The following is a 144179-nucleotide window of genomic DNA, read 5'->3' as shown; positions in this document are numbered from 1 at the left end:
ATAAAAAATACAATGTATCTCAGCACTGACCCTCAGTACTTTTACCGCAGTACTGACCATTTTCTTTATTCCCTCAGTACTGACCTTTTTAGTGATCTCTATCGTGGTTGGCTTCTTTGATCGACTCAAGGATCTCATCGGGATCAAGAAAGACCCAGTGTCAATAATTTAACTAGGTATTGGGCTTGGAGCTGGAGGAAACGGGTGGTACAAAAATCACTCACCTGGCAAACGTTGGCCGTTATCCCGCAGTCTTGCCCAAGATCAGTCGAATACTTATTTTGCGCTGAGTTGACTTGTTCATTGAGATCCTTCTGCTGACACCAAATGTTAAACTGGATTATTTTCCCCTCAATATTTCCACAGTAAATATACTGAACCTGAATAATTGTTGCTTTAACAAGTGTTATTCGTCACCCCGGGGGACTTACTTTGGTCCAGAGCCTCTGACTACCAAGGAGTTCCCCAGAAGTACAGAGAAGGTTCACCAGACTGATTCCTGGGATGTCAGGACTTTCATATGAAGAAAGACTGGCTATACTCGGCTTGTACACGCTAGAATTTAGAAGATTGAGGGGGGATCTTATAGAAACTTACAAAATTCTTAAGGGGTTGGACAGGCTAGATGCAGGAAGATTGTTCCCGATGTTGGGGAAGTCCAGAACAAGGGGTCACAGTTTAAGGATAAGGGGGAAATCTTTTAGGACCGAGATGAGGAAAACTTTTTTCACACAGAGAGTGGTGAATCTCTGGAATTCTCTCCCGCAGAAGGTAGTTGAAGCCAGTTCATTGGTGGTGGTGTCGGCAGTAAGCGAAGGTCAGACAGCTGGCCGGGCTGCCGACTGACAGGGCCACGGGCGAGGCGCTGCTGCTGCTGCACTCCATGGGCTGCACCACGTCGGGACTGTGAGGCGGGGACGGATGTGGAGCTCCGACCCGATAGTCCCCTCGACCAGAGTAGAAGCAGTCAAATACGGGACAAGGACAAACCAATTTCACCCAATATACGGGCTGTCCCAGTTAATACGGGGACAGTTGTCAACCCTAATCACAAGTGATCAGATTCCTTAAATGACTCATGACAATCACATGACCCGTTATCACAGTCAGGTTCCTCAAAATGAGAGACTACCTTCGTTATCACAGCTGCAACAGAACCCAGTATTTTCCCACTCAACCCTGTAATTTTCCACTAACTTACACAGCAAAAACCAAACTCGTCACATCTGTTGACAATAAAAAAAACAATACTATACAGAGAAACATTGAAAAATAGGTGCAGGAGTAGGCCATTCGGCCCTTTGAGCCAGCACCACCATTCAATATGATCATGGCTGATCATCTAAAATCAGTACCTCGTTCCTGATTTTTCCCCCATATCCAGTGCCGGATTTAGATGAAGAGAGGCCCTAAGCTGTTCCACTTGTGAGGCCCCCTCCGCGTTGGTTTTCAGTGCTGGCGGCGCGGCAGCGACCGGACAGCCATGGCGGGCAAATCTCCCACAATTCAAAGCGAGGGAGAAAGTGCCCAGCGCCGACCAGTTGCCGTTGCAGTACGCGTGCGCAGGGCGGCCGATGATGTGCTGGCCGTGGTTGTGCGCATGTGCAGGGGGGGATGACGTGCTGGCCGCAGCAGTGCGCATGTGCAAGGCGGCCGGCCGTGCCGGCGGATGAGGAGCAAGAGGAGCCCGGCGGTCCGGACACGGATAGCGGAGGGGAGATGGAGAGGGGGGGCCGCCCAGAGTTGAACGGTAGGTGTCCTGCCTTGGCCGGAGGCCCCCCTAGACCTCGAGGCCCTAGGCTTCAGCTTGTCTAGCTTATACGTAAATCCAGCCTTGCCCATATCCCTTGGTTCCTTTAGCCCCAAGAGCTAAATCGAACTCTCTCAAAACATCCAGTGAATTGGCCTCCATGGCCTTGTGTGGCAGAGAATCCAGATTCACAACTCTCTGGGTGAACAGGTTTTTCCTCATCTCGGTCCTAAATGGCCTCCCCCTTATTCTTCAACTGTGACCCCTGGTTCTGGACTCCCCCAACATGGGGAACATTTTTCCTGCCTCTAGCCTGTTCAATCCTATATATGTTTTTGTAAGATATCCTCTCATCCTTCTAAATTCCAGTGAGTTTACTCATTGTTGATGCTGGGGGTTCACACTTTGTTTTTAAACCTCGCGGGCTTGAAGTTTGTTTTGGTTGGAGGGAAGGGGAGGAGCAGCGTTCCCGTGATGTAGAGCTGCTGCCGGGGGGCAGGGCTGGGGCTGGGACCGTGACCGTGGTCTGGTGTGTGTAGTGTGTGTAGCAACAGCAGCAGCGGCAACAGTAGTAGCGGGGCCGGGAAGGTGAGTGAGTGAGTGTGGCCCGGGGTTGGTTCACTACTACCCCCCCCCCCCCCTCTCTGGCAAGTCCGGCAATAGACCCCGGGCAACTCTCAGCCTTTAACTCTGCATTCTCGCGTGGAATGCAGATAATCGCCAAGGTTGCATTTAAGGCGCTGAGTTGGGGGAATGTCCCGCCCACATTCAGGGCGACTTGTTCACCCATTGTAGGGTTGGTGAGGGGGGGCAGGGTGGAGGGGAGCAAGGTGGGGGGGGGCAGGGTGGAGGGGCAGGGTGGAGGGGAGCAGGGTGAGGGGGGCAGGGTGGGAGGAGCAGGGTGGGGGGGGCAAGGTGAGGGGAGCAGGGTGGGGGGGCAGGGTGGAGGGGCAGGGTGGAGGGGAGCAGGGTGGGAGGAGCAGGGTGGGGGGGGCAAGGTGAGGGGGGCAGGGTGGTGGTGGTGGGGGGTGGGGGGAGAGCAGTTTACATTCTGCAAGCGACTGTGAAGCAGATGTCCATATATTTATTTTTAAACTTTGACATTTTTTCAAGCAGCCATGTTTCACTGTTTGTGTGCACTTGGATTTGGAGGATCTGCAGAACCAAATAATCATAAAGGGAATTAATTTGTTGAAAAAGTATTTGGGTTGTTTAACGTTGCATTTTGCTATTTAGTTTTGATTGGTAGCTTGAAACTTCTTTTAACAATATTTTATTAATTTCTTGCCAATCTTTCAAATGTATGAATACAATGGAAGTACCATTTACAGGTTGTTTCTTTGTTGTACCACTTGGTCTTGAAGAAATGCATGAGAGACCATCAGGTGTGTCATCTGCTGGATTTTGGATGATGTCTAGAACAGGATTTGTAGATCTCAACATTCTTGTGTGGATGATACGCTGGATGCAGCTTTTGATGTTGAATACCTCAATAATCTACGCTACTGGGCAAACTAGTATAACCATAGTCTATTTAAATTGGAAAAACAAGGAACTGTAGATGCTTTTTTGCAATAAAAGACACAGTGCTGAGGTGAGTCGGCGGGTCAGGAAGCATCTATGGAGAACATGGATAGGTAACGATTTGGGTCGAGACACTTCTGGCCCATTGAAGGGTCCCGATCTGAAACATCACCTATCAATGTTCTCCAGATGCTTCCCTGACCCACTGAGTTACTCCTGCACCTGTGTGACATTTTATATTTAAATTGGGAAAGGAACGCACATTGTAAGATGTAGTTTCCCACCAAGGGTTGCGCACTCAGCATGAATTATGTTTCGCTAAACATCCATAGTTAAAAATAATCATCTTGCAGAAGTTTTTTTTAAATGCTGATATTATTTTTAGATTGTGGGTGTCACGGTCAAGGCTAGCATTAATTACCCTTGAAAATGACAGTGAGCTGAACTGTTATTGTCTTTAAGTGATAATACTTGCTCAATGCTATAGTACCTATAGTATTCCAGGGTTTAGACCTGATTGTAATGTAGAAACTGTTGTTGTTTCACGTCAGGATTGTATATGATGTGGAGCGGACCACAAAGATGGTGGGATTTTCATTGCTTGCTATCCTTTTTTCTTCCTGGGATTAGAGGCAGCAGATTCGAGATACACTTGTTGGGTGCCCTTGAAGAGCAGTTGGAGTATATTTTGCACCTTTTGTAACTGTGTATTTTACAATCTGCAACAACTATACTGGTGGCGGATGGAATAGAATAGAATAGAATACCTTTTATTGTCATTCAAACAGCTTGGTTTGAACGAAATTGCATTTTCTGCAGCCTTAACATTACAAAAAAAAACAAGACCCACACTTAACACAGTTTACACAAACACCCATCACAGTGAATCTCCAACACCTCCTCGCTGTGATGGAAGGTCGTCAGAATGAACGTTTTTAAGGCCTGTCCCACTTGGCGATTTTTTTCGGCAAGTACCGGCGACATTGACTGACGTATCGGGGTCTCCGAATGATTTTGGACATTTCAGAATCCAGTGGCGACAAAAAAGAAATGTTGCTACACTTGAGGAAACGCCACGCGTCAATACGTCAGTCAACGATGCTGGCAGTCGCTGAAAATAATCGCCTAGTGGGACAGGCCCTTTAGGTAGCAGGCGGGAAGCCATTCAAGAGGCTGCTTTGTTGCAATGGTGTGGAGGGATTTTTAGACCCTGCTGCCTCACAGTTGAGTGTGAGATGGGATACCCCCGAGACCTGGTATAGATTTAATGGGCCAATTGTGTAATTGCTGTAGATGGATGTTTGCTAGTTGGCTCAGATACACTGAGCTAAATGGGCTGTTTTCAGCTGTAGGACTTTGACTTGTGATTTGTGGACATTGGCATGTCCTGAGCTCAGCCTGTGATCTGGTTCTGTTTTCACCACATCATGACTACATGATACTTTAGTGGTATTGATATAATTGCCTTTTATTAGCCCCAGATGCAAATGCTGTCAAGATCTTAGAGCTGACTGATTAACTTGCTAAAGAGTTACAAATTTGTGGAATCACTAGCAATCATCCATATTTCTGAAGATGCAACAAAATACAGACGCTGGTTTCAAAAAAAAAGACACGATATGCTGGAGTAATGCCAACACTTTACCTGTCGTCCCAGTACACACACTGAAATAATAAATCATTAAAATAATCAGCTGTACAACAACAATAATATGAGAGATAATTTGAATCCAGGGATGGATTTGTACATTCAAACCCCAATTCCCCATACTGTCCAAGGAGGGGTCTCCAGAGCGACTTCAAGATTCAAGTGAGTTTGTAGTCATGATAAACTCTGATAGGACAATGAAATTCTTGCTTTGCCTCAGCACAACAGAACATAGCAGGCATGACTACAGAACAGATCAATGTGTCCATATACCATTATATATAAATATATACACACATGAATAAATCAACTGATAAAGTGCAAATATACAGATAATGGGCTATTAATGTTCAGAGTTTTGGCCGAGCCGAGTTTAATAGCCTGTGGGGAAGTAGCTATTCCTGAACCTGGTCGTTGCAGTCTTCAGGCTCCTGTACCTTCTACCTGATGAGTGTGTGGCCAGGATGATGTGGGTCCTTGATGATGCTGCCAGCCTTTTTGAGGCAGCGATTGCGATAAATCCCCTCGATGGAAGGGAGGTCAGAGCCGATGATGGACTGGGCAGTGTTTACATTGAAACATAGAAATTAGGTGTAGGAGTAGGCCATTCGGCTCTTCGAGCCTGCACCGCCATTCAATATGATCATGGCTGATCATCCAACTCCGTATCCTGTACCTGCCTTCTCTCCATACCCCCTGATCCCTTTAGCCACAAGGGCCACATCTAACTCCATCTTGAATATAGCCAATGAACTGGCCTCAACTACCTTCTGTGGCAGAGAATTCCACAGATTCACCACTCTCTGTGTGAAAAATGTTTTTCTCATCTCGGTCCTAAAAGATTTCCCCCTTATCCTTAAACTGTGACCCCTTGTTCTGGACTTCCCCAACATCGGGAACAATTTTCCTGCATCTAGCCTGTCTAACCCCTACTATTTTTTGTAGTCTTTTCTGCTCCATTTAGTCTACTTTGGCCCCATTCTCATGAACCGTTATCTTTTTCACAGGGTAATTATATTTTCTGTTTGGTTATGGTGTGCTACTGTCTGTCTGAAGGGTCCAGGCACGTGCCGTGAGTAATTACTCGGGGTAGGCAGTCAGTCAACTTTTAAACCTCTTAAAAACCGCGTATGCGCAGATTGTTCTCCTCTCCGATAGGCAGTCAGTCGACTTTTATAAAGTAATTTGTCTTCAAAAGCCTTATCTCTTAATAAAAATATTTAAAATCATATAGCTGAGAAATGTACTTACCACTTTATTTGTACACTAGCTCCACTCTTCTCTCTTTGCTTGCAGCAAAAATATCCATAACTTTTTCATAGAAATTAGTAGTGGGACTTTGCTCCATCTGAGTAAATCTTTCCGTTTCAATAGAAATCAAAGCAAGTGATGAAAGTCTTTCATTGGACATTGTATTCCTGGTGAAGCTTTTAATTCTTTTCAAAGCTGAAAATGATCTCTCAACAGAAACTGTTGTAGTAGGAATTGTTAACATTAATTGTAGCAGCTTCACGGCTTCAGGGAACATTTGCTCCAGTCCATTTTGAAATATAAAAACAAGTAAATCTTTAAAGATATATCCCGAAACACTTGTGCCTTGTAAATTCCAGCTAGATCCACTTTCAGTCTTATGACATCAAAGAAGTTACTGTAGTTTCTTTCTGAACTTTTTATTGCCTCCTGATCAATTTGACAAGCAAATTTTTGAAACTTGTTTTCCATCAATTAAGGAAATGAATTGTAAATTTTTGAAGTTGCTGTATCTTGCTTCCATTTGCTTCAATATATCAACCAATATTAGATCAAATATTCATGCTCTCTCTTTAATTGGACGTTTTGAACGAGATTTTGATTCAGTCAGGTCATTTTCTTTGCAATATTCTTCAAACTTTTCATGGATGTCATCAAAATATTGGTGCAGATCCTCAAACAAATGTATAGTTTCATTGATTCTTTCAATGCAATAAGGAGTATCTATCATTTTAGTTAACAAAATGGTGTAGAGAGTATCAGTTTTAATGATAATTTCATTATAAACCATGAGAAGAAAGTATGTAGAATCTTTCGTTAGCCAAGCATAAAACCCATTGCTCCTCACCAAAGTTTCAGGAACCCACAATAAAGGATTGCTGTTAATGCTGTCAAAAGGTTTACAGTGGTCTCCATGATATTGCAAAATAGTTTGGATTTGCTTTGAGTTTGAAGTCCATCTGGTTGGTGCGGCCTTTGGAATGCGTTTCTGCACTATTTCATCAAGAAATTGTGTTCGTTTTGTAGAATAACTGAAAAATTAGGCAAGAGTGTCAATGGTCTTGTATGAATTTAGCTGACTGAGACAGAACAAGATTCAACTTATAAGCAGAATTCTCTGCCACAGATGGTAGTTGAGGCCAGTTCATTGGCTATATTTAAGAGGGAGTTAGATGTGGCCCTTGTGGCTAAAGGGATCAGGGGGTATGGAGAGAAGGCAGGTACAGGATACTGATTGGATGATCAGCCATGATCATATTGAATGGCGGTGCAGGCTCGAAGGGCCGAATGGCCTACTGCTGCACCTATTTTCTATGTTTCTATAGCAGTGGGTAAATAAAGCTGATGGTGCTTTTTCTCTTACTTTAGCTTGAACACCATTTAAGTTTGGTGCCATTCCCATTGCTCCATCGTATGTCTGTGCTACAAATTTCTCAGCACAAGTATATTTGTGTAAAATATTGAATATGCATTCTGTTACACTAGTAGCAGTTCTGTCCTTCAGTTTGTCAAAGCCTATGAACACTTGTTTAATTTCAGAGTCCAATATATACCGTAATACAGTAGAGCACTGAGCTGTATTTGAAATATCAGTGGATTCATCCACTTCTATGGCAATGAATGGGGCTTTTGCGATCTCTTCTTTAATATTATATTCTACAACTGTGCCTACTGCTTCAATCAAGTCATTTTGTATCATGTTAGAAATGCCAGAAAAAAACGATGAATTCTGTAAATGTGCCAATTTTCCAGCAAATTTTGCTGTATATTTCAGTAACAATATAGTTTCCACAATATAGCGATTCTTTGTTTTCATTATCACCGCGAAAAGCAAGTTCTTGTTTGATCAAAAAGCAAGTAGCACATATTAACTTTTTTAGTATCTCTCTGTTCTCCTTAACTTTTTCATTGTGAATATCGATGCTAAGTTGCTGGTGCTTATCCATGAGCAAGTTGATCCGTGTAGACCCAAATGTCTTCAATGCTATTTGGTTTTCATAATGCACAGCAGATCTCTTGTGCACGGGAAGCAAAACAATCTATTTGTTGAAATACAACTGCATAGCCACTCTTATTGTACAAAGCTGTTATAAATGTTCTAATTATTTTTGTTCCTTTGCGCTGTTGAAGTTCTTTAAGTTCCGGCATTGGTCTGCCATTTTTTAATAATTTTGGTATTTTTCTTAAGAATATTTAGAAAAACTCTTAAGATAATCTTCTTTCGTCTCCATCTTGTCCTCGCTGTCACCGTCCGTCCTGAAAAGGACGCAAGCTTCCGGCGACAATCAGTGGGAGCCATCACTTGTCGCAGTAGATGATGGTGGTAGCAGAATTAGCTCAGGACACTTCCAGTTTCCAGCCCCGCGATGTGGACGCTTCTGCTATGGGGCCCTTAAGATAATGACTATCTATGTTTGTAAAAACCCGCCAAGAACCTTGCCCAGCACACATGCGCCCAGTCCACAGTGCAAAGGCAGAATTTCAGCTGTCTTTATTGTCTGTTGTAAGTGAAGGCTTGATGCCGCGTCCACGGCATGTAAGTTGGACATATTTCCACGTAATACATGTACTGCGGATGAAAGACACGGGAGAATTATGCCTACCTAAGAGATCGATGAAATCAAGAAAATAATAACCATTTAATAAATCATGCATGTCATTTTGTGCATTAAGTTGCCAATAGTAAATGAATTGGAAATCTTTACTATTTATATTTAATAATTACCTTTTTATAATTTTAGTCAGGGTAGGCACTGCCTACCTTGCCTACCCTGACGTAACGTGCCTGGAGGGATCCTTCCGATTCCCATACTACTTCACTGGTTTCCTATTTTTCGGCCATGGCCCTACCTTACAGTGTCTACCAACCCAGCTCCCCGAGCCTATGTCTCAAAATTAATTTGTTAATCAATTTCCCAAATCAATTGTAACCCGTAACCACCCGACCCCGTCCGTCAGTCCCCCAGACACCCCAATCCCCTGTTCTCCAACACCAAACCTTCACGCTCCAAGGTCTCTTTTTACCGCAACTTACAGTTGCTGTTGACTAAGGCATCATCCCCTAACCTACAGGGTGGTATCTCAAACACACTCGCCCAACCGGCAGCCTCATAGTCTATGGCGACCTTGTGGGGTATCCTGCCGAGTACGCCAATTGTAGGAGCAAAATGGACTGGCCATGCGGAGTTGGTGTTTGCAGTAACGGGCGATTTATATAAACTGACGCGCAAGAGGACAGCCAAAGCTGACCTGTCAAGTGTGACCTTGGTACATTTTGTAATATTCTCAGATGACAAGATTACAAGGAAACTTGATTAACAATATAAATGAGGTCTTAATTACAGAATGGAACTCAGAAAGACTGAGGGACAAACAGAATGAGATAATTTACACAAGTATAAATTTGTTAACGGTGGATAAACATTTCTGATACAATGATGGGTGTACACATAATCAATGAAATTCTTGTTAGGTTTTGTCTGCGGTTCCCTGGCACCACGTTAGCATAATCCACATTCCCTATTTACTAATTATTAGCCCTCGCTGTTGTTTACTCAACAACAGGCATGGTGGTGCAGTGGTAGAGTTGCTGCCTTGCATCGCTTGCAGCGCTGGAGACCTGGGTTAGATCCTGACTACGGGTGCTGTCTGTGCGGAGTTTGTACGTTCTCCCCGTGACCATGTGGATTATAGACAATAGGTGCAGGAGGAGGCCATTCGGCCCATTCGAGCCAGCACCGCCATTCAATGTGATCACGGCTGATCATCCCCAATCAGTACCCCGTTCCGGCCTTCTCCCCATATCCCCTGACTCCGCTATCTTTAAGAGCCCTATCTAGCTCTCTCTTGAAAGCATCCAGAGAACCGGCCTCCACCGCCCTCTGAGGCAGAGAATTCCACAGACTCACCACTCTCTGTGAGAAAAAGTGTTTCCCCGTCTCCGTTCCAAATGGCTTACTCCTTATTCTTCAACTGTGGCCCCTGGTTCTGGTTCAGGTTCTGGTTCTCTGAGGTCTTTGGCTTCCTCCCACACTCCAGAGATGTGGAGGTTTTTACGTTAATTGGCTTGGTATAATCATCAATTTCCCTAATCTATGTAGGGTAGTGTTAATGTGCGGGCGGGGGGGGGGGGGGGGGGATCGCTGGTCGGCAAGGACTCTGTGGGTCGAAGGGCCTGTTTCTGTGCTGTATCTCTAAATGTAACTAAACTAAGCAGGCAGATATATTTAATATATCTGAATTTTTTTGTAACAAGCGCAGTTTTAGGCATTTTTTCACATTGTTGATAATGTTGTAACTACTGAAATAGTTTTGCTAGTTCTTGTTTGGAGGTCTTCCAGGCCAGTATCTAACCAGTTAGGATGTTGTGTGGTAGTATGGCCTTTGCCACATCCAGTGCTATCATCTACTTTTTGTCTGATGTGGTCTGTCAGATTATTGGGAGATTGCCTTGTATGTATCTCGAAAGGAAACCGAGTTGGCTCATTCATTTACTGCTTGTGGTTGAATGTAGTTGTGAATGATGTAGAATTGATGTTAGTGATCAGATCTGGGACATGCTGTTATGGATGATGCAGATGTGCTACAGTTTCGCCATGACTGGTGGCGGCGCGACTCGTTGCAGCGGCTCCTACAGCCTGTCTGTCTTTTTTTATTTTTTGTCTAGTTAAATGTAGTGTTTGTGTTTTTTTTAAGCTTGGTTTTAAATGTGTATATGTGGGGGGCGGGGGGGGGGAGGGGGAAACCGTTTAAAATCTCTTCCCTGTCTGGGAGACCCGACCTTTTCCCTGTCGGGTCTCCGTTGTCGTTGGGGCCTAGCACCGTGGAGCGGCCTCCAACCTGAACGACCCGGGGGCTCGGGAGACTGCGCTGCGGACTACTCACCATCGTGGGGCTGGCCGGCCTCGGAACGTGGGGAGCAGTGGTGACTCGCTGCTGCGACTCGACTCCTGGGGCTCGGAGGCTCCAGCAACGCAGCCGCAGGTCGGGTGGACTGGGACATCGGGAGCTCGCGGGTCCGGGGGGAGAGAGAGACCGCTTCCCGGAGCTCCCGCAACGCGACTTCTCCAGCCCGTGTCGCGGGGTTTGGAACGACCTGGAGCGGGGTCATACATCGCCCGGCACGGCTTCGTGGCCGTGGGACATTACAGCGCCCGCCGGGGGCTCCAACTTCGAGACTTCTAGACCGGGAGCGGGGCCGTAAATCGCCCGGCACGGCCTAAAATGGCCGTGGGACTTATCATCGCCCGCCTGGGGCTTGGACATCGGGAGAGCAGGGGAGAGAAAAGACTTTTGCCTTCCATCACAGTGGGTTCACTGTGATGGATGTTTGTGTGAACTTAATTGTGTGTATGTCTGTAGGACATTGTTTTTGTTTGTATGGCTGTGGAAACAAAATTTCGTTTGAGTCTCACTGGGGCTCAAATGACAATAAATGTGTATTGTATTGTATTGTAGGCTGCAGAGCTTTTCATCTGTTTGTTGTGTAATCTATAACTAACTGATCAGTGCTCTGCAATTTATTTGAATTTGAATTTATTTTTATTATGTCATTTGAACCCAAGTTCAAACGAGATTACGTTTCTGCACTCATACAAACAAGAAAAAAAAACCAAGACACAATAAACACAATTTACACTAGGGTTAGGGTTACTTGCCCACTTCTCACTCTATGAGAAGGAAAAATGCAGCTATCTACATATATATCCCAGCAAAGACTGCATGTAATGTATTTTTGCTACAAACTATGACCCGCTGGGCATAATAATAGACTGCTTTTATATTGTCTTCAATGCAACGCTGTTCTGTTCCTGAAAAACATTGACTGTAAAGGAATTGGCTTTGTTTGTTGTAATTGAACATTTCAAAATAATACTTATGTTTCCAGTACCGGCAGTAAAAAGAAACTAAAGCAGAATGTTAATAGAATTCACCACGGGTGTCATTTGAGGGAATGATTTTGCCAGAATGATATACATTTGACTTCTGTTCCTTTTGCATTTGGATTCTTTTTAATCTATCAAACTGATCATTTTCCCCGACAAAATTGTCTACCTTCCAGTCTCAAAACAAAATTTGCATACCCAAGGAGGAATGAAAAGTAGGTGTTGGTGTCTTTATTAATTCTTCATTGACTTTTGTCAACAGCAGTGGAGAATTTTTGTGGAGATGAAAACCTTACCCTCCTTGAATTTAGTGTGGAGTTACAGCACGGAAACAGGCCCTTCGGCCCACCGAGTCCGCACCGACCAGCCATTCCCGCACACTAACATTATACATCCTACACACACTAGGGACAATGTCCATTTATACCAAGCCAATTGACCTACAAACCTGTGCGTCTTTGGAGTGTGAGAGGAAACCAGAGATCTCGAAGAAACCCACGCAGTCATGGGAAGAACGTAAAACTCCGTACAGACAGCATCCATAGTTAGGATTGAACCTGGGTCTCTGGCGCTGTAAGGCAGCAACTCTACCGCTGCACCACCGTGGTCGCATCTTTGGTCTTTTTTTAGAACAAATAAAGGGACCCACTTTGGTGAAAAAGGATATCAAGAGAGAGTTAGATTTAGCTCTCAAGGCTAATGGAATCAAGGGATATGGGGGGGGAAAGCAGGAACGGGGTACTGATTTTGGATGATCAGCCATGATCGTATTGAATGGCGGTGCTAGCTTGAAGGGCTGAATGGCCTACTCCTGCACCTATTTTCTGTGTTTCTATGATATGTTGGAAATATCTTCCCTTTTTGAGAATTGTTGAATTTATTCAGATTTCTGGGTTGCAAAATAGTAGGATTAGCATTGTCCCCTTTTTACAGCGCCTTCCATAATGTTTGGGACAAAGACCCATCATTTATTTAATTGCCTCTGTACTCCACAATTTGAGATTTGTAATAGAAAAAAATCACATGGTCAGATTTGAATAAAGACCATTTTTATACATTTTGGTTTCACCGTGTAGAAATTACAGCAATGTTTATACATAGTCCCCCCATTTCAGGGCACCATAATGTTTGGGACACAGCAATGTCATGTAAATGAAAGTAGTCATGTTTAGTATTTTGTTGCATATCCTTTGCATGCAATGACTGCTTGAAGTCTGCGATTCATGAACATCACCAGTTGCTGGGTGTCTTCTCTGGTGATGCTCTGCCAGGCCTGTATTGCAGCCATCTTTAGCTTATGCTTGTTTTGGGGGCTAGTCCCCTTCAGTTTTCTCTTCAGCATACAAAAGGCATGGTCAATCGGGTTCAGATCGGGTGATTGACTTGGCCACTCAAGAATTGACCATTTTTTAGCTTTGGAAAAACTCCTTTGTTGCTTTAGCAGTATGTTTGGGATCATTGTCTTGCTGTAGAATGAACCGCCAGCCAAAGAGTTTTGAGGCATTTGTTTGAACTTGAGCAGATAGGATGTGTCTTCAGATTTCATTATGCTACTCCATCAGGAGGAGGGGGGGAGGGGGGGGGGGGGAACTATGTATAAACACAGCTGTAATTTCTACATGGTGAAACCAAAATGTATAAAAATGTATTAAAATCTGGCAAAGTGCACTTTAACCACATGTGATCTTTTTCTATTACAAATCTCAAATTGTGGAGTACAGAGGCAAATAAATAAATGATGGGTCTTTGTCACAAACATGGAGGGCACTGCATGTTTCAATAAGATCCCCGTCTCATTCGTCTAAATTCCAGTGTATACAAGCCCAGTCGCTTCATTCTTTCAACATATGACAGTCCCGCCATCCCGGGAATTAACCTTGTGAACCTATGCTGCACTCCCTCAATGTCCTTCCTCAAATTAGAGGACCAAAACTGCACACAATACTCCAGATGTGGTCTCACCAGAGCCCTGTGCAAGTGCAGAAGGACCTCTTTGCTCCTACACTCAACTTCTCTAGTTATGACGGCGAACATGTCATTTGCTTTCTTCACTGCCTGCTGTACCTGCATGCTTACTTTCAGTGTTCAAAAGGGAACTGCAGATGCTGGAATATCGAAGGTACACAAAATTGCTGGGGAAACTCAGCGGGTGCAGCAGCATCTATGGAGAGAAGGAAATAGGCTGAAGAAGGGTTTCGGCCTGAAACGTCGCCTATTTCCTTCTCTCCATAGATGCTGCTGCACCCGCTGAGTTTCCCCAGCAATTTTGTGTACCTTTGCTTACTTTCAGTGATTGATGAACAAGGACCCCCCAGATCTCGGCTTGATTCCATTCAGATAGTGATCTGCCTTCCTGTTCTTGCCACCATAATAATAAAATAATAATAATAAACTTTATTACGGCCTCAAGGTCCAGACAAGGGGCAACATTACATTAAAAATGCATTGCATATCAAATATCATAAATATATATAAAATCATGGTATATCACATAAAAACATCATAATTTATATTTAAAAACCCCCCACAATACTTAAGTTAAAAATCCAGATTAAAAGATGATCAATGTCCTACAACGAGACAACGATACCAGTGTCTCCACAACTGGGATTCGTAGCGTGTAGTGCTAACCCTTATGTTTGTCAAGGCCACAATAATTACATTTTTAGCGTCATTTATCCTGCAAATGAATTTATACATGTGATGTCTTAGGATAGCTTCTAAAGTTCTGACTCCTGCAGCCACAAACATATTACTGGCACTACACCATCTAGATTGCCTTATCAGTGTTCTCATGGCATCGTTATATGTCACCTTTAGTCTCTGCATACTTGTCTTTAAATAGTTCGACCACAGGTGCGCAGTGTAGAGTGGTGTGCAGTATGCTCTAAATAGCAACATCTTCACCACATCTGCACACGCACCAAATTTACGCAAGAGAATATTTGCTTGTACATACAGCATGCGTCGTTGCCTATAAATATCCTCATCATCCGTCATTTGTTCTGTAATAATATGCCCTAGATATTTTATCTTATTACAGACACTAAGATTGTTGTCAGACAATTTAAAATCAGGATATTTTAGGCATTTATCCTCTTTGGTTCTACAGACCATAACAGCACTCTTACTAGCATTATATTTAATGTCATGTTCCACACCATACACAGAACATATAGTAAGGAGCTGCTGGAGACCAGCGCTAGATGGACTAAAGACCACAAGATCATCTGCATACATAATATGGTTCACTAAAATATTACCAATCACGCACCCAGTGTTACAGGCTTTCAATTGTTTAGACAGATCATCAATATATAGATTAAAAAGGACTGGGGACAAAATTCACCCTTGTCTAACACCATTGCTAACCCCAAATGGGGCTGAGACCCTATTGCCCCATTTTATTTGCATAGTCTGGTGGGCATACCAGTAGGCCAGAATTCTAACAATGTATTCAGGCACCCCTCTTTGACTCATTTTACCAAACGGCTTTCTGTGATTAACACGGTCAAAGGCTTTGGAAGCATCAATAAATCACATAAGGATTGAAGAGTTTTTGCCTCTATATTTGTTTACAATCTCCTTTAGGGCATATATGCATAAGTCAGTGCCATGTTTAGCTTTAAAACCAAACTGGTTATCTGTGGAGTTAACAAACTCATTTATTCTATCCAGCAGAACTCTTTCTAAAACTTTTGACAATATGCTGGCTAAAGCTATGGGCCTGTAATTATTTAGGCTGCCTACTTTACCAGCTTTGTCCTTAATGACCGGCACTAACAGGACAGACAACATTGAGTCTGGTAACAAGCCATGAATCATAAAGCCAGTAAAACAAATAGCTAGGAGAGGAGCGATCCTCATACTCGCATACTTAAGATGTTCAGCAGAGATATGATCAAAGCCACTTGCTTTGTTGTTGGACAGCTTGTTCATGGCATGATACACCTCATGTGATAATCACCATCGAGTCATTACTCTCAATATTGTCCACCCTATACAAGTCACCTTGGACACAGTTGAATAAAGTGCTATAATGTTGTCGCCATAACTCCGCGATATTAGCTGTTCCGGAGATTCCATCTACAGGACATGGTAGAGATGTTTTGCAACTGCTAAGAGCTCTCACTTCCTTCCAAAAATCTGTAGCATTGTTACTTAGCAGCTTCTTAGCCATGGAATCAGCCCTCATAGCTTGCTCATTTTTACAGATGATGCGAACAGCATACTTATACCTTGCATTAGTGAGCTTCTTGTGCTGAAACACAGGCCCCTGTCTGGGTCTACCTGCCATAGCCCATGATTTGGTGGCTTCACGGGCTTCAGTATGATACTCAGCTACATACTTATTCCAGCCAGGTCTGATGTTATGTGTCTTATTTTTATGCTTGCAGTAGGGCTTACTGCCTACATATAAAACGCTTACTATATCATTATACATGGAGCAGATATCTTTCCTATGCTTCATATCTTTACAATTAACATTACTACATATTATTGCATCTTTAGGTAGATGAATATTGCTTAAGGATTTATCTGTACGGGCATAATAGGCTAGGATGTCTTCCTTTGTAAGCGTTGACCAGTCCAGTTTTTCTGTATTAAAGCTATTTCTATCTATGGATACCACAGGTATGTGTTCAACATTTATTGTCATAGCAACAGGTATATGATCAGTCATTGCTGCCCCGTACAGAATGCTCATACACCCCAATGAGGCATGTGCATCAACTGTACTAATACAGTGGTCCAGCCATGATGTGGTGTGCCAGGCCTCACTAATATAAATATAGCTATCTGTAGGTAAAAGCACTTTGCTTGACAATATTAAATTATTATCTTGACAGAACTGAGCCATATGATTGGCAAATAATGAGTTCCTATCTGAGATATCTGCATTCATATCCCCAATGACATATACACTACAATAATTATTGTTTTGAATGAAAGAATAGATGAAAGCAAGTCTATTTAAATATTCATCCTCATTCTGATGGCATTCATAGGGTGTATATACATTCAGGATAACAAATTCCTTGTCGTTGTGAGTAAAGTGTATGGCAATGCACCAGTCAACATCAAGCCGAATCACATTTACTGATGAGTCAAGCTTCTTGTTCCATAGAATAGCCACACCACCTGGTATCCTTCCTCTGACTATTCCCATGCCAAGGTCAGTTGTAGACTCCCCAGCCCCATGAAAGTTGTCATTGAGAGTTGTCATAGTGGATAACCTGGCATTTATCCACATAAAACTGCAGTCTATGCATCTGCTCACTCACCCAACCTGTCCAAGTCACCCTGCATCCTCACAGCATCCTCCTCACAGTTCACACTGCCATTTGTGTCATCCGCAAATTTGCTAGTGTTCCTACTCGGGCATTGAACTTGGCATATGGGACTTTTATGAACACTGTTAAAACATTAAAGTGTTTTACAAATTTAGTTTTACAAAAGCAATCACCATTTAAAAAAAAAAAGTCATTGATTTAATCCCCAATATAAATACCTAAGAGTGTATGACTTTGTAGAATGTAAAATGATTTACAAGTTTAGTGCAATTATTGCCGAGCTCGCCTTCTTTCATTTGGACTTTATTCCTCACCTACAATATAATGAGACATTCTCTGATTGAACTTCTGATCAAGGTTTGTTGACCCATAACACTAATCCTTTTAAAACACTGCCTGGCCTGTTGATTGTTTCTGACATTTCAGCTTTTGTTCCCGATTGTCCAGGTGTCATTAAATATTTAATTTGCAAATAATTTCCAATATCATTGGAGTAAAGTCTGGAAAATAGCTTCTCTTTCAATAAAATTCATAAAGAATACATTTTTTCTAGAAGATTCAAGAAATCCTGAATTATTTCTTTCCATATATGGTGCATGTCCTGCTAAATGGTTCCGTTGTTTTCTACTTCATTTTATCAATTTTAATATTTAATTTTGCACATTTAATAATTTATATGTTCCCAATCATCTTTTTCACCATCCTTCTCACCTACCAAAATGTTGTGCCACATTTTGTGTTCGGATTCCAAAGTCCGGTCTTAGCTACTAACTGTTAACTATGACGAGGTTGGTTCCACTTCCCACATCCTACATGTGAGTGGCACTGTAGAACTGCTGCCTCACAGTGCCAGAGAGCTAGGTTGGATCCTGACCTTGGGTACCGTATGTGTGGAGTTTCCATGTTCTCCCTGTGATCACGGGCATTCCCTGCAGGTGCTCCGGTTCTCTCCCGCATCCCAAAGACGTGCGGGTTTGTAGTTTAATTCATCTCTAATGTGCAGGGAGTGAATGAGACGGTGGAATAACATAGGACTTGTGTGAACTGTGGTCGACGTCGACTTGGGGTTAAAGAGCCTGTTTACAGGCTGTATCTCTGAAACTAAAACTACAAAAAAAAATGTCATCACTATTGCATTATTCAGATAGTCTGAAGGACAAAAATGGTGACATATAAAAGGCACGAGTGGAGGATGGTGGGGGGAGATGAAAAAGCTAAAGGAAATCTGTTGATTAAACAAATAACCAGTTAACAGTGCGTATTACTGTAGAAACGGAGAACTGCAAATGCTGATTTATACTAAAGATGGGCACAAAGTGCTGCAGTAACTCAGCGTGTCAGGCAGCATCTGTGGAGAAAAATAATAGGCGATGTGAGTCTGAAGAAGGGTCCTGACCCGAAATGTCACCTATTATTTTTCTCCAGAGAAGCTGGAAACGCAGTGTAGCAGCGGTAGAGTTACACTCTCACAGCACCAGAGACCTGGGTTCGATCCTGACTATGGGTGTTGTGTGTATGGGGTCTGTACGTTCTCCCTGTGTCCACTTGGGTTTTCTCTGGGTGCTCCAGTTTCCCCCCACACTCCAAAGATGCGTAGGTTAATTGGCTTCTGTATATTGTCTCTGGCGTGTGTAGGATAGAAACTGTGTGGGGTGATCGCAGGTCGGGGCAGGGTCAGTAGGCCGAAGGGCTTGTTTCCACACTGTATCACTAAACTAAACTAAAGAAGCTGCCTGACCCACTGAGTTACTCTGGAACTTTATGTCTATCTTTAACAGTAAGTATTTGTGCTTGCAATGAGAATGTCCCTGAGTAAGGCAAGGCAAGGCAAGGCAAATTTATTTGTATAGCACCATTCGTGCAAACAGCAATTCAAGGTGCTTTACAGGAAAAAAAAAAAAATATAGTCAATAATTAAAAATTGCAAAATAAGCAATACGACAAATGTAAGAATAGTAAAACAACGTCAATGAAACAATGAAACGATTTTAAAAAGCACATAAAAGGGTTAAAATTAAGGGTTAAGATTACCTGCATGTCGGGTTATGGAAAAGCTATAGTAAACAACAGTGTTTTTAGGCCTGATTTAAATGCGCTTACAGTCTGTGCATACCTCAGGTGTTCAGGGAGCTTGTTCCACAGGTGGGGAGCCTTTTTAGTTCTGACCCTGGGAACACAGAGCAAACCTGTCCCTGAAGACCTGAGGAGTCTAGGCGCCTCATATACAACAAGTAGGTCAGAGATGTATTTTGGACCAAGACCATTCAGTGCCTTGTAGGTCAGTAACAGAATTTTAAAATCTATCCTCTTACACACAGGGAGCCAGTGCAAAGATTTAAGGACAGGTGTAATGTGGTCCATTTTCTTGGTGTTGGTCAAGACTCCGGCAGCGGCATTTTGGATAAGCTGCAGTTGTTTAATTGATTTTTTATTGAGACCTGTAAAGATGCCATTACAATAATCTAACCTACTAAAAATATATGCATGAACAAGTTTTTCAGTGTCTTCTTTGGACAGAAATCTCTTGATTCTTGCAATATTTTTTAGATGGTAATAGGCAGATCTGGTAATGGTCTTTATATGGCTGTTAAAATTCAAATCCGAGTCCATAACTACACCAAGATTTCTGGCTTTATCTGTGGTTTTCAGTGCAATTGAGTCGAGTTGAGCACTCACCTCTAGCCTTGTTTTTTTGGGACCAAAGACAATAATTTCTGTCTTATTTGCATTGAGCTGGAGGAAGTTCTGGTTCATCCACTCATTGATATGTTTGACACACTGGCTCAGTGAGTGTAGGGGACTATGGTCATGTGGTGACACTGCGATATATAGTTGTGTGTCATCGGCATAAGTGTGGTAGGATATGTTAAAATGCTCTATGATCTGAGCTAGGGGGAGCATATAAATGTTGAACAAAATGGGTCCAAGAATGGAGCCCTGAGGAACCCCGCATGTGAGTTTTGTACGTTCTGATTCAAAATTACCCAGGGAAACAAAATAATCCCGATCTTTCAAGTAAGATTTGAACCAGTCCAGCACAGAACCAGAGAGTCCCACCCATTTCTCCAGTCTGTCAAGCAGTATGTTGTGGTCCACTGTATCAAAAGCAGCACTGAGATCTAGAAGTACCAAAACTGAAGCTTTTGATGCATCACTGTTTAGATGTATGTCGTTTAGGACCTTAGTGAGTGCAGTCTCGGTGCTGTGATGTGGCCGAAATCCCGACTGGAAAACATTAAAAATATTGTTTTGGGTCATAAAGCAGTAAATTTGTTGGTAAACTACCCTTTCAATAATCTTTGCCAAAAATGCTAAATTAGATATGGGCCTGTAGTTGCTCATAGCTGAGGCATCCAAATTAGGCTTCTTCAATAGGGGCTTGATCACTGCTGTTTTTAAGGCTTCGGGAAAATGCCCCGATTGAAGGGAAGTGTTTACTATGTTCAGTACTTCTGGTGCAACACTGTTAAAAATATTTTTAAAGAAGCTTGTGGGCAGCAGATCAAGACAGCAGGTAGTGGACTTTAGCTGTTGAACAGTTTCAGTCAGAGATGCACAATCTAAAAGTTTAAAATGTTGTAGATTCATTAGTGAATCTGGAGGCATAGGTGACAAAGCCATGTTCCCTGAGGTGGAGCTAGACATTGTTTGTCTTATCTTCAGAATTTTATCGGTGAAGAAATCTGCAAAGTCATTGCACGACTTGCTGGACAGGAGCTCAGGAGGGACTGATGATGAGGGGTTTGTCAGTCTATCGACAACGGCAAACAGGGTGCGGGAATTATTATTTTTGTTGATAACCTCTGAGAAAAAGGACTGCCTTGCCCCTTTCAATTCCTGATTATAGATACGGAGGTTGTCTTTGTAGATGTCGTAGTGGACCTGTAGTTTGGTTTTTCGTCACCTACGTTCGGCCTGTCTACACTTTGTTCTTTGGGATCTCACTGCTGTGGCATTTCTCCATGGTGACTTTTTCCTTCCAGATAAAACCTTGGTCTTTAGTGGTGCAATAGCATCCATAAGAGTCATAACATTGGAGCTAAAACCATCCACAAGGTCATCGACAGAGGCCGAGGGCTGAGTTGGTGGTGGTGTATAGGCCTGAGTAAACAATGCGCCGGTGTTTTCATTGATACAGCGCCTTTCGATCACCTCTGGTTCTTTTCTGATACTGCTAGCAGAGATGGTTGTTTTAAAAAATACACAGTGGTGATCGGAAAGAGCAACATCAGTCACCATAACATCAGAAATGTCGAGAACCTTGGAAATAATCAGATCCAATATATGCCCCCTATTATGAGTTGGCTCTGTTACGTGCTGATTAAGTCCAAAGTTGTCCAAAATGTTCAGGAGCTCTTTTGTACCTCCAACCTCTGCATTATCTATGTGAATATTAAAATCACCCACTAAGACAACACAATCGAAATCAATGCATACAATGGACAGTAATTTGGCAATCTCAGCAAAAAACTGCATCATATTTTGGTGGCCTGTAAATAGTTAAAAGTATTGTTCGCTGGGGAGAACACAGCTGAGCAGCGACATATTCGAAGGAGTTGAAATTTCCACAGGACATTTTCTTGCATTGTAAAGTCTCTTTATATAAAATGGCGACTCCGCCTCCTTTTCTGTGTATTCTGGCTTCATTTATAAAAATAAAACCGGGAGGTGCTGATTCAATCAAAACTGTGTCAATATTATTTACACTTAACCATGTTTCTGTTAAAAAGATAAAGTCAAGATTGTGCTTAATAATAAAATCATTGATTAAAAATGACTTGCCTACTAGTGATCTAACGTTCAATAATGCCACACTTGTATTAAAAGCATGATTTGCAACAGTTGGTAGAGTTGGTAGAGGTGTGTAGTCCACCGACCGCAGATTGTCCACACAGACTCCAGCGCCCCTGTTCCTCCTCTCTCGGGTACAATGCAGCTGGAACGCCGGGCAAACTCGGTCAGGGACGGCCAGCTGACGCGACAGGTCTGGGGAGAGTGGATGTGAGGTGCCCCGGGGAGCCAGCTGGAGGAATGACAGCCCCGCACCGGGAGTAGCCGGCAGCCAGAGTGGATGCGAAGGGTCTGGGTAAACCAACCGGAGGCACGACGGCCTCGCAGCGGGACCAGGAAGCGCTAACAGCCATGGTGCAGGAGATGTGCATGCCGAGATCGAGCAGGAGTGAGAGCGGGCGAGCCTTCTCGTCCTCACCGAGACACCTGCCCGTTTTCTCCGTTTTCCCCGTCTCCTGGTTCGCCTGCGCCTGCGGGGACAGCTGCAGCACACATTCACGACTCCCTCAGGAAATCTCCGATGCACGGCACGATGGAAAGTCCTCGCCCCGGGGCCTCGAGAGCACGCCACCGAGGCACCAATGTCCAGTAGCGCCTGGCCTCTTCCACCAATGTCCAGCAGTGTCCGACGGTCGTAAGAAATAAATGACTGTGCACTATGCACACACAGCGACACGAACAGAGACAGAGACAGAACAAACACAAGTGGCAGTGAGCAGAGACGGCGAGCAGCCGGGAACAGGTGAGGCGCGGCCATCTTTTGGTAATAAAATACCAAAGATGAGATGAGTATGATGATAAGGATGTCTGGTGGCAATGCACTGAGCACCAGTGCTGTGGTTTAGCCTTTAGGAAAAATGGAGCAGGCATAAAATTTGCACAACATGGCTGTTCGGCCACCACATCCTTGCCTGCCAGGGGCCACCCATCTCATCTTCCAGCACTTGGTGTTTAGCCTTCTGTGCCGGGGCGATTTGGTGCTTGTTTAGACACTTCTTAAATGTTGACAGCAACTCAAGCAGTGTATTCCAGGTGCTCAGCATTCTGGTGGAAAAAATCCCCCTCATGTCCCCTCTAAATCCCTTCACCCTAATTCCAAGTCTCTCTCCTCTGATTTTGTTCACCTCATGTTTCCTATTCCTGGCCACAGCTTATAACCAAGTGCCCAGTTGCAACCATCAAATTATAACACACAATTCAGAGGGTGTTGACTCGTTTTAGGAGCTGATTTGTGTTCGTATTGTGAATAAGTAAGATGTTGGTAAGATTCTTCTTGCGTATGGCGTGCACAGCCTAAAGTTGTAGATCAAGGGTAGACATCCAGGCCAGGACAGCATCAGTTACTGAGTGGATGGCTTTGGATAGCCTCAGAATTAAAGGAAGTTAGTACTGGAGTAACTCAGCGGGTCAGGCAGCATCTCTGGAGGACGCAGTTCTGTCTCTAGAAGGGTCTTGATCCAAAACAGCTCCTGTTCCAGCACTTTGTATCCTTAATAGTGGTGGTTTCATTTACTTCATGTTTGCCTCTAAGAGATGTCTTTCTGCTGACTGGTTAGCGTGCAACAAAGGCTTTTCACTGTACCTCAATACACGTTTCAATTAAACTAAACGTCTCTGGAGAACATGAATAGGTGGTGTTTCGGATTGGGATCCTTCTTCAGAATGATGTTAAAGGAAGGAGATGAGGAGAAATTTATTTAGCATAGGGTGTTGAATCCGTAGAATTCTTTGCCTCAGAAGGCTGTGGAGGCCAAGTCGATAGATATTTTTAGTTTAGTTTATAGATACAGCGCGGAAACAGGCCCTTCGGCCCACCGGGTCTGCGCCGACCAACGATCCCCGCACATTAACACTATCCTACACTCACTAGGGACAACATTTTTTACAGATAACCAAGCCAATTAACTTACAAACCTGTACGTCTTTGGAGGTATCTCTTGAGGCAGAGATGGGTAGATTCTTGATTAGTACAGGTGGTAGAGGTTATGGGGGGGGGGGGGGGGGGGGGGGGGGAGGCAAGAGAATGGGGTAAGAGGGGAGAGATGGATCAGCCATGATTGAATGGCGGAGAGACATGCTGGGGTGAATGGCCTAATTCTACTCCTATTCCTTATGACCATATAACCTTATTGTGTCTAAACTAAATAGTCATTGAGAGATACAACAAGGAAACAGTTTCACACAGTTTCACACAAGGAAATAAAACTACTGGGGATAACGGCATATAAGCTGAGAAATGTAAATGTCTCAACCCTCTGCTTATTTTAGGCCGTTTCATGAGATTTCTCATATTTGGTGTTTGTTATCACATTTTCGTGCTTATGTGTTTTATATTTTACTCCCTAATTGATTGCTCTGTTTTTTTGTTACAGCTTAGCAGTAACATGGCGACTGTGTTGCCTCAGATGCCAGGTTGTAATCTAACGATAGAGTCGACCACTGCAGGCCAGCTCATGCTTAGGGTGAACGGAGTTCTCCATGATGGTAAAGCCAGCAACTTATTATTATGAATAATAAAAATAATATTATAATTAATATTCAGCATTTAATTTTGTAAGATCCCAACTTGAGACAAGTGTAAGCAATGTATGACATGCCTTTATATAAGCAAATTCCACAGATATCACCATTCCCAATCCCACTCAGTAAAATATATTTCTTGTCAAAAGCCTTCACTCTCTTAAAGATGACTTGAAAAGTTAGAAACTATTAGTTAGCATTTGTATACATTGATGTCTTGTAGATGTAAACTTGAAGTAAATTGAACTAACAGTGTTCTATTATGGATACAAAGTGCTGGAGTAGGAGCTGTTTGATCGAGACCCTTCTAGAAACAGATCAGTCTAAAGAAGGAAGGTACACAAAGCTGGAGAAACTCAGCGGGTGCAGCAGCATCTATGGATCGAAGGAAATAGGCAACGTTTCGGGCCGAAACCCTTCTTCAGACTTCAGTCTAAAGAAGGATCCGGACTCGAAACATCACCCATCTGCGTTCTCCAGAGATGCTGCCTGACCCGCTGAGTTACGCCAGCACTTTGTATCCTTGTGTATGGGTATCATGTAAGGCTGGGGAAGCAATGCAACGGCACTGGAAATACCTGTAAGTAGTCATGGTAACCAAGTAGCCAAGTATCAACATGTAAGGCTTGGAGCTGCTGACTGCTTGTAGAATAAAACAGAAGCCATTGCTGATCAGAAGACACAGGAGTAGATTTGGCAATTCAGCCCATTGAATCTGCACTGCCATGCAATCAAGGCTCATCTATTTTTCCCTCACGACACCATTTTCCTGCCTTCTCCACGTAACCTTTGACACCCTTACTAATCAAGAACCTTTCAGTTTCAGCTTTAAAGATACGCAGTCTTGGGCGCCACAGCCGTCTGTGGCAATGAATTCCACAGATAAACCACCCTCTGGCTAAAGAAATTCCTCCTCATCTCCATTCTAAAGATACTCCCTTTTATTCTGAGTCTGTGCCCTCTGGTCTTAGACTCTCCTTCTACTGGAAACATCCTCGCCGCATCCACTTCTTTCTAAACCTTTCATTATTCGGTAGTTTTCAATGAGAACGGAGATGAGGAAAAACTTTTTCAAACAGAGAGTGATGAGTTTGTGGAATTCTCTGCCTCAGAGGGCGGTGGAGGCTGGTTCTCTGGATACTTTCAAGAGAGAGCTAGACAGATCTCTTAAAGATAGCGGAGTCAGGGGATATGGGGAGAAGGCAGGAACGGGATACTGCTTGTGGATGATCAGCCTTGAATACAGTGAATGGCGGTGCTGGCTCGAAGGGCCGAATGGCCTACTCCTGCACCTATTGTCTATTGTCTAACCCTACCCATCCTTCTAAACTCCAACGAGTACAGGCCTAGAGACGCCAAACACTCCTCATATGCTAACTGAATAGCCCCCAGGATTATTCTCGTAAATCTCCTCGAGACCTTCTCCAATGCCACCACATCCTTCCTCAGATATGGGTCCCAAAACTGCTCACAATATTCCAAGTGTGGTCTGACCAGTCCCATCTAAAGCCTCAAGTTTCTTATAGAAACTTATAAAATTCTTAAGGGGTTGGACAGGCTAGATGCAGGAAGATTGCTCCCGATGTTGGGGAAGTCCAGGACAAGGGGTCACAGCTTAAGGATAAGGGGGAAATCCTTTAAAACCGAGATGAGAAGAACTTTTTTCACACAGAGAGTGGTGAATCTCTGGTACTCTCTGCCACAGAGGGTAGTCGAGGCCAGTTCATTGGCTATATTTAAGAGGGAGTTAGATGTGGCCCTTGTGGCTAAGGGGATCAGAGGGTATGGAGAGAAGGCAGGTACGGGATACTGAGTTGGATGATCAGCCATGATCATATTGAATGGCGGTGCAGGCTCGAAGGGCCGAATGGCCTACTCCTGCACCTAATTTCTATGTTTCTATGTTTCTATCACTTTATCCTTGCTTTTTATATTCTAGGACTCGAAATGAACGCTAACATTTCAGTTGCCTTCCTTACTACCGACTTAACCTGAAAATAAGCCTTGGTGGAATCCTGCACCAATACTCCCAAGTTCCTTTGCACCACCAATTTCTGAATCCTCTCTCCATTTATAAAATAGTCAACGACTTTATTCTTTCTACCAAAGGGCATGACCGTACACATTGCTGTGCTACATTACATATGCCACTTCTGTGCCCACCCTCCAAACCTGTCCAAATACTTCAGCAGGCTCCCTTTCTTTCTCAACACTACCTGCCCTTCCACCCATCTTAGTAATGCTAGGAAAATGTGAAGCCTTGCAAAGGGGAAAGACACTCATTGAGTTTCCTTACAACAGTGCAGGAGGCTGGCATTTGGTGTATTATTTTTCACATGTACTGAGGTACAGTGAGAATGTCAAATCAAATCAGAAACTACCGCAAACAAACATGGTCAAGCCAAACTCAAGTACAGAGAGAGCGTGGAAAAGGGAATTATAGTGACAGATAACCAGGAGATGTGGGTAAGGTTTGCATTCTGCATGAAGTGTTCTGTGAAGCAATTGCCCAAAGTAGAAGAGATGGCATTAGAATTATCCCCTGGATTTAGACTTTAAAGATTCAGCATGGGAACAGACTCCGCAGCCATCCGAGTCCACACAAACCAGTATACAAGCATTATCCTATACATTTTGACAATTTACTATTTACAGAAGCCAATTAACCTACAAACTTGTACACCTTTGGAGTGTGGGAGGAAACCGGAGCACCCGGAGAAAACCCACACAGTCACAGGGAGAAAGTACATGCTCTGTACAGACAGCGCCCTTATTCAGGATCGAACCCAGCTCGCTGGCGCTGTAAGGCAGCAACTCTACCGCTGCACCACCGTGCCACCTCTGATCAAGAATCCCAGCACTTGTCTTCCATTCTGTAAACATGTTTCCTTTTGCTTAACTTTTTTTATAATGAATTGGATGTACAGGTATTAACATATTTTGTTCAACAAACAGTGAAATGTAAAGATCCACTGATGTCACTGGCTGACTACCTGCGCACCATCCTGCAGCATTGTGGAACGAAGCTGATGTGTCGTGAAGGTGGATGTGGATGCTGCGTGGTGGTGGTTGAATATGATGACCCCTTGAGACCTGAGAAAAGAATAGAGTCAATTAACTCGGTAAGCTTCTGACTATTATCTTCTTAGTTGGCAATATTGTTGCATCTTTAATATATTTCTTTCAAACATTTTCACCTCTTCAGTTGTGGGGCCCATGCAACTGGCATGGAATGGCAGCACGGTGGCACAGCGGTAGAGTTGCTGCCTTACAGCGCTTGTAGCTCCGGAGACTCGGGTTCCATCCCGATTACGGGTGCTGTCTGTATGGAGTTTGTATGTTCTCCACGTGACCGCGTGGGATTTCTCCGAGATCTGTGATTTCCTCCCACACTCCAAAGGCGTACAGGTTTGTAGGCTAATTGGCATGGTATAAGTGTGAATTGTCCCTGGTGTGTGTAGGATAATGTTAGTGTGCGGGGATCGCTGGTCGGTGCGGACTCGGTGGGCCGAAGGGCCTGTATCTGCGCTGTTTCTCTAAACTAAATTAAACTAAACTGTTCAACGCAGGATGAAAGTGACTCCCTGTAGATATCCAATGTATTAGTGCATCTATCACTGACTTATCCTTTTTGAATCAGTGCAAATAAACATTGAGATCATCCTTGTTTGGCAGGTTGGTATGTTTCAGTTGAGTATATTGCCACGATTACCGAGGTACAGTGCTAACCATTCAGCAGAACGACAATACAGGATTATAATCAAACAATCTACAGTACGGCCCACCTGCAGTCCGTCTGTTTTTTTTCTTTTGTTTTGTTCCTTGTCATGTTTTAGTTAATTTTGTTTTAGTAAGTTGTGTATGTGTGTGGGTGGGGTGGGAGAAACATGCTTTGGTCTCTTCCTTCGGGGGATGCGACTTTTTCTTCGGTCGTATTCCCCGTCCCCGTCTCCGTCTGCGCCGAGGCCTAATGGCGGAGCTGGCGGCATCGGAGCTGTAGCAGCGGCAGCAGCGGCGGAGACACGACTCGGCCCTGGAGCTGTGGCGGTGGCGGCGGAGACCTGACTCGGCCCCGAAGCTGTGGCGGAGGTAGCGGCAGCGGAGACCCGACTCGGCCCTGGAGCTGTGGCGGTGGCGGCAGCAGCAGCGGAGACCCGACTCGGCCTCGGAGCTGTGGCGGAGGCGGCGGAGATTGAACCGTCGCCTCGCCGCAGAGGGAGAACAAAGAGGGAAGAGACAGAGACTTTAAGATTTTGCCTTCCACCGCAGTGAGGAGGTGTTTGGTGAACTCACTGTGGTGGATGTTAAATTTGTGTTGATTGTGTGTTTTTGTCATTTTTTATTATATGTATGACTGCAGGGAAACAACATTTCGTTCAGACCGAAAGGTCTGAATGACAATAAACGAATCTAATCGAATCTAATCTAATCTAAATACACTATGAAGGGAATAACAGGAATAGAAGTAGGAAATGTTGCTGGGAGTAGAGATTTAAATATGGAGTGATTGTAATGCGTGATTGCAGATCCACTTCTGTGACAGAGTTACCTGCGTTGGGTGCCATCTTGGATCACATGCAGAGACTCTTTGTCCTGTTAAGATAATGATTCTGTAAGACTAACATAAAAGATTAAATTCTACTTTGGAGGTCCAAGGTCAACTTAAAAATAAAAAATACTAGGTGACCTCATTAAAGCATACAAAAGTTCTTACAGGGTTTGACAGAGTGAATGTATCTGACTAGTAGGATACAAGGAACTGCAGGTGCTGGTGTATGAAGAAAGATGCAAAGTACTGGAGTAACTCAGCGAATCAAGCAGCATCTTTGGAGAGCATGGATAGGTGATGTTTCAGGTTGTGACCCTTTAGAGTGATGGTGGGGGAAGGGGAAAAAGCTGAAACAGGAGGGGCAGGACAAAGACTGGTAAGCACTAGGTTGACACATGTGAGGGGAATTTTGCAAAGAGAGAAGGCGTGAGACAAAAAGGATTGAAGTGTTGTGAATTATGAAGCTGGAGAAAGGAATGTTGGTGGAGGGGAGGGGAGCAATAGGCGTGGGTCCAGGTGGGGCTGATAAGGCTGAATTCAGTTAAAAATATAAGAAGATATTAAATTGGTTCCTGGGCTAGCTTACAGCTTATATTTAGTCTCAAATTAGGCTTTTCTCCAGTAGAATAATACAGAAAGGCGTTTAGGTTTGCCTCGGGTTGCTGTGTATTGAGATAATGAATACTATAACATTTGTCTCCCAAGTGATGAGAGAGGAAGCAGAGAAGAAGCTGGATTGATCTCTTTGATGTAAAATGCCTTGCACCAAGTGTCCAATGTTTATGAGGGAGGAAGTGACCAGAGAGGAAACTAGATTCATCTAAGGGGTATTAACAAATGGCCAAAGTCTTTAATATGAAAAAATCTTGTACCATATGACAAAATGTCTTTGATGTGATGCATTCTGTTGAAACCTTTATTCTCTGTACCTCTGACCATGACTAATGTCTGTGGAATGTGCTAAGGTGACAAAAAAAACACTATATAATACGATGTAATTCTGTTGTTGGAGGAAGTGGATGAGGACGGTGAAGTGTCTGTATTGGTCACTTGACTGGAGTTCTCCCTCCATCGGCCGATAATAAGTAAAGTTTTGAACTGGTCTACCAAACGGTTGTGAGTTGTCTGTTTATTAAGAAACGAACCTGTTTAGTAGTTATAAGTAACTTTTTCAGGGCACAGGGAACGGGGGTGTGCGGGGAAAGGGAACAAAGTAGAGTTTACTAGTACAATGGATCACAGTATTAAAATCAGATTGACAATTCAAGACAGCGAAAAGAGTTAATTTCTTCGTAATGAAACAAATCTTTGGAATTCGTTGCCCAAGAAGGTTGTGGAGCTCAGTCTCTCAATATATTAAATAAAGATATCTTAGATTTTTGGGTATCACAGTGCCCTCCATAATGTTTGGGACAAAGACCCGTCATTTATTTATTTGCCTCTGTATTCCACAATTTGAGATTTGTAATAGAAAAAATCACATGCGTGCTAACCAGTCAGCGGAAAGACAATAGATGATTGCAGTTGAGCCAACCGCAGAGTGCAGACACATGAGGGAATAATGTTTAGTGCAAGATAAAGTCCAGTGAAGCTGATTAGAGAAAGTCTGAGGGTCTTCAATGAGGTGGATCGTTGCTCAGCACTGCTCTTATGATTGAGCAGGCACAAGAGGCTAATCTTTAGATATGACTTTTTAAATGAGAGAAACAGAGGATCCGGAGATACAGAGGTAGAAGTTAAACTTTATTTATTTACAATAATGGGTCTCGCGTGCTCCACAAGACTTTTAGATTCCATTGAAGATTGCTGGCCACTAGAGGCCACCAGAGGCACGGTTGGGCAGTGGTAGAGTTGCTGCCTTACAGCGCTAGAAATAAGGGTTCGATCCTGACCACGGGTGCTGTGTGTACGGAGTTTGTACGTTCTCCCCGTGACCTGCCTAGGTTACATCTGGGACCACCGGTTTCTTCCCACACTCCAAAGAAGTACAGGAGGGGTGACTAATTGAATTGCTCTTGCAGCTAGCATCCTCGGGCATGTTGGACTGAATGGCCTCCTATACTGTTAGATTCAGATTTTCAATGTCCTTCAGACACTTGGCACATTCCCAAATACCATGTTAATCAGTTTACAACTACAACTAAGCACTTATGCAAGATCAGTTGCGACCAATTGTGTGAACTCAATCCCCTCTTGCTCCTGTTTTCGACCTTTATTTTTAGTTTATTTTAGTTTAGAGATGCAGCGCGGAAACAGGCTCTTTAGCCCATCGAGTCTGCGCCGACCAGCGATCCCTGCACACTAGCAACAGTTCACAGTTATACCAAGCCCATTTACCTACAAGCCTGTACATCTTTGGAGTACAGGTGGGAAGAAACTGGAGATCCCGGACAAAACCCATGCAGGTCACGGGGAGAACATACAAACTCCGTACAGCCAGCACCCATTGTCAGGATCGAATCCGGGTCTCTGGCGCTGTAAGGCAGCAACTACACCGCTGTAAGGCAGCATCTACACCGCTGTAAGGCAGCATCTACACCGCTGTAAGGCAGCATCTACACCGCTGTAAGGCAGCATCTACACCGCTGTAAGGCAGCAACTACACCGTACACCGCTGTAAGGCAGCATCTACACTGCTGTAAGGCAGCATCTACACCGCTGTAAGGCAGCAACTACACCGTACACCGCTGTAAGGCAGCAACTACACCGCTGTAAGGCAGCATCTACACCGCTGTAAGGCAGCGACTACACCGCTGTAAGGCAGCAACTACACCGCTGTAACATCTACACCGCTGTAAGGCAGCAACTACACCGCTGTAAGGCAGCAACTACACCGCTGTAAGGCAGCAACTACACCGCTGTAAGGCAGCAACTACACCGCTGTAAGGCAGCAACTACACCGCTGTAAGGCAGCATCTACACCGCTGTAAGGCAGCAACTACACCGCTGTAAGGCAGCATCTACACCGCTGTAAGGCAGCAACTACACCGCTGTAAGGCAGCATCTACACCGCTGTAAGGCAGCAACTACACCGTACACCGCTGTAAGGCAGCAACTACACCGCTGTAAGGCAGCAACTACACCGCTGTAAGGCAGCATCTACACCGCTGTAAGGCAGCATCTACACCGCTGTAAGGCAGCAACTACACCGTACACCGCTGTAAGGCAGCATCTACACCGCTGTAAGGCAGCGACTACACCGCTGTAAGGCAGCAACTACACCGCTGTAACATCTACACCGCTGTAAGGCAGCAACTACACCGCTGTAAGGCAGCAACTACACCGCTGTAAGGCAGCATCTACACCGCTGTAAGGCAGCAACTACACCGCTGTAAGGCAGCATCTACACCGCTGTAAGGCAGCAACTACACCGCTGTAAGGCAGCATCTACACCGCTGTAAGGCAGCAACTACACCGCTGTAAGGCAGCATCTACACCGCTGTAAGGCAGCAACTACACCGCTGTAAGGCAGCAACTACACCGCTGTAAGGCAGCAACTACACCGCTGTAAGGCAGCATCTACACCGCTGTAAGGCAGCAACTACACCGCTGTAAGGCAGCAACTACACCGCTGTAAGGCAGCAACTACACCGCTGTAAGGCAGCATCTACACCGCTGTAAGGCAGCAACTACACCGCTGTAAGGCAGCACCTACACCGCTGTAACAACTACACCGCTGTAACATCTACACCGCTGTAAGGCAGCACCTACACCGCTGTAACAACTACACCGCTGTAAGGCAGCATCTACACCGCTGTAAGGCAGCATCTACACCGCTGTAAGACAGCATCTACACCGCTGTAAGGCAGCAACTACACCGCTGTAAGGCAGCAACTGTACTGCTGTAAGGCAGCAACTACACCGCTGTAAGGCAGCAACTACACCGCTGTAAGGCAGCAACTCTACCGCTGCGCCACCATGCCTCTCTGTTGGAGCAGTTACACATGGCATACAAGCTGCTGCAATTATTATTAACCCCACTAAGTGTGTATTGGGCCATTTTGGAGATTATGTGACGACTTGGTGATCTTGAATAATGAGTTTGTGATTCCATTGAATTGAAAACGGGGAAAAAAGGTTCTGGTGTTCCAAAAGTTAAACCCTCTTGTCTAGAATTGATTACATTGATGCAAAATTCATTTTCCGAATCCTTTTCACCAGTCTGTGGTGACACTTATTATAAATAATTTATATGGAATAGATTTGTTTACAACAGAAATCATTGGTTTTGTGCCACAGTGCAATTATTGTGGTGTTCTAGGTGGTGAGCATGAGCACTCTCTAATGAAAATTGTACTGAGAGAGATAATTAGTAGTGCACTGGGAAGAATATACATATGCAATAACAATATGCATATTGCTTTAATTTGTATCTGACGCACTCCGTCAGAAAGGTTAAACACAGAAAGAGAAAATGCTCTTCTTTAATTTTTAATCTGGAATAATCAAGTCACCATTTTGAATCTGAATAATATAAATTTTTATTTTTGTAAATGAAAATGTGCTTTCTTAAATGCAAAATGTTTCCCCAGCCTCTTCTGTGCTTTTGAGTTGTGGTTCTGCATATTTCTATTTACAAAAATAAATCTTGCTCGGATCAATGCCCCCTTTGTGAAAACATCTTCTGACTTTACTTTCTGTATTATTTTATCTTTTTGTTGAAACAGTGGCTTGTTGTATACCAGCTGCCGCAATTGCTGTGCCCATTAACTGTGAAGCCACCATTCATGAATGAGCAACAACACAGGGAAGTAGGAGCTATTGTAGACACCAGAGGTCCCAAGCATGCCCTTGATGGTTATATGATGGAATTGTATTATGGAGGCTAAAAAATACAGAACTTTGTATGTTACCATGAAGAGAAGTGGGGTGATATTTGTGCCTCTTTTCCATGTTCCTGATCAGTTCCTTCATCCTGTGTCATCATGCATAGGTTAGAAATGGAATCTAATAGGGGAGGGAATGAAGCAGGGTGGGGAGAACATTGAGAACTGTATTAAGGTGTAAAAAAGATTTACAAGGATGTTACTGCATCTGGATGTGTTGTGCTATAAGGAGAGACTAAATAGTCTTAGACACAAAACGTTGGAATAACTCAGTGGGCCAGGCAGCATCTCTATAGAGAAGGAATGGGTGACGTGTCGGGACGAGACCCTTCTTCAGACATAGTGTTGATTGTTTTTCCTAGAGTGTAGGAGGCTGAGGGATAAACTTAGAGAGGTTTATAAAACCAGAAAGGGCATACATAAGGTGAATAGGTCTTTCCCTCGGGTAGAGAGTCTCAAACTAGAGGCAAACGTTTAAGGTGAGAGGAGAAAGATTTAAAAGGAAGTGAGGGATAAACATTTTCACACAAAGTGGTGCATATCAGAATCAGAATCAGATTTTATTCGCCAAGTATGTTTTGCAAAATATGAGGAATTTTATTGGCCAGGTCAGTCAACAATTAAAAGCAACAGACTCAAAAACACATTTTAACATGAACATCCACCACAGTGACTCCTACACATTCCTCACTGTGATGATGTCCTTCCTTTTGTTCTTCCTCGAACGGGGGCCTCGAGCCCCCGTTGATGGGACGATCTTGACTCCCGTAGCCGGCGGCGTTCGGGCCCTGCGCGTCGAGGCGTTCAGCTCCAGCATCGGGGCTGGTCGAACCTTCTGCGGAGTTGGAGCTCCCGACTCAGCCTCTCCCGAGACTACGAGCCCTTGATGGTAAGTCCGCAGGCTTCGGTGGGAGCGATCCCAGGCAAGGGATCCGCTCCAATGTTAAGTCCGCGCCCCGCGGTGGGGCTCACGACAGTCCAAGGAGGCCTCCAGCTCCAGCGATGGTAGGCCGCTGAGCCCGGAGAATGTGACCCGAAAAATGATCACATCTCCGAGAAGGTAGGAACCTGAAAAAAAGTTTCCCCAGATCCCCTCCCCCTCCCCCCACATAAAACAAACCAAAGTAAATTAAAACAAACTTTTAACAAACAATGAAAATAATAAAAAGATGGAAAAAAACCCAGACCCGGCAGGGCTGCGATCTCCCAGGCGCCCCTGGAGGTCTATATGGGACGAGTTGACAGAGGAAGTGATAAGGTAGCTATAATTAAGACATTTAAAAGACACTTGGACAGGTACGTGGATAGAAAAGGTTTTGCGCTCTTTGGAACAGATGCAGGTAAGTCGGACTAGCTTATCTAGATAACTTTGTCATTATAGATGAGTTGGGCTGAAGGGCCTGTTTCCATGCTACAAAACTCTATGACAACTGTTTATGTTAGCTTAGTTTGGAGCAAGGAAACTGGTCTTGAGCCCACCCAGCCATCGACAACCACTGATCACCCGTTCACACTAGTAATCCCACTCCTCACCCGGGGTAATTTACAGAGGCCAATCAGCCTACAAACCCGCTGACGGATGTAGGAGGAAACCGGAGCGCCTGGTTAAAAACCCACGCAGTCGCAGGGAGAGCGTGCAAACTCCACACAGACAGCACCCAAGGTCTGGATCGAACCCGGGTCTCTGGCGCTGGAACTGCACCACTGTGCCGCCCACTCTAGATGGGCTTCAAAACTGCTTTGTGAGTTTTCGCATCTGGTTTTGATTTCTATGCATGACGCACTCCAGCAATAAATATTAGGATACAAATAATAAATGTTGTACCATTTTTTTAACCTTTCATGTGGATTTATTTCTAAACTATATATTATGTCATATTATTGCATTTTTCAGTGTTTGTGCCCGATTGGATCCTTGCTGTCACTAAAGAACCATAATGTCACCACTATAGAGGCACTGGGGTCTGTGAAGAAGGGTTTACACCCAATCCAGCAGCGTCTGGCTGATTACAATGGAAGCCAGTGTGGATATTGCAGTCCAGGTTTTGTCATGCAGATGTACGGGTAGGTACTAAATATTTTGGATATGTGACTTCAATTACCCTTCATGGTTTGTAGGTCATGTTGTGTCATCAAAGCACATTTTGCTGCAGGAAATTGATTTTCTAATTATCCTTAGTTAACCGAATAACTATGCTACAGACAGATGTGGAGGCCAAGTCAAAGGATATTTTTAAGGCGGAGATTGACAGATTAGTAAGGGCGTCGGGGGTTATGGGGCAAAGGCAGGAGAACGGGGTGGATAGGGAAAGATAGATCAGCCATGATTGAGGGCGGAGTAGACTTGATGGGCCGAATGGCCTAATTCTGCACGGAGAACTAATGACCTTATGAACTGATATAATAAATATAAAACACCTGGGCTCTGCTGGCCTTAACTTGCAAGTTCACATCTTCTTCTTCTTCTTCTTCTGTGGTAAGTCTTTTAGACCTGCAGCTCCGTTGAGGCAAGCCAGGCCAACGTGTCATCGTCCAGGCCAATCAGACCTCGTTCACCATTCGGCGGCCAGTGTTTGGGGCAACTGGTGACCGTGTGCTCTACTGTCTGTGTTGGGTCCCCACACTCGCAGGAGGCGGGCGCTGTCCACGAGGCCCCACCTCTTCATCGCTACTCCATAGCGTCCGATGCCTGTCCTCAAGCGGTTGAGGGTTGTCCACTGCTCTCGGGGCAGGTCCTGGCCAGGGATGTCCATGGGGTCATTGATGTACTGGTGTAGCCTAGATGGTTCCGCTGACTTCCACTGGTCTCTCCATCTCGTCTTGACCCAGGCGGCCTTAGAAGCGTCAGCCGGTGTTGTGCCGAGCAGCTCTTGGGCTTGCGTGGCAAAGGGGCGCCGTGACTTGAGGCGCACTCGTCGTGGTGTCTCTGTGACGATCTGATGGAGGAGGTGGGATTCACTGGTCTGTGCCTTTCGAGAGAGGGCCAGCGTGGCTGCTTCTCGTCTGTTGTTGGCCGGGGCGATGCCAGCGAGGACGGCCAGTTGGTTTACTGGGGTGGCTCGTAGGCATCCGGAGACAGTACGCAGGGCGCTGTTGAGTGCAGCATCCAGCTTCTTGGCGTGAGGGCTACGGCACCAGACCGGGGCGCAGTACTCGGCGGCTGAGAACACCGGGGCCACTGTGGACATGCGTAGTGTCTTCGTCGTTGCTCCCCATGTGATGCCATGTTCACATCCATGAAAGGTCATCTTATTGAAATCTTCAAAATTCTTATGAGACCTGGAAGGTCAGAGTTAATGAACACAAATTCAACTCAGCAGGTCAGATGTTTCAGGTTGGGACCCTTCTTCAGACTTCATCTCGACTCAAAATGTAGATTCCATTTCCTTCCACGGATTCTGCCTAACTTGCTGAGTTACCAGTTGCCTTGAAATCCCTTCCAGAAATGCAATGCATCTGCAAGATGCCCTCTGTCAACTTTGCTTGTTATATCCTTGAAGATCTCTGGCAGATTTGTCAGTCGTGCTTTCTCTTTACTAATTGTGTACAGTTTTGGTCTCCTAATTTGAGGAAGGACATCCTTGTGATTGAGGCAGTGCAGCATAGGTTCACGAGATTGATCCCTGGGATGGCGAGACTGTCATATGAGGAAAGATTGAAAAGGCTTGTATTCACTGGAGTTTAGAAGGATGAGGGGATACTTATAGAAACATATAAAATTATAAAAGGACTGGACAAGCTAGATGCAGGAAAAATGTTACCAATGTTGGGCGAGTCTAGAACCAGGGGCCACAGTCTTAGAATAAAGGGGAGGTCATTTAAGACTGAGGTGAGAAAACTCAGTAAACGTGACAGTAAACTAAGCTAAACATTTCCATAGAAGTAGAAAGGCTAAATGTTTGAAAAGGTTAGTTTAATACTAAGCATTTGAATGATGCTTGCAAAATCTAGATGAAAAGTAGCTTTTATTATTTTTTATCATAATGCATAGAAAGGTTTGCATAGTATTAAGTGCCAGGATCTCATGAGTTCCTTGAAACTACCATGCAAAATAAACTGTGTACGAAGTAACTGCAGATGCGGGTTTAAATCAAAGATAGACACAAAATGCTGGAGTAGCTCAGCGGGGCAGGCAGCATCTCTGGAGAGAAGGAATGGGTGACGTTTTGGGTCAACACAATCAAATTCTTGGACATATTACAGAGAACAAGTTCTTTACTTGAGGATGAGTTCTGAGGAGAGGTTGGGAAACAAGACTTTTCAGCTTTTAATTTCGTTTAGTTTAGAGATACAGCGGGGAAACAGGTCCTTCGGCCCACAGAGTCCGCACCGACCAGCGATCCCCGTACATTAACACTATGCTACACACACTAGGGATAATTTTTACATTTACAAAGCCAATTAACCTACAAACCCGCACGTCTTTGGAGTGTGGGAGGAAACCGAAGATTTCAGAGAAAACCCATGCAGGTCACGGGGAGAACGTACAAACTCCGTACAGACAGCACCCATAGCCAGGATCAAACCTGGGTCTCTGGCGCTGCAAGCGCTGTAAGGCAGCAACTCTACCGCTGCACCACCGTGCTGCCCTTTAAAGGGAAATAAATAGGAGGGGCTACCAAGCTTATCCCAAGGTACAAATAACGTGAGATTAGGAGATCATCTGTCAATCTCTCGACCTTATTCTGCTGTATTGTGAAATCATGGCTGAATTCTAACCATCCGCCCATATTACCTTGAACCCATTAGTACTACTGACATGCAAGCAACCAACCAGAAGAATTGTTTGCATCAAGTGTAGCCTTACATTTTTCTTCATCCATGTTTGTAAGTTGTAATGTAAGTTTGTAAGTTTGGTGCTCATATCAGATCTTATTGGTGCAGTTATCATTGGTAGTAAACCAAGTTGTAATTCTTGGTTTGGTTTATGATCATTGGTGTAAGATTTTTGATATTTATTTTGTATGTTAGTGTGGAAAATCTGATTTGGGGAATTTGATTAGCATGGGAAAGCTTCCCTGAGTGCAATCATTAGTTGTCTCTAAAAGTTTGGATGAATGTTTGAATATGATCATTTTTCCGCGTCCTCTGCTACACTGTAAACCTGCCCAGTTGCAACTCAAATAGTTGAATCCATTATCACATAGTGGTCCACTTGAATGGTTCTGGTATCATAATGTTCTTCCTGTAACAATATTCCATTGGAAGTTAAGCTGGTGCCTGGTATAACTCTTCCATTTGCTATTATTAAACCGAAGATAGTGTCAGTGTTGCTCTCTCGGCTGCTTACTGTGCAGATATTTACAATTATCTGCATACTAACATACCTAAAAGTAGCGATGTTACAAAAATTACCTTCAGCGGCGCTGCAGTTCTGCCACTGGCCGTGTGCGCGACTTTGGCACCTTTGAGGGGGGGGAGGGAGCGGGAGTTTTTTTCCTGCCGATATGGGGTTCAAATTAATCGCAAATGCAACGTTCCAATCGATCGCGTTACAGAAAAACCCACTCGCAAGATGATCATGTCATAAGAGCATCTAAATCGTCTATATTTTGTGTTATTGTTTACCCATTGTCAATATTTTTATACTAAATATCATTTTTAGTCCCATGTATTGTGCAAAAGAAAAATAATTTTAATTATATTGAGTGGATATTTCTAGATTAATTTATGGGAATTAAACAAATTCCTTCCATCTGGCATATAAATTCATGACTGAGATTTAAAAATCATGTTATATTGTGAATTCTTGTGTGAATGGGATTAGTTTGTTATTTGGATACTTAGGCTATTTTTTAAAAATATCCTTTTCTTAAGAAATGGAATCTGCAGGACATTCTTAATGGGAAAGTAGTGGGCAGAAAGGCATGTCATGTGTGGTTTGAAGAGCAAAAACCTGTAGTTTACAATGCCAAAATTGAAAAATTGAGGAAAAACAAGGTGTGCAGAGTTGCTTATTGTTTACAATCTGAGGAGTATGATGCTACTACTGATTATGATATGCCAATGTACCAGCTAGCAACTGATCTTCTCCAAAAAGACCTGGTCTATTGCTGGAAATTGTAATTTATTTACCTATCTGTTACGGATTTACAGCGTATAATACAATAATATTAAAGTTCTGATCTTGAGAATATCACATTTTTGAATTTTCAAGGCAGTCTGGGTGTTTATTACTATTTCCGTCACAACGGTCAATTTTGTAATTAGCTACAATTAGGTAATTAACTAATTATATGCTTTAATTTCAGGTCATCCATGTAAGATGTTTTATATTTGTTTCAGAATGCTTCAATCTATAATAACTGAAAATTTCATTCAGTTCTCTTGATTTTTAAGAAAGTTATGGGCTTTTGACTGTCCTCGATCACAGCTTTTGTGTTGTCAATGGAAAAGCAATAGGGAACAAGATGCTAATTTCCGAGTATGAAAATGGCCATAACATTTTTAATACTGAAGATATGAAAGTGAATTAGGTGTCAAATTAAACTTCTTTTTATGCTTTATCTGATGGGATAAATTGCAGACTCGATTTTTATAATCTCAAAATTTTGTATCATTGCTACATTGCTACTTTCCTTCTGATGTTTTGTGTAGGCCAACAGCGAACAGCTTTTACTTGCACTTTGCTTTCTTCAGCACTGGCCTCAGCAGTTTTCCCTTGTTGACAATTGACTACCTTATGTGATGCTATCCTTTTTGAAAGCACATGATACAGAGATTGTAGCTTGGTGCTCTCTGTCTCCGTCTCTCTCTCTCTCTCCTCCTTCAGTACTGGCCTGTTGCAATCTTTCACAACCATCTTCACTATCTGCAAAACCATCCACTTTTGTATCATCAGCAAACTTGCTAATCTTGCCCTGTATGTTCTCATCCAAATTATTAATGTAGATGACAAACAGTAACGGGCCCAGCACTGAACCCTGAGGCACACCACTAGTCACAGGCCTCCAGTCCGAGAAGCAACTTCCACTATCACCCTCTGCTTCCTTCCATGAAGCCAATTTTCTATCCATTCAGCTATCTCTCCCTGGATCCCATGAGATCTAACCTTCTAGAGCAGCCTACCATGTGGAACCTTGTCGAATGCCTTACTGTAATCCATGTACACAACATCTGCAGCTCTGCCCTCATCGACCTTTCTGGTCACGTCTTCAAAAAAGTATCAATCAGATTTGTGAGACACGACCTCCCACATACAAAACCATGCTGACTATCCCCATCCAAATGCCTGAATAACCTGTCCCTCAGAATATTCTCCAATAACTTTATTCTCTAGTAAATTCACTTTGCATCCTCCTTTCAACTATAAATCGCAGTTAACAGACTTCAAAGTATAACGTATTCCCTCATCAAAATAATTGATATATTTTATGAATGTATCAGTGGGTGGAGACACTGGATGTAAGGTTTGGTTATCTGTAATAGTGAAGGATGTAACAGGACAGACATAGGTTTAATAAATAAGCAACAACATATGGGCCAAACGCAGGCAGGTGGGACAAGTGTAGATGGGACATGTCCGTCGGTGTGGGCAAGTTGAGTCGAAGCTGTTACCACACTGTCAGACTCTATGACTAACTGGTTGATTTGGTACATGTTGAATTTGCACCTGGGTTTAATTTTTTTGTGTTGTATTGTTCCTTTTTTCTTCTCCAGGCTTTTGAAGAATGACCCAAATCCTAGTTTGCAGGAAGTGGAGGATAACTTTGATGGCAATGTCTGCAGATGTACAGGTTGGTAGAATAGTCAATGATTTGGCAGAATGTATCTGGCCGATTGAACTGGCTTTTGCAAGCTAGACAAAAAACAATTTGTGTAAAATTTCATTAACCTCAATATTTTTGAATTTGTGCGAGAAGACTGCTTCATATGATGTCCTGGACCAAACTAGCTTCTCTAGAAGCTCTTGGTAGCTGTAGGTGACCACGGCCCTTGTGCCTCACGCTGCTCTTGAGTTAATATTGCGTGTTGTTAAGTGCATCAGCAAAGATCTCTCCAAATCTGTCACCACTTGTGTTCAAAACAACTCTTCATCATGGTAGCGGTAGAGTTGCTGCCTTACAGCGCTTTCAGCGGGTTAGATCCCGACTAGGGGTGCTGTCTGTACAGAGTTTGTATGTTCTCCCTGTGACCTGCGTGGATTTTCTCCGAGATCTTCAAAATGTAATTGTCCCTAGTGTTTAGGATAGTGTTAGTGTGTGGGAATCACTGGTGGGCGTGGATTCAGTGAGCCGAAGAGCCTGATTCTGTAAACTAAACTAAACTAATTGCACAACTGATCTTATAGAAACATAAAATTATAAAAGGACTGGACAAGCTAGATGCAGGAAAAATGTTCCCAGAACCAGGGGCCACAGTCTTAGAATAAAGGGGAGGCCATTTAAGACTGAGGTGAGAAAAAACTTTTTCACCCAGAGAGTTGTGAATTTGTGAAATTCCCTGCCACAGAGGGCAGTGGAGGCCAAGTCACTGGATGGATTTAAGGGAGAGTTAGATAGAGCTCTAGGGGCTAGTGGAGTCAAGGGATATGGGGAGAAGTCAGGCACGGGTTATTGATTGGGGATGATCAGCCATGATCACAATGAATGGCGGTGCTGGCTCAAAGGGCCGAATGGCCTCCTCCTGCATCTATTTTCTATGTTTCTATGAGAACTTCAGATCAGTACAGTAATTCAAATGACTGATGTTTGGTAAACAGTAGAGGTTAGATGAGGCACAAATGAATGTGATATACAAGTAGACACAACGAATTGCAGATGCAGGTTTACAAGGAAAGATACTAAGTGCTGGAACGCTACCAATAAAACCTCCCTCACCTGTATTAACGATTACGATTACGATTATGATTCAATTTATTGTCATTTGGACCCCTTGAGGTCCAAACGAAATGACGTTTCTGCAGCCATACATTACAAACAAATAGACCCAAGACACAACATAATTTACATAAACATCCATCACATTGCTGTGATGGAAGGCCAAAAAAACTTATCTCTCCACTGCACTCTCCCCCCCGATGTCAGAGTCAAAGTCAAAGTCAAAGCCCCCGGCGGGCGATGGCGAATTGTCCCGCGGCCATTAAAGCCACGCCGGGTGATGCAAGGTCGCACACCGGGTTCTTGATGTTAGAGCCCCCGGCGTGCGCTCGCAGAGTCCCGCGGCCATTCCAAGCCGCGCGGGGCGGTGCTGTAAGGCCCCGCTCCAGGAGCTCTTCAACCCCGCAACTCGGGCGGGAGAAGTCGCCGTTGCGGAAGCCCTGAAAAGCGGTCTCCCTCCAGGTACCCGCGGGCTCCCGGTGCCGTCCGCCAAACCTGCAGTTGCAGCCTCCGAATCTCCGGGGGTCGGGCCGCAGCAGCGTCCACCACAGCTCCACCCGCTCTGGACTCGGCCAGCTCCGCGACGGTGAGGTGAGGTGAGTAGTCGGCACCAGAGCCCCCGGTCTTCCTGTTGGAGGCCGCTCCTTGTTGCAGCCCCAACGACAACGGAGACCCGACAAAGAAAAGGTCGGGTCTCCCGTGCAGGGAGAGATTTAAAAGTTACCCCCTCCCTCCCACCCCACCCCCACCCCCCCACACACATACCCCAACAAAAAATAACAAAAACTACATAAAAACATAGACATAAAATAATAAAAAATGCAGACGGACTGCAGAGTCCGTTGCTGACGAGAGTCGCGATGCCCACAAAGTGTTTTAACCTGTCACTTGCCAAACGTCCCACCCCACCCCACTCTTTTTTCTCAGCTTTTCCCTCTCACTTCAATGAGTGTGAGGAAAGGTCCCCACTGGACATGTTGCATATCCATGTCTTCCAGAGATGCTGCCTGAACCACTGAATTACTTCAACACTTTGTTATTTGGGATGACAAGTTGGGATGAGTGGAACTGCTGCTCTTTGGATCTTTTTCTCATCTTTCTTCTGCAAGTTCAATTTCTTCCACTAGTAACTAGTATTGGAATAAAAATAAAACTAATTGGACCGCCAATTCAATTTGCTAACTTGTTGTTATCTCTCTCATAAATCCAGGGTATCGTCCTATTCTAGATGCCATGAAGTCTTTTGTAAAGGATTCAAACAACTGGCAACAAGGATTCTTTGTCGATATTGAGGTAGAAATCAATACATTACAACCAATACACGACAACCTCCAAATAACCCCCAAATAAACATAGACTATTATTGTTACACTGGTCAACCTGAGGAGCACCTTCAGCAACACACTGGTTCCACCAAGATGCAGCACAGAACGCCACAGGAGATCCTTTGTCCCTCTGGCTATCAAACTGTACAACTCCTCCTCCTCCTTCTTTCATGGGGTTGACTGACTCCCCTATAACCCCCCCCCCCACACACACAAATTACATGTGTCTTGTGTCAATTTCCCTCCTGGGATAAAGAAAGTTTTATCATATCATATTGTTATTACTGCACTATTATTGTTTGTCAGTTTTTTATGTGTACGTATGTATGTGCATTGAATATTTTTTCTTATTAATTATATTGTTTACAGTGTACTATGTTTCCATATTCTGTTTTGCTGCTGTAAGTAAGCATTTCATTGTTCTATCTGGGACATATGACAATAAAACACTCTTGACTCTCGACATTTATATGCAATTCACTTTGAGACGCTTATAAGAGGTCATATTTTTTAAATTGTTTTTATTTATTTATTTATTAGAAGCAAACACATTTTATAAACATTTCATGTATATCAGTCGTACATTATTAATATTATCAATTGTGGATTGGTTCTGCTTCTAGTTTTTTTTTAAAGATAGGAAGTAAGAGAGAAAGAGGAAAAAAACCCCACAAATGTCAAGATAAAAAAAAGAATGGAATGATTTACTAATAATACATCTTTGGAGATAAGATGTCATTTTTGAAAAGTCGGTTTCTATACCAGGGCATTTTTTTGACAAAACTGGCCTTGTCCAGAATTTGGAACAGCCAAATCAGTCCTGGTGATTTTTAGTTTAGTTCAGTATTAGTTTAGAGATACAGCATGGAAACAGGCCCTTCGGCCCACTGAGTCTGTGCCGACCACCGATCCTCGTATACTAACACTTTCCTATACACTAGGGATAATTGTTTTTTACCAAAGCCAATTAGCCCACAAACATGTTCATCTTTTGGAATGTGGGATGAAACTGGAGCACTTTCTCCGCGGGGTAAACACACACTGTCATGGGGAGAACGTACAAACTCCGTATAGACAGCACCCACAGTCAAGATCGAACCCGGGTCTCTTGCACTATAAGGCAGCAACTACTGCTGCACCACAGGTTGTTTGAAGTAATAAAAGGAGTATTATAGAAATTGTTGACAGCTTCTACAGTTTAAAATATGTTTTTATTTTGTGCATTTGTGTTTCAAGGACATAAAGCTTTGTTCCAAGACAATGAAACTCTGTAAGCGGGGCCATTTGAAGATAGATGGACGTTGTACTGGTGCAGCGATGAACACAGCTGGCCTGCTCTTCGCATCCAAAGCAATAAAGTGGTACCAACCCCACTCGCTAACGGACCTGTATCTGTTATTGCGAGAACATTCTGAAGATGCTGTCAAACTTGTTCACGGAGACACTGCCAAAGGTATCTGAGTAGACCGAAACAAAACTATAGCTCTGTCTTTACTAATGTTTGTACTCTTGTTTCTTCCCATAATTTACTGGAAAAAAAACCATACTGTAGACAAAATATCAGCATGTGTTTCTCTGCCAATTACATGGGTTTTTTACAACACAGAGGAAGCCTCTTCGCCCACTGGATCTGTATCGGCTCTGGAAGCATTCCCAAGATTCATATTTCATACGTTCATAAGTGATAGAGCAGAATTAGACCATTCGGCCCATCAAGTCTATTCTGCCATTACATTTTCTCTCTGGTTCTCCCAGCATCTGCTTACACTCAACCCCACTACGCAAGAGGCAATTTACAGTATCTAAATAATCAGCGTGTCTTTGGGATGTGTAAGGAAACGAGGGCAACTATTGGAAACCTATGTGGCTCCAGGAGAATGTGTAAATTCCACATGGACAGAGCTGGAGTTGCTTGGATTCTCCAAAATTGGAGAGCTGTGAGGCAGTAGCTGTACCTGCTGTGCCATTTAATGTTCAATGTTTTATGTGTCATTCCTAACTGTATGTCATGTTGTCACTTGTGGGCGGAGCACCAAGGCAAATTCCTTGTATGTGAATACTTGGCCAATAAACTTATTCATTAATTTGTACACCTGGTTGACACATTTCCCCGAAGCAAATGTGGAGAAACCATTCAGTCCGGTAAATCTGTCTTTTCCCCCCCAGGACCAAGTACAGTATACACTGTCAGTAATGTTACGTCACATCTTTGTGTACGAAAGAACTGCAGATTCTGGTTTAAATCGAAGATGGACGCAAATTGCTGGAGTAACTCAGCGAGACAGGCAGCATCTCTGGAAAGAAGCAATGGTGACGTTTCAGATCTGAAGAAGGGTCTCGACCCTAAAATGTCACCCATTCCTTCTCTACAGAGATGCTGCCTGTCCCGCTGAGTTACTCCAGCATTTTGTGTCTATCTTTACTTAAACTCTTGATGAATATGAACCACATATATGATTTTAGTTTCCAACAACTCCAGCATTTTATCATATAAATTCCTTTCTTTGAAGATGTACTGACTTCTTCTTTGAAGATGTCTAAGCCGATTTCTCCGAAGGTGAAAAATGTTTGTTTTCGAAAGCTACTCATATTATTTCGTTCTACATATACCTGTTATAATTTTTCCATTTCATGAAATAATCACCCTAACTCCACCCATAATTAAATGTGGAATATATGCTGTAGCCAGTCGTAAACAAATACAATGAAACATTATATTATTACCATTACTCGCTTTAAAAATGTGGGGAGAAATTTGTGTAAACTCTGTGATTTCCATGAATCAGGTTGTTTGTGACCTCAGGGAGTCCCTGTATCTGCAGCTCTTTAAAAGTTGGAGATTGTCATCTACTTAAAATGGAAAGTTGTTCCACATATCCACGATCGTGATTCAGGCAACGATAGGATCTAGTTTCTAATTCTAATACTTTTGCTTTATTTTTTGATCAACTCCCTTAATGTGATAATCCTCTAGATTATCTGATAGAAATCTGTAACATGATGAGAGGAGGAGGTAGAGCAGAAAATCAGAACCTTTTTCCCAAGATGACACTGTCAACTCCTAGAGGGCGCAGCTTTATTGTCAGAGTGGGTTAGTTTAAAGGAGATGTACGGGGAACGTATTTTTTACACAGAGAGTGGTGGATGCCTGGAATATGCCATGTGTGGTGTGGGGGGGGGGGAAGTGGTGGAAGCTTATACGATAATGGCATTAAAAGGCTTTTAAATGAGTACATGACAAGGAGTGGAGGGGTACTGGTCACAGGCACGCAGGCAGAGGAAATTAGTTCACCGTGGCATCATTTTGGGCGTAGACATTGTGGCCAAAGAGCCTGTTCTAGTGCTGTCCTGCACCATGTTCTATGTCTCATCCTTCTATTTTCACTGGTGTTTTGTCAAGCTCTCAAATACATACTGCTCTTGGTCAATAACAATTCGTACATGTCCCACGTGTGCTGACGTGTCTCAAAGAGCAGTCTAGACCATCTTAGTCTGCACGGACAAGCTGCGCCAAAGGGCCCATTTCCCCACTGTCATGATGACTCCTGTCTTGTGGCCTCTAGTTTGACATCCTGATTAGCTGACAATATAGGATGATGATAAATATTCTTCAGGTACGTAATGAGAAGACTGAGGGTAGTCTTTTGTTCTCTGCTAAAATCTGAGCTGCATGGCCACAACCTCCATTCTACATTCATTCTGCCGATGCCTTTCAGAACGGGGTACTGATTGGGGATGATCAGCCATGATCATATTGAATGGCAGTGCTGGCTCAAAGGGCCGAATGGCCTACTCCTGCACCTATTTTTTTCTATGTTTCTATATCTGGAACCAAGTGAGAGACAAAGTGTCATTTAATTATGGATTAACATTAGTAATTACATACTGAACATTTTTTTTGTTAAGGGTTTTACAGAGTACTATGCTTACATATCTGTTGTGCTGCTGCAAGTAAGAATTTAATTGTTCCGTTATTGAGACCTATGACAATATAACACTCTTGACTCTTGACAAGCAAGGGGGTAGACCAGTCTGGAATAACCTCAAAATGCTAAAGACAAGTTTCTCTCAGTATCCTGACCAGAGTCCTGTAACATAGTTTCCATTTAATAGTCCTACAGTCAAACAGTGTGGAAACAGGCCCTTCGGCCCAACTTGCCCACATCGGCCAACATGTCCCAGCTACACTAGTCCTACCTATCCCCAAGTCCTATCCATGTGCCTGTCTAATTGTTTCTTAAATGATGGGATAGTCCCAGCCTCAACTCCCTCCTCTGGCAGCTTGTTCCATACACCCCCCCACCCTTTGCGTGAAAAAGTTAGCCCTTGAAAAACCCCGGGCATCCCCTCCATGTAATTCTGGAGAGTCAAAAGAGCACTCGGAACAACAACCGGCTCCTCTCCCTGCCCTGTAGAACGGAGCGGTTCAGGAGATCCTTCACCCCTGCAGCCATTAGATTTTATAATTCGGACCGCTAGGCTGTAGGGGGATGCATTTTGCAATTTTAATTTTTAACTTAATTATTGGTCTTTTAAAGTATTTATTGCTCTCAGGTAGTGTCCACACTGTATTCTATGTATTTTCTGTCTGCGTTCGTTTTGAATCTGTGGGTTTGTTGGTTGGGAGCTTCTGGACATCTGAATTTCCCTGAGGGGATCAATAAAGTATTTATTATTATTATTATTATTATTATTATTATCATTATTATTATTATTATTATTATTATTATTATTATTATTATTATTATTATTATTAGATTCCTATTAAATTGTTTCCCTTCACCTTAAACGCATGTCCTCTGGTTCTCGATTCACCTACTATGGGCATGATTTTATACATCTCTATTAGATCACCCCTCATCCTCCTGCGCTCCATAGAATAGCCTACTCAACCTTTCCCTATAGCTCCGACCCTCCAGTCCTGGTAACATCCTCGAAAATCTTGCCTGTACCCTTTCCAGCTTGACAACATCTTTCCTATACCATGGTGCCCAGAACTGAACTCAATACTCTAAATATGTCTACAACTGCAACATGACCTTCCAACTTTAATACTTATTACTTTGATTGATGAAGGCCAATGTGCCAAAAGCCTTTTTGACCACAAAGAAATAGATAAGAAGGTCAATTATCTGACCTAATTCAGACCATCTGGTGAACTTCATAGACTTCAGCCACGTATTCCAAACAGCCCACAGATTCTGCCTCTTTATTTATTTTTTTTGAAGACCCTATCCCCATCATAATTTTTCTGAAAGGCCAAACCATTTCAAAGAGTTTAGAATAATTCTGATAATTTTCTCCTAGGTGTTTTCAAGAAAGATGGACCGTACAAAATTTTCATTGATGTGAAAGGAATCCCTGACCTTTACATGGTCACAATGGAACCAAGTGGCCTGAAAGTGTCTTCCAATGTCAGCCTGAATTTACTGATTGACTATTTGAAACAATATTCTGCCCAATCACCATCCTACAACGTTATAGCAAGTCACCTGCTGAAAATTGCTAACAGTCCTGTGCGAAATGTAAGTATTGGTTTTGTCAGAGTATATATATTTTCGACAAGGATGCTCGTCCTTTGTAAGTTGGTCACGTACAATAATACAATATACAATACAGTTTTATTCTTCACATTGCACATAAAGTACAAGTGAAATGAATTTGTCAGCAGCGGTACAATGATAAAGAACACACAATACACAATAAAGATTTAACACAAACATCCACCACAGCATTCATCACTGGTGGAAGGCACAGAAATTGGCCAGTCCTCCTCCATTTTCCCCCGTGGTCGGAACCTCAACCCTCCGCAGCCATCGCTGGGGGCGTCCAGATGTGCAGACAAGGTAAAAGTCTAGGTAAGTCCAGAGTCGGCTCTTCCCCACCGGAGACCGCGGCTTTAGGTTAGATTTAAAGTCCCCGCCGCGCCGCAGCCAGAAGCACCGTAGACCGCAGGGCCGGCGGTCGGAGCTCCCCTCCAGGGGTGATGGTAAGTCCATGCCGCGCCCGCGGTAGAAGTAGGCTGCGTGCCGGCCGATGGAGCTTCTTCTTCTCCCGGGTCCCCCCACGAGGGATCCCGGGCTACGGACGCCGCGCCAGCTGGAGCTCGGTAGACCGCGGCTTCAGGCTGCCGGCTGCCACGGGCCAGCGAAACGGAGCGCTCCCCTCCAGCGAGGGCTCACCCGCTCCATGCTGAGAGTCCACGCTGCGCCCGCCGCTGAAGCCCCGGGTGTGTCTCCAGGAAAGGCCGCGCCGATCCTCGTTGTTAGGCCACGGGGGAGGCGACCTGGAAAACGGTTTCCCCATCACCCCCCCCCCCCACACAAGACACACAAAGAAACATTAAAAACACACTTTAAAACATACTCAAAAAATTTAAAAAGTTGGAAAAAAAACCTAACAAGCTGTAGGCACGTCGCCGGCTTGCAGCGCCCCCACCGACATTGAATTAGCAAAGTTACAGAGCAGGAGATTAATTAATGTTTGGAGTATCTTTGGAGCACCAATCTCACGACGATTTAATACATTTTCATGATCTGTTTTCTGCCCAGATTGCATTTGTCAGGCTTATTACGCTGTTTATTTGTTTGTATTTGTCCCTCTCATGCAATCAGAGTTGCCCTGTCGTGGGAGTGCAGCGTAGGTTCACTAAGTTAATTCCCAGGATGGCGGGACTGTCATATGATGAAAGAATGGGTCGACTGGGCTTGTATTCACTGGAATTTAGAAGGATGAGAGGGTATCTTATAGAAACATATACAACTCTTAAGGGATTGGACAGGCTATATGCAGGATAATATGTTCCCGGTGTTGGTGGATTCCAGAACCAGGGGTCACAGTTTAAGAATATGGGGTAGGCCATTTAGGACTGAGATGAGGAAAAACTTTTCCACCCAAAGAGTTGTGAATCTGTGGAATTCTTTAGCCCATCACTGGGTATTTTCATGAGAGAGTTAGATTTAGCTGTTAGAGCTAACGTAATCAAGGGAGATCGGGAGAAAGCAGGAACGATTTTCTATGCTTCTATCTCTGTTGCTTAATACTTGAACCTTCTGCTTTTTCTGTCCGTTATATTGCATATGTCTTGTTCTTCGCTTGTCACCTAACCTTATTTATAGCTGCCTATTCAGCACTTTCCTCTTTTCTGGCCTGTCCAATGATTTCAAGCACACACAAAGCCAATTTCATATTGTTTACCATATATATTAATGATTTGGAAGAGGGAATTAGGAGCAACATTAGCAAGTTTGCGGATGACACAAAGCTGGGTGGCAATGTGAACTGTGAAGAGGATGTTAGGAGGTTGCAGGGTGACCTGGACAGGTTGAGTGAGTGGGCAGATGCATGGCAGATGCAGGATAATATAGATACATGTGAGGTTATCCACTTTGGTTGCAAAAACAAGGGGGCAGATTATTATCTCAATGGGGTTAGGTTAGGTAAGGGGGAGGTGCAGCGAGATCTGGGCGTCCTTGTACACCAGTCACTGAAAGTTGGCTTACAGGTACATAGAAACATAGAAACATAGAAATTAGGTGCAGGAGTAGGCCATTCGGCCCTTCGAGCCTGCACCGCCATTCAATATGATCATGGCTGATCATCCAACTCAGTATCCCGTACCTGCCTTCTCTCCATACCCTCTGATCCCCTTAGCCACAAGGGCCACATCTAACTCCCTCTTAAATATAGCCAATGAACTGGCCTCGACTACCCTCTGTGGCAGGGAGTTCCAGAGATTCACCACTCTCTGTGTGAAAAAAGTTCTTCTCATCTCGGTTTTAAAGGATTTCCCCCTTATCCTTAAGCTGTGACCCCTTGTCCTGGACTTCCCCAACATCGGGAGCAATCTTCCTGCATCTAGCCTGTCCAACCCCTTAAGAATTTTGTAAGTTTCTATAAGATCCCCTCTCAATCTCCTAAATTCTAGAGAGTATAAACCAAGTCTATCCAGTCTTTCTTCATAAGACAGTCCTGACATCCCAGGAATCAGTCTGGTGAACCTTCTCTGCACTCCCTCTATGGCAATAATGTCCTTCCTCAGATTTGGAGACCAAAACTGTACGCAATACTCCAGGTGTGGTCTCACCAAGACCCTGTACAACTGCAGTAGAACCTCCCTGCTCCTATACTCAAATCCTTTTGCTATGAAAGCTAACATACCATTCGCTTTCTTCACTGCCTGCTGCACCTGCATGCCCACTTTCAATGACTGGTGTACCATGACACCCAGGTCTCGCTGCATCTCCCCTTTTCCTAGTCGGCCACCATTTAGATAATAGTACAGCAGGCAGTGAAGAAAGCTAATGGAATGTTGGCCTTCATAACAAGAGGATTTCAGTATAGGCGTAGAGAGGTTCTTCTGCAGTTGTATAGGGCTCTGGTGAGACCACATCTGGAGTATTGTGTACAGTTTTGGTCTCCTAATTTGAGGAAGGACATCCTTGTGATTGAGGCAGTGCAGCGTAGGTTCACGAGATTGACCCCTGGGATGGCGGGACTGTCATATGAGGAAAGATTGAAAAGACTAGGCTTGTATTCACTGGAGTTTAGAAGGATGTTATATAGAAACATATAAAATTATAAAAGGACTGGACAAGCTAGATGCAGGAAAAATGTTCCCAATGTTGGGCTAGTCCAGAACCATGGGCCACAGTCTTAGAATAAAGGGGAGGCATTTAAGTCTGTGGTGAGAAAAAACGTTTTCACCCAGAGAGTTGTGAATTTATGGAATTCCCTGCCACAGAGGGCAGTGGAGGCCAAATCACTGGATGGATTTAAGAGAGAGTTAGATAGAGCTCTAGTGGCTAGTGGAATCGAGGGATATGGGGAGAAGGCAGGCACGGGTTATTGATTGGGGACGATCAGCCATGATCACAATGAATGGCGGTGCTGGCTTATAGGGCCGAATGGCCTCCTCCTGCACCTATTTTCTATGTTTCTATCGAGAACATGTTTCCTGCATCTAGCGTGTTAAATCCTTTAATAATTTTATGTTTCCATAAGAGCCCCTCTCATCCCCTCTCATCCAGTTAATACAAGCCCAATCGTTTCATTCTTTCATCATATGACAGTCCCGCAATTAACCTCGTTAACCTTTTAACTTACAAATCCTAGAAATTGGAAATTTCTATATTGAAAAATTGAAAATAAAAGAGATCCTGAAAAAAATCTTATTGGTAAGTCAGGCATCTTTGGGAAAAGTAAGTTATTGTTTCAGGTCGAAAAACTTTAATCTTTCAAGTAAATGATTTGAAACAGAGTATGGTTTAGCAACTAATCATCAAATCGTACTGGTTGCTCAACATTTGTGCATCATTCAGACAACTAAAGATAAATTCAAAATTAGTTATTTACTCTTGGATGTCTCCTTATCCAACTCCTTGCAAATTCCAAGCTTGTATCAAAAGGTGAACGGTGTTTCTTTTTTGTCAGTATGATTAGACAATAGACAATAGGTGCAGGAGGAGGCCATTCGGCCCTTCAAGCCAGCACCGCCATTCAATGTGATCATGGCTGATCATCCCCAATCAGTACCCCGTTCCTGCCTTCTCCCCATATCCCCAGACTCCACTATTTTTAAGAGCCTTATCTAGCTCTACCTTGAAAGTATCCAGAAAACCAGCCTCCACCGCCCTCTGAGGCAGAGAATTCCACAGACTCACCACCATCTGGGTGGAAAAGACTATTGAGACTAAATGTTCAATTTTTCTTGGTTGCAATGTCCAATTTCTCCTTGCATGTGCCACAGTTCAGATTTTTTTTCACGTTTTTATTTTCTTCAACTCTGAATGCGTGATCATTTTCTGATCTATTTGGAATCAAGATGACATTGTCTAGCTGCAGATGCTGGTTTAAACTGAAGATAGACCCAAAAAGCTGGAGTAACTCAGCGGGACAGGCAACATCTCTGGAGAGAAGGAATGGATGACGTTTCAGGAGGATCTGAAGAAGGGTCTCGACCCGAAACACCAACGAAGAAAGATTCTAAGGGGAGTAGGAGGCAACCGTGGCTGACAGAAGTTAGGGATAGAATAAAACTAAAAGAAAAGATGTATGACACAGCAAAGAGTAGCCGGAAGCCAGAGGTTTGGGAAACTTTCATAGGACAACAGAAAGAAACAAAACGGGCAATACGGGCTGAAAAGATGAAGTACGGAGGGAAGTTGGCCAGGAATATAAAGAAGGACAGTAAAAGCTTCTTTAGATATGTTAAGGGAAAAAGAGTAACAAAGTCAAATGTGGGTCCCTTGAAGGCAGACACGGGTGAAATTATTATGGGCAACAAGGAAATAGCAGAAGAGTTGAATAGATACTTCGGATCTGCCTTCACTAAGGAAGACACAAATCTCCCAGGTGTACTGGAGGACAGAGGATCTAAGGGGGTAGAGGAACTGAAAGAAAATTTCATTAGGCGAGAAATAGTATTGGGTAGGCTAATGGGACTGAAGGATGATAAATCCCCTGGGCCTGATGGTCTGCATCCCAGGGTCCTCAGGGAGGTGGCTCTAGAAATAGTGGACGCATTGGTGATCATTTTCCAATGTTCAATAGATTCAGGATCAGTTCCTGTGGATTGGAGGATAGCTAATGTTATCCCACTTTTCAAGAAAGGAGCGAGAGAGAAAACGGGGAATTACAGACCAGTTAGCCTGACTTCGGTGGTGGGAAATATGCTGGAGTCCATTATTAAAGAGGTAATAATGGGGCATTTGGATAGCAGTAAAAGGATTAGTCCAAGTCAATATGGATTTATGAAAGGGAAATCATGCTTGACTAATCTTCTGGAATTTTTTGAGGATGTGACAAGTAAAATGGATGAAGGGGTGCCAGTGGATGTAGTGTATCTAGACTTTCAGAAAGCCTTTGATAAGGTCCCGCACGGGAGACTGGTGACTAAAATTAGAGCACATGGTATTGGGGGTAGGGTGTTGACATGGATGGAAAATTGGTTGGCAGACCAGAAGCAAAGAGTAGGAGTGAACGGGTCCTTTTCAGAATGGCAGGCAGTGGCGAGTGGTGTGCTGCAAGGCTCGGTGTTGGGGCCGCAACTATTTAGCATATATATTAGTGATTTGGAAGAGGGAATTAGGAGCAACACTAGCAAGTATGCGGATGACACAAAGCTGGGTGGCAATGTGAACTGTGAAGAGGATGTTAGGAGGTTGCAGGGTGACCTGGACAGGTTGAGTGAGTGGGCAGATGCGTGGCAGATGCAGTATAATATAGATAAATGTGAGGTTATCCACTTTGGCGGCAAAAACAGGGGGGCAGATTATTATCTCAATGGGGTTAGGTTAGGTAAGGGGGAGGTGCAGCGAGACCTGGGCGTCCTTGTACACCGGTCACTGAAAGTTGGCTTACAGGTACAGCAGGCAGTGAAGAAAGCTAATGGAATGTTGGCCTTCATAACAAGAGGATTTCAGTATAGGTTCTTCTGCAGTTGTATAGAGCTCTGGTGAGACCACATCTGGAGTATTGTGTACAGTTTTGGTCTCCTAATTTGAGGAAGGACATCCTTGTGATTGAGGCAGTGCAGCGTAGGTTCACGAGATTGATCCCTGGGATGGCGGGACTGTCATATGAGGAAAGATTGAAAAGATTAGGCTTGTATTCACTGGCGTTTAGAAGGATGAGGGGGTATCTTATAGAAACATATAAAATTATAAAAGGACTGGACAAGCTAGATGCAGGGAAAATGTTCCCAATGTTGGGCGAGTCCAGAACCAGGGGCCACAGTCTTAGAATAAAGGGGAGGCCATTTAAGACTGAGGTGAGAAAAAACGTTTTCACCCAGAGAGTTGTGAATTTATGGAATTCCCTGCCACAGAGGGCAGTGGAGGCCAGGTCACTGGATGGATTTACGAGAGAGGTAGATAGATAGAGCTCTAGGGGCTAGTGGAGTCAAGGGATATGGGGAGAAGGCAGGCACGGGTTATTGATAGGGGACGATCAGCCATGATCACAATGAATGGCGGTGCTGGCTCGAAGGGCCAAATGGCCTCCTCCTGCACCTATTTTCTATGTTTCTATGCCACCCATTCCTTCTTTCCAGAGATGCTGCTTGTCCCGCGGAGTTACTCCAGCTTTTTGTGTCTATCTTTTTATCTAGCTGATGAATGGGTGGACACACCTAAACTTTACATATATTTCCTTTTTGTTTTGGACTGAATTTGCCACATCTCTTGTCATCCAAGATACCCAAACCTTGCCATCCATTTCTCTCTTCCTCACAGGAATATGTTGATACTAATTCTGACCAACCGGCCTTTAAATGACACCCCCATCTCAGAATGTGTGGAAAGGAATTGTAACTGCTGTTTTATACCGAAGATAGGCACAAAGTGCGGGAGTAACTCAGTGGGACACTCAGCATCTCTGGAGAAAAAGGATGGGTGACGTTTTGGGTCAAAACTCTTCTTCAGATTTTGAAGTGTTGAGTGTGAAGAAGGGTCCCGACCCAGAATGTTACCCATGCTGCCTGACCCGTTGAGTTACTCCAGCACTTTTTGTCTATCTTCCCACATCTCAAATGTGGACTTGCTTATCTCAGAATAAAAGGATGGACTTTCAGAATGGAGATGAAGAGGTATTTCTTTAGTCAGAGGTTGGTGTATCTGTGGAATTAATTGCTACAGAAGGTTGTGGAAGCCAAGTTAATAGATATTTTTAAGGTGGAGATTGATAGGTTCTGGTACGGGTGTCAGGAGTTATGGGGAGAAGGCAGGAGAATGGGGTTGAGAGGGAGCGATAGATCAGTCATGATTGAATGGCGGAGTAGACTTGATGGGCCGAATGGCCTAATTCTGTTCCTACCACTAATGAATTTGCCCAATAATAGCTGTTCCCAATCTACTCTCCTCAGTTCCTGCTAATAGTGTTGCAATTGGCCCTCACCCAATGCACATTATAATTGTTAGTTCATACTTTGCAATCCTTTGGATTTCTTAATAGTTAGAAAATATTTTTCTTTATTTCTGCATTTTATCTCTGTAGAAAAAAACTGTCTATTGTTCTGAAGTTCTTAATCTTAATTTATTTTTCCTTCTGCTTTAAATGCAGTCACAAAAGTGAATAGGTTCATTTTTTTCTCTTTAAAACTAGAATTACAAAAAAATCTATTGGTTTTTACCAATTGGCCAAACATTTCTTAAAGCAATGTTGACTATGAAATCTAATGTAGGAAATAATCCACCCAATGTGATTTAGTTTGGTTTAGAGATATAGCGCGGAAACAGGTTCTTTGGCCCACCGAGTCCCGCCGGGGCAACCTAAAAGTCGTGCCATTTTCCCAGCTTGGCAAGCACCCGAGACACCTATCGTTCATCTCTGAGCAGGCCCCCCTCTCTCTATCTCTCTCTGTCATTCTCCGTCTCCGCCCGTGATCCGTGTCTGGGCCGCCTGTTCTCCTCTCACCGCCCGCTCCTCATCCGCCGGCACGGCCAGCCACCTTGCACATGCGCACTGCCACGGCCTGCACATCCTCCCCTGCACATGCGCGCAACCACGGCCAGCACATCATGTATGTGTGTGTGTGTGTGTGTGTATATAACACACACACACACACACACACACACACACACACACACACACACACACACACACACACACACACACACACACACACACACACACACACACACTGGGATTAATAAAGTTCTCTTGTTTAGTATCGTGTGTGTAGGAAAGAACTGTAGATGCTGGTTTAAACTGAGGATAGACACGAAAAGCTGGAGTAACTCAACTGGTCAGACAGAATCTCTGGACAAAAGGAAAATATTACATATTGGGTTGGGTCTGAAATAGGCTCCGGCACACCTTTGGAATGTGGAAGGAAACAAGGGCACCCGGAGAAAACCTATGCGATCAAAGGGAAAAAGAGCAAACTCCATACAGACAACACCCATATTCAGGATCAATTCCGGGACTCTGGCACTTTTTGGCAGCAACTTTATGGCCAATGTACTGCCCCATAGTCTTGAACTGAATTAAAACCTACAGTAGCTGTAAAGGGGGACATAGCGTCACTTAGGGATTTAAGACTGAAAATGGATAGTTTCTTTTTTTTTAGCAACCAAAGTTATCAACGTATAATTTTTTTGTGTGTTGGCACAGCTGGTAAACTTGCTGCCTCACATTCCAGAGATCGGTGTTCGATCCTGTTCTTGGGCACTGTGTTGAATTTACACATTCTCCCTGCAAGCGTGTGCGTTTCCTTCCACATCCCAAAGACACATTGGCTTTGTAGGTTAACTTGTCTCTGTAAAATTGACCCTAATGTGTAGGGAGTGGGTGAGGAAAGTGGGATACAGAACTTGTGTGAATGGGTAGACAAAAACGCTGGAGAAACTCAGCGGGGGAGGCAGCATCTATGGAGCGAAGGAAATAGGCGACATTTCAGGTCGAGACCCTTCTTCAGACTGATGTGAGGGTGGGGGAGGAGGCGGGAAGAAGAAAGGTAGAGGCGGAGACAGTGGGCTGAGGGAGAGCGGGGAAAGGAGGGACTACCTGAAATTGGAGAAGACAATGTTCATACCGCTGGGGTGTAAACTTCCCAAGCGAAATATGAGGTGCTGCTTCTCCAATTTACGGTAGGCCTCACTCTAGCCATGGAGGAGGCCCAGGACAGAAGGGTCGGATTCGGAATGGGAGGAGGAGTTGAAGTGCTGAGCCACAGGAAGATCAGGTTGGTTATTGCGAACTGAGTGGAGGTGTTGTGCGAAGCGATCGCCAAGCCTGTGTTTGGTCTCACCGAGGTTGATCATACGCTGAATAATCCAACCACATTTTTGTTTGGAAGTGGAAAGAAATAATAAAAATTGCAATAATTGCAATGTGTAACAAGAGTTAAGATACTGTATTATAATTTTGCTGCATGTCATTGTGATATATATCATGTCTTGATTGGTGAATATGTTTAGTTTGTGACTTTATTTGAAGCAGAAATAATATGTGAATGCTTCATTGAGCATAATTCCGACTGGTAACTACGCACTTCGACCGAGCACATTATCGCACGCGTCATGCAAGCCATCTTAAATGACCACCTAAACTGTAATTTGGCAACCTAAAAAGCTGCCTAGGTTGCCCGGCTGGCAACAGGGGAAAAAAGTTAAGTGCGAGCCCTGGGGTCAGACAGCATTTCTGGAGAAAAGGAATGGGTGACATTTTACCTAATGTTCATCAGATTCGAAGAAAGGGAAACAAAAGATATAGATGTTGATGTCGAGAGATAGAGAACAATCAAATGAAAAACATGCAAAAAAATAATGATGATAAAGGAAACAGGCCATTGTTAGCTATGGGCTAAGTGAAAATGATTTACAGACAATGAGACGCAACAAGACGACTTTGATGCTACTACGATGACTTGGGTGGCGGAGGGACGGAGAGGGAGGGGATGCAAGGGTTACTTGAAGAAGTTAGAGGAATCAATATACATACCACTGGGTTGTATGTTACACCTGCAAAATATGAGGTGCTGTTCCTCCAATTTGTGTTTGGGAGGCCAAACCTTTCTTGAGGCAATGTTGGCTATGAAATCTATTGGAGCATATAATTCACCTAACATGATTTACTCCAACCAATTAAAATAATGATTTACTCTAACCAATTAAAATAATGAATTTAAACTGGCATTTTTAAAAATTCGAACTTGCACTTGAACTTTAGATTCCAAGTGTACGTGATGCTGGAAGTGATCTGAAACTATCAGCGTTATTCTGAGAACTCTATAGACAAACGTATGACACTTTTTATTGTTTCACCTAACTAGGCCGGTGGATGGGCTGGAAACTTGATGATGAGATGGCAGCACCGTGAGTTTGTGTCTGACGTATTTGTGGTCTTTGAAGCTGCCGGTGCCAGAGTGACTGTCTCAGATGTTTCTGATGTGAACACTTATAATTTAGTGGATTTTCTCAATGTCAACATGCAAGGAAAGGTGAGTTTCTGTGGCCTATCTGCCAACATTTGTTCCCATTGTAACTTCAGTTATATCACCATTTTAAATGATAGGCAAACACTTTGAAAGCTCTGGATAGGGAGAGGTTGAGTAGGCTTGGCCTTAAGCGTAGGTTTACAAGGTTAATTCCAGGGATGGCGGGACTGTCATATGCTGAGAGAATGGAGCGGCTGGGCTTGTATACTCTGGAGTTTAGAAGGATGAGAGGGAATTTCATTGAAACAAATAAGATTATTAAGGGTTTGGACACGTTAGAGGCAGGAAATATGTTCCCGATGTTGGGGGAGTCCAGAACCAGGGGCCACAGTTTAAGAATAAGGGGTAAGCCATTTATAATAGAGACGAGGACACACTTTTTCTCACAGAGAGCGGTGAGTCTGGAATTCTCTGCCTCAGAGGGCAGTGGAAGCAGGTTCTCTGGATACTTTCAAGAGAGAGCTAGATTGGGCTCTTGGAGATAGTGGAGTCAGGGGATTATGGGGAGAAGGCAGGAACGGGGTACTGATTGGGGATGATCAGCCATGATCACATTGAATGGTGGTGCTGGCTCGAGGGACTGAATGGCCTAATCCTGCACCTATTATCTATTCCTTTGAGCACAGTAGAATGTGGGGGTGATCTTATAGAGGTGTATAAAATCATAAGAGGAATAGATTGGATAAATGCATCAAATCTCTTGCCTAGAGTAGTTGAATTGAGGACCGGAAGACAAAGGTTTAAGGTTCTAGAATTAGGGTTTATTTAGGCAGCTTCTGAATAAAGTTATGTAGAGCTACTAGTCAGAATATTTTTGATGATATAATGATATGATATAATATTGCCAATGGAAATGATTGAAGCAAATACAATTCTAACATTTCATACAAAATCATGAGAGGAATAGATCAGGTAGATGCACAGTCTCTTGCCCAGTGTAGGGGAATCGAGGGCCAGAGGACATAGGTTCAAGTTGAAGGGGAAAAGATTTAATAGGAATCTGAGGGGTAACATTTTCACACAAAGGTGGTGGGTGCATGGAACAAGCTGCCAGAGGAGGTAGTTGAGGCTTGCACAATCGCAACATTTAAGAAACAGTTGGACAGGTACATGGATAGGACAGGTTTGGACGGATATGGACCAAGCACAGGCAAGGGAGACTGGTGTAGCTGGGACATTGTTGGCCGGTGTGGGCAATTTGGGCCGAAGGGCCTGTTTCCACACTGTATCACTATGACTCTATTTAAATACTTTTCCAAAAGTTGATTAATATCATTCTCTATATTAATCTTAATCCCCTTGCTTGTGATATCTATTGAATGCTTGCAATTTGTCAGCAATACAGAAAATCTGTCTGAGAAAGTTTACTTGCGCAGTTTCAGTTTTGAAATATTTAAATGTTTATTCATTCTTTCACATTCCTGTTGCAATATATCAATACAATACAATAATACTTTATTAACCAAGTATGTTTTGCAACATACGAGGAATTTCATTTGCCAAGTCAGTCATACAAATAAAAATCAACAAAACACACAAAATGCATTTTACCATAAACATCCACCACAGTGACCCCTCCACATTCCTCACTGTGATGGACGGCGGAAAAATGTTCAATCTCTCCCGTTATTTGTTCTCCCGCTGTCGGGGGCCTCAAGACTTCTGTTGACGGGACGATCTTGACTCCCGAAGCCGGCGGCGTTTGGGCCCTCGCGTCGGGGCGATCAAGCTCCTGCATCGGGGGGGGATGTCAGCTCCCCCGCGCTCTGACCCCGGATCGGGGCTGGTCAAACCTTCTGCTTCGTTGGAGCTTCCCGACATCTACGGCCTCTCCGGAGACTGCGACCTCTCGATGTAAGGCCCGCAGGCTGCGGTTGGAGCGATCCCAGGCAAGGGATCGACTCTGATGTTTAAGTCCAAGCCCCGCGGTGGGGCTCAAAATCAGTCTGAGCGGGCCTCCAGCTCAACGATGTTAGGCCGCAGAGCAAAAAGTTGCCCCCTCTCTCTCCCTCCACATTAAACAAACCGGAGAACACTTATACAAACTTTATAAACACACTAAAAGGAACAAAAAAACAAAAAAACAGATAGACAGTTGGCGGGGCTGCCAATCATGTGGCGCCCCTGGTGGTATAATTTAGATACATCCTTTAGATATATTATATAGTATAGAGGTGATTATTGACTCGAGAGATAAAGAAAGTTTCTAACCTGTTTTGTTTATTCCATTAAGTTTCTCTTAAGCGTGGAGATTCCAAAGCTGTTCAAGGGAGAGTCGATGAGATCGTATAAGGTTATGCCGCGAAATCAGGTAAAGAGAATTTCAATTATTTTAATTTTATAGCAGCATTGTTTTTGCTGCGTGAATCAAGTAAACCGGTAAATGCAAATTAAGAAAACCTTAAGGGGCTGTCCCACTGCGGCGACCTAATCCGCGGGTTCTGGCGAGTTTGCCCTCGACTCATACTCGCAGCATGGTCGACACGAGGTCCTAGAAGGTCTTTGTAACTCTCCTTCATGCTCGAGAGTAGTCCCCGCGTACTCGAGGCCTCAGCTAGGTCGCGCCGTATTTTTCAACATGTTGAAAAGTGCCCGCGAGTAAAAAAAAAGGTCACCATGGAAAAAATCGATACTTTTTTTACTCGTAGGTTTAGTCTAAGTAGGTCGTAGTAGGTCATCACGTTAGTCGTAGGTAATCGAGGGTAGTCGAAGGTAGTCGTAGATAGTCTTCAACATAGTCGAAGGGGGGTCGAAGGAGGTCGTCTCCACTCTCCACTATTCGGTGTCCAATGTTCCCGAAGCTAGTCGAAGCTGGTCTTCAACATAGTCGAGGGAGGTTGAAGGAGGTCTTCTACATAGTCGAAGGAGGTCTTCAACGTGACATCTTTTCAAACTCTTCTAAACTCACCAATTAGGTCGCCGCAGTGGGACAGGCCCTTAACTTGAATGAGATAAGAAAAAAATCAGTGCAACTGCCATGCTTTGAAGTTTGGAAAAGTGCAAGATTGTCTGTTTTGGAGCCCATAACAGAAAATAAAGTATTTATTAAATGGCAAGAGGCCCTAGGTGTGCTTGCGCACAAGTTACTGATGATCAGAGACACAATATATTGAAGTAACTCAGCGGTTCAGGCAACACGTCTGGAGAAAATGGATAGGTGATGTTTTGGGTCGGGACACTTGTACAGGCTGATTGCAATAGTACTATCAGCTTTCCAAATGTCTATACTTAAACATTTTAAAAATAATTAAAAAATACTTTAAACATTTTTGATAATCAGTTAAATTGTATTAAAATAATTTAAAAAGGTGAATATTTTGAAAAAATACTTTGGAAAAATTAATTGAAATATTGAGATGTATAATAAAGGAGAAAATGGCTCTTATCAGAATATCTTCCTGGTGAGTTTATAATTTTGTGTGTTGGCAATGTACAGCCACAGATTTACAAGCACAACTGATTTACCACAGTCCACAGCTGTAGTCAGTATGATTTGGCCCGCCATGTGCGCTGAAGAAGTGACAAGCATTGAATTTGGCTTATCACCATCTACTCAGGTATTTAGGGATGATCCATAAATACAACACAAAAATGGATGTAATGTTGAGGCTCTATAAGGTGCTGGTCAGGCCGCATTTGGAATATTGTGAGCAATTTTTGACACCATATCTAAGGAAGGATGTGTTGGCCCTGGGGAGGGTCCAGAGGAGGTTTACAAGAATGATCCCAGGAATGAGTAGATTAACATATGATGAGCGTTTGACGGCACTGGGCCTGTACTCGCTGGAGTTTAGAAGAATGAGGAGGGACCTCATTGAAACATACAGAATAGTGAAAGGCTTGGATAGAGTGGATGTAGAGAGGATGTTTCCACTAGTGGGAGAGTCTAGGACTAGAGGTCATAGCCTCAGAATTCAAGGACGTTTCTTTAAGAAGGAGATGAGGAGGAGTTTGTTTAGTCAGGGGGCGGTGAATCTGTGGAATTTTTTGCCACAGAAGGCTGTGGAGGCCACAAGTCAATGGATATTTTTAAGGCAGAGATAGATAGATTCTTGATTAGTATGGGTGTCAAGGGTTATGAGAAGAAGGCAAGAGAATGGGGTTAGGAGGGAGAGATAGATCGGCCATGATTGAATGGCAGAGTAGACTTGATGGGCCAAATGGCCTAATTCTGTCCCCAATCACTTTTGTCCTTTTGATAAATATACCTACATCGCATTCCAAGCTTTTGATGAATTGTTTTAAAAAACATAAAATGCATTTAGTTTTTCATAGTTTTTGAATGTCAGAGTCATTCAGCATTTTCATAGGACTTGCATTCAGATGGCTCTGCATAGATGCTCATTGTTGGTTGCATTGTTATAATGGTTATTAAATAATTGAATTTTTGATGGTTATATTTATTTGTATGCATTACAATTACAGGCCTGTTAAGCTGCTGCAAGTGAATTTATTTGTCATGTTTTTGATATACATGAAGAATTAAACATTCTTGACTCTTGATCAGGTCAGAGCAAACCTTGCTAAAGAACTTCCTACTCTCCAATTCCTTACTGTCTCGCCATCCTAATTGTCTCAGATCAAAGCCAAAAGGGTGCTTTGAACAATTGACACCATACATTTCCTTGGATTTTTAAACAAGTGGGAGTACTCTTACTCAACGGGTAAGGCTTACAATTAAATTAGGAAGGTTTTGCGATGCTGAAGACAAAATAGTTTAAAATAAAGTTATTTTAAATTGAGAGATAAAGCGTGGAACGAGGCCCTTCTGCCCATCGATTCCATGCCGACCAACAATCGTTTCACTAGTTCTATCCCAGACTCGAGGGACAATTTTACAGAAGCCAATTAACCTACAAACCTGCACATCTTTGGGATGTGGGTGAAACTGGAGCACCCATAAAAACCCCACACTGTCACAGGGAGAACGTGCAAACCGTACAGACAAGACCCCCTAGTCGGGATGGAACCCGGGTCTCCGGCACTGTAACGCAACAATTCTACTGCTGCGCCATTATGCTACTCTAATATTTTAATGAAAAGTTATTTTTCAAAGCAATTCTTCTCTTCAACATGGAGTGTGATGTTGACATTCATCATTAAAATGGGTTTGTATTTGATTCTAAGGACCTGAGTCAAGTGTGTATTTACAGTGCTCTCCATAATGTTTGGGACAAAGGCCCGTCATTTATTTATTTGCCTTTGTACTCCACAATTTGAGATTTGTAACAGAAAATATCACATGTGGTTAAAGTGCACATTGTCAGATTTTATTAAAGTGTATTTTTATACATTTTGGTTTCACCATGTAGAAATTACCCATAATGTTTGGGACACATGGCTTCACAGGTGTTTGTAATTGCTCAGGTGTGTTTAATTGCCTCCTTAACACAGGTATAAGAGAGCTGTCAGCACCTAGTCATTCCTCCAATCTTTCCATCACCTTTGGAAACTTTTATTACTGTTTATCAACATGAGGACAAAAGTTGTGCCAATGAAAGTCAAAGAAGCCATTATGAGACCGAGAAACAAGAATAAAACTGTTAAAGACATCAGCCAAACCTTATGCTTACCAAAATCAACTGTTTAAGAAGAAAGAGAGCACTGGTGAGTTTACTAATCACAAAGGGACTGGCAGGCCAAGGAAGACCTCCACAGCTGAAGACAGGAGCATTCTCTCTATAATAAAGAAAAATCCTCAAACACCTGTCTGACATCAGAAATACTCTTCATGAGTCAGGTATGGATTTGTTAATGACCACTGTCCACAGAAGACTTCATGAACAGAAATACAGAGGCTACACTGCAAGATGCAGACCACTGGTTAGCCGCAAAAATAGGATGTCCGGGTTACAGTTTGCCAAGAAGTACTTAAAAGAGCAACCACAGTTCTGGAAAAAGTTCTTGTGGACAGATGAGACAAAGATTAACATATCAGAGTGATGGCAAGAGCAAAGTATAGAGGAGAGATGAACTGACCAAGATTCAAAGCAGACCACCTCATCTGTGAAACACGGTGGTGGGGGTGTTATAACATATAACCATATAACAATTACAGCACGGAAACAGGCCAACACTACAAGACTGTTTCGAAACCACACAGTGGGCCATTTTCAGAGAGGCAGCAACAGATGACAGTGGCATCAACCTCCAAGAATATACAGAGTCCGTCATCGGATACATCAATAAATGCATTGATGATGTAACGGTGGTCAAAACCGTTAGGAGGCGTGCCAATCAGAAACCTTGGCTAACTGGGGAAGTGTGTTCCCTACTGAGAATCCGGAATGCTGCATTCAAATCTGGGGACAACGCAGCATACAAACTGGCAAGGAGTAACATATCCCGGGGGATCAGGGAAGCGAAGAGGCTGTATGGACAAAAACTTAATAGCCACTTCGAAAATGACAAAGACACACGTCGCTTGTGGCAGGGATTTCATACCATCACTGACTACAAGCCCCCCCCGCTGCGGATATGCCAAAACGACCCCTCTCTACCAGATGAACTGAACGAGTTCTACGCACGGTTTGAGGTTAAAAACAGCACCCAGACACGTGCACTACTGCCATCTCCCAGTGACCAGTCGCTTAGGCTGTCCGCAGCCGGAGTTAAAAAGGCCTTTGCCAGCATCAATCCACGCAACGCTGCAGGGCCGGACAACATTCCTGGATGCGTTTTAAGAGACTGCGCCGAGCAACTGAAAGATGTCTTCACAGACATTTTTAACATCTCACTCAGCCAGGCAGTAGTGCCCAACTGTCTTAAGAGTGCCACCATCGTCCCTGTCCCAAAGAAACCAAACCCAGCCTGCCATAATGACTTTCGACCAGTGGCTCTAACACCCATAGCAATGAAGTGTTTTGAGCGACTGGTTATGCAGCACATCAAAAAGAGTCTACCTGCCGACCTAGACCCACTGCAGTTCGCCTACAGAGCTAACCGATCCACAGAGGACGCAGTCTCAACAACACTGAACCTCGTACTGTCACACCTTGATCGGAAAAATACTTATGCCAGGATCCTCTTCATAGACTTCAGCTCTGCTTTTAACACAATCATTCCGCAGCAGCTGGTGGAGAAGTTGGAGCTATTGGGGGTTGATGCTGGCACATGTAACTGGGTCCTGAACTTTCTATCACAACGGCAGCAGACAGTCAGGGTGGGCAGTAGGACATCAAAAACCATAGCCGTGAGCACTGGCTCGCCACAAGGCTGTGTCCTAAGCCCCCTGCTGTTTAGTCTGCTTACACACGACTGTACTGCTAGACTCAACAACAACTTCATCAACAAGTTCGCTGATGACACAACAGTGGTGGGTCTCATCAGTGACAATGATGAGTCGGCGTACAGGATGGAGGTGGAGCTGCTCTCAGGATGGTGCAAATCCCACAACCTCATACTCAACGTGGGAAAAACTAAGGAGATGGTGGTTGACTTCAGGAGGGCGGGAAAACAACACCATACACCTCTGCACATCGATGGAGCTGATGTGGAAAGGGTCAGCAGCGTGAAGTTCCTAGGACTCCACCTGTCAGATGACCTGATGTCCACAACCAACACCACAGCACTGGTCAAGAGAGCCCAGCAGCGACTACACCCTCTCCGAAGACTACGTAAAGCAGGTCTCCCCACTACACATCTACGAACCTTTTATAGGGGGACAATTGAGTGCACATTAACCAACGGCATCACTTCCTGGTTCGGGAGCTGCAAGGCGTACGAACGACACCAACTTGACAGGATTGTGAAGACCGCCAGCAGGATTATTGGTGCTCCACTCCCTTTCTTGCTGGACATATACAGGAAGAGATGTATCAACAGAGCCATCTCCATCATCAAAGACCCCTACCACCCATCGCATCACATATTCTCCATCCTGCCATCTGGGAAGAGGTACAGGAGCATTAGCTGCAAAACCAGCAGGATGCTCCTCAGCTTCTTCCCGCAGGCTATAAGACTGTTAAACGGACTTTGCCCCCTGCCAAAGTATCGCGCACCAACCACCAACCTGGACAGAGCCACTGTCGTGCCGCTGCCGATCGGAACGCCTGTTGATGTTTAGTTGAGAGTAGTGTTAAACTTGTTCATGATAGATGTATTTTTATTTCTATTTATTTTTTACTGCACACTGAATGGACACTGGTTTGAGTAACGTTTTTTTGTTTCCTCTGGGTATGCGAGTACTCAGGAAAATAACAATAAAGATATACAATACAATACAATCTCGGCCCTTCTAGTCCGTGCCGAACACTTACTCTCACCTAGTCCCATCTACCTGCACTCAGACCATAACCCTCCATTCCTTTCCCGTCCATATACCTATCCAATTTATTTTTAAATGATAAAATCGTACCTGCCTTCACCACTTCCACTGGAAGCTCATTCCACACAGCTTCCACTCTCTGAGTAAAGAAGTTCCCCCTCATGTTACCCCTAAACTTCTGTCCCTTAATTCTCAAGTCATGTCCCCTTGTTTGAATCTTCCCTACTCTCAATGGGAAAAGCTTATCCACGTCAACTCTGTCTATCCCTCTCATCATTTTAAAGACCTCTATCAAGTCCCCCCTTAACCTTCTGCGCTCCAAAGAATAAAGACCTTTGGCCTGGGTATGTATGACTGCTGAAGGTACTGGCTCACTTATCTTCATTGATGATACAACTGCTGATGGTAGTAGCATAATGAATTCTGAAGTGTATAGACACATCCTATCTGCTCAAGTTCAAACAAATACCTCAAAACTCATTGGCCGGCGGTTCATTCTACAGCAAGACAATGATCCCAAACATACTGCTAAAGCAACAAAGGAGTTTTTCAAAACTAAAAAATGGTAAAATCTTGAGTGGCTAAGTCAATCACCCGATCTGAACCCAATTGAGCATGCCTTTTATATGCTGAAGAGAAAACTGAAGGGGACTAGCCCCCAAAACAAGCATAAGCTAAAGATGGCTGCAATACAGGCCTGGCAGAGCATCACCAGAGAAGACACCCAGCAACTGGTGATGTCCATGAATCGCAGACTTCAAGCAGTCATTGCATGCAAAGGATATGCAACAAAATACTAAACATGACTACTTTCATTTACATTACATTACATGTCCCAAACATTATGATGCCCGGAAAGGGGGGGACTATGTATAAACACAGTTGTAATTTCTACATGGTGAAACCAAAATGTATAAAAATACCCTTTATTAAAATCTGACAATGTGCACTTTCTGTGATTTTTTTTTTTTCTATTACAAATCTCAAATTGTGGAGTACAGAGGCAAATAAATAAATGATGGGTCTTAGTCCCAAATATTATGGAGGGCACTGTACATGAATCACTTTCCAATAGCTTAATTAAAGACAATATCCAAAGCATTTCTGCCGTTGAATGTCATTTCAATTATTTAAGCCATTGGTGTTGATTAAAGAAAACATTGTTGATTTCTCCCTTCTCTAGAATGCCCATACCTATGTGAGTGCTGCATTCCGTGCCAAAATTATAGTTTCAAATAAGAAGCAATTGGTACAATCCATCTCAATGGTATACACTGGAATCAACAAAGACTTCATTCATGCTGCAGCTACTGAAAAATTCCTGGAAGGCAAAGATCTCATTTCCAATGATACTTTACAAGGCAAGTGTGTGTGTTTGCTTATATGAGATGAGATTAATTAGTCTGGGTGTGTAGGTAGGAACTGCAGATGCTGGCTTACACCGAAGATAGACACAAAATGCTGGAGTAACTCAGCGGGATAGAAACATAGAAAATAGGTGCAGGAGTAGGCCATTCGGCCCTTCAAGCCTGCACCGCCATTCAATATGATCATGGCTGATCATCCAACTCAGTATCCTATACCTGCCTTCTCTCCATACCCCCTGATCCCTTTAGCCACAAGGGCCACATCTAACTCCCTCTTAAATATAGCCAATGAACTGGCCTCAACTACCTTCTGTGGCAGAGAATTCCACAGGTTCACCACTCTCTGTGTGAAATATGATGTTCTCATCTCGGTCCTAAAAGACTTACCTCTTATCCTTAAACTGTGACCCCTTGTTCTGGACTTCCCCAACATCGGGAATAATCTTCCTGCATCTAGCCTGTCCAACCCCTTAAGAATTTTGTAAGTTTCTATTAGATCCCCCCTCAATCTTCTAAATTCTAGTGAGGCAGCATCTCTGGAGCATCTCTGGAGCGACAGGCAGCATCTCTGGAGAGAAGGAATGGGTAACGATTCTGGTGGAGAAGAAGGGTAAAAGATTAAACAACCTCTAAGTCTCAGACACCTCCATGGGATACAAACAATGGGAAATATTCAGTTCCCAGCTTTTGAGACTTTGCATGGTGCTCATAAACTTACACTTTCTTCCCTGAAAAAATAGCCTCAACCCGCTAAGGCATAAACGTAGCTCGTCCAAAGGTCCATTTGTAAGACTGATAGATTATTCCCTGATACTCCTCTCGCCACCAAGCTGAGAACCTCGACCTGGAATCCACCCCTCACAGGGCTGAAATCAACATGAACTTCCCTTCCCATCCGTAGCTGGAAACATTCCCACACCACCTCCTTCATTGTAACCTCCCTCCCAACGCTTACTCTCTCACATCTCTTCTGCAATATTGTCATCTTTACAGCATCATTGCAACAGATGCCTCCTCTTCTATGTGTAAGAAAGAACTGCAGATGCTGGTTTAAACCAAAGATCGACACAAAATACTGGAGTAACTCAGCGGGACAGGCAGCATCTCTGGAGAGAAGGAATGGATGACATCTCTGGTCGAGACAGAAGGCCGAAGAAGGGTCTCGACCCAAAACATCACCCGTTCCTTCTCTCCAGAGATGCTGCCTGTCCGGCTGAGTTACTCCAGCTTTTTGTGTCGATCTTTGGTTTAAACCAGCATGTGCAGTTCCTTCCTACACATTTGCTCCATACCATCTTTCCTTACTTACTCACCCATATCCCCAGTATAGCCCTGTCCCATTAAACACTTTTATTGCTAGCCTTTATTTTTGGAAGGCAAGATGCACCTAATTGTATATCAATTGAAGCAAAGTAAATTGATTAGTTTTAATATCCTTGTTAATCCTGATTATTGATTGGAAGGGTTATTGCAGGTGCCTTGGCTGTTCTTGACAAGGAACTAGTTCCTGATGATGCTGATCCTCTGTTGGCCAGTGCTGCATACAGGAAGATATTGGCACAAGGGCTGTTCTATAAGGTAAGTAACTCACTCGTATAAACACTTTGCATCGATTATCATGTTAAAATTTGGCTCCAAATTCTTAATTTTCAATGAAAGGACCGATGACCTATTGGATAAATGCATCAAATAGAATAGCATTAAATGAAAATTAAACTATAGAAACATAGGAAATAGGTGCAGGAGTAGGCCAGTCGGCCCTTTGAGCTAGCACTGCCATTCAATATGATCATGGCTGATCATCCTAAATCAGTACCCCGTTCCTGCTTTCTCCCCAAATCCCTTGATGAAATTCAAGATGTGACCCATCTAAATTTGCTAAATTAAGTGGTCTTGACAAAATTGGAACGAGAGATGTCACAGGACACTTTAGGAGAAAATGTTATTTTCGTGCTAAATTCAATCCAGTGGAACCTCTTGACGTACCTGCCTCAGGAAAGGGAATATCCTTGTATTTAGCTACCCAGCTTCAGAATAGCAGAGTTTCACGCAAGGACACTGATTGTCCATGGATGAGTTTTGAGCTGCATGCATAAACCGGTTGCTGAGATGAAAGAACTATAGTGTCACCCAGTTTCCAATGAGTTCCCACCTGTTCAATGGTTCTAGATTGCTGATGTAGATTTTTGGACCATCAGTTTTAAACACTTACCCACTAATTCTGAATATTTTGATCTATAAATTTACTGTCAACTTTATTTTAAACAGTTTTACTTGTCTCTCTTGGGCAACGACATTGTTTCGCCACGTAACCAGAGCGCGCGATATTCTTTGGAGCGTCCCGTATCCACTGGAACTCAAACTTACAGCAGCAAACCAGAGGAATATCCTTTGACAAAGCCCATGCCCAAACTAAGTGCTCGCCTGCAGGTAGGATTTCAATATGTATCGTGCTTGATTTTCTAATGCTAAAGGATGTAATGACATTAGAAATACTTTTCTGCATGAGGAATAAAAGCCTTCCTGTTAGTATTTTAAAAAAAATTACATTAAGAGAAGGACATTATAATTTAAGATGGTTGTGTATTTTTGAAACATGTAAAGTGTGAACCAATGTAAAATATAGATGTGTCTCAGTTTTGGGAGTCAAATTATGGAACGGGCTTAGTAATGAGCTGAAATTTTGTAGCTCTCTGTCGAGTTTCAAAAAAGCCTTAAAATGCACAATAATTAAAGATTATAATGTAAAATGATTAAAATGTAAAATAAGGATTACAATTTAGAGTAAATTTTATTTATTTTTCTTTCCTTTGTAATGCTGATATTCTGGGTTATCTTATGGATTGTATAGGATAGGCAAAAATAAGCTTTGTGGTTTCAGCCTATTCCTTTGTCGGTCATTGATTATGTGAACGTCGTGTGAAATGGATACTGTGTTGATTCATATTCACACAGATTGTAAAGTTTTGTTCTTATTAATGTATGACCAAAATAAACCATTCATTCATTCATTCAATCATTCATTCATGCATTCATTCATTCATTCATTCATTCATTCATTCATTCATTCATTCATTCATTCATTCATGTAACGCTAAACATAATGGATGTAATGCTGAGGCTCTATAATAATGGATCTGACCGCATTTGGAATATTGTGAGCAGTTTTGGGCCTCCATATCTGAGGAAGGACGTGCTGGCACTGGAGAGGGTCGAGAGGAGGTTTACGAGAATTATCCCAGGAATGAGGGGGTTAACAAAATGATGAGCGTTTGACGGCACTGGGCCTGTACTCGCTGGAGTTTAGAAGGATTCAAGAAAAATCCGGTGGAAAATCCAGTACGGGATCTTAGGATGCCAGAGCAGATATTGTATGCAGGCTTCCCCGGTGGCAAAATAAACTAAATGATCATTGGATGCCAAGCCAAGATTGACCATTTAACTCAATGATCACTACTCTGTTGAAGAATTGATAGCAGTTACATGGACTTGAAGACTTATTATTATCTTCAGCCATTTAGGGAGTCTGAATTGTCCAGCAGCAGTGACATCTAGGTCAACGATTTATGGGCAAGCTATTGGGAATAACTCCAGTTGATGTCTTAAAACTTGGCACATGAGCCTGAGCCTAGCTAATGCACTGTTGCCAATGTCAGGTTGGTCAGATCAAAACATTGGATTAATTCGTTGAGTATCTTTAGTTTTTTGTATTTCCTTTGTCTTCCAGACATCAGGTGAAGCTCAGTACATCGACGACTTACCTCATCTTCCCAATGAGCTATTTACTGCATTTGTCCTAAGCACGGAGGGCAATGCAACTCTCACCGATATCAATAACACAGCAGCTATGACTATGCCTGGTGCTGTTGCAGTAAGTATTTATGAAGTGTGTTGTTAAATTAGTTTCCCAAAGCCGTCTTAAATAAGCAGCTACTTTATAAAAAGAAGCAATATTTGCAAATGCTTGTGTTTGACGGTCAATGGGGGCCGGAGGACACACTGCCGGGAACAAAGGAGGACCCGACATGGGGGCGGGGGGGGGGGGGGGTGTTGGTGGGGGAAAGAACAAAGTAGGAATAAAATATTCATTCATTCAAATGCTTTAAAGTCAAAATTAATCTAGAAACCAACTGTCAGGGAAATCAATAGACTTTTGGGGATGTTTCCCTTTCTCAGAAGTTGTAAGCAGTTTAAAATGTAGTAGACTGTAACTTGCAGGTGTGTAAAGTAAATAAAGGCAGTTTTGAGAATGTGGCTGTTTGCCATATTTTATTTTCTGACACCTGTGTAATGTCTGGGCATTTTTCACTTTATGAAATGTGCTATATAAATGTTTTACTGCTGTTGTAACAAAAGTAAAGATAGGCAACACTAACATTAAATCAAGGTTTTCTTTGAATGGAAGAACTAACAGGTTTACAACTCGTTGACAAATTTGTCATTTTTAAGTGCTCAGTTCCTATTTATCTGCAAGAAATAATTGCAGACACACTTCCCCAGAATATGGTGCCAAATTGATGCCACATTTTAACAAGTCACGAGTGTAGTTGTCTCAAAAGTTGTGAAGGAGTGTGGACAACTATGTCCAATTACTGAAGTGAAGCCAGACTTATTCATTCCTGATTTTAGCATTTGGTGGGGAGGAGGGGGAGGGGGGGGGGGGGGGGGGGGGGGGGGGGGCAGGGTACATTTTCACTGGCAGTAACTTCGCACGCCAGAAAGTTGTCCAAGGAAGTGACATCCATTTAATTTTTTTCTGTATACACATTATAGGTGCTAACGGCAGAGGACATCCCCGGAAACAATACATTTATGCCTCCACCCAATGTAGTTGAAGAGATTTTCAGCAGTGGTCCGATTCTATACGCTGGACAGCCAGTTGCAATGTGTGTTGCAGGTAATGCGATAATATGAGTTTGGGTATTAGAAGTACAATCCGTGTTAAAGTCAGTGGAATAGATAGGTTAAATGCACAAAATCTTGTATTGTATTCCTTTATTGTCATTCAAACCTTGCAGTCTGAATGAAATTTCGTGCCTTGCAGTTATAACATAGAATAAAACAACAAAACTCACAATAAACACAGATTTAACCCACCACAGTGAGTCTACCAGGCACTGTGATGGAAGGCAAAAGTCTTAAAGTCCTTGTCTCTTCCCTCCTTGTTCTCCCTCTGCGTTGAGGCGATCCAGACTTCCCATGTTGTGACCCCGCCGGGTGATAGTAAGTAAGTCCCGCGGCCGAATCCGAGCTCCGCGAACGGGCAGGTTCAAACTCCGCGGCCCAGAGTGGTCGAAGCTGCCGCCCTCCAGTCCAGCGGACGAAGCTGTTGTTGCCTCACTAAATCTCGTTGCACTGACGTGCAATGACAATAAAAGATATATTATTATTATATTATTGCGGGAGCTCTGGAAAACAGGTCACCAACCTGGGACCTGCGAGCTCCCGACGATGTCGTCCACTGGGCCCGCGGTCGAGTCCACTGGGCCCGCGGCCGAGTCCACTGGGCCCGCGGCCGAGCCTCCGAAGCTCCGAAGTCGGGTCGCCGCCACCGCAGCCCCGAAGTCAGCCAGCATCGCGTTGGTAAGTCCTGGCTCTGCCTCCGGAGCCTCGAGGTTGGTCCCAGTTAGAGGCCGCCAGCTCCGCCATTAGACCATTAGACCTCAGCACAGACGGACACGGAGACGGGGGATACAACAAGAAAAGGTCGCATCCCCCCCCGAAGGAAGAGACTAAATACATGTTTCTCCCCCCACCCCCCCCCCCCCCACACATACACAACTAAATAAACTGAATAAACTAAAACAACAGGACAAAAGAAAACAAAAAAAAAGGAAAAGACAAACGGACTGCAGGCGAGCCGCAGCTGCAGGGCAGTGCCGCCACTTCCGGTCTTTTACCCAGGGTAGGGGGCATCAGGAACCAGCGAACATAAGTTTAAGGTAAGGGGAGGGAAAGATTTAATAGAAACCTGAGGGGCAACTTTTTTTGCACAAAGGGTTGTAGGTGTATGGAATGAACTGCCAGAGGAGGTAGTTGAGGCAGGTACCATCACAACATTTAAAAAACATTTGGATAGGTTCATGGATAGACCGGGTTTAGAGGGATATCGACCAAACACAGGTCGGTGGGACTCGTGTAGATGGGAAAGCATGGGCAAGTTGGGCCGAAGGGCCTGTTTCCACACTGCATGACTATGACCATTTGAGGCAGGTACTCTGACAACATTTAAAATACATTTGAACAGATACATAGATGGGAAATGGCAGGCTGCTCTGGAAGGTTAGGTTGCATGGGATCCAAGGAGAGCTAGTTAAATAGATACAGAATTGGCTTAATGGTAGGAAACAGGATGATTGAGGAAGGTAGACTCAATGCTGGAGTAACAGCGGGACAGGCAGCATCTCGAGAGAGAAGGAATGGGTGACATTTTGGGTCGAGGCCCTTGGTGCTTCTCAGATTTGAGTCACAGTGGGCCTCAAGGATCAATGCTGGGCCATTTGTTCCTTGTCATCTGTAGCAACGATTTGAATGGGAATGTACGGCATGATGAGTGCGTTTATAGAAGACACTACAATAGGTGGTGTTGTAGACAGTGAAAATGGTAATCAAGTATTGCAGCAGCATTTTGATCAGCTGGGTAAGTGGGCTGAGCAATGGCAAATGGATTTCAATGCACGTAAGTGTGAGATGCAGCCTTTTGGGAAGTCAAGCTATGGCAGGATCTTTACAATGAATGGTAGATCCCTGGGGAGTGTTGTAGAGCAGGGAGATTCAGGAGTGTTCAGGTAAATACGTACTGTAGTTCCCTGAAACAGGTGTTGCAGTTGAGATGCATGTTAAGATGTTGCACAAGATGTTCGTGAGGCCACGCTTGGAGGTTCTGCGTTAGGTTTTGGTCATTCTGCTGTAAGAGAGGTGCGAATAAGCTGTAAAGAGTGCAGAGAAGATTTACGAGAATATGGCCAGCACTGGAGGGCCTGAGCCATCGGGAAAGTTCGGGCAGGCTAAGACTTTAATCCTTGTAGTGCAAGAGACTGAGTGGTGATCGTACAGAGATGTATAAAATCATTGTGGGTATAGATGGGGTGAATGCACAAAGTCTTTTCCCAGGGTAGAGGATTCATGAACCAGAGGACAACGTTTTAAGATGACAGATTTAAAAGGAACCGGAGGGGCAACTTTTTGACACAGAGGGAGGTGACTATATGGAACGAGCTGCCAGATGAAGTAGTTGACTTGGGTACTAAACAACCTTTAAGAGGCATTTAGACATGTACATGGAAATGAACGGTTTAGAGAGAAATGAATGGGACCAAGCACATGAGACCAGCCTGGATGGGGCATCTTGGTTGGCATGGACGGGTTGGGCCGAAAGAAGGATCCCGATCCAAAACATCACCCATCCTTTTTCTCCAGGGATGTGGTCTCACCCGCTGAGTTACTCCAACATTTTGTATCTGTCATCAGTTGGGCTGAAAGGTCTGTTTCCATTTTAGAAACATGACTTAGCATGACTCAGCAGGTCATGCAGCATCTGAGGAAAGAGAATAGTCTCAATTCTGCCAAATGGTCTCAAACCTGAAATATTAATTCGGTTTCTTTATCCTTAGATGTTGGCAGGCCAGAATCATGACTGCTTAGTATCTGCTGGAGTGATCCTTAATTCCTGCAACTCCTCTTTTTAGCCACTAGGTGACTCCTTGAAGCTGCTTTTGTACAATCAGATGCATAAGATACCCTCAGATGCTGGGATCTGGAGCAAACAAGAGGGGGATGATGGAGGGACAGTGGGCCAGGGAACATCTGTGGGGGCAAATGGGGAGCTGTTATTACGAGACAACACCCTTCATCTGGACTAGTGTCCTGTGCATTTCCCTCCATAGTTGCTGCCTGACCAGCTGAGTTCCCCCAACCGTTCCCTAAGTGTCACCTATTATTTCTCTCCTGAGATGCTGCATGACCCGCTGAGTTACTCCAGCATTTTGTGTCTATCTTCGGTACCTAAACCAGCATCTGCCGTTCCTTGCTACATTTATTTTGCTTTGTATATTCAGACTACTTTCTGTCAGTCAGTTTGTTTTACTTTTTTCTCCACAACCAGTTTACCATAAACCAATTGGAATTGTATCAGCATTTTCTCCTCTTATACCCCTCTCATCAGTGATGGGATTCCTCCTTCATTTTGTCTTGACCTTTGGGGCTCCACAGCGGCACAGCCCGTAGAGCTGCTGCTTTACATCTCCAGGGACGCAGGGTCATCACGGTGCTGTCTGGGTGGAGTTTGCACGTTACCCCTGTGGCCATTTTTGTTTTCTCAAGCTGCTCTACTTTCCTCCCAAAGGTCTGTGGGTTAATTAGTCAGTGTAAATTACCCCAAGTATGGGGGTGAGTGGCAGAATAGCTGATGGAGTATTTGATGGTATATGTGGAGAATAAACGAGAATTAGCGGAAATGGATGACAGAAGCTGGTAATTTCTTGTTCTTTAGAGGCAAAGAGACTGCAAATGGTGGATGCAAAAACAAACAGAGGAATTCAGTGGATCAAGAGAGAGTTGGATATAGCTCTTTAGACTAACGGAATCATGGGATATGGGGAGAAAGCAGGAATGGAGTATTGATTTTGCATGATCATATAGGGCGGTGCTGGCTTGAAGGGCCGAATGGCCTACTTCTGCACCTATTTTCTATGTTTCTTTGGGTCAGGCACCAACTATGAAATTCTAAAGAAGGGCCCCGACCCGAAACGTCGTCTGAAAAGTTCCCTCCCACAGATGACCTGCTGAGTTCCCCCAGCAGTTAGTTTTTCCTCTGCATCCTGTCTTTGGCTTTCGAACAGAAACGACTGCCTAATGAATGGTGACCTCATTCATTTGGGGGAAAATTTAAAGTATAAGTAAATGCATAGTTTACTTGATATAAAAACCACGATAATCTGGGATTATTGCTGGGAAAATGGGGAGATTGACAACAGAAATAATTACTTGTAAATGGGATTAGTGTAAATGGGTGGCTGGGATCCCCCTGATACGGGAGCTTGATTGCCCCGACACGGAGGGCCCAAACGCTGCCGGCTACGGTAGTCATGATGGTACCTTCAACGGAAGGCTCGAGGCCCCATGACCACGGGAAGACAAAGCAAGAAGGGAAGAGATTTTTTTTTCGCCTTCCATCACAGTGAGGAATGTGGAGGAGTCACTTTGCTGGATGTTCATATTAAAATGTATTTTGTGTGTTTTGTTGCTTTTTATTGGTATGACTACGGCAAATGAAATTCCTCGTACACTGCAAAATGTACTTGGCTATTAAAGTAATGATGATGATGATGATTATGGACAGTGTGGATTCAAGCTGAAGGTTTGTTTAGTTTATTGTCACGTGTACCGAGGTACAGTGAAAAGCTTTTGTCCGTGTGCTATCCAGTCAAACCAAAGACTATACATGAATACAATTAAACTGTCCACAGTGCACAGATAAAGAATACAACATTTAGTGCAAGATGTAACATTGAAGGGCATGGTAGACAAAAATGCTGGAGAAACTCAGCGGGTGAGGAAGCATCTATGGAGCGAAGGAAATGGGCAACATTTCGGGCGAGACCCTTCTTCAGTCTCACCTGCTGAGTTTCTCCAGCATTTTTGTCTACCTTCGATTTTCCAGCATTTCCTTTTTAAACATTGAAGGGCGTCATGAAAGCCTAATAACCAAACATTATTCCCTTAGAAACATAGAAAATAGGTGCAGCCTATTACAACTCTCTGGGTGAAAACGTTTTTCCTCATCTCCATTCTAAATGGCCATTCAGCCCTTCGAGCCAGCACCGCCATTCATTGTGATCATGGCTGATCGTCCCCAATCAATAACCCGTGCCTGCCTTCTCCCCATATCCCTTGATTCCACCAGCCCCTAGAGCTCTATCTAACTCTCTCTTAAATCCATCCAGTGACTTGGCCTCCACTGCCCTCTGTGGTAGGGAATTCCATAAATTCACAGCTCTCTGGGTGAAAATGTTTTTTCTCACCTCAGTCTTAAATGACCTCCCCTTTATTCTAAGACTGTGGCCCCTGGTTCTGGACTCGCCCAACATTGGGAACATTTTTCCTGTATCTAGCTTGTCCAGTCCTTTTAAAATTTTATATGTCCCTCATCCTTCTAAACTCCAGTGAATACAAGCCCAGTCTTTTCAATCTTTCCTCATATGACAGTCCCGCCATCCCAGGGATCAATCTCGTGAACCTACGCTGCACTGCCTCAATCACAAGGATGTCCTTCCTCAAATTAGGAGACAAAAACTGTACACAATACTCCAGATGTGGTCTCACCAGAGCCCTATACAACTGCAGAAGAGCTTCTTTACTCCTATACTGAAATCCTCTTGTTATGAAGGCCAACATTCCATTAGCTTTCTTCACTGCCTGCTGCACCTGTAAGCCAACTTTCAGTGACCGGTGTACAAGGACGCCCAGATCTCGCTGCACCTCCCCCTTACCTAACCTAACCCCATTGAGATAATAATCTGCCCCCTTGTTTTTGCTGCCAAGTGGATAACCTCACATTTATCTATGTGACCGGTGTACAAGGACACCCTTGTACTGTAAATGTACTGGAATACACTGTAAATACACTGTATGGCGAGATTGTAATCATGCATTGTCTTTCCACTGACTGGATAGCACATAAAAAAAGTTTCACTATAACACTGTACACATGACAATAAACTAAACTGAAACTAATTGCAATTGGAGGTTGTCTATCTTTCAACAATGTAAGAACTATATTTTGCACTAATAGACAATTGGTGCAGGAGTAGGCCATTCTGCCCTTCGAGCCAGCACCGCCATTCACTGTGATCATGGCTGATCATCCCCAATCAGTACCCCGTTCCTGCCTTAGCACCATATTCCTTGACTCCGCTATCTTTAAGAGCTCTATCTAACTGTCTCTTGGAAGTATCCAGAGAATTGGCCTCCACTGCAAAAGGCAGAGAATTCCACAGATTCACAACTCTCTGGGTGAAAACGTTTTTCCTCATCTCCATTCTAAATAGCCTACCCCTTATTCTTAAACTGTGACCCCTGGTTCTGGACACCCCCAACATCGGGAACATGTTTCCTGCCTCTTGCATGTCCAATCCCTTAATAATCTTATACGTTTCAATAAGATGCCCTCTCATCCTAAATTCCAGAGTGTACAAGCCCAGCCCCTCCATTCTATCCTTGTGTTGTGCTGTAATCCTGGATTACCATTGATACCTGTTGCTAACAGGTCAGTTGCTAACATTGCTCAGAATTAGGTAGAAGTTCTAGATTTTTTAATACCAGGTATGAAAGGTAATCCAGGATTAATTCAGCACAACACAATGTATTGGAGACACTCAGCAGGTCAGCCAACATCTGGGGAGGGTATGGCCAAGCGATGGTTCGGGTTAGTCTTCAGACCAATTGTGCCTGCAATTTATTTCAGCACAAGCCTACTGATGTGTATCTTCTTTTACTTCCAAGATTCACAAGAACATGCTCTACAGATGGTGGAGAAAGTGGTGGTCACCTACCAGGATCAGAAAGCTCCAATTGTGAGTCTTGATGAAGCTATCAAGCAGAAATCCTTCCACCCATCACCTGGTCCCTGGATACAGGTTGGAGATGCTGTCAATGCTGTTTCAGACTCTCCTTGCCAGGTTGATGGTGAAATCAGGGCAGGTGAACAGTATCATTTCTACATGGAAACGCAGGTAATTTTCCATCATTCCTTACTGAATGTTCTTTCTTTACATCCTAGATGTTGGTCAGAAGTGTCCAGTGAACATTCCTTCGCTCCATAGATGCTGCTGCACCCGCTGAGTTTCTTCAGCATTTTTGTGTACAGTGAACAGTTTTGTTTATAAATTTAAGACTGAAATCTGTATTCCTTGCCAATTTCCCCACAAGCCTTGACTTTGAATTCCCAACATTAGTTCCAGCATTAAGTCCATGTTTGATCGGGAACTTGGAGTACAGCACACACACTACCTCATTGAAGACACTCGGACTATCTTTGATTGGACTTTACTGGCTTGATGTTACACTAAACGCTATTCACTTTGTTCCCTTTATGTATCTGTACACTGTGGATGACTTGATTATAATCATGTATTATCTTTCCACTGACTGGATAGCGCACAACAAAAGCTTATCACTGTGCCTCGGTACACGTAACAATAAACTAAACTCAAACTCACTATAGAGCACAGATACAGGCCATGTGACCCAACTCATTCATGTTGGCCAACTTGCCTGACTGAGTTAGTCCCATTTGCCTACACTGGGCCCATATCTCTCCAAACCATTCCTATCCATGTAGCTATCTCATGGCTTTTCAATGTCAACTCCTTTGTTCTGGCAGCTTGTTCCATATATGCAACATCTGTGTGGGAAAAGTTACCCCTCAGGTTCCTATGAAGTCTTACCCCACACACCTTAAACCTATCTCCTCCAGTATTAAACCTATGTCCTCATCGGGTGGCGCCGCGGGTGGCAGCCTCGCCAGCAGCAGTGTGTCAGTCATTTTGTTTTGTTTTTGTTTTTTTAGTATGTCTAAATGTATGTGTTAATGTTTCTCGGTATGTATTTAAGTGTGGGTGGGGTGGGGGTGGGGAAAGGGGGAAACCGGTTCCAGCCACTTACCTCGGTGGAGATGCCACATTTCTCCTAGTCACATTTTCGCCTCCCCCGCGCCTAACAACAACTTGGATTGGTGCGGCCTTTCCCAGAGACGGCCCAGAGCTTCAGCAGCAGGCGCGGCGAGGACTTCCATCGCGGAGCCAGAAGGAAGGCTCCGACCGCCGGCCTGTAGACTATAACATCGTGAAGCCATGGTCTGCGGAGCTTCGAGCAGAAGGCGTGTCATGGACTTGCCATCCCAGAGCCAGTGATCCCTTGCTGGGGATCGCCGGAGAAGAGCTCCGACCGCTGGCCTGCCTGCGGCCTATAACATCGAGAAGCCGCGGTCTCCGGTAAGAAAGTGGCCGATTCGGGCACTCCAAGCCGCAGAGTGTGTTTCATCCGTCCCAATGTTGGAGCTTCGATCATCCCGACGAGAGGGTCTGTACAATCAGGCCGTCCGTAGCGGCAACTACGGAGGGTCAAGGGCCCAAACAAGGGTGAACAAAAGGAGGGAGACTGTCTGAGCTTTATTGCCTTCATCACAGTGATCACTGTGGTGGATGTTTATATTAATGGGCCTGTCTTACTTTGCGATTTTATTGGCGAATACGGCCGTCAGTGACTGATGCCCGATGTCGCCTGAAAACCATCAAGTAGAACGACAGGATGCGACACAGCTGCGTCAAAGTACGTCACTCCGCGCCACCATGCGTCATCATGGGACAGGGCGCGTGTCACCGTGCGTCACCATAGGACAGCGCCTGTGACGTCACAGCTGTCAAGTGGCGTCAACGTACGTCCACATGATACGGCAAGATACGACAGGTTGCGACATCTGGGGCGCGTGACATCATCATGACGCATGACGATGTACGGGTGACGCGTGGTGATGTACGGTGATGCAAAATAAATTAGCATAGCCAATGACCGTGCGTCACCACGCCTCACCCGTACGTCATGACGCAAATGGCCGCACGACATGATATATTAATTGGAAAATCTTATTTTCATAGAAAATGATATAAAAGAAACAATGTTCATGAATTATTTTACATTCATGTTTTTGGTAATGACACTGATACTGAAATCACAGTTATTTTTCAGAATGCCACAGTGGTGTTAGATGGCCACCTCCTTTATACTCTGTGAATCTTTGTTGATGTGCTCGGCAATGGCAGTGTAATGGGGTAAAACCCATGTCGGTGTTCTCATTAATATCCATCTGACTTCTGCTATAATTACAGCCTTCTGGCAACAAAGGCCAAGGCCAGTTGTAATCTGTTGCACCAGGTGATGTACAGATGCTGCTGGATATCCGTTAGCTGTAAACGTTGGCAATCTGATCTTTTTTAACTGCTGACATTATACGTTGGGGATGCTGAAATATTGAACATTGGAAGCGGAGACTATAGATGCATATACACAAGTGCATGCAGCATTTTGGACCTTTAGTGATGTAACATGGTGCACAAAACTAATTTGATGTCACTTTGATGAAATGTTGTAGTGCAGATGTGGCCTTTTTATGTTAACGTTGTAGTTCTATGTTTTTTTTGTCTAATGAATTAACTTGGCATGGTGGCTTAGTGCTGCTGCCTTACAGCGCCAGAGAACCGGGTTCGATCCTGACTACGGGTGCTGTCTGTACGGAGTTTGTACGTTCTCCCCGTGACCACGTGGGTTTTCACCGGGTGCATTAGTTTCCTCCCCACACTACAAAGACATACAGGTTTGTAGGTTAATTGGCTTCGGTACAAAATAGTAAATTGTCCCTAGTGTGTAGGATAATGTTAATGTACGTGGTGATCACTGGTTGGCGCAGACTCGGTGAGCCGAACGGCCTTTCCACTCTGTATCTCTAAAAAAAAGAATTGGTCTTTTAAAAATAATTTTGCCATGTTCCTATTCGATGTGCTGATGATCTATGTCCCAAATAATTAACTGTTTGAGTATTACACTTCAATGGCACCAACAAAGTTGCAACAAGAGATGGCAGGTTCGGCAATATCCGTGAAAATAAAATTTTCAGCTTGAAGACCCTTCATTGAAACTGGGAATGAAAGTAAAAAAGCAAGTCTTGGGTGGTGGAGATGATGGGAGAGGGATGGATAAGACAAAGGAGATATTTATGATAGGAACGAGCCAGGTTTGCTGTGGAGATAAAATGTGGTGAAAGTATCTGGTTGATAAGTTGAAAAAGGAAGTTATATGGAGAAACACGGCCTTGTTCTCAGAGGCTGCTATTGCAACTTAACTCAGTTGATGTTTGTTTTTTCTCAATCAGTCTGAAACATAGAAACATAGAAACATAGAAATTAGGTGCAGGAGTAGGCCATTCGGCCCTTCGAGCCTGCACCGCCATTCAATATGATCATGGCTGATCATCCAACTCAGTATCCTGTACCTGCCTTCTCTCCATACCCTCTGATCCCCTTAGCCACAAGGGCCACATCTAACTCCCTCTTAAATATAGCCAATGAACTGGCCTCGACTACCCTCTGTGGCAGGGAGTTCCAGAGATTCACCACTCTCTGTGTGAAAAAAGTTTTTCTCATCTCGGTTTTAAAGGATTTCCCCCTTATCCTTAAGCTGTGACCCCTTGTCCTGGACTTCCCCAACATCAGGAGCAATCTTCCTGCATCTAGCCTGTCCAACCCCTTAAGAATTTTGTAAGTTTCTATAAGATCCCCTCTCAATCTCCTAAATTCTAGAGAGTATAAACCAAGTCTATCCAGTCTTTCTTCATAAGACAGTCCTGACATCCCAGGAATCAGTCTGGTGAACCTTCTCTGCACTCCCTCTATGGCAATAATGTCCTTCCTCAGATTTGGAGACCAAAACTGTACGCAATACTCCAGGTGTGGTCTCACCAAGACCCTGTACAACTGCAGTAGAACCTCCCTGCTCCTATACTCAAATCCTCTTGCTATGAAAGCTGAAGAAGGGTCTCGACCCAAAATGTCACCCATTCCGTCTCTCCAGAGATGCTGCCTGACCCACTGAGTTACTCCAGCATTTTGTGTCTACCTTCGATTTAAACCAGCATCTGCAGTTCTTTCCTACACATTGTGTTCCCTCCTTAACCTATGTGCCCAATGCATCATTAATAGCTTGATGTCAGAGAGAGTTTTAGAAATACCTCATGGCAATAGGCCCTTCAGCCAACTGAGTCTAACAGACCATCGATCACCTGTTCACACCAGTTCTATGTTAGCCCACATTCGCATTAACTCCTTGCCCATGAAGGACAAACTTTACAGAGACCAATTAACTCACATACTCGCACATCTTTGGGATGATATGGGAAGAAACCGGACCACCCGGAGAAAACCCATGCGGTCACAGGGAGAATGTGCAAACTCCTCACAGACAACACCCAAGGTCAGGTTTGAGCCAAGATCTCTGGTATTATGGGGCAGCAGTTCAATGCTGCCCTGGTTCACAAGTTATAGGATTAGGCCATTTGGCCCATTCAGTTTACTCCGCCATTCAATCATGGCTGATCTCTGCCACTTACCCCCATTTTCCGGCCTTCTCTTGACTTCCATTCTAATCAAGAACTTGTCTATCTCTGACTTAAAAATATCCACTGACTTGGCCTCCACAGCCGTCTGTGGTAATGAGTTCCACAGATTCACCACCCTCTGAGTAAAGAAGTTCCTCCCCGCCTCCTTTCTAAAAGAGTGCCCTTTAATTATGAGGCTATGACCTCTGGTCCTAGACTCTCCCACCAGTGGAAACATCCTCTCCACATCCACTCCATCGATGCCTTTCACTATTCTGTAAGTTTCAATGAGGTCCCCCCTCAACCTTCTAAACTCCAGCGAGTGAAGGCCCAGTGCTGTCAAACGCTCAACATATGCTAACCCACTCATTCATGGGATCATTCTTGTAAACCTCCTCTGGACCCTCTCCAGACCCAGCACATCCTTCCTCAGATACGGGGCCCAAACTTGGTCACAGTCTGCCAGGCTATTTCTGCCTACCTACCAAATTAGTGATATTTCCATTGTCCTATCTACACCTCTCTGCAACTGAAATATAACTTTTCTCTCTTTTTCAGTTCTGATAAGTCTTTGACCAGAAACATCATATTTAAGAGGGAGTTAGATGTGGCCCTTGTGGCTAAAGGGATCAGGGGGTATGGAGAGAAGGCAGGTACAGGATACTGAGTTGGATGATCAGCCATGATCATATTGAATGGCGGTGCAGGCTCGAAGGGCCGAATGGCCTACGCCTGCACCTATTTTCTATGTTTCTATATCTAACAGTATCCAGATGGAGATAGAAAGATACAGTATGGAAACATTTGGCCCATCTGGTCCATGCTGACCATGTATACTTACCCTACACTAATCTAATCCAACCTTTTTCTCTCCACATTGCTATTGATTGCCCCTAGATCCCACCACTCATCTACACACGAGGGGCCAATTAACCTACCAAGCCACACGTCTTTTAATGTGTGGAAAACCAGAGCACTTAGAGGAATCCCACGAGGTCACAGGAAAAACATGCAAACTCCACATAAACAGCACCCATAGTCAGCGTTGAACTGGGTTCTCTGGAACTATGCGGCGACGCCACATTGCGACATCAGCACTATATAGTCAGCAGTTGAAAGGAACGGACCTGTCATCGTCTTTCCACAGTTCTTGCCTGACCTGAGTATTTCCAGCAATCCTGTTTTAAAAAAAATTTCATTTGTACTGTAACATCCACAGCATTAATACACAGCATTAAAATATTTATTTAGAATTGAATACATGAAACTGCAAACTGTCTTAATTTTCACCACAGTTCTTGTGGGAAATTAAGTTTCCAAAGATGTAATATTGATTTAGCATTCCTTAAATTAAGCTTGTGCAACCAGAGAGTGTTAGAAATACTTTCCTTTTAAGAGCTCCCATTTTTATTATGTTGTTCACTGTTGGATAGATTTGTCGGTGTGTGCCTGCTGAAGATGGTTTGAACATCCAGGCATCAAGCCAGTGGTTAACTTTACTTCAAGAGGCCGTAGCTGATGCTGTTGGAATGCAAGCCAAGAAGTAAATTGATTTTCATTTCTTAACAAAATGGGAATGTCTGTAATAACCGTGTAGCTCACATTAGTTGTAACATTGTCACGTTTATAGTACGAGCTTTAGTGTAACAACCGAGCTTTAGTGTAACAACCGGGTCAGGTGTAGCAAACATGAATTATGTCAAATTATATTTATATTAAGTGCTTTGGAGCAGGAAATTAATATGCACCTGTGATGTGGTAATCACAATGACCAAGCTACTTAAAACAAAATGTATTAATCGGCAGAAAAGCGTTTTCATGGTTATGTTAGCCTTAGAGTCATACAGTGAGGAAAACGGCCCCTTCAGCCCAACTTGCCCACACTAACCAACATGCCCCATCTACAATAGTCTCGCCTGCATTTGGCCCATATCTCTCAAAACTTGTCCTATCCATTTCTCTGTCCAATTGTTTCTTAAACGTTGCGATACTCCCTGCCTCCACCACCTCCTCTGGCAGCTCGTACTGCACCCACCAACGTTTGTGTGGAAAAAAGTTACTCATCAGATTCCTTGTAAATCTTTCACCCTTCACCTTGAACCTCTGTCCTCTGCATTGACAGGTGAACCAAAAGAAGCATTCTAGATTTATGGTTATCTAAATCAATAATGGGTAGTCTTGCTTTAAAAGTTATTTTTAAATACTGGAAATACAAACCAGGTTGTTGGATCAGTCGGGTCTTTTTCCTCTTTATTGTGCTCTGTGGAATTGATGTCACTGGCAGGCAGGCAGGCAGGCCCAAGATTTATCTGTTTGCTGTTCAAAATCCTATGAAGATCTGCCCTCCGTTAGTGACAGTTCTCCAACCCCCACCCCCACCACAGTGATGCAGTAGTGGAGTTGCTGCCTTACACCGCCAGAGACCCAGGGGGAGGTAGGTTATTGCCACCTGTGGTCACGGTGGTGCAGCGGTAGAGTTGCTGCCTTACAGCGAATGCAGCTCTGGAGACCCGGGTTCGATCCTGACTATGTGTGCTCTCGGTACGGAGTTTGTACGTTCTCCCAGAAACCGGCGTGGGTTTTCTCCGAGATCATCGGTTTCCTCCCACACTCCAAAGATGTACAGCTTTATAGATACATTGGCCTGGTAAATGTAAAAATTATGGGTGTAGGATAGTGTTAGTGTGCGGGGATCGCTGGTCGGCGTGGTTCCGGTGGGCCGAAGGGCCTGTTTCCACGCTGTATCTGTAAACTAAACGTGCGGCTGCAGGCAATAGATGGGGCTGACTGTTTGGTGAATTGTTGCAACTTTGTTGGTGCCAACACGTTGTGACACCTGTGTACTGCCTACACGAGGTCTGCAACATGATTTTACCGAGTTGTATGCAAAACAGCAGTCCATGGTGCCTGGGTACATGTGACAACAACGTATCAGTGAGAATTATTTTTTATTTGTTTAATATGTTTTTGTTTTCACAGTATTAATGTCACAGCCAAGCGGCTTGGTGGAGCGTATGGAGGTAAAGCTACACGTGCCAACCTGGTAGCATGTGCTGCTGCAGTAGCTGCCACTGTCCTTCACAGGTAGGATGCAGCCAAATACTGTACAAGATATTCGGGGGACTGTCTAATTAGCAAAGTTTTGAAATTTAATGAGTGATGGCACAGTGACATAGCAGTAGAGTTGCTGATTTACAGCGCCAGAAACCCGGGTTCCATCCTGACTACACATCCTGTCTGTATGGAATTTGTACCTTCTCCCTGTGACCTGCATTGGTTTTCCCAGGTTGTTCCGGTTTTCTCCCGCACACCAATGACGTACATACTGGTTTGTAGGTTAATTGGCGCTAGTGTACGGGGATCGCTAGTCGGCTCTGACTCGGTGGGCCAAAGGGCCGGTTTCCTCGTAGTAGCTTTAAACTAATACCTGATACAAATGGTACAGCAGATTTAGTCATAACTTTCAGTAGGGACATTTGCCGCTGGAAGAAAGTAACGTTATTCATTTGATTTCATTAAATGGTTTAACCTGTTGCACTAAGTTCTGGTTCTTTGCAAGCGATAGGATTGCCCGTGATAGGGTAACCTTTTCCCAGATAGTAACCTAGATGTCAGTAAGGTTGCTGGCTGTGATATGTGTGGAAATAGGCCCATCGACCCAACCTGCCCACACCGACTGACATGTCCCGTCTACACTAGTCCCACTTGCCTGCGTTTGGCCCTGCGTTTGCAACAGCTTCAAGTTTCTGGGTGTGCACAACTTTGAAGATGTTTCCTGGGTACAATCACAAAGGAAGCTGAACAACTCCTCTACTTCCTTAGAAAATTGTGGAGATTCGATATGTTGACGGGTACTCACTCTGTTGAACTTCTACAGGTGTACATTGAATAGCATATTGACAGGTTGTATCAGAGCCTGGCTTGGCAACTGGAACGCCCAGGAATGAAGGAGATTGCAATAAGTGGTGAACAATGCCCGGGTTCTGACCTTCCCATCAGGGAAAGTTTTTATAGAAACATAGAAAACCTAGCAGAAATAGGCGCAGGAGTAGGCCATTCGGCCCTTTGAGCCAGCACAGCCATTCAATACAATCATGTCATATACGAGGTGCTGCCTCAAAAGGCTGCCCATGATCAAATATCCCGGCTCATCTTGTTCAAACAATCAGGAAGAAGATACAGGAGCCTGAAAAATATGACCACCAAGTTTAAGAATAGCTTCTTCCCAACAACACTGCACAACACAAACCTCATCAACTATGAATTTCTATGGACTGTCTTTAGTTGCATTAAGAACTTTGATTTTTGCACGTATTATGGTCATTAGTTAATTAAATTTTATTTAAAAAAACCATTATCTGCATGTATTGTGTTTATGGGCATGTTAAACTGCTGCAAGTTAAAGCCCTGTCCCACGGTACGAGTTCATTCCAAGAGCTCTCCCCAATTTTAAAAAAAATCAAACTCGTGGTAAGCACGGAGAATGAACGTTGCGGGTACGTCGGAGTTCGGGGACGTCTCTTAGCAGCTCGTAACGCTAACGGCAGGTACTCGGGAAGACTCGTGACAATTTTTCAACATGATGAAAAATGTCCATGAGAGCCCCGAGTACCGACGAGTGGCCATTACCGTAAATCTCCGAGTTCGAATCAGGGCAAACTCGGGAGAACTCTTGGAATGAACTCGTACCTTGGGATAGGGGTTTATGAATTTCATTGTTACGGTAAATAAACACGAGGCTGTTTAAATGTACTTGCTCTCTCTGCAAACACAGTTTTGAACTGTAGTGTGCTGGCTTTTAAAGTTCAATGAATCTGTTAACTTTGCAACAAATTAACTGAACGCTTTAGATCTAAAATGAGATTGATTGATCTGTTCTACATAATCCCTACATAATCGCAGAGAGTTTTATCAACAATTTTGCAGCACTCTTAAGATTAAAAAACAATAGAGTTGATTTCACCATTGGGTATGTGCTCGGTGTGGTGTGTTGAGGAAGTTTGCTGCTTTAGTCACAGAAGGTTCTCTTATGTTGCAATGCAGATGAATGACCACACTTGTTTCCTGCAGACCAGTCCGATGCAAGATGGACCTGAGCACCAACATGCAGGCAGTTGGCAAACGGCATGGTTATGTAGTCAAATACAAGGTTAGAACAAGCCCGGCTCTTTTGGTTTTGATTTGATGGCTTTCTCTGAACCAGATTAACCTAATGGAGACACAAAAGACTGCTGGTGCTCTTTTCCACACTCAGTCCAACTTGCTCACACTAGCCAACATGTCCCAGCTACATTAGTCCCACCTGCCTGCGATTGGTCCATATCCCTCCAAACCTGTCCTATCCATGTGTCTGTTCAACTGTTTCTTAAATGTTGGGATAGTCCCAGCCTCAACTACATCCTCTGGCAGTTTGGGAAAAGTTACCCCACAGATTCCTATTACATTGTTTCCTCTTCGCCTTGAACTGAAGCAGGGTCTTGACTCAATGTAGACTATCCGTTTCCCTCTACAGATGCTGTCTGACCCGCTGAGTTCTCCCAGCATCTTGATTTTAGTTTCAAATTAATGTAATGATTCCCATAAACATTAAGAAATGAATCAATTACAATCGCCACGTTTAAGAAACATTTAGACAGGTACATGGGTAGGACAGGTTTGGAGGGATATGGGCCAAATGCAGGCTGGTGGGACTAGTGTAGTAGCTGGGACATGTTGACTCATGTGATGGCACATTGGGCCGAAGGGCTGTAGGACTCTTTGGCAATTCACTATTTGGCAAATTTCAGATCAATTAGCTCATTTTATAACTTCATTGGTTACAGGAGCAGAATTAGGCCATTCGACCCATCTAGTCTACGCCATTCAATCATGGCTGATCTATCTTTCCTTCTCAACCCCATTCTCCTGCCTTCTCCCCATAACCCATTGAACCTTACTAATCAAGAAGCTTAATCTCCGCCTTAAAAATATCCATTGACTTGGCCTCCACAGCCGTCTATGGAAATGAATTCCACAAATTCACCACCCTCTGACTAAAGACAATTTTAAGACTTATGGGCCTGTCCCACTTAGGCGACTTTTCAGCGGACTGCAGGCGACTGTCAGATTGCCAGCAGTCACCTGAAAAACCAGCAACCGGAACGGCGAGTGTCAGAGTGGAACACACACACAAACCCTTCCTTCACCAGACATTATGCAGGCGGCGGACAGGGCAAGCGCTGTCTAAAAAATTCACACGGTGCAAAGCCAAGTCAGATTTTTTCGTCACGTGCACATAAAGTGCAGTGAAATAAACTTTCCAGCAGCAATACAATAAAACAAAAAGAACACACAAAACACAATAAAAATGTAACACAAACATCCACCACAGCATTCATCAACATACATCACTTCCTCCATTTTCCCCTTCGCAGTCGCCGCTGCGGGCGGCCAGATGAGCAGACAAGGTAAGTCCTGAATCGGTGCTTCCCTACCAGAGGCCGCGGCTTCAGGATGGTGTAGGCTGCAGGCCGGCGGTCGAAGATCTAAAGTCCGCGCCGCGCTGCAGCCAGAAGCACCGCAGACCACAGGGCCGCCGGTCGGAGCTCCTCTCCAGGGATCCTGCCAGGATGGTAAGACCCCGCCGCGCCCGCGGTTAAAGGTAGGCCACTGACCGGCAGTCGGAGCTCTTCTCCGGAGTCCCCAACGAGGGATCCCAGGCTCCGGACGCCGCGCCAGCTGGAGCTCTGCAGATCGCAGCTTCAGGCTGCGGTGGGCCAGTGAACGGAGTGCTCCCCCAACCCCCCGGCAACCCCCGGTGAGGGCTCGCCCGCTCCGCAACGAAAGAGTCCTGGCTGCGCCCGCTGCTGAAGCCCCAGGCGCGTCTCCGGGAAAGGTCGCACCAATCCTCTGTTAGGCTGCGAAGGAGGCGACATGGAAAAAGTCGCCTCTCCGTGGAGGAGGCGACCAAAACGGTTTCCCCCTTACCCCCCCCCCCCCCCCCCCCCCCACACCACTCCCCACACAAGACACACAGAGGAACATTAGAAACACATATTGGGACACACTAAACCAAGGTGAAACAGACACACACCGTGATCAACAGGAAGGTTGGTGCTGTAAAAAGATGGCTAAAGCACAGTGTACGGTAAGTCCTTCAAAAGAGGGGGGGAGAAGGAGTGGAGACAACTTTTAAGAAGCCAGAGATACATGGCTGTGAAGTTCGGCGGACATTAACATTACCAGCTCAAACACAAAAACTGCACATACAACCTCAGGCACAGACGAGCGGACAGTATCGCCACAAAAAGAACACGCTTTTTTAAGAGCTTCTTCCCTGCAACAGTGAGACTCTTGGCCAAAACACAACAAAATGAACTGATGTCCTGATATAGTGTTTGTGCAAGCTACAATGCTCTATGTGTCTTCTGTGTGTCTTTTTTAATTTTTTTAAATTTTTAAATTTTTAATTTAAATTTTTTAACGTAACTTGACTCTCTGAATAGCCGCACAAGAGTTCCTATGTGTGTAAGCACAAATGGTAAATAAAGTTTTTGACCCCTTTGACCCCTTTGACCAGTCGGTTATCCTTGGTTCTGAAAACTACTGCTTACCTTTTTTCCCCCAATGACCCAATGAAATTCACCGGTCAGCACCGGCTGCAACCTACGGGAACCTCGGAGAACCTTCGACCTCCTGGCGACCCACCTATGGCACGAGAATTCTCGCTACTCTCCATGGCAGCTTAATTCTGGTCGCCGCTAATTTTTCAACATGTTGAAAAATTCATAGTGACCATAATGAAGCCGCGACTAGTTCCCATAATGCGGGAACTCCTCACGACCATGAAAGCGACTCCCCGGCAACCACCCGCGAACATGTGGCGACCATGTGGCGACTGCATAGTCTCCTGCAGTCGCCTACAAAGTTGCCTAAGTGGGACAGGCCCATGGAAATTGTTTGTGTTGTTCTTGATGTTGTTCTTTCCAACTAAAGAAGTTTTTTTTGTTACTTTTATATTTGGGATGGTTTAACATTGTTGCAATTCTTTTACATTTGCAATGCAAATACCACCCATCACTATGGGACCCTTTTCCCCAACTTAAGGGCCTGTCCCACTTGTGCGTTATTTACGCAACATCATTTACGTGTCACGACGCAGGATGCGCGCGTCGTGACACGCACGTGATGCGCGCATGGAGACGTAGGCAGTGACCCACGGTCGCGCGCGGCGCCCTAGGATTTTGGGATGTACAAAATCTTCGCACGCCATCTGCGTGACGCGCAAATGATGCCAAGTGGGACAGGCCCTTAATACAGCAATTGTGTCCTTGCCCTGCATCACCCTGTGGTCAGCAGTGATCATAGTACTACATAGTTAAATGTTGGAAAGAAGTACTTTGTTTTTCATCATTTTAATCCATTCAAACTGCTTGTAAAGAATTTAGTATTCGAAGCTAGTCTCAGATTCAGGAACAGCTTCTTCTCAGCAGCCATCAGGCTATTAAACACTACAACCTCCAAATAGGCTCTGAACTACATGAGGACATTGGTTTTGTCTTTTGCACTATTATTAATTTTTTGTATGTATGAGACACTGAACTTTTTTTCTCATTTATGATATTTTTACAGAGTACAATGTTCACATATTCTGTTGTGCTGCTGCAAATAAAAATTTCATTGTCCTATCGGGGACATATAACAACAAAGCACTCTTGATCAAATAGTAAAACAGACTCAACAGATGCTGGATAAAAATAAAATTCTGGAAATCTCAATTGGGTCCAGGTGCAGCATTGCCAAAATTACGCTTCAGCATCAGTTTCATGGCCTACACATTCTTGATGTCTGTGCAAATGTTTTAATTGGTTTCTTCACTTCAGTGGTTTAACAAGTCTTAAATGCACAATAATACATTGGTCTGGTGCACTGTTGAGGTCCATTATTGCACATTTTTGCAGAGTAAATGGCTGGTCCAGTCATAAAGCTATAAATCTACCATAACAAACTATGCTTAAAAGATGATGCTTTTGATTTGTTGCAGGTTGGGTTTAATAAGGACGGTACACTAAATGGCATTATCATTACTTACTACTGTAACAGTGGAAGCAGCCCCAATGATAATGAAGTTGAGGAGAGCTTGATATTTTCCGACAATGGTAAAGTATCTCTACCATTGTAAGAGTTCAGTATCAGCATATTGTCAATGTTTAGCTTTTCAATCTATCTCTGTACACATGAGAATAATAAACTAACCGCAAGTATCAGATCATATCAACAATCCATGGTTAATTGCCCTTCGCTTCCACCCCATTAGAGCCCCATGCGGTCACGGGGATAAAATAAAAACTCCGTACAGACAGCACCTGTAGTCGGGATAAAACCCGGGTCTCTGGCGCTGTAAGGCAGCAACTCTACCGCTGTGCCACCCACGCTCCTCAGCTGGTAAACAAATGGAACCTGTGGAGCCAACAAATCTGATATGTCTGCCATTTCATGTTCACTAATGATTAATATTATAATTTTAACACATAACTGTGCTAATAATGCATTGGAAATATTGTTTAGGTGCTGAAGTTTGTTGGTATATTTTAGCAGGAAATAAGATTGCATTATCTTTGTCTCTTCTGTTCATTTTAAATAGTATACTATAGAAAATAGAATTTTCTGCTAATCATTCCAATAAGCATTTTATTCCTCTGCTGGCAGAGGTGTATTTACATAAAATATAGTAATGAACATCTGCTAATTTTATCCTCAATTATTCGACCACCTCGAGTTATAAAGAAATTGAACACAGGCCAGTGCTATTATTTGGATATATGGAATGTGATTGGTAGGAAAGAGCTATTTTTTGTCAGTAATATCTTTTAAGGTAACACATTATCTAAATGTGTAATTATATTAGAAATATCGATCAGTACAGCACAGGAACAAGCCCTTTGGATCACAATGTCTGTACTGGACATGATGCCAAGACCAACTTTATCAGCCTGCACATAATCCATATGTAAGGTCATGTGATCAGAACAGAATTATCAAGCCTGCTCCGCCTTCGATCATGGCCGATCTATCTCTCCCTCTGAACCCCCGTTCTCCTTCCTTCTCCCCATAACCCCTGATTCCTCCATTCCCCGATATCTCCATTCCACGATATCTCCATTCCCCGATATCTCCATTCCACGATATCTCCATTCCCCGATATCTCCATTCCCCGATATCTCCATTCCACGATATCTCCATTCCCCGATATCTCCATTCCACGATATCTCCATTCCCTGATATCTCCATTCCCCGATATCTCCATTCCCCGATATCTCCATTCCACGATATCTCCATTCCACGATATCTCCATTCCCTGCATATCCATGCACCTATCCAAAAGTGTCTTAAATGTCACTATCATACCTGACTCAACCACCGCCTCCAGCAGTGTATTCCAGACACTCCAGTAAAAAACCCCACGCTCCTCACATTTCCGTTAAACCTTGCCGCTCTCACCGTAAAGCTATGTGCAGAATGGTCATTGCTGTCAAATATTGTCTTCCTTTCACCATTTCTACTTTTGGAATTTCCATTTGACCTCTTGAAATCAAAAACCCTCATCTTGATAAGCAAAAGACATGAATCTCTCAAATGAAAAATTGTTATTAAAAGTAGAAATGCTTAAAATATCCAAACTAAAGTATCTCAAGTAAACGAACATCTGGGAAGGAGATGAAGAGGAATTTGTTTAGTCAGAGGGTGGAATATCTGGAATTCATTGCCACAGAAGGCTGTGGAGGTGGTCAATGGATATTTGTACGGCAGAGATAGATAGATTTTTGATAGATTATGGGTGTCGGGTTAAGGGGAGAAGACCGCAGAATGGGATTAGGAGGGAGAGATTGATCAGCCATGATTGAATGGCAGAGTAGACTTAATGGGCCGAATGGCCTAATTCTGCTCCTATCACTTATGACCTTATTACCTTTTGACTATCCAACACACTAGGAACAATTTACAATTTTACCAAAGCCAATTAACGTACAGACCTGCACATCTTTGGAGTGTAAGAGGAAACTGGAGCACCTGGAGAAAACCCACACGGTCACAGAGAGAACGTACAAACTCCGTACACCCGTAGTCAGGATCTAACCCGGGTCTCTGATGCTGTAAGGCAGCAATTCTACTGCGGCGCCACTGTGCCCCCACTTCTCATTCAGCTTTCTCCCCACCCCCCCCACTACGATCAGTCTGAAGAAGGGACCCGGCCCAAAACGTCACCCATAAATGTTCTCCAGAGATGCTGCCTGAGTTACTCCAGCCTTCCACTCTTTTCATGAGTAATCTGGCTGATGTTTACCGATCATCTCTTTGGACAGATTAGATTAAAATCAAAAACAGACTAAAATGGAAAAAACTCATCAGTTTGTAGATGTTGTAACTAAAATGCGCAAACCTGAAAATGTTTACTTTTTCACAAACGTTCTCTAACCTGCTGACAATTTTCAGCATTTACCAATTTTCTAGAATCTGCCTTTTTGTTTAGTTGAGATTAAAATTAACTGCATTAAAAGCAACACCTCCATCTAATAGTACAGGCATTTAATAAATCTAGCCACTGAAAACATGTTTGTTTGACCAAGCTTTTCTCCCTCCACATTCATAATTCTGAGTTATCAACAAGAAAATATACTTTAGTCATTATAAACTTTTGCTGCATATATTGATGTAAATTGTTTAATCTTTGTGACATCTTAAATAGCCAGCAATGTTTCAAAGCACGTCAATAATAATATTGCTGATGTTGTAATGGAGTTTGAGATGTGATCAGTAACCTTTATAATTTCTGACTCATGAAACTATTACTTCTTGCAGCCTACAGGTGTGAGAATTGGCAGCTGATCCCTGTAGCTTTAAAGACAAACCGTGCACCTCACACCTGGTGCAGAGCTCCAGGTAAGAGATCTGTGTACACTGAATGGTTAAACTAGTCAAAGGGGGAAATTACTGATGACTGCTATTAACTATATCATGTATTGGAGATTTTTAACTGACTGACAAGCCACCTGGACTCGATTTGCCTGCTGTTGAGACGAGCTCTTTCCTGCAGCATATGCAGTGCTTTGGAAAGCCAGTTCCCAGTCCATCTGAGAAGCCCAGCGGAGCTGAGGGTCTCTTCAAGCATATGGAGCAGGTCCTGCCCCTGGGTTGCCATGACAGCTGCCGAGGCCTTGCCCCAGGCTCGCCAGCTGTCCACATTGTCGATTCCATTGGACATTCATGAAGGTTTGTGGCATTCAAATTTAAAACCCCTTGGACACTTATATATATAAAACCCACATATATACACAGTCATTTTTATTATTTTGGTTTTAAATCTTTTGGTGGGTTTTTAATTTAAAAAAAATATTTTTTGATCTTTTAATTTGTTACATGATTTTTGTTTGTGATTAAGAAAAAAAACTTTTAATGGTGTATATATATAAATTAAGAATTAGGAAAAAATCTTTATATATATATATATATATATATATATGATTTATTCATTCTTAATTTTAAGAATTCTAAAAAAACTCATTTTTTAAATCTTTTAATTTATGTATAAGAATTAAAATATTTTAAAAATGAAAAAAAAAGATTTTGTTTTTGATGAAGAAAATCTTTTAATGGTGATATATATATATATATATATATATATATTTATATATATATATATATATAATTAAAATATTTTTTTCTTAATCAAAAACAAAAATCATTTTTGATATATATACACAATGGAACTCAGCCATTTCCTTCTGATGTAGTCAATGTGACCACTGGGTGATCAACAGGGGGGTACCCTGCTGTACTGGGAAACCAGACAAAATGGACTTAATCTTGTGGTAAGTCTACTTCCTCAGGTGATCATGAGACCAGTATGGTTATACCAGTATATAGACCAGTTGGACCAATATAAAGAGCATACTTAGCCGGATTGGAAAAGTGGTCATTACCAGGGTGGCACGGTGGCGCAGCGGTAGAGTTGGTGCCTTACAGCGCCAGAGCCGACAGGTGCTGTCTGTACGGAATTTGTACGTTCTCCCCGTGAACTGCGTGGGTTTTCGCCGGGTGCTCCGGTTTCCCCCCACGCTCCAAAGACGAACTGGTTTGTAGGCTTGGTATAATTGTAAATTGTCCCTGGTGTGTGTAGGATAGTGTTAGTGTGCAGGGACCGCTGATCAGAGTGGAGTCGGTGGGTCAAAGGGTCTGATTCCACGCTGTATCTCTAAATTCAAAATTGAACATATCACTGTACGTTGTTGGAGCTTTGGGCTTCCAGTTAAGTAGGTAAAAGACAGCAGAACTGGCTAAATCAATCAGCTCTTCAGTGGTAGGAGGAGATTACATATTTTTTGAAGTCATCTCTTGTGTATGAACATTTTAATGATAGTTATATCTGTCATTTCATAGAGATATCTTCTAAGACCAGAATCAGTTTATATTTTTATATGGCTAGCATAAAGGTATGTGTATTTAATAATGAAAATCAAAAAATCAAACGGTGCTCTAAGCCTATAAGACACAGAATTATAATTCACATTAGATTGATAGTCTTTCATTTAATGTACAGTATTTCAACCTGTTAACAGATTTCATCCAGATAAACCTCACAGCCCTTGTAAATGAGGAAAGTGGTATCTGTAGAGGCCTGGATGATGTCAGGAAAAGGCCAGACGCCAGGCAGATTCAGAAGTAGTTTAATCAATCATGGCAAACTCACAGAACGCCCGTGAGCAGCCCCTGGGAAGCCCCATGGCCAGACAATTGTCCCTGTCCCTCAAGAGCCGAGGGGGATGACCCAAGGAGTGGCCTAACCCCCAGGGACCGCCACAGGACCCCCCCCCCCCAAGAACCCGAGGCACGAAACGGACAGGAGGGCGTACACGGCGGCCAGCCCGGGTACATACCATGCCCGGCACAGGAACGGGCAACTGACCAATAGGTGCAGGGGACAGAGTAGCAACTGGAGGAGGTACCCTAGACGGATAGCGCCCATCGCTTACGGGGCCGCGCTACCAGCACCGGCCGATCAATGTCAATATACGCCGGCTTCAGCCGCGCAACCGAAACAGTCTCATGCCGAACCCCCATGTCTAGGACGAAAGTGGACGAGCCATGTTCCAGGACCCAGAAGGGACCCTCGTACGGGCCGCTGGAGAGGTGTCCAATGAGCATCCCTGCGCAGGAAGACGAACTGGCAGTCCTCCAGAGCAGAGGGAGTTAGATGTGGCCCTTGTGGCTAAAGGTATCGGGGGTATGGAGAGAAGGCAGGTACAGGATTCTGAGTTGGATGATCAGCCATGATCATATTGAATGGCGGTGCAGGCTCGAAGGGCCGAATGGCCTACTCCACCTATTTTCTATGTTTCTAACACCACAGTCACATCTGTGGAGTCTTTTAAGTTCCTTGGAACCACATCTCCAAGTCCTGAAATGGGGGGGGGGGCACTATCAACTCAACAGACAAAAAGGCCCAACAGAGGATGTACTTCCGCCAGTCTGAGAAGCAACCTTCCACCATCAACTTTTGTTTACTTCCATCGAGCCAAATTGCTATCCATTCAGTTATCTCTCCTTGGGTGCCATGCGAACTAACCTTCCAGAGCAGCCTACCATGTGGAACCTTGTCAAACTCCTTACTGAAGTCCATGTACACAACATCTACAGCTCTGCCCTCATCAACCTTTTTGGTCACATCTACAAAAAAAATAATCAGATTTGTCAGACCATACACAAACCATGCTGACTATCCCTAATCAGCTCTTGTTCATCCAAATGCCTGCATAACCTATCCCTCAGAATACTCTTCAGTAACTTTCCAACTAAAGATGTTAAGCTCACCGGCCTATAGTTCCCAGCATTTTCCCTGCAACCCTTCTTGAAAAGAGGCACAACATTTGCCACCCTGCAGTTTTCCAGCACCTCTCCTGTATTTAAGGACGACTCAATCAGTGCCCCCGCTATTTCCTCTCTAGTTTCCCGCAATGTCCTCGGATATATCTGATCAGGCCCAAGAGATTTAGACAATAGACAATAGGTGCAGGAGCAGGCCATTCGGCCCTTCGAGCCTGCACTGCCATTCAATGTGATCATGGCTGATCATCCCCAATCAGTACCCCGTTCCTGCCTTCTCCCCATATCCCCTGACACCCCTATCTTTAAGAGCCCTCTCTAGCTTGTCTACTTTCAAACACGACAGTACCTTGACAGTAACACTGACTGCTCTCAAGACACTGCTCCAATTTTCTCCGTCCTACTGTCTTTCTCCTGGGTAAAAACAGAAATACTACATCTGCAGTTCTTGCTTAAACCTAATTGAACTGTGATCATTGGTCCCAAAAGACTCCTCCACACACACTTCATTAACTTGCCCCTCCTAATTTCCCAATACTAGATCCAGTGTTGCCCCCTCACGTATGGGGGCCTCCACTTACTGTTTAAGAAAACTCCTGAACACTTTTGAGGAATTGCACCCCATCTGAACCCTTCTGAGTATAGTTCCCGAAACTCCTCCAGGGATGTACTTGATCCCAGCTGCCTATACCTGTCCCATGCACAGAAACATAGAAACATAGAAAATAGGTGCAGGAATAGGCCATTCGGCTCGTTGAGCCTGCAACGCCATTCAATATGATCATCCAACTCGGTATCCTGTACCTGCCTTCTCTCCATAACCCCTGATCCCTTTAGCCACAAGGGCCACATCTAACTCCCTCTTAAATATAGCCAATGAACTGGCCTCAACTACCTTCTGTGGCAGAGAATTCCAGAGATTCACCACTCTCTGTGTGAAAAATGTTTTTCTCATCTCGGTCCTAAAAGATTTTCCCCTTATCCTTAAACTGTGACCCCTTGTTCTGGACTTCCCCAACATCGGGAACAATCTTCCTGCATCTAGCCTGTCCAACCCCTTAAGAATTTTGTACGTTTCTATAAGATCCCCCCTCAATCTTCTAAAATCTAGCGAGTACAAGCCGAGTCTATCCAGTCTTTCTTCATATGAAAGTCCTGACATCCCAGGAATCAGTCTGGTGAACCTTCTCTGTACTCCCTCTATGGCAAGAATGTCTTTCCTCAGATTAGGAGACCAAAACTGTACGCAATACTCCAGGTGTGGTCTCACCAAGACCCTGTACAACTCCAGTAGAACCTCCCTGCTCCTATACTCAAATCCCTTTGCTATGAATGCTAACATACCATTCGCTTTCTTCACAGCCTGCTGCACCTGCATGCCTACTTTCAATGACTGGTGTACCATTCTTCTTGTTTTTGACTAACGTCTCAATTTTCCAAGTCAACCACGGTTCCTTACGTTTGCCCGCTTTGCCCTTCACTCTAACGGGGACGTACACATCCTGAGCTTTCTTGAATGAATGAATACGTTTATTGGCCAAGTATGTACACATACAAGGAATTTGCCTTGGTGCTCCGCTCGCCAATAACAACACGACACATAGTAACAATTGAGAATGGCACATAAAACATTATGTGGGGATAGGTTATGCAGACATTTGGATGAGCAAGGGCTGATTAGGGATAGTCAGCCTGGTTTGTATCAATACAGAGAAGTGTGAGGTGTTGCATTTTGGGACTTCGAACAAGGGCAGGACCTACACAGTAAATGGTAGGCCTCTGGGTAGTGTAGAGCAAAGGGATCTAGGAGTACAGGTGCATGGTTCCATGAAGGTCGAGTCGCAGGTAGATAAGGTGGTCAAAAAGGCTATTGGCACTTTGGCCTTCATCAGTCAGAGTATTGAGTATAGAAGTTGGGAGGTCATGTTGCAGTTGTATAAGACCTTGGTGAGACCGCATTTAGAATATTGTGTTCAGTTCTGGGCACCATGTTATAGGAAAGATATTGTCAAGCTTGAAAGGGTTTAGAAAAGATTTACAAGGATGTTGCCAGGACTAGAGGGTGTGAGTTAAAGGGAGAGATTGAGTAGGCTGAGTCTCTATTCCATGGAGCACAGGAGGATGAGGGGAGATCTTAGAGATGTACAAAATCATGAGAGGAATAGATCGGGCATAGTCTCTTGCCCAGAGTAGGGGAATTGAGGACCAGAGGACATAGGTTCAAGGTGAAGGGGAAAAGATTTATTAGGAATCCGAGGGGTAACTTTTTCACACAAAGGGTGGTGGGTGTATGGAACAAGCTGCCAGAGGAGGTAGTTGAGGCTGGGACTATCCCATCGTTTAAGAAACAACTAGACAGGTACATGGATAGGACAGGTTTGGAGGGATATGGACCAAGCACAGGCAAGGGAGATTAGTGTAACTGGGACATTGATGGTCGGTGTGTATCACTCTATGACTAAGAAGGCACTGGCTACCATCGATTGGTAGAACATCTGCAGCATCTTGCTGCAGACGTTGAAGGAGCGGAGCCTTCTCAAAAGGTACAGGCGGCTCTGTCTCTTCTTGTGCCTCAGCGTTCCTGGACCAGTCCAGTTTATTGTCCAGGTACACTACAAGGTATTTGTACTCCTTGGTAATCTGCACATTCACACCATTGATGGAGATATGGGACAGGCGTGGCCCTCTTCTCCTAACGTCCACCACCAACTCCTTAGTCTTGTCGGTGTTGAGCTGCAGGTTATTCAGCCCACACCACTCAACAAAGTCATTGACTACACCTCTATTCAGCTTCCCTCCCCTCACTGATGCAGCTCACAATTGCAGAGTCATCAGAAAACCTCTGCAGGTGGCAGGAGGGTGAGTTATATCTGAAGTCTGTGGTGTATATTGTAAACAGGAAGAGAGAGAGGACCGTCCCCTGTGGGGCCCCTTGTGTTGCTCAGCACCATGTCCGAGACACAGTTCTGTAGCCTGACATATTGTGGTCGTCCAGTCAGGTAGTGGGTGATCCAGGACACCACTGGCATTTTAGTCAGTTTTCTCCCCAGCAGTGCAGGCTGAATGGTGTTAAAGGCGTTGGAGAAGTCAAAGAACATGGCTCTCACAATGCTTCCCTGCTTATCCAGGTGAGCATAGCAACGATGAAGCAGGTGGATGATGGCGTCCTCAACACCCATCTTTGTTTGGTCCAGGTAGGGATGAACCAGGGGTCGCAGGTGAGTGAGCACCAGCCACGCTAGGGACTCCATGATGTGTGGAGTCAGCACCACCGGTCTGTAATCATTGGAGGAGCTGGGGCGCATCCTCCTTGGGACAGGAACCAGGCAGGATGTCTTCCACATCACAGGAACCCTCTCCAGGATCAGGTTGAAGATATGCTGGAGTACTCTGCACAACTGGCTGGCACATGCATGGAGTACACTAGGGCTGACACCATTGGGACCTGTAGCTGTGCATGGGGGGAGTCTGCTCATCTCCCTCCCCAACCTTGATGGTCAGGCACGACAAAGAGAGGTCAGAGGATGTGACCGGGGGATTGAGGGGGAGAGAATATCGGGGGGCAGGGGGGCAGAGGCCCCACCATCTAATCTATTAGAAGCCAGGTTTAGCTCGTTGGTCCGGGGGATTGTTTTCCCTCCCCAGCCACTGGTCTTCTTGTAGCCTGTAATGTTCTTCATCCTGCTCCACACATCCCTCTTGTTGTTCTGCTGAAGTTTACGCTCCAGCTTCCTCTTGTAGTTGTCCTGTCTCAGTCTCTCCTCCAGGTCTTCCTGCACCCGTTTCATCTCCTCCCTGTCACCATTCCTGAAGGCCCTCTTCTTCGGGTTGAGAAGGGCCTGTATATCACTGTGGAGCCAGGACTTGTTGTTGGGGAAACAGTGTACAATCTCCTCAGGGACAACGTTCTCCACCACAACTTTATGTAGCTGGTAAAACAGTCCACGAGTCCATCAATGTTGTTTCCATGGGGACCACAGAGTGCGTCCCAGTCTGTGACCTCAAAACTGCTCTGCAGAGCGTCACAGGCCTCCTGTGACCACGTCCTCGATGATCTTATGGTCACAGGCAGCCTCTGGACCATTGGCCTATACCTGGGTAGGAGGTGAACCAGGCTTAGGTGATTTCCCACTGGTATGCATCATTTCTCACTGGCATCCAGCTTTTCCCACCAGTATTCAGAATTTCCCACTGGTAGATAGATTTTGTGTCTATCTTCGGTTTAAACCAACATCTGCAGTTCCTTCATACACATTTTCCACTGGAATCCCACATTGATTTGGGTAAATGAGAAAATGTGTTTGTGCAAAATATATTGATACTGGATTTAAACTTCTTAACGAAGGTCGTAGCAAAAGTTAGGACCGAAATAAGAAATAATTTAAGATTACAAATACAGCATTTATGACAATTATGAAATGAATGAATAGGCGAATACCCAGACTTCGCTGATGATGATGCTAGAATGAGAAATTTTGGTTAAGAAACTTAAAACTTGAGGCCCTTTGAATAAGTGCATGAGGTTGCTAATCTCTTTGGAACAAGCAGTTTCTTTCATCTGCAGGATTGTATGCAGTACAGTGGTGTTGGAATGGCAGCCGAGCTTACATATAAAATTCAGCAGTGATGTGATCACGACTTTCATCGGATAGAATTGTATCAATGTGGCCAAATTTAAACACGCAAACATTCTGCACATACAGGTTCAAAGCCCAACATATTTGTCATCGAGACTGTTCTTGAACACGTGGCCAAGTTTCTATCAATGGATCCAATTATCGTAAAGCAGAAGAACCTGTACGCTCAGGGTGACCGAACACCAATGGGCTTTATTCTGCCTTATTGCAGCATACGAGACCTGTACGCATGTGAGTTTTCAACTTTATCATGATGGATTCTGATTTTGTTCTGAGCTGATATATTTCATGCTATAAGTCAGTGTTTAAGGTTGACAAAAATAGTGGTGCATAACTTGATTTCTGTCCACTGAATATTCAAACTATTCAAGTATGTCAATGCTATCTACAGATACATATTTGGAATTCCTTCAGGCCACTCTAAAACACCACACTGATGTTTTGGCAGTTGCATCTAAAAGTGATGCATTAATACCTTTTTGCACATTGCAAACTAACAACAAAACGTTTTTTCTTTTTAATTGGCGATTATTCATTCTTCTTTGTTGTACCAACACTAATTCTAATTATAACCCTGAAACACAAAAAAACAAACCACTTGCAGGTTCACTAAAATGAGCCAATTTATTCAAAGGACAATCTATCTATATTACTAAAAGTCTGATCTTGACCATTTCCTGTTGTTTTGTATATTGATTTTAGAAAAAACGCTGCCACTTACGGCTGTGATTTTTGGCCATCTTACTCAGTCCCCCTCCGCTATGCAGGACAAGTGGATTTTTCCCATCGATGAAAAATAAAAGTTATTAGTGTTAAAAAATGTTGAGATTCTCTCTCCTGAAGGCCACGCCCCTTCCGGCGGGACTATAAAACCTGGAAGTGTTGAGTGCCTCAGTCAGTCTCTACAAGATGGGGGAGCGAGAGGGTCATGTCTCTCAGTCTGAGCTGTGAATAACACTGAACACATGTCCACTAAACTGTGAGTGTGGTTTTACTGACCTTGAGTGCCCTTAATGTAGTTTGAAAATGAAAATGTGGTTCGTTTGAAATAAAGCAAAGCAAATGGTGGTTGGTGGTGGTTGGTTCGAAATAAAGCACAACAAGTGGTGGTTGGTTCGAAATTAAGCACTGCAAATGGTTGTTGGTGGTGGTTGGTTTGAAATAAAGCACTGCAAGTGGTGGTTGGTGGTGGCTGGTTCGAAATGGCAAATGATTAAAAGAAGAACCTGACAACTTCCTGTTTGCACTATATATTGATTTTAGATAAAATGCTACCACTTACGGCTGTGATTTTTGGCCATCTTACTTAGTCCCCCTCCGCTCATCAGGTGCAGAGGATTCTTCACATCAATGAAAAATAAAAGTGCTATTAGTGTTTAAAAAATGTTGAGAATCTCTATCCTGTCAATTACGGCACTAAGGCCACGCCCCTTCCGGTGGGAGGGGGAGGGATTATAAAACTCGGAAGTTAAAATATATAAAATTAGTGCAGAATGGTGTGCTCTTTTCTTGCATAGCGAACTATTCAACTATGCGAGCTAATTTTTAATTTACATTTCCAACTTATCCACTGATGAATGCACAAAATGACATTTAAACAAAACGATTACTTCAAATTGGCCATTGTACGCAGAAGTCTAGGAGACACTTGGGAGACATGGACACAACACAGAGCCTTTCCTTCAGTGCCCCTCTGGTGCATTGAAGCACTAACCTCCTTTGTTGGCTTCACTCTGGACAGCTCTGTTAACAAAAGTGGACGTGGCAGGACGCATGGAAACAATTAAGAAGTTTAACGCCGACAACCTGTGGAAGAAGAAAGGACTGGCGGTGGTTCCTCTTAAATACTGCATGTACTGGAGCTGGGGATGTTACCTGTGTGAGTGTTGACATTAAATACTGCGGTGGAGAAACTGGTTAAGGGCACAATTGGAATCAGATGGGGATTTCCTGGACATGGAAATATATTGGCCTTATTGTTCTCTGTCGGCATGTGTAGTGGTTTCCCTTTTTGTGTACATGTTGAGTTCGCTGTTTCCAATTATTCCACATGTTGGTTTTCATGGTGAAGGCATCACCTTTATTGCATTTGGCAATTGTAAAACATAATGTATTTATTTAGAACATAGACCGGTGCAGGAACAAGCCCTTTGAGCCACAATGTCCATGCCAAACATGGTGGCAGATTAAACTAATCTCCACTGTCTGCATGTGATCCATTCCCTGCACTACCATGCACCTGAATTAAAGCCTCTTAAACGCTATTATCGTATCTGCCTCCACCCCCGGCTGTGTGTTCCAGGCACCCACCATTGTCTAAAACAATCTTGCCTCGCACGTCTCCGTTAAACTTTGTCCCCTCAGTAGACTAGAGCTCTGACCTCTAGTCTTTGATATTTCCACCCTGGGGGGGGGGGGGGGGGGGGGGGGGTACTAATTGTTTACCCTATCTATGCATAAAGTCATACAACATTGAAACATGCTCTTTGTGCCAACTTGCCCACACTGGCTAACTTGTCCAATCTACACTAGTCCCACCTGCTTGCGTTTGGCTCGTATCCCTCCAAACCTGTCCTATCCATGTACCTGTCTAATTGTTTCTTAAACTTTGCAATAGTCTCTGGCTGCTTGTTCCATACACCCACCACCCTCTCATAATTGCCTCTCGTTCATTTATATGCTTCTATCAGGTCTCCCCTCAACCTCTGACACTCTGGAGGAAATAAACCAAGTTAGTGGATTATGGTGGGAGAAATGGTCCAAGGCAGGGGCACGGGCAAATGCAAGCTGGAAGAACAGCACCTCATATTTCACTCGGGTAACTTACAACACAATGGTATGAGCATTGAATTCTCCAATTTCAAATATTAGCCACCCTAACCCCCCCCCCCACCCCCTCTTTTCCCTGCTCCCCACCCACCACCACTTTGGTGCTTACCCATTTTAGCAGACGTCTCCCACCACCCCTTCATTCATTCATCATCGTTGAAAACATTAGTGATGCAGTGGTGCAGATTTCCTACGGGAACGGTGACGGACGCTCCACACATCTCTGTCCTCCAGTTCCTGCGGACTTCCGCCGCTGGAAGTATAGGATTCTGGTGTGTGTGCTTTATCATCATTCCTTACAATGCCGTGTACGACAGTGATCGCAACTTCTACTGAAGTGTGGATGGCCGTTGACTCGCTAGAAGCTCATCCGCCCTTTGACTGGTCATGTTTGTGGTCCTGCTGGGGGTCCACAGCCCCCTCCTCACCTGACAAACCCAGGTGGGGGAGACGGTTTAGTCGTGGACTATCCGACCATGGAGCAGGTAGCACGGGATTACATGGTACCCGTGGCGGGGGGAACTCCCCCCGACCCATTCATCCTGCTACTTATTTCCCGCCACCCATCCCTGTATACGCCTTCTCCATCGCCCAATCCCATGTTTCCTTTTTATTTTATTTTCCTCCTTCCACCCTTTCCCTGGCTTTACATTTCGCTCCTCTCCTTTCCGTATAACTCCATCCACCTCCCAACCACTCCCTTCACCTGCATTTACCTACAACTTGCCAGACTTTGTCCCAACCCTATCCCTTTTCCAGTTTTCTTCCACCTGCCCAATCAGTCTGAAGAAGGGTCTCCCCCCCCCCCCCCCCCCCAAAAATGTCATCTGTACATTCCCTCCACAGATGCTGCCTGAGCTGCTGAATTATTCCAGCATTTTGCTTTTTGCTTAAAAACAGGAACAGCTATGGATGCTTATCTACCCAGAATGTTATGGGTTGTAACTTTACTTGCTAAGCTGCGTGAGGTTACTCGAGCATTCATTCAATGGGTGATCTGACTGCAACCTCAACTCCACAGCTCCATCTATCATCAGGAATGTTTTCACTCCCTTCCTTAAAAACAAGCTGCCCTGTCTCTGCTTCAAAACATATTCAGAGGCTCTACTACCCTCTTGTGGAAGAGTCTTCCAGATAATCAAAATCCTCAAAGAAAATCCTCAGTGCGACTCAGCGGTAGAGTCATTGCCTTCCAGGGCCAGAGACCGAGGTTCGAGCCTGACTATGGTGCTGGCTGTAGGAAGTTTGTACTTTCTCCCTGTGACACGTGGGTTTTCTCTGAGTGCTCTGGTTTCCGCCCACACTCAAGATGTGCAGATTTGTAGGTTAATTGGCTTCTGTAAAATCTCCCTAGTATATAGGATAGAACGAGTTACGGGTGATTGTTGGTCGGTGGGGACACGGTGGGCCGAAGGTCCTATTTCCACGCTGTATCTCTGAAGTTTAAACAAAGTGCCTCATCTCTGTCTTAAAAGACCATCATTTATTTATTTATTTATTTATTTATTGATTGATTGATATTAGAAGCGATTGTACAATGGTAAAACATTCGGCATCTAAGATGATACAATTATTGTACAACTTCATTTTTAACCTTATAACCTGAAAATGAAAAAAGAAAAGAAAAAGAGAACAAGAAAGGGAAAAAGTGAAAAGATAGCTCAAAAAAGCACAAAGAAAAGTCCCCTAAACTACCAACGTAGTGTGGCCAAAAATATAGAAATAAGAAAAGAGAAAAAGAAAGGTGGAGCTATACCTGCCCCCCCCCCGCCGGCCCCCCAGCCCACCTCACCCAGCACAGCATCGGATTTAAATTTAAATTTGTGTTGCACCATGCTATTCTTGTACGAATTCGATGAAGGGTGTCCATGTCTTGAGAAATTGCTCTGTTTTTTCCGCCAAGACAAGCCTAATGTTTTCCAAATGTAGTGTCTTGGACATTTATTTTTAAACAGCATTGCCTAGTTCTCAATTCTTCCACAATGAAAACATATTAGAGTCAGGGTTATACAGCACGAAAACAAGCTCTTCGGCCTAACTTGCCCTTTCCAACCAACATGCCAATCCCATCCTTTTTGTCCAAACCCTTGTGATTTTAGAGGTGGCATTGCTGGCAGAGCTGCTGCCTTTCAGCGCCAGAGACCCGGGTTCGATCCCTAACTGAAGTGCTGTCTATGTGGAGTTTGCACACTCTCTCTGTGACCACGTGGGTTGCCTCCGGGTACTCCAGTATCCTCCAGAATCCCAAAGACTTGCAAGTTTGCGGTTAATTGGCTCCTGTAATTTCCCCAAGTGTGTTGGGGGTGGATGAGAAAGTGGGATAACCTAGAACTAGTGAGAACAGATCATCAAAGGTCAATATGGACATGTTGGGCAAATGGGTCTGTTTCCACACTTTTTTTCAATTAGTCATTCAATCAGTATTTGTAATGAATATGAAGGTGTAATGGATTTGACACACACTTATAAATTTCTGCAAATATGAACCTTGCCATTCCATCCTTTCCTTATGAGGGAAATGTATATATTATTTATTCCCTTTATTCTATTACTTCATTAAACTGAATTGCAGATGCCTTATAATATTAATAACATTCTCAGTGAAGCTTTGCCTAAGGCAATTTAATCTTTTATTAGCCCTAAAATAGTTATCTATAGGAAGCATCATCTTACTGGCCTATTAAATAGGTTACCATATGAAATGCTAATTACAGCTTATCTACAGTTAGTTCTCACATCTCTCAAAGCATTCAGGGGTATTAGCCGGAGGTTGCAGGGAGACCTAATAGAAGTATATAAAATTATGAGAGTCATTGATCATAAGAGTAGAATTAGGCCATTCGGCCGATCAATCATGGCTGATCTATCTCTCCGTCCTAACCCCATTCTGCCTTCTCCCCATAACCTCTGACACCTGTACTAATCGAGAATCTATTTATCTCTGCCTTAAATATATCCACTGACTTTGCCTCCACAGCCTTGTATGGGTTCAGTCTTGAATGATGTCTGTGTGGAGTTAGCACTTTCCACCTGTGAACACATGAGTTTTCTTCAGGTATTCCCGTTTCCTCCCCCATCCCAAAGACATGTGGAGTGGTAGGTTAATTGGCCTCTGTAAATGAGTGGATGCAGAAGTGGGCTAATGTAGAACTAGTGTGAACGGGTGATCAATCGATGGTCAGCATGAAGGGCCTGATTCCACTGTGTCACTAAACTAAGCTTAAACTGTCAACTATGAGAAAAAGTAGTAACTTTTCATTTTGGCATGTTAATTGTTCTGGAGCACATTCTGTATTTCCTAACAACAATTATTGATTTCAGGCACTGTTTCAGTATTTGCCAGTGATGGTTCAGTTATAATATCACATGGTGGAATTGAATCAGGTCAAGGATTGAATACCAAGGTAAGCTGCTGAATCAGTGGAATAATAACAGCTTTGTCTGTGGGCCAGGTTTTATTTATTTCTTTCTTCCTTTTAATTTCTTGATCCCAACCTTTTCCTCTTAATTTTCCTCTCTTTGCACCTTATACCTCACTTGCTGGATTTCATTTTGCTCCTCGCATACAAATTATCGGACAGTCAAACTCATTTCAGTAGAGCTAAGGCATCCTGAATTAGAAATGTAAGAGGGTGAGATGAATGCAGAACGTTTTGGATGGATAACCACAAGGGAGAGATAGGCTTATTCTGTTAAATTGGGTGGAAAGTCACCAAATCGCCAAATCGCCATGCAACGTCACCATGTGGAGGAAATGAGTGTTTAGACAGTGACAGTGCACTCCTGCATTTGAGTCAGAAGATGATGGATTCCTGACACAAAACCATGCAGCATCTGCTGATTGACTTTAAAATATGGCCATTCAAGACTGCAGTGGCATCCTAGAGTATACCCTGCTCTGGAAATGGCGATGACTGACTCAGCGATAGTGTTCACAAGTGAAAGGAGTAGAATTAGGCCATTCGGCCCATCGAGTCTACTCCGCCATTCATAGAAACATAGAAACATAGAAAATAGGTGCAGGAGTAGGCCATTCGGCCCTTTGAGCCTGCACCGCCATTCAATATGATCATGGCTGATCATCCAACTCAGTATCTTGTACCTGCCTTCTCTCCATACCCCCTGATCCCTTTAGCCACAAGGGCCATATCTAACTCCCTCTTAAATATAGCCAATGAACTGTGGCCTCAACTACCTTCTGTGGCAGAGAATTCCACAGATTCACCACTCTCTGTGTGAAAAATGTTTTTCTCATCTTGGTCCTAAAAGATTTCCTCCTTATCCTTAAACTGTGACCCCTTGTTCTGGACTTCAGATCCAGATTCAGATTCAGATTCAACTTTAATTGACATTGTCAGTGTACAGTACAGAGACAACAAAATGCAATCCTCAACATCGGGAACAATCTTCCTGCACCTAGCCTGTTCAACCCCTTAAGAATTTTGTAATTTTCTATAAGATCCCCTCTCAATCTTCTAAATTCTAGCGAGTACAAGCCGAGTCTATCCAGTCTTTCTTCATATGAAAGTCCTGACATCCCAGCAATCAGTCTGGTGAACCTTCTCTGTACTCCCTCTATGGCAAGAATGTCTTTCCTCAGATTAGGAGACCAAAACTGTACGCAATACTCCAGGTGTGGTCTCACCAAAACCCTGTACAACTGCAGTAGAATCATGGCTGATCTCTGCCTCCTAATCCCATTTTCCTGCCATAACCCTTGACACCGGTTCTAATCAAGAATTTGTCTATCACTGCCTTAAAAATATCCACTGACTTGGCCTCCACAGCCTTCTGTGACAATTAGATAGCAGAGAATTGTGGACGCAGCCCAGACCATCACACAAATCAATGTCCCTTCCATTGACTCCATTTTACACCTCATGCTGCCTCGTCAAGGCCAGCAGCATAATCAAGGTCCCGTCGCACCCTGGCCACTCCTCCTTCTCCCCTCTACCATCAGGCAAAAGGTATAGTAGTATGAAAACACACACCTTTAAACTCAGGGACAGTTTCTTCCCAGCTGTTATCAGACAATTGAACCATCCTACCATCAACTAGAGAGCAGTCCTGAGCTACTATCCACCTCAGTGGAGACCCTTGGACAATCTTTGATTATATTTTACTGGACTTTATCTTGTACTAAACATTATTCACATTCCCTTGATCATGTATTTGTACTGTGGTTGGTTCAAGTGTAATCATGTATTGTCTTTCCGTTGACTGGTTGCCACACAACAAAAGCATTTCACTGTACCTCAGTACACGTGACAGTAAACTCAACTCAAACTCAAAAAGGTAAGAATTGAACAAAGGCAAGGCAAGCATACTTGGTTGAATATAGATAATAGACAATAGGTGCAGGAGTATGCCATCTGGCCCTTCGAGCCAGCACCGCCATTCAATGCGTTCCTGCCTTCTCCCCATATCCCCTGACTCCGCTATCTTTAAGTCATATCTAGCTCTCTCTTGAAAGTATCCAGAGAACCGGCCTCCACCAGCCTCTGAGGCAGAGAATTCCACAGACTCGCCACTCTCTGTGAGAGAAAGTGTTTCCTCATCTCCGTTCTAAATGGTTTACTCCTTATTCTTAAACTGCGGCCCCTGGTTCTGGACTCCCCCAACATCGGGAACATGTTTCCTGCCTTTAGCGTGTCCAAACCCTCAATAATCTTATATGTTTCAATAAGATGCCCTCTCATCCTTCTAAACTCCAGAGTATACAAGCCCAACTGCTCCATTCTCTCAGCATATGACTGGAGGAGCACCGTGTAAGTTAGTTTGTCTGAAGAAACAGAGGGTTTAGGGACGATAATGTATCATATGGGCACAGACCTGCAGTGTACCTTTAATTAGGGTTGCTTCAGTTAAGGGCATCAATGGAAAACAGACTAAACAGATCCAAACATTGAATGGCAGCAAAGGTGGTTATGAATTTGAAATACGTGCACATTCAGCAAAGTTGACAGTTTAAAAAATATATATAATCCAAAATGTTTTAATTCAATTCTACACAAATACAGAGTAGTCACACAATCAAGACTGGCAGTTGACAAACAAACAGTTATCAGATTAAAATATTGTCAACTTTGTCTACAATACACTCTTCCCCCCCCCCCCCCCGCCCCGCATCAACCAGCGTTCACAGAAGGCCTCACAAGGTTGACAGCGTTGACCTATATAAGATTTAGGTCTGAACCTTTTGAGGAGTGAGGTGATGAGGGCGGTTTTGGAGAAAAAAAGGCCAATACCTTTTCCATTTTATGTTTTGATTCATTTAATGGTGAAATATGTACCTGATTTCCATGTCTCTTGCTATTTAGGTTGCTCAAGTATGTGCCTATATGTTGGGGATTCCAATTGATACTGTCCTCATAAAACCGACCACAACTGATAGCAGCCCAAATTCTGCAGCAACAGGTGGCAGTATCACCAGTGAGCTAAACTGTATGGTAAGGCATTTATAACATTATTTTAAATATAATCACAGTTTAATTTATTTTACGGTTGAGTTTCATCAGTTTCTGGCGGGGGTGGAATTCATCGCCACAGACGGCTGTCGAGACCAAGTCAACAGATTTTTCAGGCAGAGATTGATCGATTCTTCATTAGTAATGGTGTCAGGGTTGTGGGGAGAAGGCGAGAGAATGGGGCTGAGAGGGAAAGATACATCAGGCATGATTGAATGTCGGAGTAGACTTCATGGACCGAATGGTGTAATTCTGCTCCGATCACTTATGAACTTATAACTGATAAATATTTAAAGTGGAAATGTGCCTGACTTCAACTACTCTTTCTATGTAGAAACGGTGGAAAAGATTTTGACTACGGCATCTGATTATGCACAAAGTATCACGGGATGCAGTATTTTCCAATTCATTGCAGTCAGCTTATGCACAGCACCTTTTTGACACCAATCATATCCAATAGTGAGATAAGTTCATGTGATAGGAGCAAAATTAGGCCATTCGGCCCATCAAAGTCTACTCTGCCATTCAATCATGGCTGATCTATCTTTCCCTCCTAAACCCATTTTCCTGCCTTATCCCCATAACCCCTGACACCCGTACTAATCAAAAATCTATCTCTGCTTTAAAAATATCCATTGACGTGGCCTCCACAACCTTTTATGGCAATGAATTTTGCACTCTCTGACTAAAGAAATTCCTCATCATCTTCCTAAAGAAATTCCTCATCATCTTCCTAAAGAAATATCCTGTAATTCTGGATTTTTCTTCAGGTGTTCTCAGGTCCTAGTCTCTCCCACCAGTGGAAACATCCTCTCCACATCCACTCTATCCAAGCCTTTCCAGAATAATTAAAATCATAACTATACAGTATGGAAACAGGCCTATTGGAGCACCGTAACCAAGCTTTTGCCCTTTACACCAATCCACTTTGCCTGCAAGAGGAATGCATTCTACCCATTTAAATACCTATCTAAATACTTTTATAAACATAATCATTGTATCTGACTCCAGCACCACCTTTGCCAGCATGTTCCAGGTATCTATCACTGGTTTAAACAAAATCCAGCCCCTTAGATCCCATTTAACTCTCCTCCCTCCCATTTTTAATGAATGCCCTTTAGTGTTTGATACCCCAACATGGAGTAAAAGATTTTTATTGTGTACCCTGACTATTCCTCTCATAATCTTATATACTTCTATCGGGCAAATAATGAGTGGCTTCTCAGCTTTATTATAAAATAATAATTGGTTTTGTTATTATGCCCTTGTTAGAAGTCCCAAAATGCAACATCTCACACTTCTCTGTATTAAATCCCATCAACTATTCCTCAGCCCACCTGGCCAATTGATCCAGAACCTGCTGCAATCTTTCACAACCATCACAACAGTATAGAAGTTGGGAGGTCATGCTGCAGTTGCATAAGATGTTGATGAGACCTCATTTAAAATATTGCTTTCAGTTCTTGGCTTGAAAGTGTTCAGAAAAGATTTACGAGGATTAGAGGGTGTGAGCTACAGGGAGAGGTTGAGTAGGCTGGGTCTCTATTCCTTGGAGTGCAGAAAGAGGAGGGGGAATTTTATAGAGGTGTATAAAATCATGAGAGGAATAGATCGGGTAGATGCACAGAGTCTCTTGCCCAGAGTAGGGGAATCGAGGACCAGAGGACATAGGTTCAAGGTGATAGGGAAAAGATTTAATAGCAATCTGAGGGGTAACTTTTTCACACAAAGGGTGGTGGGTGTGAGGAACAAGCTGCCAGAGGAGGTAGTTGAGGCTGGGACTATCCGAACTAGAAGAAGCAGTTGTACAGGTACATGGATAGGACAGGTTTGGAGGGATATGGATCAAGCACAGGCAGGTGGGACTAATGTAGCTGGGACATTGTTGGCCAGTATGGGCAAGTTGGGCCGAAGGGCCTGTTTCCACACTGTATCACTCTATGACTATGACTCTCGGGCCAATGACATGTTCTTACTCCAAAATGTTATTCAAGTACATGATTCTTACTTAAAAATCTGGTGTAACATTTAGAGGGCTCTTCTTTACGAAGTGTTCATAAATTCATAGGTTGTAGGAGCAGAATTATGCCATTCGGCCCATCAAGTCTGCTGTGCCATTCAATCATGGCTGATTGATATTTCCCTCTCAACCCTATTCTCCTGCCTTGTCCCCGTAAACTCTGACACCAGTGGTTAAAAGGAGGGAATGTTACTGGATGGCAGGTTTGCGGCACCCAAATACAACACGATAGAACTTTATTTGTCCCAGGTGGGAAATTGATCTGCCAAAGTCATAAAACGCACAATACATGAAACATGAAATTAAAGCCCAAGAAGAGACGTTGAAGGAGTGAACCATCTCAAAAGGTACAGGCGGCTCTGTCCCTTCTTGTTCAGGGCCTTTGTGTTCCTGGTCCAGTCCAGTTTACTGTCCAGGTACACTCCAATGGTATGTGTACTCCCTGGTAAACTGCACATCCACACCATTGATGGAGACAGGGGACAGGGGTGTTCCTCTCCTCCTAAAGACCACCACCAACTCCTTAGTCTTGTTGCCTTCGACTCAATGCTGTCTGTGCGGAGTCTGCACGCTGTCCCACAGGCTACATGGATTCCCCCCCCCAGATGCTCCAGTTTCCTTGCATGTCCAAAAGACTTGCTGGTGGGTTGAATGGCCCCTAGTATAGTTAGGGGCTGGAGAAACACAGGGAGTTGGTGGAAATGTGTGGAAGATTAGATTACAGGGAAACAAATGGGGGAATGGAATTGACAGTCTTGCTGCAGGAAATAACATGGGCTCGGTAGGCCAAACTACAATCATCTGTATTGTGATTAAAACCTTAATGTACATTAGAAAGCAAGTTAGAGATGTACTTTAGACTTTAGACCTTTTAGTTTTAGTTTAGAGATACTGCCCGGAAACAGGCCCCTCAGCCCACCGAGTCTGCACCAAATGCGATCCCACACACACCAACACACTCTAGGGACAATTTTACATTCATACCAAGCCAATAAAACCTACAAACCTGAACGTCTTTGGAGTGTCAGAGGAAACCGACGATCTCTGAGAAAACACAGGCAGGTTACGGGGAGAACGTACAAACTCTGTACAGACAAACACCCGTGGTCAGGATTGAACCCGGGTCTCTGGCACCGTGAAGCAGTAGCTGTACAACTACGCCACGGGGCTGCGTTAGCCCGTGACACTTTATTTTGGACCCTAGAGATACATCACGGAAAAAGGCCTTTCGCCCACAGAACCCACGCCAACCAACGATCACTATCGCACACACTAGGGACAATTTACTATTATTTCCAAAGCCATTACCCAGCATTTCTTTGGAGTGTGTGAGGAAACTGGGGAACCCGGAGAAAACCCACTGGGTCACAGGGAAAACAAACAACTCTGTACTGACAACACCTATAGTTCTGATCGAATCGGGGCCTCTGGCACTGTAAGTCAATAGACAATAGGTGCAGGAGTAGGCCATTTGGCCCTTCGAGCCAGCACCACCATTCAATGTGATCATGGCAGATCATCACCAATCAGTACCCCGTTCCTGCCTTCTCCCGATATCCCCTGACTCCGCTCTCTCTTGAAAGCATCCAGAGAACCGGTCTCCACCGCCCTCTGAGGCAGAGAATTCCACAGACTCACCACTCTGTGTGAAAGGCAGCAGTTCTACCGCTGCAGCAACTGTGTCACCCGCTACTCCACTGTTTACTTGCAGAAGGAAACATAATTAATGTGCACGAGATTAGTGTGCAAAATTAGAGCACATGGTATTGGTGGTAGGGTATTGACATGGATAGAGAACTGGTTGGCAGACAGGAAGCAAAGAGTAGGAATTAACGGGCCCGTTTCAGAATGGCAGGAAGTGACTAGTGGGGTGCTGCAAGGCTCGGTGCTGGGACTCCAGTTATTTACAATATATATTAATGATTTGGACGAGGGTTAGGTACGGACTAGAAGGGCCGAGGTGGCCTGTTTCACGGCTGTAATTGTTATATGGTTATATGGAGGGAATTAAATGTGACATCTCCAAGTTTGCAGATGACACAAAGCTGGGTGGCAATGTGAGCTGCGATGAGGATACTATGAGGATGCAGGGTGACTTGGATAGGTTGGGTGAGTGGGCAGATGCAAGGCAGATGCAGTATAATGTGGATAAATGTGAGGTTATCCACTTTGGCAAGAACAAGAAGGCAGATTATTATCTAATTATTATCTAAATGGTATCAGATTAGGAAAAGGGGAGGAGCAACAAGATCTGGGGGTTCTTGTACATCAGTCACTGAAAGTAAGCATGCAGGTACAGCAGGCAATGAAGAAAGCTAATGGCTAAAAGCTAACTCCCCCTCCCATTCCCAATCCGACCTCTCTGTCCTGGGTCTCCTCCATTGCCAGAGTGAGCAACAGCGGAAATTGGAGGAACAGCACCTCATATTCCGTCTGGGGACCTTGCGTCCGTATGGCATTAACATTGAATTCTCCCAATTTTGCTAGCCCTTGCTGTCTCCTCCCCTTCCTTAACCCTCTAGCTGTCTCCTCCCACCCTCCCATCCGCCCGCCCTCGGGCTCCTCCCCCTCCTCCCCTTTTCCTTCTTTCTCCCACCCCCCATCAGTCTGAAGAAGGGTTTCGGCCCGAAACGTCGCCTATTTCCTTCGCTCCATAGATGCTGCTGCACCCGCTGAGTTTCCCCAGCAATTTTGTGTACCTTAAAGCTAATGGCATGTTGGCCTTTATAACAAGAGGAGTTGAATGTAGGAGCAATGAGGTTCTTCTGCAGTTGTACTAGTGAGACCGCACCTGGAGTATTGTGTGCAGTTTTGGTCTCCTAATTTGAGGAAGGACATTCTTGCTATCGAGGGAGTGCAGCATAGATTCACCAGGTTAATTCCTGGGTTGGCGGGACTGACATATAATGAAAGAATGGATCGACTGGGCTTGTATTCACTGGAATTTAGAAGGATGAGAGGGCATCTTATAGAAATATATAAAATTCTTAAGAGATTTGGCAGGCCAGATGCAGGAAAAATGTTCCCAATGTTGTGGAGTCTAGAACCAGCAGTCACTGTTTATGAATAAGGGGTCAGCCATTTAGGACTGAGATGAGGATTTTTTTTTCAGCCAGAGAGTTGTGAATCTGTGGAATTCTCTGCCACTGAAGGCAGTGGAGGCCAATTCACTGGATGTTTTCAAGAGAGAGTTAGATATAGCTCTTAGGGCTAACTGAATCAAGGGGTATGGGGAGAAAGCAGGAACGGGGTATTGATTTAGGATGATCAGCCATGATCATATTGAATGGTGGTGCTGGCTCGAAGGGCTGAATGACCTACTCCTGCACCTATTGTCTGTGTTTCTATGCATACCATGTCTGGATGGTGTCAACTAGCTATTACACTGCTGCTCATTCTGTCTTAGCACCTCTTGCTGTGAGTGAAACCGAGGACAATTTTATTGAGTTCCTTTTACACTAGATCAGGGTTGCTTCTCTGCGGGTAGGCACAAAATGCCGGAGTAACTCAGCGGGAGAAACAGCACCTCTGGAGAGAAGGAATGGGTGAAGTTTTGGGATCACACCCTTCAGTCTGAAGAAGGGTCTCAACCCGAAACGTCACCCATTCCTTCTCTCCAGAGATGCTGCCTGTCCCGCTGAGTTACTGCAGCATTTTGTGTCTCCCCTCGATTTAAACCAGCATCTGCAGTTCCTTCCTACACACACTGCTTCTCTGCTGTTAGCCCTATGGACATCAGGAATTTGTACATCTCTTACTCTATATGTCCCTGAAAATTCCACCTTAATGTATGTTATTGAGAATAGACAATTTTGTTTAATCAAGACGGGGCAGCATGGTGGTACAGCGGTAGAGTTGCTGCCTTACTGCACCAGAGACCAGGGTTCCATCTGAATGTACAGAGTTTGTACGTTTTCCTCGTGTGTTTTCCCCGTGTGCTCCAGTTTCCACTCACACTCCAAAGATCAGCAGGTTTGTCGGTCGATTGTCTTCGGTAACATTTGTAAATTGTCCCTAGTGTGTGCAGGATAGTGCTAGTGTGCGGGGGATCGCTGGTCAACACGGACTCCGTGGGCCGAAGGGCCTGTTTCCACGCTGTATCTCTAAACTAAGCTAAAGGGAATAATTTAGTTCCTCATGGAATTGACAGGAATCCTTCTGGAGGATTTGGATACATGTTTGGTCCCGAGTATATGACTGATATGACTTCCACACAGGGTGTACAACTTTGTTGTGACATACTGAAGCAGAGAATGAAGCCGGTGAAGGATAAACTTCCTCCGGGCACCTCCTGGAAGGACCTGGTCGCTGCCTGCTATCAAGCCAAGGTGAATTTGACTGTACAAGATTGGTGAGTAATTAGCTAACCTTTCCTTGGATCACATTAGTGTATTCAGTTTGTATTTGCAGCGTTTAAAATAAGTTCAAATACAAGCTGAAACTTTCTAGTCAAACTTACTGTGGTCCGAAACCTTTGTGGTCTGGGATGTATTGAATATATAATACAGATTTATACTGATTAATCAATTCTAACTAAGATTCAACAAAGATCTAAAATGATCGAAGAACCACACCATGTTATATACAATTATACCCATTATATATTCTGTTTTGCTGCAGCAACTTAAAGCCCTGTCCCACTGTGCGAGTTCATTACAAGAGCTCTCCCGAGTTTAAAATAAATCAAACTTGTGTTAAGCACGGAGAATGAACGTAGCGGGTACGTCGGAGCTCGGGGACGTCTCTTAGCAGCTCGCAACGCTAACGGCAGGTACTCGGGTAGACTCGCTAACGGCAGGTAAGCTTGTGAAGACTCGTGAGGATTTTTCAACATGTTGAAAAATGTCCACGAGAGCCCTGAGTACCGACGAGTGGCCATTACCGTAAATCTCCGAGTTCGAATCAGGGCAAACTCAGGAGAACTCTTGGAATGAACTCGTACCGTGGGACAGGGGTTTATGAATTTCATTGTCCCATCTGGGGACATATGACAATAAAACACTCTTGACTTGACTCTTGATGTGTAGCCAGCTAGTTAATCTTCCAATGCAGTTTTTACACTTCCGTCTGACAGCGTATCCAACTTACAGAAGGGGTCCGGGCAATTTTCAGAATTGACCAGGGTGTATCTATAGAGTCATACTGCGCAGAAACAGGCCCTTCGACCCAACCACCCATGCCGACCAACATGCCCCATCTGCATTAATCCCACCTGCCCCCTTTTGGCCCAAACCCCACTAAACCTGTCCTATCTAAGCTGTCTAAATGCTTCTCAAACGTTGCGATAGTACCTGCCTCAACTACCTCCTCTGGCATCTTGTTCCACACACCCTCACCTTCATCCTATGTCCTCAATACCCATGTTTAACTATGTTTTCAATACGCATACTCGAGATACCCGGTACTCAAAAAGAACAGTTCTCCTGCTCAGAAGATGATGATCGGGGACATTTACTGTGCCCCAGATGTTCTGTGGTCTTACACTTCTGATCCCAAGGGTGCCAGACCTGCCCCTATACACCCCAATACACAAAATATGGATGCAGATGCTAGATCCAGGGAACCAAGGCTGCTACTTGTTAAATTATATCACCCTTCATTTCTTTAGGTAGAGTATTGATCTTATAAAATATTTTTGTGTTGTATATATCTTGGCCATCTAGTCTGTATCGACAAGAAATACTGCTGCAACCCTTTGTTACCTGTGGTTCAGTTAGATTAATTTAGAGATGAAGCATGGAAACAGGCCCTTCGGCTCGTTGGCCAGCGATCCCCGTACACTAGCACTATCCTACATACTGGGGATTGTTTACAATCTTTACCCAAGCCAATTAGCCTACAAAGCTGTACGTCTTTGGAGTGTGGGAAGAAACTGGAGCACCTGGAGAAAACCCACACGGTCACGTGCAAATTCCATGCAGACAGCATCCGTAGTCAGGATCGAACCCAGGTCTCTGGTGCTGTAAGGCAGCAACTCTACTTCTGCGCCACCGTGCTGCCCCAGTCATAAAGATATACGACAAAGAACCAGACCCTTCGTTCCACCGAGTCCCCGCTGACCATTAAACGCCCCTTTACACTAATACTACATTCATTCCTTTTGTTAAATATCCCCTCATTCTCATCAACAAGTTCACAAGTTGTAGAATTAGGCCATTCGGCCCTCGAGTCCATTCTGCCATTCAATCATGGCTGATCTCTGCCTCCTAATCCCATTTTCTCCCTATAACCCTTGACACTCGTTCTAATCAAGAATTTATCTATCTCTGGCTTAAAAATATCCACTGACTTGTCCTCCGCAGCCCTCTGTGGCAATGAGTTCCACAGGTTAACTACCCTCTGACTAAAGAAGTTCCTGTTCACCTCCTTTCTAAAAGAACACCCTTTAATTCTGAGGCTATGACCTCTGGTGCTAGACTCTCCCACCAATGGAAACATCCTTTCCACATCCACTCTATCTATGCCTTTCATTATGTGTTCCTGCAAAACGGTTAATCCGGAAAGGGCTCTGGAAAACCAGAATGCCGGAAAATCGGTGGTGGACCTGTACGTCTAAATAATATTACAGTTCGCAATGTACTATGTTTGACATCTGGTGGAACAGCAGTTGCCTTTCTACTGGGTTGTTGTGAATGAAGAGACTTAGTGAGCTAAAGGTATATATGTTAATGACCTGAAATTAAGGAGAAAATATCGTCATAAATTAGCATTTCCAAGGGGACTTGGTGGCGATGTATTTTTACTCGGGTGCCAACCACACTGTCAAACTGTGCGTTCTGAAACCAAGAAATAACACCAGAGGTTTTAAAGCAGGTAATTACAAAAGAATAGCTGCATGATTCTCAGCATTATCCTCCGTGCCTGTAGCAAGTGGCTGCTTCCCCACAGTGGCAGGTCAGAGATGTAAACACAGAGGAAGAATGATTATATGCATGACCCCTCCTCCGATCCTTGCATTTGCTTGAGATTGGTTCAATTTCCCTCTTCTTAACCATTTCATTCAAATGCAAGTTTACGTGAATCACAGGACACAGTACAGCGATGTTAATACAAAATACATCCAAATGTTTTTCACTGGGTGGTTCGAAATATTCCAACTTTTTAATTAAAAGCAGAAATGTTTAATCAGAATGTTGAATGCTTAGGGTGGCACGGTGGCGCCATGGTAGAGTTGTCCCCTCAAGCCCTTGTCGCACTTGGGCGACCTCCACCGTGACCTCTGGCGAGTTTGCCCACGACCCATAGTTGCGGCAAGATCGCCATGAGGTTGTAGGAGGTCTTCGTCACTCTCCTTCATGGTCGAGAGTGGTCTCCGCGTAGTTGAGGCTTCAGCTAGGACGCGGCGTATTTGTCAAAATGTTAAAAATTGACCGCAACTAAAAATAGGTCGCCGTGGGGAAAATCTATATTTTTTTAGTCGTAGGTCTAGTCGAAGCCGGTCGTAGTAGGTTGTGATGCTAGTCGTAGGTAGTCAAAGGTAATAGCTCCGGGGTGAAAAAAAGGTCAGTGGAAAAAAAGGTGATTTAAACAGCAGAACGTCACCTCTGTCACTCCAAGGCATGTTCATTCATAGCTGGAGAGTTTTTTTGGAGAGGAGACTTGTGTTTTAGAGATGGCACCAAAAAGGCAGCAGCGCAGGGGGAGGGCACAACCCTAAAAAAAACCTGCCATGTAGGTGTTGCCCACCCAGGAGGAGGAGTGGAGGAGGTGATGCCACAGGAGGTGATAGTGCAGGAGGAGGTAGCCCTGCATGAGCGATCCCTGGAGGAGGAGACCAGGGTGGTAGTACATGTCCCCACCACCACCCCATCCTTCACTGAAGGCAGCAAAGCAGCCCTTTCTCCTGTGTCTGACACAGCATCAGAGGAAGATGCCCCATTGGTGGTGAGGGAGGGCTGGAGGAAGGTTATGCCCTACACCTTCACCAGGCAGCAGGAGAGGGACCTTGAGGAATGGTTCCAGCAGAATGCCATCCTGTACGAAAAGGAAAATGAGGGGTACAGGGACAGGGACAAGAATGGCATGCTTGCCATCCACTGCTCCACATGTGTGCTTAAAGTTCCATCATTTGTCAAAGCCCAGCGCCACTCTCTCCCAGTCATCTGGTGTACTGGGACAGTCCATCACATCATCTCCATTCACCCATTGAGACCTCTTCTTGTGCTTCCTCTTCACCCTTGCTCTTCCCCTTCTGCCTTTCTTAAAAGGCTGCTGAAGCAAAAGGGCTACTGCAAATAGCAGTAGTTGTATTTTTACTAACATCCTCCAAACTAGTTCCTTCCCTGCTTGCATGGTTCAGAATGATTAAAAAAAAACCTGGGAGGCATTTTTTAGTGAGAAAACAATGCAGACATGACATCATTTTATCAGGTGATCATTTGAGCCGTAGACACTCGTCACTGGTTATCGGTGTGGTCCTCTGAGGTGGAAGGGGGTCGTGCTCATTCACGGACCAATTTGCCAGAGACCATCCTCGAGTAAAACGTACATGGTCGAAGCCAGTCTTCAACAAAGTGGAAGGAGGTTGAAGGAGGTCTTCTTCATAGTCGAAGGAGGTCTTCACCATAGTCGTAGGAGTTCGTACACATAGTCGTGGAAGGTTGTAGGTCACCGCGACCTTGATTTAAAAAAAAAGTCGCTTAAGGTCCCCAGAGGTTGCGGTGGAGGTTGCCCACGTGGGACAGGGCTTTACAGCTCCTGAGACCTGGGATCAATCCTGTGAGACCTGGGATCAATCCAGACTACGGGTGCTATTCTTTACGGAGTCTATACATTCTCCCCGTGACCGTGAGGGTTTTCTCCAGTTTAGTTCAGCTCTAGCCCTCTCCCTACCCCCCTTACACTCCAAAGACGTACAGGTTTGTAGGCTCTTCTTCTTGCGTATGGCGTACGCAGCCTAAAGTTGTAGGACAACTTGTTCTATTTGATCTTATTTGATTGTGCACGCCGGGTTGATTGCATTCGTCGAAATAGGGCAGACCACGTGAAGGTTGCAATCTCCCACCCCGTTTGTAGGCTAATTGGCTTGTTATAATTGTAAATTGTCCCTGGTTGGATATAGTTAGTGTTACACAGGGATCGCTGGTCGGCCCAGTCTCTGAGCCGATGGGCCTGTTTTTGCGCTGTATCTCTAAACTAAACTATAAAGTGTATAATCTGTGCTGTATGTTTTGAAAAGGTAGAAGGTCATTGGTTGATGATTCTCTGAGGTTGTGACTTTGTATGGTTTGTACAGGGTATGGCCTGACCCACGGCCCGAAGGAGCTCCACAATATAACTCGTATGGGGTGACTGTGGCTGAGGCTGAAGTTGACGTCCTCACAGGAGAGAACCAGATCACCCAAGTGGATATACTTTTCGATTGTGGTGAAAGGTAGGAAACAAAAATGGCAAGCAATATCAATACTCTGCATCAACATGAGGGGATTGCCACTGCCCCGTAAAGTGTAGACACACAAGGTAGTCACTATTTTGGCATCCTTTCACTCAGTTAATACATGCAGTGAGTACTCATTCTGCTTCGTAAAGCAGATACAATTACACAAAATCTCATCGAGTGTTTCTCGGTGGATTAAGCAACATTTGTTTTAATGATGGGCGAAGATTGAAGGGTTCTGGAAGGTAACCTCCTATTTCTGAAGATGGGACAAAATTAATTTCTCTGATATGTGACCTTCATAAGTTCCAAGAACAGAATTAGGCCATTCCACCCATCGAGTCTACTCTGCCATTCAATCATGGCTGATCTATCGTTCCCTCTCAACCCCATTTTCATGCCTTCCCCCCGTAACCCTTGACACCTGTGGTTAAAAGGAGGGAATGTAATAATAATAATAATAATAATAATATATTTTATTGTCATTGCACATCAGTGCAACGAGATTTAGTATGCAACTTCCAACCAATGTCAAAAAAGTAAGATAAATAAATAAACTGTGCGACGTGACCATCTGAGGGAGACAGTCCGGGGGGGGGGGGGGGGTTCACTCAGCAGGGCCGGTTCAGAGCCACTATAGCTCTGGGAATAAAGCTGTTTCTGAGCCTGGAGGTTCGGGCGTAGAAAGCCTTGTAACGTCTGCCGGAGGGAAGTAGTTCGAACAGTCCATTACAAGGGTGTGAAGAATCTTTATGGATGCTGACGGCCTTCCTGTTACAGGATGGCAAATTTGTGGAGGCAACACGGTGTTGCAGAAGATGGTGCTGCTGGCACTTGTGTTATGGAAGAGCACTTCACACCAGAAGGGTCTGCAGTGGTCAGGAAGACCTTTCTCTTGCCACCTCCCGCTGCAAGATCAGTTGGGGATGAGCAATTTAATTTGATCTTGCCAGCAATGAAATTAAACAAAGTTGCACCTCATTGTGTTGCTGAAAGCAGAGACAAGGTTCACCTGTGGATCTTGCCCTCACCTCCCGCACCATGTGATAGCTCCTCTCTGGCACTTTGCACATCCTTACTGAATCCACAGGATGTCGGACTTTGCAAGCAGCCCCATCCAGCGCAAAGCTTATTTCTCAAAGGATGTCATCACAAATTAGTTTAGTTTAGCGATACAGCCCCTTCGACCCACGAGTCTACGCAAACCCAGTGATCCCCACACACTAACACTATTCTACACACACTAGGGACCATTTACCATTTTACCAAACCCCATCAACCTACAAACCTGTACGTCTTTGGAGTGTGGGAGGAAACTGGAGCATCCGGAGAAAACCCACGCAGGTCACAGGGAGAACATACAAACTCCATACAGAAGCAACCATAGTCAGGATCGAATCCAGGACTCCACCACTGGCCCACCGTGTTGCCCACTGCTGCTTACTTTAATTTTCATTTCTTTACCTGCATCTTTTTAAATGCTGAAGTGTAGTCAGTCTTGCACTCTGAACAATATACATATTGAGGCACAAATTGTGACACACAGTCTCTTGGGATGTGAGCACAGGAACAGAACTGGGAATACAACACAATGCAGTTCTCAGTTCTGCATCCCATGCCTTTCTCATGAAACGTCATTCCAACAATACCATTTCAAACTGTATTTTTCACAAGAGATCACCTCAACTTTCAGCCCCAAAATAATGAATCGACTTACTTTGGAGGGGTTGCCTTGAAATTTTGTTCATACATAACTTGCATCAGTGTAGAGTTTCATGGGTTTATAAACTATCCTGTCAATAAGAAATAGTTACACATTACAGTCTGGTCTACAGTTTAGTCCTATTACAGAATAAATTTTGCAATAATCCATAAGCAATTTTCTAAAGTGCTCTGTATGTTTCAAATAATTCAATAAATTATAGCAGTAAAATGTAACCAATTAGTTGGAATTATGTTTGCACAAGGAAGTATGGGAAGGAACTGCAGAATCTGGTTTACTTCGAAGATGGTCACATACAGTGGGTCGGGCAGCATCTGTGGAGAAAAGGAATAGGTGGTGTTTTGGGTCGAGACCCTTTTTCAGATTGAGAGTCAGGGGAGAGGGAAACTAGAGGTATGAAAATACAGAACAAATCGGAGCCGGCACCAATGGCCAAAGAGCCCACAATGGTCCATTGTTGGATGTGGAGGAAGTGATAATGAGGGGATCCGAACAGTAAAACTAGCAAGACAACTAAGGTAGGAGGAGGGATGGAGAGAGAGAGAATGCAAGGGTTACTTGAAATTAGAGAAATCAACATTCATACCCCTGGGTTGTAAGCTACCCAAGCACAAGGCGGTTGTTCAAAAGTCTGACTTTAACTATTGAACACTGATTTCTCCCTAATAGCTAGGTGGTACCCTTCTAAAATCACCAGAACTGGAAGGAGTACAACACTAGCAACTTAATTGATCTGCTGTTTAAAAATTCTGGTATTGCCAGAGGCAGTACTAATGTAGTAACCCATGCACTATTTACTTCAAAAGTACAAAAAGTACAAACAAAAACAAGACGGGTGGATTCTTGATTAGTACGGATGTCAGGGGTTATGACAGGGTTGAGAGGGAAAGATGAATCAGCCATGATTGAATGGTGAAGTAGACTTGATGGCTGAACGTCCTAATTCTGTTCCTGTCTCTTATGTATTTATGAAAATCCTCTTTGAATGGAGTGGGTGGTGTTGATATAATCTGTGCCTCCTGAATCCTAACATCATCTAATTTGTCCACCACTGATTGCTGTCTGTGGCATTGATACCAAGAGAATGATTTTAATGCCAAGTTCTGTAAAAGGAGTGAGTTGAGCAACAAGGGATAAATAAACAACTCTCGTGGTTCTCTGGTCTTGTTTCTCATTGCCACTTGTAGCATGAACCCTGATGTTGATGTTGGACAAGTCGAAGGTGCTTTTATCATGGGCATGGGATATTGGCTAATGGAGAAGATGGTTTACGATCCAAAGACTGGGGCTGTGCTGAATGCAGGAACATGGGAATACAAACCACCGCTCAGCAAGGTATGTTTAGAGTTGACTGGAAATTTATTGTTTAATTGTAGAAGTTGCTAGACAGTTTATGCTTTTTTTTTTAAATCCCTTTTCAGGATAATCCAAGGCAAGAAATAAACTGTTTATTATATTTAGTGGCATTTCCAGTGTGGAAACGAGCCCTTTGGCCCAATTTGCCCACACCTGCCAACATGACCCATCTATATTAGTCCCATCTGCCTGTGTTTAGCCCATATCCCTCTAAACCTGTCCTATCCACAGGGCCGGCCTTAGGGAGTGCGGGGCCCAATTGAGAACAATTTTGGTGAGCCCCGGGTTCCCAGCCAAGGTCTGTCAGCCCTGTTATTTAGTATATATTATGAAATTGTACACTTAGGTGCTATGGATTATACACTGTGTGAATCTCTCCTGCTCCCTCCCGTTTGACTGTCAGTAGCTCCGCTGACTTCCAACATTTACTGTAGCTGCTAATTACCATTAAACTGCATTATGTGATTGGACACAATGCCCTTGGAGACAGCGGCTGATTGGACGGGAAGAGACCTATTTGTTGATTGGACGGGAATTTTAAGGCAAGTTGATTGGTGATTGGACGCAACCCCCTTGGAGACAGTGATTGATTGGCCGCCAAATAATCAGGCACAAAAAAATTGACAAATAGGAAAACAATAATCGCTGGTCGGTGCAAACTCAGTGGACTATCTGGCTGTATCTCCAAACTAATCTGGTTGTATCAACCAGACTATCTGGCTATATCTCCAAACTAAATAGTATTGGAGGAACAGCACCTCATATTCCGTCTGGGGACCTTGCGTCCGGATGGCATTAGCATTGAATTCTCCCAATTTTGCTAGCTGTGATCCCCCCTAAATAGTATAACATGCAGGTACATTCATTTAAAATTAAATTCAGTGATTATTTCACATGATTTCTCACTGTGTGAAGCTCAGTATCTGACCAATTTCTGTTTAACGCGTTTGGTCTGCCGTGAGCATTTTTCTCTCCCAAAACAGTTCATATCTAGCAATACGATCAACGAACCAGACAGCAGTTGGACACAGTCACGCGATTAGCAAGCGATTGATGAGATTTGATGGGGCAACCTGAGCTTTTTTTGCACAATTATTAGGGTTAAGTTATTGAATTTAGTAACTATTGTACTAATTTCTCATACAATCTATGAATATTATGTTTACACACCTTTATGCTGCTGCAAATAAGAATTTCATTGTTCTGTTGTGGGTGCACCTGACAATTATACATTCTTGACTCGACTCTTCACTCATGCATTTGTGCAATAGAAAACGGGTAACCACAAGATGGATTCAACAGTGGCTGAATGGGAGAAGCCAGAGGGTAATGGTGGATGGCTGTTTGTCGGGTTGAAGGCAGGTGACTAGTGGGGTGCCACAGGGATCTGTGTTGGGTCCTTTGTTGTTTGTCATGTACATCAATGATCTGGATGATGGTGTGGTAAATTGGATTAGTAAGTATGCAGATGATACTAAGATAGGGGGTGTTGTGGATAATGAAGAGGATTTCCAAAGTCTACAGAGTGATTTATGCCAGTTGGAAGAATGGGCTGAAAGATGGCAGATGGAGTTTAATGCTGATAAATGTGAGGTGCTACACCTTGGCAAGTCAAATCAAAATAGGACGTACATGGTAAATGGTAGGGAATTGAAGAATACAGTTGAACAGAGGGATCTGGGAATAACCGTGCATAGTTCCTTGAAGGTGGAATCTCATATAGATAGGGTGGTAAAGAAAGCTTTTGGTATGCTAGCCTTTATAAATCAGAGCATTGAGTATAGAAGCTGGGATGTAATGTTAAAATTGTACAAGGCATTGGTGAGACCAAATCTGGAGTATGGTGTACAATTTTGGTCGCCCAATTATAGGAAGGATGTCAACAAAATAGAGAGAGTACAGAGGAGATTTACTAGAATGTTGCCTGGGTTTCAACAACTAAGTTACCGAGAAAGGTTGAATAAGTTAGGTCTTTATTCTCTGGAGCGCGGAAGGTTAAGGGGGGACTTGATAGAGGTCTTTAAAATGATGAGAGGGATAGACAGAGTTGATGTGGACAAGCTTTTCCCTTTGAGGATAGGGAAGATTCAAACAAGAGGACATGACTTCAGAATTAAGGGACAGAAGTTTAGGGGTAACATGAGGGGGAACTTCTTTACTCAGAGAGTGGTAGCGGTGTGGAATGAGCTTCCAGTGGAAGTGGTGGAGGCAGGTTCGATGGTATCATTTAAAAATGAATTGGGTAGGCATATGGATGAGAAGGGAATGGAGGGTTATGGTATGAGTGCAGGAAGGTGGGACTAAGGGAAAATAATTGTTCGGCACGGACTTGTAGGGCCGAGATGGCCTGTTTCCGTGCTGTAATTGTTATATGGTTATATGGTTTGCATTTTTCAGAGAACTTTCAGTAACAGCAACTAAAACTGCCACCAAATACCATCCTCCCATTGCAGTCCAAACTGTACTGTACTGTAACTGAATACGTCAAATTCCAATTCAATCTTTCCCCTCTCACCTTAAACCTATGTCGTCTAGTTCTTGATTCTCCTACTCTGAGCAAGAGACTCTGGAAGTCTACCTGATCTATTCCTCTCATGAATTTGTACACCTTTATAAGGTCACCTGTGCTCCAAAGAGTCCAACTTTTTATATTCCCAAATTCGCTGATTCCCTTCATCAATTTCAATATCATTTGTTAATGGTTGTAGACTGGAACTGCATATGTATGAGTTTAGTTTATTGCCATGTGCATCAAGGTACAGTGAAAAGCTGGAGCATGTCATGTGTATCAAGGTACAGTGAAAAGCTGGAGCATGCCATGTGCATCAAGGTATAACCATATAACCATATAACAATTACAGCACGGAAACAGGCCATCTCGGCCCTACAAGTCCGTGCCGAACAACTTTTTTCCCTTAGTCCCACCTGCCTGCACTCATACCATAACCCTCCATTCCCTTCTCATCCATATGCCTATCCAATTTATTTTTAAATGATACCAACGAACCTGCCTCCACCACTTCCACTGGAAGCTCATTCCACACCGCTACCACTCTCTGAGTAAAGAAGTTCCCCCTCATGTTACCCCTAAACTTCTGTCCCTTAATTCTGAAGTCATGTCCTCTTGTTTGAATCTTCCCTATTCTCAAAGGGAACAGGTACAGTGGAAAGCTTTTGTTGCTTGCCAACTGTATACTTTGGTGAAACTATATACTCTACATTTTATTGCCCAAAAGAAAGGAAGCAGTTACACCAGAAACAGCAAACAAAGATGTGAGGACCAAAGCACAGCAAATTTTATTTTATTGAAATGTATTTTTGCATCTTGTTTACCAGTGTATACCTGTCAGCTTCAACATCGAGCTGCTGAAGAATGCTCCCAACCCAATGGGTGTTCTGCGCTCTAAGGCCAGCGGGGAACCGCCCCAGTGCATGTCCTGTGCAACGTTATTTGCCGTGAAGCGAGCTATTGAGGCTGCGAGAGAGGATACTGGACACAACACGTACTTTCCACTAGGTGAGTACAATCACTGGGTGGAATGCTCACAATTTCAGACCACACTTACTCTAATGCTACCATGGATCTCTTTCTATCAAACATCCCAATACAGTTGGAAAACATGGCCTTGTGTAACTGCAGAAGTAAATGAGTTAATCTGAATTGTTTCAGTTAGCAAAACGAGTTATCAAATCCAAGTATCCTGTCAGGTGTTACACACACACACGCACGCACGCACGCACACACTCCTTCACCGTGATGTGACCAGAGTTGTACCGACCGCTGTCACTCTCTCTGCAGTCCCTATCGACCCGATCAGTCAGAAAGCGGTCACGCCATGTCCCCGCAAAACAGCGAGATCACTGCACTCACGACATTCCTTCCGAGTCCTCACCAGTGCAGGCAGCAGGTCCACCTTGTTTGGCGGCGTCCTCACATTCCCCACTCATGGAAGGCAAAACAAATACCTTCTTCCACCTTTTCCCCCGCGGTCATGGCGATCTAAGCTCCCGCGGTCGTGGCGGTCGAAGCTCCCGAGGTCGATCCCTAAGAAAGGGACCGCCAACCCCACGATGTCAAGGCCGCAGGCGGAGATACGACATGGTTACATCTCCATGGGGGAAGAGATTTTTTTTAAGTTTCCTCCAGCCCCCCCCCACCCCAACCCCCACATAATACAAAACTAAAGATACACTAAAACAAACAAGTAAAACAAACTAAAAACAACAAAAGAAGAAAGGTACGGGACAGACTTTGCGAGGCTGTCACTTACAGCCATCCACATCTCACCTCCTCTCCTCCCTTTCCCCTTCTCCACTCCCCCCTATTGCTCTGTCTGAGACGGGGGTCTTTTGGAAGATGAAACCCTCACTCTCTTTCGTCTGAAGGGGTGAGAAACATGCTCCAAGCCATAATAGAAATTTGAGAAGTTGTTTTTAAATCTGGCTCAAGGTGACTTTAGACAAGTGCACTTTGCAAATATACTGAGCGAGCAAAACATACCAGCATCTTTTCAACATCACTTTTCAACAGCATCCACTCCAATCCACAGTCCTAGTGTGCAATTTAGTATTGCGGGAACATTTTCTCAACTATGGTTCTTCAAGATAATTTAATTGCAAAGGATGGGAGACATTATGCATAGAAACGAGGATTCTGGAGGAAATATTATTTCAACTTGCAGTCCTCACGGCCAGTTATTTACTGTTATTTAAACTGAATTATTGGTGAAGTGCTTTTGACCTAATCTCCCAAATCTTTGTTAATATGTTTATTGCTCTGATTTTCTCTACAGATGGACCCGCAACTGTCGATGTCATCCAGACTAGCTGCCTCGTGGACTACAAAAACTTCACAATCTGAAAACCACACAATGATATGCTACCACCGAATAATGTTAATAATGTGACATTGTTTTGTATTTACCACTAAGCGCGATGTCATGCAATATCACCGCGATTGCCTTACAGTCTTGTACTTCACTGTTTAAACCTATAACAATCGCTTGTTTGTATCTGAACTAATACCTCTCTGATAAATGCAATTGGGGAAAGTTAATGTCTCTTTCCAGGATTTCCACAGATTTCCAGTTGAAGAACTGGAATAGACTCCGAAGAATCCCCATTAAGCATCAATGCTATTATTAACAAATAAGGCTAATCTATTTAACAATTTGCAGTATAACCTTCAACCCATGAACTTGAAAATGAGAGCACATACTGCATTTAATTTTGATTGGATTTGTTTAAAATGGGATTTTGGTGAAGCAAACCGTTTAAACAATTCTCAATCATTTAATAGGAGTCGATTAGAACTTCAACACGAACTATTCACTTTCAATGGATAATTGAATGAGTTTATATTCTTGCCAAAAGATGGATATTTTAGCATATGAGGAAGCCATTCAATTTGCAGTCCCTGTGGCACCTCTTTGCCGGTTAGGATGGCACAGTGCCACAGCAGATAGTGTTGCTGCCTCACAGCACCAGAGACCCAGGTTTGATCCTGACGTCGGGTGCTGTATGTGTGGAGTTTGGGTGTTCTCCCTGTGATTGTGTGGGTTTCCTCCGGGTGCTCCGGTTTCTACCTCCATCCCAAATATGTGTGGGTTTGTAGGTTATTGGCCTCTGGAAACTGTCTCTTAGCTTATAAGGAGTGGGTGAGAAAATGGAATAACATAGAACTAGTGTGAATGGGAGATCAACTTTTGACAAGGTCTCCGGATGAAACCCACACAGGTCATGAGGAGAACGTACAAACTCCGTACAAACAGTACCGGCAGTCAGGATGGAAGCCGGATCTCTGGCGCTGTAAGGCAGCAGCTCTCGCTGTGCCACTGTGCTGCCAAACTATACTAAAATCAAAAACTAATTCAAATTTAGTGTTTCATCTCTTTGTTTCAAATGTTTCTATGGCTAAGAATTCTACAGTCTATGCATGAGAGATTTTTCATATCACTTTCATAAAGTTCTCAACAATTCCACCAAAGCATCTTTAGCTTCTGTAACCAAGGCCTAATTTGGACCACCTACATTGCAGCAAATCTACAAGGTTAGATAATTTACCGTTGATTACTTAACACCCAACATCTGTCATTTTTTTTCCTTTGCTTACTAAGGACATATGTCTGTCACTGACACAGCCAACAATTCCTGCCCATCTCTAATTGCCTTTGAGAATATGCTGCTGAGGTGTGCTTTGCCGTGTGTGTGTGTGTGTGTGTGTGTACCCAATGTATGCAAATAATGGCCCATAAAGGGCGCTGACAAAGTAGCACAGTATCTGTGCCAGGTTCCCCTTTGTTTTCCTCCTCCACCACCCCCTCCCTCACGGCATTCCCCCCCCCCCCCCCCCCCCACACCGAGCCCTCCTTTGTCCATTGCGCTTCCCCCTCCCTCACGCCATCATCGACCGCTGCACCGACCTCTACATTGCCGCCGCCACCGGGTCCTCTCCAGACGCCTCCGTGTCGCCAACCCAGGCACCGTCAACTCGCGACAACCGGGCTCTAACCTCAGCATCCTCACTCCACTCGCGACCAGCGTCTACATTGGATGACCACAGTACAATAATATTTTTACTTGCAACACATGAACAGCACCTATACGTAATACACACGGATACTGTGCCCTCCATAATGTTTGGGACAAAGACCCATCATTTATTTATTTATTAGCCTCTGTACTCCACAATTTGAGATGTGTAATGGAAAGAATCACATGTGGTTAAAGTGCACAATGTCAGATTTTAATAAAGGGTAATTTTTATACATTTTGGTTTCACCATGTAGAAATTACAGCAGTGTTTATACATAGTCCCCCCATTTCAGGGCACCATAATGTTTGGGACACAGCAATGTCATGTAAATTAAAGTAGTCATGTTTAGTATTTTGTTGCATATCCTTTGCATACAATGACTGCTTGAAGTCTGCGATTCATGGACATCACCAGTTGCTGGGTGTCTTCCCTGGTGATGCTCTGCCAGGCCTGTGTTGCAGCCATCTTTAGCTTATGCTTGTTTTGGGGGCCAGTCCCCTTCAGTTTTCTCTTCAGCATATAAAAGGCATGCTCAATTGGGTTCAGATCGGGTGATTGGCTTGGCCACTCAAGATTTGACCATTTTTTAGCTTTCAAAAACTCTTTAGCAGTATGTTTGGGATCATCGTCTTGCTGTAGAATGAACCGCCGGCCAATGAGCTTTAAGGCATTTGTTTGAACTTGAGCAGGTAGGACGGGGGAAGGGGGACTATGTATAAACACAGCTGTAATTTCTACATGGTGAAACAAAAATGTATCAAAAATACCCTTTAAAATAATCTGACAATGTGCACTTTAACCACATGTGATTTTTTTCTATTACAAATCTCAATTTGTGGAGTACAGAGGCAAATAAATAAATGATGGGCCTTTGTCCCAAACATTACAGAGGGCACTGTAAATATAATAATCAAAAAATTCAGGGAATTAAATCTGCACAGCTAGTACACAAAAAAACAAAGTAGGTACTTGAAAATTCCAAATGAGAATTATACCAGTGCCTGGGAATTTACTCAGTTCTAAAGCTTTTGAGCTGATTTTTGGCCGTATTACCAGTAGCCTGGATATAGGGGGCAAATTGAATCGGGAGTTTAAATTGGCATGTCGTAAAGGTAATGCTACGGTTGTTATGGGAGATTTCAACATGCAGGTAGACTGGGAAAATCAGGTTGGGACTGAACCCCAAGAAAGGAAGTTTGTGGAGCGCCTCCAAGATGGATTCTTAGAGCAGCTTGTATTGGAGCCTACCAGGGAAAATGCAATTCTGGATTTAATGTTGTGTAATGAACCGGATTTGAGAAAGGAACTCGAGGTTAAGAAGCCATTAGGAGGTAGTGACCATAATATGGTCAGGATTAATCTACAATTGGAGTGGGAGAAGGGTAGATCGGAGGTGTCAGTGTTGCAGTTGAATAAAGGGGACTATGGGGCCATGAGGGAGGAGCTGGCCAAAGTTGACTGGAAAGATACCCTAGCAGGGATGACAGTGGAACACCAATGGCAGGTATTTCTGGGAATAATACAGAAGGTGCAGGATCAGTTCATTCCAAAGAGGTAGAAAGATTCCAAGGAACATCAGGGTCAGTATAAAAATAAAAGAGAAGAAGTACAAAGATGAGTGGGAAACAAGAGGATTGGGTAATGTTTAAAGAGCAACAGAAGATAACTAAAAAAGCAATACGGGCAGAAAAGATGAGGTAGGAAGGTAAGCTATCCAAGAATATAAAGGAGGATAGTAAAAGCTTCTTTAGTTATATGAAGACGAAAAAAATAGTTAAGACCAAAGTGAATTTATTATGGGGAACAAAGAAATGGCAGATGAGTTGACAGGTACTTTGGGTCCGTCTTCACGAAGGAGAACACAAACAATCTTCCTGATATAGTAGTGGCCAGAGGATCTGGGGTGACAGAGGATCTGAAGGAAATCCACATTAGGCAGGAAATGGTGTTGGGTAGACTGATGGGACTGAAGGCTGATAAATCACCAGGGCCTGATGGTCTGCATCCCAGGGAACCTAAGGAAGTGGCTCTAGAAATCGTGGATGCATTGGTGATAATTTCCCAATGTTCTATAGACTCAGGATCAGTTCCTGTGGATTGGAGGGTAGCTAATGTTACCCCACTTTTTAAGCAAGGCGGGAGAGAGAAAACGGAATTATAGACCAGTTAACCTGACATCGGTGGTGGGGAAGATGCTAGAGTCAATTATAAAAGATGAAATAGCGGCACATTTGGATAGCAGTAACAGGATCGGTCCGAATCAACATGGATTTACGAAGGGGAAATCATGCTTGACTAATCTTCTGGAATTCTTTGAGGATGTCACTAGGAAAATGGACAAGGGAGAACCAGTGGATGTAGTGTACCTGGACTTTCAGAAAGCATTTGAAAAGGTCCCACATAGGAGATTAGTGGGCAAAATTAGGGCACATGGTATTGGGGGTAGAGTATTGACATGGATAGAAAATTGGTTGGCAGACAGGAAACAAAGAGTAGGGATTAACGGGTCCCTTTCAGAATGGGAGGCAGTGACTAGTGGGGTACCGCAAGGCTCGGTGCTGGGACCACAGCTATTTATAATATACATCAATGATTTAGATGAAGGGATTCAAAGTAACATTAGCAAATTTGCAGTTGATACAAAGCTGGGTGGCAGTGTGAACTGTCAGGAGGATGCTATGAGAATGCAGGGTGACAGACAGGTTGAATGAGTGGGCAGATGCATGGCAGATGAAGTTTAATGCGGATAAATGTGAATGTTATCCACTTTAGTAGCAAAAACAGGAAGGCAGATTACTATCTAAATGGTGTCAAGTTGGGAAAAGGGGAAGTACAACGGGATCTGGGGATCCTTGTTCATCAGTCAATGAAAGTAAGCATGCAGGTATAGCAGGCAGTGAAGAAAGCGAATGGCATGTTGTCCTTTATAACAAGAGTAGTTGAGTATAGGAGCAAGGAGGTGCTTCTTCAGTAGTATAGGGTCCTAGTGAGACCACACCTGGAGTATTGTGTGCAGTTTTGGTCCCCTAATTTGAGGAAGGACATTTTTGCTATTGAGGGAGTGCAGCATAGGTTTACAAGGTTAATTCCCGGGATGGCGGGACTGTCATATGCTGAGAGAATGGAGTGGCTGGGCTTGTATACTCTGGAGTTTAGAAGGATAAGGGATCTTATTGAAATATATAAGATTATTAAGGGTTTGGACATGCTACAGGCAGGAAACATGTTCCCAATGTTGGGGGAGTCCAGAACCAGGGGCCACCGTTTAAGAATAAGGGATAAGCCATTTAAAACGGAGACGAGGAACTTTTTCACACAGAGTTGTGAGTCTGGAATTATCTGTCTGAGAGGGCGATGGAGGCCGGTTCTCTGGATCCTTCAAGAGAGAGCTAGATAGGGCTCTTAAAGATAGCGGAGTCAGGGGATATGGGGAGAAGACAGGAACGAGGTACTGATTGGGGATGATCATCAATACATGCACGATTTCTAGGGCCACCTCCTTGAGTAATCTGGGATACAGTCCATCAGGCCCTGGGGATTTATCTGCCTTCAGTCCCAACAGTTTACCTAACACCATTTCCTGACTAGTGTGGATTCCCTTCAGTTCCTCCCTCCCACTAGATCCACTGTCCCCTAGTATTTCTGGGAGATTGTGTCTTCCTTAGTGAAGACGGAACCAAAGTATTCAAATTGACATTTATTGTCACATGCACCAATTAAGGTACAGTGATATTTGAGTTACCATGCAGCCGTACAATTAAAAGAACGATAGAACGTAACATAAACATTAATATAAACATAATTAACATAAACATCCCCCACAGTGATCACAGTGATGAAGGCAATAAGGTTCAGTCAGTCTTCCTCCTTTTGTTCACCCATGTTTGGGGCCTTGACCCTCCGTAGTCGTCGAAGTGGACGGCCCGATTGTCCAGGCCCTCTTGAAGCTCCGATATCGGGACAGATGAAACACACCGAATCGGCCACTTTCTTACCGGAGACTGCGGCCTCTCGATGTTATAGGCCGCAGGCCGGCGGTCGGAGCCTTCCTTCTGGCTCCGCGATGGAAGTCCTCGCCGCGCCTGCTGCTGAAGCTCTGGGCCGTCTCCGGGAAAGGCTGCACCAATCCAAGTTGTTGTTAGGCCGCGGGGGAGGTGAAAATGTGACTAGGAGAAATGTGGCATCTCCACCGAGGTAAGTGGCTGGAACCGGTTTCCCCCTTTCCCCACCCCACCCACACTTAAAAACATACCGAGAAACATTAACACATACATTTAAACATATTAAAAAAACAAAACAAAACAAAATCAAAATGACTGACACACTGCTGCTGGCGAGGCTGCCACTCGCGGTGCCACCCGATGGTGATCGTTTAACTGTTCTGACTTTTCTTTGCTTCCCATTATAAATTCACCTGTCTCTGATTGAAGGGGACCTACATTTGTCTTCACATTATGAGTGACCATAACCCTTGACACCTGTACTACTCAAGAATCTATCTATCTCTGCCTTAAATATATCCACTAACTTGGCCCCTACAGCCTACAGTGGCAAATAATTTCACAGATTCACCAAGAAATGATGCCATGAGATGGGTGATATGTGGAAGAGCTAATTTTTTGTGTCTTTAAATGTTATTGTACCTGCATGATGGAGTCCAGAAACACAGTAAGGGTCTTGGATAGTTAGTACATCAGGACCATGCCAATTCTTGTGCAGCATTTAATCCAGAAATTCTCTTAATTTCTTTCTAAATAATTATTTCCATGTTAGTAAGCAACTGAAAGTAAGAATGCACGTACAGGAGGCAGTGAAGAAAGCTAATGGCATGTTGGCCTTCATAACAATATGTGTTATGAGATGAATATAGGAGCAAAGGGGTCCTTCTGCAGTTGTTCAGGGCCCTGGTTAGACCACACCTGGAGTATTGTGTGCAGTTTTGGTCTCCAAATTTGAGGAAGGACATTCTTGCTATTGAGGGAGTGCAGCGTAAATTCACAAGGTAAATTTCCGGGATGGCGGGACTCATATGTTGAAAGAATGGAGCGACTGTGCTTGCATACGGTAGAATTTAGAAGAATGAGAGGAGATCTTATTGAAACATATAAGATTATTAAGGGATTGGATATGCTAGAGGCAGGAAACATGTTCCCGATGTTGGGGGAAGTCCAGAACCAGGGGTCACAGTTTAAGAATAAGGGGTTGACCATTTAGAACAGAGATGAGGAAAAACTTTGTCACTCAGAGAGTTGTGAATCTGTGGAATTCTCTGCCTCAGAAGGCAGTGGAGGCCAATTCTCTGGATACTTTCAAGAGAGAGATAGATAGACCTCTTAAAGATAGCGTTGTCAAGGGATATGTGGAGAAGGTAGGAACGGGGTACTGTTTGTGGATGATCAGCCATGATTACAGTGAATGGCGGTGCTGGCTCGAAGGGCCGAATGGCCTACACCTGCACCTATTGTCTATTGTTAGGGCTCCAATTGGGCACCCGACAATAGGAGAAAGGGATTGCTTGTTTGTGGGTGTCCTGCTACAAATTTCCAGTGGTTTGTTTACGAGGATCCAGAGAACAATGCAGCAGCCTGCAGTACAAAATAAGCTGCTGGAAGAACTCAGTGGGTCAGGCAACATGTGTGGAAGGATATTAATTTACTTCAGAGATATGGCACGGAAACAAGCCCTTTGTCCCACCGAGTCCGTGCCGGCCAGCAATCATCCCGCACACTAGCACTTTTGCCGAAGCCAATTAACTTATAAACCTGTACATCTTTGGAGTGTGGGAGGAAACCAGAGCACCCGGAGAAAACCCACGTGATCACAGGGAGAATGTACAAACTCCTTACAGTCTGTCAGGATCGAACTCGGGTCTCTGCCGCTGTAAGGCAGCAACTCTACCGCTGAGCCACCATGCCACCCTAGACTGATGATTGATCCGATCAGGTCCCTTTTTCAGACAGGCGGGAGGTAGCTGGTGAAAAGCGGTGATGGGAAAGGGTGGGGCCAGAGATGGCAAGTGATACGTGGATACAGGTAGGGAGATGAGTTGGGTGGGGATTCTCTGCAACATCCTGCAGTCTCCTTATCAGGAGCCCCTCCCCCACCCAGAATACTTAACATCCTCAGTCAAAGTGAAGTCTCAAATCCCATGTCCTGCACTTCAAGAAAATTATCAACAGCATTTTTGTTCACTTTTATTTTGGTTTTAGCAAATTCGAGAGAAATTGAGATTAACACTACAACTAAATCTGTGATAGAGTTTTAAACAGGATGCGTTCTGGCAATGCATTAATTATTCAAGTTTTGGCCAAGGAACCTCCCTCCATTATGAATCGTTGCAGCCAACTTCCACAGAAACTCCGTAGACAGCATTTTAATTGGGAGATATCAGCTTGGTTGAGAAACAGCTCCATCCAAGACCGCAAGAAATTGCAGAAAATTGTGGACATAGCCCAGACCATCACACAAACCAACTTCTCTTCCATTGACTCCATCTACACTTCACTGCCACGGCAAGGCCAGCAGCATAATCAAGAAAAATTCTCACCCCAGTCACTCCCTATTGTCTCCTCTCCCTTCAGGCGAGAGGTTGGTTTATGGGATGGTCTGGGCTGCGTCCACAATTCTCTGCAATTTCTTGCAGTCTTTTTAGTTTGGTTTAGAGATACAACACGGAAACAGGCCCTTCGGCCCACCGGGTCTGCGCCAACCAGCGATCCCCACATATTAACACTATCCTACACACATTAGGGACAATTTTTACATTTACCAATCCAATTAACCTACATACCAGTACGTCTTTGGAGTGTGGGAAGAAACCGAAGATCTCAGAGAAAACCCACGCAGGTCACGGGGAGAACGTACATACTCCGTACAGACAGCGGCCGTAGTTGGGATCGAACCCCAGTCTCCGGCGCTGCATTCGCTGTAAGGCAGCAACTCTACCGCTGCGCCACCATGACACCCAAATGTGTTGGATGGAGCTGTGCCCAAACCATGCTGTGATGCATCCCGATAAAATGCTTCCTACGGCACATCTGTGGAAGTTGGTGAGAGTTGTTGGGGACATGCTGAACTTTCCAAGCCTTCTAAAGAAGTAGAGGCATTGGTGGGCTTTCTTGGCCATTGTTTCAATGTGGGTGGTCCAGGACAAATTGTCAGTGATATTTATTCCGTGGAAATTGAAGCTTTCAACAATCTCTACTTCGGTGCCGGTATGTCTACAGTTTCACTTCCTGAAGCCGATCACAGTCTCCTTTGTGTTGCTAACATTACGAGAAAGGATGTTGTCTTGACACCAGGTCGAAAGGTTCTCAATCTCCTACCTGTACTCCGTTTCATCATTATCTGATATCCAGCCAACTACAGTTGTGCTGTCCGTGAATATGTAAATGGAATTAGGTTTGTACATGGCTGCCCTGTTATGGGTATGTAAAGGAGTAAAGAAGGGGGCTGAGAACACGATCGTGCAGAGCACCAGTGTTGAGGTTTATCGTACATTTGTCCCCTATCCACAATGCTTGGGGTCTGTTGGTCAGGAAGTCGAGGATACAGTTGCAGAAATGGGTGCTGACTCCTTGAGTTTGGTGGTGAGCTTGTCTGGGATACAGATATTAAAAGTTGAATCTATCTTCTTCTTATCGAGTCCACATACAAGATTAGAAGTTGTTCAGCCGGAGCTGAACGCACTTCTCGGCAACTGCACAATGGTGTCTGTCTTGTGCTTCTTGTGCGTGGTGGTGGAAAGATTGGTGGAAACAGGGCAGTGACGTCTAATCTATGAATAGATGTATGACGTGGGTGTGGAGGGAGGAACTGCAGATGCCGGTTTACACCGAAGGTAGACACAAAATGCTGGCGGTACATACATAGAACAAATGAATGAAAGATATGTAAAAAGTAATGATGACCAAGGAAAGCTGGAGCCAGCCCACTGTGGTTGTGGAGAAGGTGAAAACGAGGGATGCCAGCAGTGAATCTAGTACGATGACTAGCATAGGGAAGGGATGGAGAGAGAGAGGATCCATCAATGATTTGGATGAAGGGATTCAAAGTAACATTAGCAAATTTGCAGATGACACAAAGATGGGTGGCAGTGTGAACTGTGAGGAGGATGCTGTGAGAATGCAGGGTGAGTTGGACAGGTTGGGGGAGTGGGCAGATGCATGGCAGATGAAGTTTAATGTGGATAAATGTGAGGTTATCCACTTTGGTATAAAAAACAGGAAGACAGATTATTATCTAAATGGCGTCAAGTTGGGAAAAGGGGGTCCTTGTTCATCAGTCTATGAAAGTAAGCATGCAGGTACAGCAGGCAGTGAAGAAAGCGAATGGCATGTTGGCCTTTATAACAAGAGTAGTCGAGTATAGGAGCAAAGAGGTCCTGCAGTTGTACAGGGCCATAATAGAAACATAGAAATTAGGTGCAGGAGTAGGCCATTCGGCCCTTCGAGCCTGCACCGCCATTCAATATGATCA

General features: G+C 44.0%; 1 protein-coding gene across 1 annotated transcript; it reads left to right on the top strand.

Annotated features, from left to right (window-relative positions):
- Positions 1-24494: 24494 nt before the first annotated feature.
- Positions 24495-135152, top strand: LOC116970746 (xanthine dehydrogenase/oxidase-like). The gene is made up of 29 exons (XM_033017220.1): positions 24495-24627; positions 27619-27785; positions 35933-36102; positions 41698-41774; positions 44068-44150; positions 45419-45635; positions 49490-49707; positions 59955-60122; positions 62353-62430; positions 69569-69746; positions 71227-71330; positions 72021-72182; positions 73480-73623; positions 74526-74649; positions 81255-81484; positions 87333-87442; positions 88879-88983; positions 90970-91048; positions 94922-95036; positions 97738-97818; positions 105462-105626; positions 107137-107274; positions 111546-111628; positions 114545-114673; positions 120929-121062; positions 125947-126084; positions 128998-129145; positions 132503-132683; positions 133960-135152. Exons 1-29 carry the CDS (start codon positions 24528-24530, stop codon positions 134025-134027), a joined length of 3894 nt encoding a protein of 1297 aa, XP_032873111.1. The 5' UTR covers positions 24495-24527; the 3' UTR covers positions 134028-135152.
- Positions 135153-144179: the final 9027 nt, after the last annotated feature.

This window comes from Amblyraja radiata, chromosome 3, assembly GCF_010909765.2.
Source record: "Amblyraja radiata isolate CabotCenter1 chromosome 3, sAmbRad1.1.pri, whole genome shotgun sequence".
NCBI lineage: Eukaryota > Metazoa > Chordata > Chondrichthyes > Rajiformes > Rajidae > Amblyraja > Amblyraja radiata.
This window is presented reverse-complemented; position numbering and strand designations above follow the sequence as displayed.

Coding starts and splice junctions, on each gene's coding strand:
- LOC116970746 (XM_033017220.1), top strand. CDS start 24,528: ATGGCGACTGTGTTGCCTCAGATGCCAGGTTGTAATCTAACGATAGAG. Junction 41,775..44,067: donor CAATGTCTGCAGATGTACAG/GTTGGTAGAATA, acceptor TCATAAATCCAG/GGTATCGTCCTATTCTAGAT. Junction 105,627..107,136: donor CATACGAGACCTGTACGCAT/GTGAGTTTTCAA, acceptor CACTCTGGACAG/CTCTGTTAACAAAAGTGGAC.